The sequence below is a fragment of the Macrosteles quadrilineatus genome, unplaced genomic scaffold (assembly GCF_028750875.1).
Source record: "Macrosteles quadrilineatus isolate MER2022 unplaced genomic scaffold, UCM_ALF_1.0 Scaffold_9__3_contigs__length_116548681, whole genome shotgun sequence".
Classification (NCBI taxonomy): Eukaryota; Metazoa; Arthropoda; class Insecta; order Hemiptera; family Cicadellidae; genus Macrosteles; species Macrosteles quadrilineatus.
In genome coordinates, this window is record NW_026542602.1 from 8,476,441 (window position 1) to 8,605,688 (window position 129,248).

Here is a 129,248-nt window from a genome sequence, read left to right on the forward strand (position 1 = left end):
TTCACGTTGCAAATCTGGAGTGAGACAAAGTAATTAGAGTGAGACAATGTTAACATTGTCTCACTGATGAGCGAATTGGCCACTTTGCTTTCTCAAATCAGTGAGAGAACATGTACATTGTTAGGTAACTGTAGGAAAAAGAATATTTTATTTCACTTAAAATGATGACAGTCTATGGGATGCATATCAAACTATCATCCACTTCAAGGAAAGGGAACTTACTCTAAAACCATTAGGAAGTACTCATGAGTATAATATAGAAATAGGGACAATATTGCAATACCAATAAATAATTTGGAACTATTTAAAAAGAAACCTTATGCTGGTGCATTATTTTTTTCCAAATTACCATTAACCTTAAGACAAGAGCCGAATCCAAGAATATTAAAAAGGAAACTTAAAGATCTTATAACAACTAAAGCATTATATAACATACAAGAATTTCTTGACCCAGAGTTTAATTTAATACCTTCTGGGACTTGAAGAAGGGCTTTTGATTGTTTAGATTATTTTACTGCTTTCTTAATTTATTTATGATTGTTATTTGTTTTGTTGAGAATCTCTATTGTAATAGTATAAATAACCTTCTTTTTATAGTAAAAAATGGTAGAAATAAGTTAGAAAACAGTTTTAAGTTATAATAAAGAATCACTTTTCGACACTGTCCAATGTACTGTCAATATGTACTAAAAGAATAAAGATTGTTTGAAATGAAATTAAATCTGTATATTTTAAGCGGAGTCAATATTGTCAAAGTCCAGTAACCAATCTTTCGTAGATACACAGATACATACGCCTTGCACAAATGCCATTCCATTAGCTGCTTCCAAACAAAACAGCTGTTACAATACCACTTGCGACGTTGCCACTTCGAAGGCCACGGCCTGGAGTTAAAGGCGGCCGTGGGCGAGTGGTGTCCTCATCTCAATTATAATGCTAATTGTCTACTATTAAACGCCGATGCATTGATTATAATATAATGACAACAGCGACATCGTGAGCACTGCGCTTCTGGGCCTGAGTGGACCAACTAGAGTTAAATAGTAAACCGTATTTATGTTGTTTTACGTGTCGGTTCTGTCATCTGTGCGTAGTTAAAGGCGGCCGTGTCTGTGCACGGCACGGTGCGGTCAACTGTGGTCAACAAAGCCAAACGTCAACGTCGGTTTTCACTTTTCGGTATTCCGGTCCGGTTCCGGTATTCGGCTCGGTTCGGTCACTCGGTACACACTACACCAATACCAATACCATCCAATACACAACGACAGCTGAGCTAGCAGGGCATTCTGCAATCTGCAGCTGTAGTGCAGACACTCAAAAGATAACTCAAAAGTCAAAACTAGATTCCGTTTACCTTACCTGAGGGAGTAGGAACAAGAGGTTAGCTAAACCGGTTTTTGTTTACCCCGACTTTTCGATAATACAATTTAATTTGTTTACTACTATTCATTTTGTTACGCTGGATATTTCTGCCACTGCCGACCAGTGAAGACATCAGCTCCAAAAGTTCTAAAGTAATTTGTGAGATAACCAAGAAAAAGCAAATAACCTTTGAGTTTTCTTATCAGTAGATTGTGTACTGCCTTGATAACTACTTTACCATCCACTAGTCCTTTCTCTGTATTCAGAACATAGGCTAGGGCATAAATATTTTAAAATGGCTTCATTATCACTTAGATTATTTGGAAAACAGATCATCACTAACTCAAAATCAAGGTTGTTGGCCCCTGCCTTTAATCAGCAAGTCATTATTTCTAACACATATGCAAGTAAGTATGAATATTCATTGATTAGTAATAATTTAATGCATTATGTAAGTGTTAACATAACTATGATTATCTTAAATTGGTAGCTAATTAGGCCTATTTGAGTAAATATCATGGGATGCCATCTAGGTGTGTATTTGAACCCAAATAAGAGTGAAGGATGAGTGTAGAATGAAGTGTGATGATCCGTGTAGCTTTTTTACTGTCTAAGAACTAAGATCAGCTGTCTCTTTAGCCAGGATCATTTATATAAAACCCAATGATCAGGAACGGCTGAGTACAGTTCGAACCATCAAAAAGCTACTGACTTTTTCTCATGATCGAAACGGTAACCTTTTGATTGTTAGGTGAGCACTATAAGCAAACCACTCAGTTACCGGTACCTACCTAGTTAGTTATCTTAGTTAGCATCTTGGATTTATCCAAGACGGACGGGTTTAATCCTGGCTAATCCTAAGATATTTTAAAAGTTTGGACTGGTTTATCTTAAAAACCGTTTGTGATTCCTTTTATGGTAGACCTATTGGCTTGGACCCAAAAAGTAACTAGTTTTCAAAAATTTTTTATTTTTTCTAGCTGCATCCTATCAACATATTTTAACCGACAAACGGGGAGAGAAGAAGAATGTTGGTGTGATAACGCTGAACAGACCCAAGGCATTAAACGCTCTTTGTGATGCTCTAGTCACAGAGTTGGCCGAAGCAGTTACTGCGTTTGATAAAGACGAATCTGTTGGTGTAGTGGTCATTACTGGCAGTGAGAAAGCATTTGCTGCAGGTAAGATATTAGATTTGGGCATTTTGTCTAGTCTTTAACATGTCATTTGTTTTATGCAATAGGCCTACTGACATAGGCCTACCCTTGTCCGGTGGGGATTACAAAGACTAACGACGGGCAAAGGTATATCATAACCTATCATATTCGTACATTCAGTTTTGGTGGCAAGAATGTTTAAAAAGTACATAGCCTAATTTGTTTATCAACAGATTAGGGCCTACCCATTTACTTTAATAGTGTCTAATAAACGGTACTTTGTACCTATAAAGTAAAAAAAAAACATAGCCTACTTAAACAGTGTTTTACGTTCAAAACTATAGATTTTAAAATTCAAAATATTGCTCACAATGTTATTCTAAAAATTGACTATATTCCTGCAAATCTTAAGATAGTCATTGAAATCAAGCTGCTTTGTCATTGGTTGTTGTGGTTTTCAACTCTCTAAATTGGGGAAACCCCTGTTGATTTTCCCAACGAAAACGAGGTTTCTAAATATTTTAAAGAAAAAATACTTGCCATTTAAGTTTTTCAACGCTAATATTTCAAGATCTTTTATCGGCCCTAAAAATGTGAACTAATGTATTTTGTATAGGTGCTGATATCAAAGAAATGATGAATATGACGTACGCTTCCAATGTGAAGACTGGGCTGCTTCAGGGTTGGAATGAGATCACCAAATGCAAAAAGCCAATCATTGCTGCAGTCAACGGTTACGCGGTTAGTTCTCTCAGTGGCTTATGTTTGAATTACTAACCTTTTGATGTTTTTCCTCATGCTATGTAAGCCTATTCAAAAGCCAAATATTTATAAAATAAGCTCTATGTATGCACTCAGTAAGATCTGGTATAAAGAAACAAAAGTCTGAATTTAGGCGCTGCTCACAAAAAGTCCATCCATCCTATAAAATTTCTCCTGAGCTCTACAAGGTTTATTTTTAATGATCCATTTGTTCTAAGCTCTGTCAGAGGTAAATTTACTCATCTAGAGGTATACTCTGCACACTCAAAGCAACCAGGTTGCTAATTAACACATTTTAAGCTTGTTAAAATTTTGAATTTCGGATAAAGAACAGTAGGGACTGGGTAATACATACATGTTAGCATGCACTAGACCCTACTGTTATTTTTCTCTCTGTAAATTATTCACAAATAATTGTTTTTTCCTACCAGGATAGGCATGTGTTACCTATAATATTATTTGTACAGCTTGGAGGAGGCTGCGAGTTGGCAATGATGTGCGACATAATTTACGCTGGAGATAAAGCCAAGTTTGGCCAGCCTGAGATCTCCATCGGAACGATCCCTGGCGCTGGTGGTTCACAGCGAATTGCCCGCAGTGCTGGCAAGTCTAAGGCAATGGAAATGTGTCTCACTGGTACACCCATTACTGCTGAGGAGGCTGAGAAGATGGGTTAGTTAGCAGCCTTGTAATAATGTGTATATCCTCTTTTGGTTATTCATAGGAATAGGAGTCAAAAGTTCTCTATCTATTCACATTCATTTTGTTTTCCTCCATTATCCCACATCTTTCTGATCCTCTTCTCTCCACAGCCTTTGATTCCTCATCCATCCACCTTCTTCTTTCCTCAATTCCAGATTCACGATGTGCAGTTCCTGTCTTGAGAAGAGATAGTTTGTGATATTTACAATGCTGGAAATATAATGTTCATTGTGATGGGGTTTGTGTCGACTCTCCAAGTAGTGTCCCTTGTGAAGGCATTAAAAACATGTTACTTATTTTGCAACCTAATGCTTTTTATAAGTTATTTTGACTGTATGATTTGGATTCTTGATTTTTACTTCAGTGGTAGTCCAAAATTTATATATTAGTAAAAAAGTAAAGGAAAGTTTGTAGGCCTAGATCCTGATGATTTAAAAGTGTCATTCCTAGTGTTACTGAATATCAAAATGAGGAGAAAGGAGAAATATTGATTATTCCAAAGCCAAGCTGCTTTTTTCCCCTTAAAAAAAAGAATATTAAAATGAAAATATCTATTCATACAAAATGGGTTTGGACTAAGTTATTATGAGTGCTTCTTTTAAATGAAAATATTTACTAATAAAGGCATTTTAAACATAAATGTGTTAGTGCCACTACAGTGGTATTTGTCATGAAAGAACTTTCAAGGGCAATCTTTCCAAAATCCTCAAATGTTTGAGAATATCGGGGATTGAACTCGTCCCTTTTGTTTACTGAAGTTCGAAAAACTAACCAGATAGAATTAAAGTGGTTTAAATACCTGTAATGTCGATAATCCAATCGGTTGTGAAACAACTAGTTTCGGCTCACAATGGAGCCTTCTTCAGGTTTTCCCAAGGACATTGTCACTTCTTCTGAAGGTCGTCAAAGATCACAATATTTACAAAACATAAAAAACATTTAAAACACGTAACGTGCATGCCTAGGCCTAGCTTTAACGATGTGACCGGCGGGAGTTTAGGTCTAGACTATTCGAAAAAATGAAACCAGATAGGCTATCAACACTCCTGTAGTTTTAGATAAGAGAACTGTTAAAGCAACCTTTCTTTTTGTTGAAGGGATCGTAAGCCGGGTGTTCCCTGCAGACAAACTACTGGATGAGTCCATCAAGGTTGCGGAGAAGATCTGTTCTCACTCGCCACTCATTGTGCAGATGTGTAAAGAGGCTGTTAATGTTGGTAAGTTTTGGCATTTTAACTTTACCCTTAACTGCAGGACAAACTACTTGTTTTGATTTGTTTGGAAGGTAAACAAGTAACAACCAGTAAGTCTAGTGCTGTTTGGTACTAACAGGTTGATTGGTGTGATTTTTAATTGTTCGGTAAAATCATAAAGTTTCCTAATCATCAAACTTAATGTCTGTTTCTTAAATGTATCCATTAATTTTATGCTAAGTCATGATAGTTCTGATTGTATTTACATTGGACAGAGGTCTGGTTCCGAGGTATCAAAGGGTTGTACTGTGTATGTATGTTCTGTTTGCTATTAGCTGTTTTATTACTTTAGTTTACATATTAAAAATCTCATCTCTTTAAAAGAGCCTCGTGGTATAACAGCACTTTGCCCAGTCAAAAACCATTAAACAAATCAAATCACCAAACCTACCCAACAGTTTTGAATGCTTGGAAAAGAGGTCCTTATTGTATAATGTAGCGGTTTACTTTTAATTTTAAAAACCCAAATTAGAAAGTGATTTTTCAAATGTCTATGTCAAATGTTACATAACATTCAAAATCAAAGTATTTATAGTAATACCTATGGAGTTGAACTTCTTGTCCACGTCATGAGAGGCGGGCAAGGACCTGAGTAGGAAATGAAAGGGGTGGTGAAGCCATGTTAGGCCACAGAACACATATTACTATAACCCAGAATGCCAACCGCATGGTAAAAAGCATTAAGTGTTTTGAGACAGCTTTGCCTGTTAATCGTAGGCAGCGCCACCAGCGTTGCTATGCTGAGTGCATGGCAACGCTGGTGGTGCTGCCTACGATTGACAGGCAAAGCTCTCTCAAAACACTTAATGCTTTTTACCATGCGGTTGGCATTCTGGGTTATAGTAGTATGTTTTCTGTGGTTAGGCCCAGCAACCCAACGGATTTCCAAATTGCCACCAGAAACAAAAATATGTCTCGGAAGAATGGATAGTGAGGCCTAGTGAACACCCAGACCCAGAGATAACCGGAACGGGATAGGATATAAACAAAAATAGAGTTAAAGATTTGTGTGAAAGGTAAAGATAATGACAAACTTTGTCAACCAACTTTGTCTTTCATTTTTTATAGGTTATCTCATCTTTTAATAACTTTAGATTAATAAGTTTAGAAAGTTACGACTGAGAATTCAATTCAATTCAATTCAATTCATTTATTTCCACGGTAACACCATTTTTACAAGAGGTACAGTAAGTAGTAGCTATCAAACTCAAATTTAACAACAAATAAAGGCTATTCTGAATAAATTACAATAACAAGAACAAGAAAAACATAACAATGAAGATGGAAACCATGATAAACTTTTTAAAACAATAACAAAACAAGACTTAACAAAACAATAAATACACGGTTTGGAATCCTCTAAGCAAGACTTACATGACAAAAACAGATATAAATACTAAAGTGACAAAAATAAATAGCTGATCGAAGGTTGAACACAGTGCCGTTACATGATGTAAGCATTAACTACAAATTATTTACAGAGAAGAGGCGACACAGATTGGAGCGGAAAGCAGCCACGCTGGAACGGTGAAAATCCAACACTGCGCCGACCTCGTTGCCGACCCGCAAAAGGCGAGGGATAGTGCTTCGCTGTAAATATACAGTATTGTAGTGCCTCCGCTCAAACGTATCCTTGGATCTTGTGCGGACAGGAACGTGGAATGGTATTCCTCCCAAAAGCTCAGGGCAGTCGATATTTCCACTTACAATCTTCATGAGAAACAGAGCGTCCGAAATTTTCCTCCGATCTTCCAAGCAGCATAGATTAAACTGAGATCTGATGAGATTCACGGGAGCATCAAGGTAGCGATATCCCATTCTGCAGCCAAGGACCCTAATGAAACGAACTTGAACTCTCTCCAGCGAAGATATGAGTCCAGTCTGATATGGAGCCCAGACAGGAGAGTTGTATTCGAGGGTGGGACGAACCAGTGCACGAAAAAGCAACACCAAGGCATTAATGGAGAGTCCTCGAGTGAAGCGGAAGAGAAAGCCCAGAGTGGAACTTGATTTGTGGCAAATTTGTTGGATATGCTCTCCTGGATGAAGTGTTGGAGTAGTTATTATGCCAAGATCTTTATACCTCCAAACTCTACGCAGAGGGTCGTCCCCAAGAAAATAGCCATGCTCATGAGTGTTCTGACTGCGAGAAAAGGACATAACGACACATTTAGAGGTGTTCAGACTCATTGAATTGTCAATGCACCAATTCATCACTGCATTTATTGATGACTGAAGACGAGTGAAGTCTTGAGCACTGGAGATCTCTAAGAAAAGTTTTGCATCATCCGCGAACAGAAGGAACTCAGAATCCAAGGTGTCGCCAATGTCATTTATAAATAAGTTGAATAGAAAGGGTCCGAGGTGAGATCCTTGTGGCACTCCAGATGGTACGTGGATGGGGTAAGAGTAAGCAGTCCCACATCTAACTTTTAAAGAGCGTCCCTGAAGGTAGGATCTGATAAACTGAAGCAGAGGTCCAACAAAGCCTAGGCCTTCAAGTTTGGCGAGGAGAAGCTTGTGACTAACCCTGTCGAACGCCTTAGCGAAGTCCAGATAGATGCAGTCGACTTGGTTGCCTCTTGAGAAGGCCGAAGTAATATAGTTTTGGAAAACGACCAAATTGCTTGTAGTAGATCTCCCAGTGCGGAATCCATGTTGACGAGGCGAGATCAGTGTTTTAAATTCAAAATCGAGGCCATCAAGTACTAAGCTCTCAAATACCTTAGCTATCGCATTTAAGATGACGACCGGTCGGTAATTTTCTGGTTTTGCACGGTTGCCAGATTTGAATAAAGGCACAATAAAGCCAGATTTTAAGCACTGGGGAAATATTCCATTAGAGAAGAAAATGTTGAAGAAGATGGCGAGATGAGGAGAAATAACAGTGCTGCAAGACCTCAGTATTGATGGGGGGATGCCGTCCGGACCAGCCCCTTTGTTAGGATCCAGCTTTGAGAGTTTTTCTTCAATTGCTTCGGCAGAGATGCGCCATGATGATATTGTCTTGAAATTTACAAAGTCGAGGTTTGGAGGATCTTCATCTGACTCAGTAAAAGTTGACGAAAAGTAGTCAGCAAAGGCGTGTGAGATTTTGACTGGCTCCACAACAACAGAATTATTTACAAGGATTGAATTAGGACTAGACGACGTCTTCCTCTGTTCATTGACGAAATTCCAGAAACATTTAGGGTTGTTTCTAATGGAAGTATCCATTCGATCAAGATGCCTTTGACGACACTGGGCGACCATAATGGAACATTGGGCACGAAGTAGATTGAAATTCCTTAAATGGGATTGGCTGGATGTTATCTTGTACCTTTTATGGGCTTTTTTCTTCAAGATAATTAGGCGCTTCAAGTCCACTGAGAACCATCGAGGAAACGGTGATCTACCAAGCTTCATCAAGGGACTGCATGTAGATACGGCATTCGTAAGATCAGAACAAAAAGCTTGAAAATCCACTTCAGCAGACTCTATGTTGGTCGTAGGATATGAGAGCTTAGAAATCCAATCGTATACCATCAAATGGTCACAGCGTTTAGTGTCAGGGATGAACTGGATACCAGTAGATGAGGTCTGGTCTTGGATGGATATAGCCATTGATAGTGCCGGATGATCTTCCTCCTGGGGGATTAGAATGTCAAGAGCCTGCTCAACGGTCCAGTATGATACAGATGAAAATATCAAATCAAGAGTAACACCTCGTTTGTTAGATGTGGTATTCAGTTGGTTGAGATTGAAAGTTGAAGCAAGGTCAATCAACACTTGAGACGATTTATTCACACGTGCCCCTTCAAACGAAGTCCAGTCAGTTGTAGGTTGGTTGAAGTCACCAGTGATGATTATTCCTTCAAAGAAGTGGTTAGAAAGGATCTCTTCAACTGCCAAAGAAAATTCCTCGTAATCGAGAACATTTGCATTTGGCGGAATGTAAGCAGAACAAATTAGGTAAGATCTCGCAGAAATCTTCACACCAACAAAAACACATTCAACAGTTGAAATAGAAGGTTTAATAGAAGGTTTAATAGAAGGTTTAATAGAAGGTTAAGAGAAGGTTTTAATAACAATTCTGTGTTTCACAGCTTTTGAAACGACTCTCCAAGAGGGTTTGAGAGTGGAGAAGAAACTGTTTTATGGAACTTTTGCCACAGTAAGTTGATGAAAAACAAGTTTGATATCTTTACTAATCATTCACCTACCTTATAAAATCCTAAAATTGTTGCTGCCATCAGTTTGTAAGAGCTAAAGTCTCTTGAAGACACTTAGACCTCTCTATAGTATTATAGTGGTTTCTTCCGTGAATATTTTTGTCATGGTTGACCCCAAAAAATAAAATAATAAACTGACACAAACTTAATACACTGCAGTATGGGCTACAATGAACCCAGCTAAGGCTGGTTTTTTGCTCGGTGGTAGTTGTCTGGCAGCTGATTTATTGGATCCACGACAGCGGCATTTGCCGCGTAGAACTCACAGGTGGTGGGAGAAATAAAGAGCTTAGTGTTGAGGTTTTGCTATAGATTTGATGACCATATTTAATGACTGTAGTTTTACTAATTGAAATATGAACCTTCTGTGATTTATACAATCTATAGGTTAAACTGTAAAAATCCGTGTTGATCTGTTCATGCCAATAGGTTCAGATATCAGAAGAGGAGTTTTATACGCTATTGTATGAGAAGTATTTAATACTTTCATATGTCACAAACATATTTCAACAAATTTGTGAGGAAAGGAAAGGTTTGAAAGGTAATCTAAGTTTGGTGAATAAACAATAGCCAATTGTAAAGAATTAAACACAATTGTAATTTTTCAGGATGATCAGAAAGAAGGAATGAAAGCATTTACAGAGAAACGATCTCCAAACTTCACCAACAGCTAGAGAGGTAAGATTAAACTTTAAAGGTGATTTTTAAATACTTTTCCTTTGAAGAAAATTATGTTTGTTTTCTTAAAACCTAAACTGATAAAATAATAAAAAATAAACTAATCACACACTTTAAAAAAAAACTTTTTTTTAAAGTGTGTGATAATGATTTAGCCGTTTGGCAAGATTATGAAGAAACTAACAAAATAATACGGTAGTAATTCTTTTTGTATGCTTTAAATGATTTTCTTATTTTAAATTCAATGGTGGCAACATTTATTGCTGCATTAGTTTTAATTTTAATTCATAATTTTAATTGATTAATTTTAATTAATAGTTGCAATTTTAGTAAACTAGACCCAGTTGAAATCTAATAAGTAAAAGCCATCCTAAGTAGCCTAAATATTAAAAAATATTAACTGCATTTCATTGAACATATCCAGTGTGCAAGTAGGCATTTAATTTATGTGAACCAGATGAAACATAGACATTGGTTCCTGCATGCAGACATTCCATTTATGTGAAAAAAATATATCATCAACATTGGATACTGCAAGTGACCAGCATCACGTTTATGAGAAACAGATGTAGCATTGACTTTAGAAAAGCATTGGATTAATATGCTAGCTCATCCGCTCAATATTGCAAGCAGACAACTGCATTGTACACCTGGTTTAATTATTGTAATGAATATGGTGATGTTATCTATCTTGTATTTTTCAGATGCATGAAACGGAAGACTGACCTTGACCAAGTTTACTATCTTACAAGTGAAGATTAATCTTAAAATAGCTCTTCTTAAAAATATCTACTAAATCTTATGCTAATTTTGATATTACTATTACTGATTTATTACGTGTATACAGACTGTTATAAAAGTTTTTAAAAATATTATATATATTTTGTATACAAACTTTCCTTTTTTATTCCCCAAAACCCCAATTAATTTATGCAACATAAGTCAGTCTTTTGGTTTTGGATTTACACTTATAAGTTTTATGAATGCAATTATTCTCCGGTTTAATCCTATGAGGTTGAAATTGAAATGTAGAGGTTGTAGGAGATGTGTGTTGAAGATGAAATAATACCGAGTTACTGGATGGGAGAACGTAGTTGAAAAGTGATCAAAACAAATATCAGAGTTACCTAAAGATTTTTAAGGCTCGAATATGGGAAAACAGAACACGCAAGATAATACAACTAAACTAAATGCTGCTGTGTTCTTATTTGTGTGGTGTCTAGCACTAGTCGCTGGTGTTAGGGCAAAGTCCCTCCATGTACTAAAACGCTCATTATGGAGGAAGACCCTTCTGCGATGTCCGTACAGTGCTTGCCGAGGCCTTTCCTTGCATGTCACAATATAGTACACCATACCTTGGCTGAAAGCGGACCGTTGTCCGTTGTCCCGTGCTTGTTTACTCTGTTAGCGTCACAAGTACAAGTAATCAAATTTTGAACAGCTCAGTTGTGACCCAACAACTGTAAGACTCAAATACAAGTTGTCAAGTCTAAATGTCAATTTTTTTATCATCAGATTTATTAATTTTAATTCATGATATTGTTGATACAATTAGTTTTTCTATATGGATATCCTCCAGATTACTAAATATAATACAGGCCTGTATTTCTTTTGAATCCAAATGGTTGCGGTATGAATACAGGTATCTAAACCACTTATATTGATAAAATTGTGCAATCAATAGTTTGGTCAAAATGTCTTTACTGCCTTCACAGAAGGTTTGTAACAACAGGATGATACACTGTTGAAAGAGAGTAATATCACCAATTAAGTCAGGGACGCACAGGATGTTGTTTTAAACCAAACATGAATGCAAGTCATATGACCTGTGTAGTTTTTTACTGACTAAGGCCCAATTTCACCAAAAACTTAAACCGCCGTTAAGCCTTGCTCTAACTGCAGTTAGCTCTTAACTGACGACATCGGATTTCACCACTCGCCGTTAGAGCTAGTTTAGACTAAACCGTCGTTAGATAATTAACTGCCCAATTTTGACCGGTTAACTTCTTTAATCTTTCGTTAAGTAAATACATAGATAAAACAAACGTAAATATCAGCTGGCTTTAAGCTTTAAGTTTATATGGAAAGGCCAAATGCTAGAAGAGCATACGATACGAATTAGCTTTTGAAGTGATAATGATGAAGAGTTTCCTATGTTGTTCGCTGAACTAGGTGGATAAGAGAAATGGTTAATGATTTAACCAAGACAAAATTAATTATATTACTAGATATGAATTATCAAAACGTTTATAATTTTTCTATAAGTTATCCAACAAGGTTTTTAGTAAAGGCGTATTTCTAGGTATGTTATAAGCCAATCTTTTATCCCGACTGAAAAAAGTGTTTTTCTACCTACATGATCAAATTCCTTTTTTCTTTGTTAAAAAAAATAGGCTCCCTTTTCCTTTTCCTTTTAGGTTAGGAACCCTAACCCTACGGTCAAACGATTAATTTAGTTCGATCGGGCGTCATTAAGGACAATAACTAAACCTAAACTGTAATTTTTACTTTCTCCCCCTATACCATAGTATATGGAGAAAGTATTGTTTTCGTCAAAATTTTCGAGTTTGAGTTTTGAGTGGATATATTCGTTTTGGGTCCCCCTGGACCCAAAAAAGTGGTTTTCGAAGTGATGTCTGTGTGTGTGTGTGTGTGTGTGTGTGTCTGTGTGTCTGTGTGTCTGTGTGTGTGTCTGTGTGTCTGGATGTGTACAGAGCTAGGGACTACACCTGTGGTCCGATTTCAATGAAATTTGGTATGTAGGTTCTAATCCGTGGTATCTCCAGGCTTTTTTTTCATTTTTTTGAAATTTTGATTTTTTATGGGGATTTTCCCATAAAAACCCATAAAAAACTGAAAAAATTGGATTTTCTCAAAAATGGCCCGAACGATTTTAATAAAAATTTAGTATGTTGTAGCCCTTTAAATTCTGAACAAAATGGTACAAATCCCATTTCTGTAAAAATTACGGTTCAAAAGTTATGGTAAATTATGTTATTTTCCCATAAAACCCCCATAAAATAACGAAAAATAGGATTTTAGACAAAAATCCGGTTTTGATTTAACAGAGTATGTTATGATACTTACAATTTTGATAGTTTTTGCCATTTTTTAGAAAATTTTATTTTTAATGGAGATTTTCCCATAAAACCCCATAAAAAACTGGAAAAATAGGATTTTCTCAAAAATGGCCCGAACGATTTTGATAAAAATTTTGTATGTTATAGTCCTTTATATTCTAAACAAAATTGTACAAATCCCATTTCTGTAAAAATTACGGTTCAAAAGTTATGGTAAATTATGTTATTTTCCCATAAAAATCCCCATAAAATAACGGAAAATCGGATTTTCCCAAAATTGGCTAGAACGATTTTGATAAAAATTTAGTATGTTATAGTCCTTTAAATTCTGAAGAAAATTGTACAAATCCCATTTCCGTATATTTACTCTCACCGCTTACTCATGAGAAAGGTTGTTGACAATCTTATGGGAGAAAGTATGTGTCAGAATGCTGATACCGTTTATTCTGCTAGTATTCATATCTATTCTATACTTGTAATCTTGCTGTCTCCAGTTTTGTTTTCATTACCTCACAAACGCCAATTTATTTTCTAGGTTATGTTTACTTATTGCTCCAATAACAGCCAGGTATTATGACAGTTCACTGCCACCGCCACCTGGATATTACTCTAAACTCTCGTTTATAAAACCAGCGTTAGTTTTGACGCGTTTTTGTTGGTGAAACCAGATTTCCTTAACTGTGGTTTAAATCATCAGTTAGTTTTAACCGAAGATTAACTAAACCATCGTTAGCGTGAATTTAGTGAAATCGGGCCTAAGACAAGCTCTTTTAACCAGGACCATTTATTTACTTAACCTTGAGACAACTAAGTAGTTTTTAATCGCCAATTTTTTCAAAATATGAATTCCGTTTAGTACCTATTGATTTGTAGGAGGTTGAAATGCAAAAATTTTTGACAACAACATAAGATTCAAAATGTGTTCTCTGACAATTCATTGTCAACCTAGAAAAATGTTTGTACATTTATTAAGTTTTATTGATAGGAAACAGTTTTTAAATAATGGTGACAAAACTAAGAAAATATTTCCCTTTTAGTATGTGAGTTTTAGAATAACAAAATATTTACAACAAATCAGTAGACTTAAAGCAATAAATCTAAATTATAATTCAAGATAATGGTAGAAATAATAGATTAGTTATAAAAATCTGAATTTAACAATAAGCTTGTAGGCCTACATTTTTTTACTATGTTTGATTGCTGCAATCTGAAAGGCAAGACAAAATCGTTAAGAATAAATCATTAAATAAGTTTGTACTAACAATCTTTGGCGGAAACAAAGACCAAAAGGACTAAATAAAACCATGTAGAAAATTGTAATGTAACAACAAACCTTTTTATTAACCAGAAAACAACCCATTTAACATATAACAGGGCTTACTAGACTCATTTTAGGATATTTTACTTAACAAAACCTACAAATAGTCCTTCCATGGAATTTGATTGAAATAGCAGCTTGTACACTAGCCTAAATAATTTTCATACATTTCTTTTTCTTATAATCAAATACAAACTATACAAAAACATTCTTACAACTTTATTTTTGAGTAAAAAAAACCTTTCCCATTTATTATTATTTGCCAAAATACTAATTTATAGAATAAGCCGCATTTACTTTAGGCAATTAAACCTAACTTAACCTTCATTGTAGCTCATCTCGCACGACTAGTAGATATTATGGCCCATAAAAAGTAGGTAATGAAATCACAGAAACAAATAATATTTAGCCAAAGGACAAAAAGCATGTCAGATCATTCTTTGCATCAACATTCAAAGATTATATGAAGTACAAATTTTGCTCAACTGATTTTATTAAAGGTTTACTTTGTTAGTGTAAGTTAGTATTTACTTTCATAACAAGTTACCTTGACCAACTTACTTAACATTAACAACCTTTTTGGCTGCTTTAATTGATCTCCTTATTTCAGCTAGAGAAATTAACACGGCTTCCTCTGTACGAATAGTACGAGATCCTTGGTCGGGACAAGTGTTTAGGTATTTGTCAAACAACAGAGTAACATCGTCTATATCTAGGTTTTCATCACATTCCAAAGCTGCTTCCAATCCAGCGAGACCACCAAAAACTAATAACATATGTTTAAAGTCAATGAATTCTGAGTCCTCACACTCCTCGATGGGTTTCCCTTTGTCAGAAGTTCCTATTGTTAAATCATAACCATCTTCATATGGCGCTTTAGTAAATACGTCACTGAGAGAGGGAGCGAATCTTACCTTATAGCCCCAGTACACTCCCAACTCTTCAGTAGGTTGAGTAGGAGGAACTATAACACCAAACCTCTTCTTAGTACCTTCCTTTTGAGGCAGTAATTTCACAGTTACTCTAATGTCAGGGACTAATGCACGGTCCACACCAACGTCTCTAATTAAACCCACATTAACAAAAGATCCTTTACCTTGCTTCAACAAGTGATGGGAAACAACTCCTTCTCTAAAGGGAAAGTCATCGGATTGGCGCAAGTGATGAGGGGCATCAAGAGGATTCATAATTCCAGCATATTGCAAGTCTTTGTGAAGAGGGAAAAAGTGTTTGCGAAGGTACTGAGGACATTCCAGGTACTGCAATAGTCTACAGAATTGAGCACAACGATCCTCACCTGGCTTGCGAATCGCATTGTTGTTTTGGCTTCCTACATCGTCAAATACTATCACTTCACTAACCCTGTAAATGCAAGCTGCACGAGCAATTTGGCCGGCAACATAAGCTCTTAACTCTGCAGTCTGAGCATTGCTCAAGATTGAACCTGGAACGGCTATCGAAATCGTGTGTGTAGATTCAAAGTTTTCAGAAGCATCCGCGACTGAAGAACATGTTGGAGGAGAACTTACCACATCTTCAGAATTTGTTACATGGTCGACACCTTTTTTGAATCCAGCAGCCTTTAGGAGTTTCTGCTCTTTCCATTTCTTTCTTTCCTTTTTCGTATCAAAACTATCACCATTGTTCAATCGTTTTTGTTTAACAGGAGCCATACTACAAAATGTATCTACGATTAGGTTATAAAATGTTCTAGGGGTTTCGAAAAAGATGCAAGGATAACCTACACATCACACTTTACTACTTAGTAGAGGCGTTCAGCACGTTTAACCAATCAATTCAGAGTAAAACAGAAATAAAAAAGTTACAATTTTCAACTTAACCTCTAAACATAACGATAACCACGTTTCTGTAATGTAGAAAATTGAATTGACAGTGACAGAAAATACTCACAAACATAACAAAACAAACATTGACATGTTTTTATGCCGTTCGTTTCCTTCTAAAATGCTCAGCTGCTGCTGGTCGCTCTACGCTCTACTTCAATCCAATTCACTACCCAAGCGTGTACTGTTGGTTGTTATCAGCGACCACAGAATTAAAATTTAAAATTAAAATTTAATTCTGTGGTCGCTGGTTGTTATAGCCACTATTACGACGGCGCTGAAGGGCCACCAACTGAATAAAAAAAATATTTTCTTCATCTCTGAGAAAAAACGTAGAATTCTAAGATTAAAGTCCGGGAAGTAGGCTTCCTGTCTGAGAAAAAAGTCAGAGTTTTGTTTGAGTTTAAAGTCAGAAATTACAACTAGATCTAGTGGGCGTTCCCCTCTGAGATTTAAGTCAGATTTTAACTCTTTGCTCTCTGTCTACCCGTCCCTTTAGCGCTAGGCTAGTCTTGTCTTGAGTTTGAGTTGAGTAGTATTGACTGAGTGAATGAGTAGAATAAGTTATAGTCTCTTCAAACTCAGTCTTTACAACTATGGACACATATGCCATAATGGCTTTAACTTATCATATGCATCTAAATGCCAAAGATACTTTGGACCTTTGTTCTTGTATTTTCGTCGACGTAAACGTTTGCGGGTCCTGAGGTCAAGTCCTACAGGGTCAAGTGCTTTAAGAATCGAACTAACTGTGTTTTGTTTTACTACAAAGCCATATTGGATACATTTCAAATGCATCCAGCTGTATCCATTTAGGCCTAGGTCTGAGTAGTTAAGCTCATTCATAATGAAATGTTTCACCTCTTCAATTGAGGACTAATTAATCCTCCTACACAAACCTAAACCTTTTTAAAATGCGTTTCAACTGTCTTTTGAATGAATGAATGAATGAATGATTTATTCCGTCAAATTTGCTACAAAGTACAATATTACCTTTTTACTATAATATTAAGTTTACAACATGAAACAATCAAAAACAAAACAAGAAATAACAAAGTTGTGAACTTAATGTTGAATTATACTAAAACTAGCAAAACGAACATAATAAACTTATAATTGTGTAGCTAGTTATAATTGAATGGTCTTGTGGAATCAGCAGACATAGACAAACTCTGCCTGTGCGTCTGCTGGGTTGCATATAATCATTAATGACCTAAACTTGTTTGATTGAAAATTCAAACGGAGATTGAATAAAAAACGGAAAAAAAGATTTTTTGAATTTTTCTTGAGGATGAATGATATGTAAATCTAATACTCAACACAGTATTATATTTACAAGCAAAGTAAAGCTATATTACTGCCTGAGCCAAGAGCCTGATCTAACGACAATAAATCATTTAATTTCATTTCATTTCTAAAATAATCACCAAAATGGCTTCTATTTCATTAGTGTCCATTTCGGTGCTCAATTCGCCGTTTCGTTAGGCAGTAGACGAACGTCCAATTCAAGGAACGCCCACAAGTTAAATTCTGACTTTAATCTCAGAATTCTAACTTTTTTCACAGAGAGGAACGCCCACAAGTTAAATTCTGACTTTAATCTCAGAATTCTGACTTTTTTCTCAGAGAGGAAGCCGACTTCCCGCGCTCTAACTTTAATCTCAGAATTAAGTTTTTTCTCAGAGATGAAGACAAATATTTTTTTTATAGTTGGTGGCCCTTCAGCGCCGTCGTACACTATATAGCTTAGGTTAGAAAGAAAAAAAGTAAGAAATGAATGAAATGAAACCGAGCCGAGGTGAGAATTGAATTTCCTTCAATTTTGAAGGTTAGTGACTAGTGAGTGCCGTAGGCCTAAGTTATTGAGGTTACACGATTCGTGAATGAATTGAAATAATTTTGTTTACTTTACGGGCTACCTACTTACAATTTCAATTTCACTCAAAATAGAGTTTATTAAATAAGTTGATCAAATTTAATTATAAAAGAATTAATGATAAACGATCTGTTGAGGTTATGTCGAAATCCATTTTGAAACAATCCCTTGAACTTTTTGGGGATTCACCAGCAGGTAGGCATCATTGTACTAATTTTGAATACATTTTCTTTACTAGGCTACCCTAATATCGATTGAAAATATCGATTTGATTAGTAAACTTTCACTAATTTTTTTCATTATCAGCAAGGTCAGGTTTGTTTATAAAGCATGGGTCACACTAGGCTGCTAGTTAGCCCCTGGTGATAAGCGTCCATGGGACCTCGTTAAGGAATACTTAAGTTAAGTGATAAACTTATTAAGGATGTGTGGGGCCCTCATATTATAATTCTGTCTGTGTGAGATTAATCAGAGTAATCTTCCTCTTGAGAAATAACTCCAGATAACTGCACAGTGCCTATTTTTATTTTTTTATATTTTTTTATATTTTTATTTTTTTTTATTTTTATTGACTATTTTTCGCTTTTTAACAGCCATGTGCGTACGGTACCTGTTCAAATCTGGGGACATGCCGCTAACAGCAGTCGTGTTCTTCTCTTACAAAAACAGGCACTGCAAGTAATAACAAATAGCAGGAGGCTGAAGCCATGAAGACCCCTTTTTAGATTATTACACATCCTAACAGTCTAAGTAACCAATACATTCTTGCCTGTGTTGTTCGCATCAGAGCCAACCTGAACAATTTTGAAATCCGAGGTCAGCTCCACTCTCACAACATTAGAGAAGCACCGAAGCTGAATACCCAGCGATACAGACTGTCTCTGACAAGAGATAGCTTCTTAGCAGTTGCAGTACAAATGTTCAATGCGCTGCCACTTTACCTGAGAGAGCTAGAGACTCGAATATTTAAGGAAAAGATTAAGGAGCTCCTCCTGCAATACGCGTACTACTCTGTTGACGAGTTTTTTGAGGAGGCACAAATTCTTGACTGCCCACCATCATCTAACTAAAGCAAAGTTGTAAATATATGTTCTTTTGAAGAAGTTATTTTTATTATTTATTTTTTATGTTTGTTACTGTCTATCCGGCCCTGGCTGGTCAAAGACGAAGAGGAGGTTATAAGGTAATGAGAAAGTAACTTATAGCTGTGACGTTTAGCAATAACTCACTGTAAACTGCTTCTCTGACGTTCCTACTTATTTGAAGAAACAGCCTACAAGCACGAATAGTAAGAAATAAAAAACCTGCTTCTACTATCACTTAAGCTCATTTATTTCTATGCTACAAATTACTACTTTAATCAGTTAAAGTTAGTTATTAATTAGTTTATAGCTCAATTCTTGTCACCATGTCGTCCTGGGTCCTCACAAACCAGTACTTATCGATTATTGAGGATGTGTGTGACAGAGAAAGAACTTCATTTAAAAATGCTTAACCGCAAGAAGAAAGGTTAGTGAGCCAGGCCATGGATACAAAAAAGGAATGGTTAGGAGCTTCTTTAAGGTGGTTGCCAAAGTTAAAAGAAGATGAATCAGAAGCATACAAAAATGTTTTACGAATGTTACCATACATACATTCCAGGAATCGCCAGAATTAGTTATGTATCGTTGCTGCCTCGCTACCAAAAGTTGAACATGTCTGACTTCAGTTCGCCAGCCGCTGACAAATGCTCACCAGCTGGCTGTGTCAACTGCAAATTTTGTGCACACTAAGCTGACAGTAGCGGCTTCATCTATGTGCAGCTGATGTTAGCCTAGTGTGACCCGTGCTTTACAGTTTCATTTTATAATTTATAGTTTAAAATATTGATTATTAATCAATAAGTATTAGGGTATCCCAGTTAAGAAACTGTAGGTTACCCCTTATTTTAAGACGTGTCATTATTTCAAATTCTTTCTCTAGCCTTGGGTGCTTGACGATTATAGCCTAGGTTGGGCCTACATCTAATACTGTACTTGGTCAAAAAAAGTTTATATAAGTTCCATATTCTCGATTGATCTAGGCCTATCCAGTTTTGATTTGTCTTCATGCATAGGGAAGTCAAAAGCTCCAGAAGGTTCTACTAATCGATTTCGGTGATTCTAGGTATGCTGTGTAGGTACTGCATTCCACAAGTTGTTTACAACGGGGAGGCGTAGAATTTAACTGGATTCTCCATCTCCAATATATTGATTTTATAATGAAATTATAATTTATGATATTTTTTTTCTGTTGAGTGAATAAAGTTAAAATACTCGCTGAAGACTCTTAGAAACGTGTCTGTAGAGTAGGTACCAAAAACTTCAGACTGTTGTTTGAGGAGGTTTCTTACTATTTTTTTATTTATAAATAAACTAATTTTCAAATTTGTTTAGCATGGTCCTTAGGCATTATGTAGGACTAAGTTATTTGTATTCGTTGTATTCTAGTAGGCTACTTGTTAATAAGTTGAGAGAGACCACAGTGTACAGAGGAAGTTAATGTGAGTAATGTACAGGTCTATAATTTTCTAGTGATTTTATCGCAATAAGATATCAGATAGTGACTCATTTACCTAAATCATGGTATCACGTCATAGCAAATGTGCTACCTACTAACTTTGTGCAAGTTAGATCCAAAATCTCTCATTTCTAATGTATTTTTTTTAGATAGAGGAGCTAAAAAGAGCAAACCAGATCTGAAAAAGACTCAAAAATCATCAGAAGGAAATAATTTGAATTTTAATAAAGGATTGTCCTTGAAGAAAACAAAATCAGTTAAAACTATTGACCAGATCCGTAAACAGTACAATAAAAGAAGGAACCACACAAAGGACAATCTCCGAAAGTTAGGAGCATTGAGTAAAAACAAAGTTAATAAGGAGAAAACCACATCGGTAAGATATTATTTGTTGATTTATGATCTTAAACGTCAGTGGAATCCCCACTGCTATTATGAACATGCTATTTCAGGCTAACTTTTTTTTTCAAGCAATTGCATGTAGCAAAGAAAAATATGTGTTTTTTGTAACATAATATTAGGCCTATAGGCCTACACATACTTTTTTACACATAAGTTTTAGTTTTCAGGTCAATGTAATTAGGCCTAAGTTTTCATAAATTAAAACTGTAATCAAAACACAACATTTTTAAATTAACTGCTGCTATAAACCTATTGTGCATGTTTGATTCAATCATTCAGCTCTCTACTTCTACTCTTACTTAAAAAATATTTGAATCTATGTACCGGTACTTCGAATTTTAATTCAGTTTGGAATATAAAGACTCCACAGCACTTGACTGTATGTTTTACTTGTTTTTTATTTTATTTTTGTCATACTTCCCTCTACCAATGTCACATTAAATAGTTGATCAAAAAAGCAATTTTTAAAGATGCAATTTTGTGGATTTGACCAAACAATCAGCACAAAATTACAATTTTACTTCAATGATCAAAGTAACTAGTAATTTTGTCCTTAATTTCAGATTTTCAAAAGAGGCAGCCGCTGTAAGGAAGAACCTGAAATGGTGGAAAGCGTTCAAGGAACTGTGTTTACAGAAGAAGACTTTGCCATGTTTGAACGGGAATACGTTGTAGACTAGAGTGCGTTAATGAACTTTTAGAAGGAACTGCGTTCTGAAGAAGACCTTGGCATGATTTAACAAGAATACGTTACAGACTAGAGTGAACTAATGAACTCATCAACCTATGGATCATTACTGCTAGCTTGTTCCGTCGCTTTCTTTACGTACTACACTCTCTGGGTGATAGTCGCCCCTTTTTATCCGTCACTTGCTGCGCTCTTTCCCTCCGTCAGATATGCTTTACTCATACCGGCCATTTGTGGAACTATTTTTGTCGGTTCATTGATAGTGTTTACCGTTGTTGCAATTAATACTCGGTGACAAAAACTGTGCTTTTTGTGTAGACATTTTGCTAGCAATTTTGGAATATTCAGTTGACTGGTGAGTATTTGTTTTCAAACTTTAGGTAGGTTAACTAGGCCTGGTTATTAACGATATTTCTTAAGCTCAAAAATGTTACTTTAGTTTAAAACGCTGTAGGCCTAGATTAATTGATTCCCACAGTAGACTTTAGAATCACCAGAGTAGAAACCTGAGTTCTTGAGGTTTTTGCAGATAATAGATTATTATACCCTACTTGTAATCTTGATTCTCTTACACAAGGCTACCAGTACCTACTTTGCTTCTACAACTATTTTTTGCCTTCAAGTTCATCAATAGATTGTGACTATTAAAGGAATATATTATTTTTTAACAAAAAAGTATTTTAAGTTACATTTTGCAATGAAATAGTTGGATTTTTTTTTGAGTATGGTTATATGAATGATCACGCCAATACACAGCTAGAATTGGTTGTTAAAATATTAACATTTAGGCTGCTATATCACTAATTTGTTTAAAAACGTGTTGCAAGAGACATTGATAACCCAGAGACTCTGGTGTTTGATAACATAACGGAGCCTATCTAAATGTTGTTGATGAAATTAAACTGGTAGTCATATTTTTTGTGTCATAGGGTAGGCCTATATTTTTAGGTTTGGGAGAACCAGGCTACTTTATTTTATTTTTCCAATTTTTGGGTACATAAATGTTGACTGTGTAAATTTAATCCAATGTTGTTTTTAATGGTATTTACTGTTAGTTTTTAACTGAGATTTGTTTGGAAATAATTATCCGTACCTATTGCCTTTTTATATACGGTACCGGTAAGTTATAATAATTTTTGAATGTTCATTCAAATAAAAGTAGCCTACCTTGTCTAGGTCTATAAAAATAGTACTGACACTTACTTGATTTTAAATCCTCATTATTAAGTGTCTATTTAAATTAGCCTACGCTAATTGCTATTTTGAACATTTAGTTTTTTGTAAAGATTGAACTTGCTCTTCGATAAAAGCCACCAAAGAAACTTCTGGATTCAAATTTTACTTGTAGGCACTATAATATTAACATAATAGCCTACGGTAAATCAAATGTTTTTCAATACTATCCGATATATTTAGGCCTACTTTTATACTGTAAACATTTAAAAAATGGTAAATAAAAAAAAGATCATGAACTAAAAAATTCAGAACAATCAGTCGTTGAATAATAAACGAATCAACTTGTTTTAAACCCATTACGTTATCTTACAACATTAGCAAACCACTTAAGTCAAACACTATCGGGCTGAACTCTGAAACATCAGAAATCCAATTAAATGTTTTTAAAACAAGAGGGAGTTAAATTTTGTAGTGAATTTCACTTGTGGCGTGTTATAGTTTTTAGTAGCATTTTAATATTTGCAGCGATGAGTGAGAAGAAGTGGACGGTAGTGGGTGTATCTGGGGTTACTTGTGGTGGAAAGACTACGTTTGCTGCGGCACTCCGAGCTGAGTTTCCAGACGCAACTGTAGTTAGTCAGGACGACTATTTCTTGCCGCCCGACGACCCAAGACACACGCACCTTCCAGAACTGAACCACATCAACTGGGAGATCGCCACTGCGTTGGATATGGATAGGATGGTCAGCGATATACGAGAGATTTTGACCAGGTAGGTTAGACATTCGTTAATCTAGTGTGTTCGGGACTTTAGTAGTTCTTACCGGTACCAAAAAACAGCCTGCTAAATTTAGCCGTTGTAGCTTTTTGTACATGTTCTTTTTTTTTAGTGAGGGTTTTCGGTTCAACCTCATCTGATTGCGTAGACAAATAAACCTGGAAGAGGTTTTCAGTAAAAAATCAATAACCTTTATACTGATGTAGGATAATAGGATTTTCCAGATTAGCGGAGTTTTTACTTCAGTGATTTAATACCAACCTTGTATTAGAGGAGGTGTGCTATATACTCTTAAGCATCAAATAATGGTGCAATTTTACTTTTTATTAACAAACCGGTACTTTCCTGTTAAAGGGAACATTCATTATTATCAATATGATTGCTGTCGATATATCAATCGATATTTTTGTTTTCCTTTACGATCCATGCCTTCTGTTTTAATATCTGCAAACACATTTAAATTATAAATTGACAACTGATCTTGTTTAGGCAAAATTATTATGTGGATCCAGAAGTAAAACTGTTCTAAAGTAACCTAACATAACTAACCAAACTTGCTGTAGGGCTACCATTTCAAAATTTTGTTTGATAACAGAAAAGGCATGTATGTAAGTAATATGAAACGGGATTTGGAAATGTTACAGCAAGTTGGTTGGTTAGGTAAGGTTAGTTTAGAACAGTTTCATTTCAATATAATATTTTTAAATTGTTTGTTGATACTGAACAATATTAACTTATCGTAGTTGTCAGCTGACATCTAGTTCATTAATATCGGTATATCGGATCAAAAAATAGAATATCGATGAATCGAAAAAAATCATCGATAATAATGAATGTTCCCTTTAACAGGAAAGTATCAACAAACCATACTAAAAAAACTACCAAACTGGTAAAATATAATTTTTTCCAGTACCAATTACATCCTGAAGCCGTTTTTAATGTGGAGACAATTTTTATCAATGAATGAGACTAATTTGAATTTTAACTTTTCACCAACAATTTATTGAATTGAAACACTTCCCTGGTGATTATTTCCTCAGAAATCCTGGAGGCGCACTTCTCATTCTCGAAGGCTATCTTATCTTCACCGATCCGTTCTTATCTTCGCTGTGTGACCTCAAGTATTTCTTCACAATCTCGCCAGAAGAGTGTCGCAATCGGAGAGCTGAAAGGGCCAAAGAACCTCCTGATCCCTCTTGGGCTTCTCTTTGGCACGACAAACCTGGATATTTTGAAAACATTTTATGGCCCGAGTATGAACGCAATTTGCAAGTGGCTTTGAACATCAATAGTGACTTGAAATTCATCGACGGGACAAGAACTACACAATCCGTTGTGAACAAAGTGGCTGAAGATGTGCAACAAGTGATCATGAAGAAGGTTTTTGCCGTTTGACGCTTCTTACATAGCTCAAGTTGTGAATGTGTAATTATTTTGTGCACCAAAGAGTCTTACGAAACTCAGCTGAATTAGGGCTTAAACTTTGTTGAAGTGATTTCTTTAACTTTTATGATTAACTTTAACAATGACAATGATTAAGCTATCTTAATTAGTCAGGAACAGCTGTAATAGCCAAAATCTTTTGCACAACATTTCTAATAAACTTTATATCAGCTGTTTCTTCCACTTGCATGTCCAACAGCACTGGCTAAAAACAGGAGAATCTTTCAAATTGTATTTCATTTCTCTTTAGTAGGAATACAAAGTAAACAACTTTAAGCCCTGGTATAATAAAGGATTGTGGGATGAAGCTGCCAAAATAGCTGAAGAGCTAATACACAGTGAAAGACGGAAAAAGGGTTGGCCATGGGAGCGGCAGAGACAGTTAATGTTGAAACCGTTTGTGAGCTGTTAACATCAATAACATTGTCCGTTTGACTGGCCAATCAAGTGAAAAGAAGAATTATTACATTACATACCTAGGCTACATATAATATAAAATCTATAGTATAAAGTAAAACTGATCCATAGTTATAAGTTTATACAATCATCGTGACTTTTATGATGTATTTATCGTAGCCATTGATGTATTTTCTTAAAGGAAATAAATGTTATGTTAGTTGAATTTCAATTTCATATTTTTTTCCTAAAATCTGTAGTTTACTCAGGGGAGGTATAGATGAGCTTACGATGAGAGCTGTGAGCTTCTCATTAGCTGAGGGAACACCATTACCGTAACAATACGTCTTGCAGCCATCGGCCTCGGTGGTCTAGTGGTTAGCGTGCCGGGCTGATATGTTGAGAGTCTCGGGTTCGAATCCCGCTGGCATCATCAACTTTTTGACTAAGATTTTTTTCATTATCAGCAAGTTTGGTTGGTTTGGTTTGGTTATGACAGTTTAATTTTATTATTAAGTCATTATACAATTTTAATTGAGCAATTTCTAGTTTCATTTAATGAACAGAATTATTTTTTCTATTAATAAACTTTTGTTATATTATTTCATTATCAGCAAGTTTGGTTAGTTCGGTTAGGTTATGATAGTAATTTTATAATAAAAAAATTATAAAATAGAATTTGAGGCATTTATAATTTTATTTTATGAACAGAACTATTTTTGTGATTAGTAAACCTTCATTGCCAAAATGCTCTCTACTACAGCGCTGTTCACGGAGGAATTTTGAACTAATGCCTCAATCGTACCTCCCCTAAGTCAGACCCCTAAAATCTTAGGTGTATATTAGTTGTAATAAATTGTAGATAGTCTTAAAATACCTTGGTAATATAAAAAATGTTTTTAGAAATAATAAAAATTACTCTTTTAAGCCCAAAATGTATTTGCGGAAAATAATAATTTTTCAGACAAGTTAGTTAAAAATATAAAAAATAATCAAACATTACTTTTTGATAACCCCAAACTTAAGTTTGTCTAGTTTGCTCAGAATTATTTAATAGTACTGCACAAAACCATAGTCCATCCAACACAAGTAGACTTCTCATCCCATTGTTAATTTTGTAAGCTCATTTTTCGTGTCTACTACATGTCCGGTGACACTGATTGCTAGTATTAATTCATGATTTGTGCTTTACTGTTGAACGAGTTATTGTTTATGATTAGATTTATTTGGCGAAACAAGGTTTTAAATAACTGAAATAGCAAGAAACAAAAAGTAAACAAAACACGACCTCTACAGTGTACCAGACAGAACTAACAATAAAATTGGCTTCAGCTGTTTTATAAGAATGAGGAATCTACTAAGGGAATATGTTTTATCCATGACAAAACGTTCGCAGCTAGATAAGACCAAAGGCACTGGAGTAAAGGAGAAAGCAAAGACCTTTAGTAGGTTATGTGGTGCATTATTAGGCTACAACCACACTGTGATCCAATGCCAGTATTTAGTGCTTTAACCTCTTAAACCCTTGTTGATCCCCCCATTGTTCTTACAAATTTTAACCATCCAATGTCACATCTAAATTACTATATTTTTTATTTCGGACCTGATTTTACATAGTAATTCCATAAACTGCGAGAAAAATTTGAAATTAAGGAATTTTTTCATTAATTTGGAATTAAGAATGGTCCATGATGTTGGTGAAGAACCACAATTTCTTTTTCATTTTCCATTCCAGGGTAACGAAGATTATACGAGAATTAATCATTTTTCAGGCCTATGTCCGAGGTTAAGCTGCCGCTCCTTATAATCGAAGGGTTCCTCATCTTCACCGACCGCTACATCTCGTCCGTCTGTCAACACCAGCTGTTCTTCCAGCTGACTAGGGAAGAGTGTTGGGCTCGGCGAAGTGTTCGGACCTACGACCCGCCCGACGTGCCGGGCTACTTCGAGCAAGTCGTGTGGCCCGAGTACGAACGTCATCTCCAGCTCGCGCTCACGATCAGTGATAATCTACAGTTGATACCTGGCACTAGAGACAATCATTCTGTGGTTCAGGAATATGTTGAACTGTTAACTAAAGAATTAAGTGGTAAATCCTGACTAATAAAACTTTTTACATTGTTAATGAAAATGTTAATTTTTTACCCTGCGTATTGTTGGTGTTTGTTGAACAAAGGTGATATACATGGAGTTGATAGCAATAGTTTATGTAGAGGTTTATGTGAAATAAATGTTAGAGAAAAAAATGATTAAGACGTAGTAACAAGATGTTTATGTCAATATTAAATTTGCACGTGACCCAATATTTCATCCGCCTTTATATTATATTTTAAATTTAACCCAGAAAACGTTGATCCCAATTTAGTTATATTAATGCAGGTTTAGTGAATTATTATTTTAATATTATTTTTTAGAAATAAATTAATAATTACTTTGTAAATTGTCACAAATACCTTAGTATTTATCATTTTAAATAAATTTAATTTAATCCATCACACTTTCAAAACAGTTTTTGAAGTATAAATAATCACTATTTAATTTCTAAGTTTAGTTTTAAAACAAAATAAACTCATCACCATACCCAACAATTAACTCACACAGTTTGACCGGTTAAAAATAGCTCAACAATTAATTTAATCAGATTACGCTCCCAGCTATAGCTCAATTAGTCACTGTCTCTACAAACAACATTTGAAAGCACAACATCCAATCCTTGAACCAACAGTTATAATGATGGACACAGTTATTTTTATTGTCGTAATTTATCTGCTAGACTTGGTTTACGACACAGAACAAACTTGGACAGTAATCTGTGTATCGGGCGTAACTTGTGGAGGAAAGAGCACGATTACGAGAGCGTTACACAACAAGTACGTCGGTTCTGTGTTGGTGAAGCAGGACAGTTACTACCTCAAAGATGACGATCCCAGACAGGTACAACTGCCCCATCTCAACTGGAGAAATAGAGAGTTGATGAGCTCAATAGATATGGAACGGATGAACAAAGACGTTAGTGAAGTGATTTCCAGGTAAACAGGTGGGTTTTTTGTTAGAGATATTTGATAGGGAAAATTAGTTGGATGAAGATATTTACCAGGATGAATTGTGATTAAGCAGATAATTTTTTTATTCATGTAAGAGATTATTATAATACTAGAGGTCGTCCCGTGGTCGAAAACTCGGACCAAAAATATTTAGTGTTCAGACTTTTCTATTTTTTACTCCACACTGTAAATAAAACATGTGATTGGAATTTCTTCCATTTTTTTTTATTTTCTGTTTATATTTCGTTGTTATTTTGTCGCCAGCATAGCAACCCATAAGGCCCATGTTAATTAAGAAAAATTCAAATTCATTTTTTGCGCTTATTTTTGAGCCTATTTAAATTTGTCAAGGGATTCTGCACATCTACAGCAAAATATCTTTCTAACAGTATGGATGTATTTTCCCTACAATGCATACGAGCTGAGAAAAAAGGTTTTGAAGAAACATGCTTGCCTATTAATATATAGATCCTTTGATTTTTATTATTAATTTCCGATTGTTCAAACAAGCGTTTGAACCTGAGTTGTTCAAACAAGAGGAATTTTATGATGTAAGAATTGAAAGTAGTAAATTCATTAACTTTTGCAGGAACAATACTTCATCATCAATTTTATTCCTCGACGGATTCATGTTATACTATGACAAAACGATCACAAGTCGATGTGATGTAAAATTCTTCTTTGTCCTGGGAAAAGACACTTGTAAAACGAGGCGTAAGAAACGGAATAGAAGAGTTCCTGACATAGTTCGCTACTTTGAAGAATACGTGTGGCCTGCGCATGTGGAATACAAGCATACCGTGTTTAGAGAAATGCCCGACTTAATCCTCGTAGATGGGAGTGCAAATAATGTTACAATCATAGAAAATATGTCATCGGAAATTGGAAAAGCAGTAAAGCTGAAAAACAGATAATTTGTGACACATTTTTTATTCCCTCCAAGATTGTACCTTTTACTAAATAGGGTAAAGAGTGATAAATTATATTGTACAAGAAGAGTAGCCATGTTTTATTGCCAAGTGCTTGTTTAGTGATGAGCATTTTTCCGACCGCTCATTATATATTGCTGTGCAGCTTAATTTTCTTTGCGACTCAGGGGGGGGGGGTATTTAATTAGACATCTTGGACTTTTAAGTCACAATTGGCCAGAAATTAAGCTGCGTTTACATGAGACCAGTAGAAAGATAGGTTACCTGCAAGCCGCGTTTACACAAAGCCAGTATAGCAGCCAGGCTACTTGCCTCTGATGGATTTCAAGTTAAGGCAAGTAACCTGCTCGCCTACTGGCTTCGTTTGAACGTAGCTTATAAGATGTGGATTTTTCTCTAACTGAAACTTTGTTTGTGTTTTTCTTCTGGTTGCTGATTGCACAGAAAAGAACAACAGTAGGGAAGTTTTATGACAAGACAACACTAGCGTGTAAGATAGTAGCTGATTTAGTTTAAATAATTCTACATGGCAATACAATAATGGTGGTATAAGCGTTCATAGTTACCCCTGCATTTAATCTCAATACATGATACAATAGTTTAACCACCAAGTGCAGTTGTGTAAAAGTAGTGATACTGAAATGACACAGCGTAAAACCATTTTAGCAAGACCAATGAAGAAAATCTTGGGATGTGTTGCTAGCCTAGTGTTCAGCGTCTCTGACTTCAATGCAACAGAGATGGGTTCACCCGACACATCCACAACACTTTAATGGATTTGGACCACTTTCCCTTATAAGTGTTTACATTAACTTCATTTAAAAAATGCCATTGGCGTAGAAAACACACAAAACAAAACAAAGAAGCCAGCCATTTTTTTATCCTATAATAGCAAACTACCTCAGTTGCCAGGCTAGATTTCTGGTCTTGCAGTTATGCAAAGATGGTGAAGTACCATTATGGTATAATTTGCAAAGCTAAGCCAGCGGTAACCAACCATAGATTTAAGATGATGTAGGAGTCTGGGCTTGAACCAGGGATGTACGATGCTCATATGCTACAGCTTAGTCTAAATTATTAGGACAGTAAAAACAAAAACTAGATTTAATTAACAAATGGTGTATTCAGGTTAAATTACAAAGACAAATAACAAACAATAAAGATAATCAATAATCGTTCAAAAGTAAAACTTACAATGCAAAGGATAAAAACACATTTAAATACCGTACCTTAATGGAATGAACAACAATAAATTATTTAATACATTTCAGAACACAAGATCTTTACATCAAAGTTGCTTTCAATCAATCTAGGCTTAAAAATAACAGTCAAAACTATATTTTTATAACAAATCTACATATCTACTTTTTACAAAAATATGATTCACTCTTAAAACTAAGAACTCATAATGACAAAATCTCAAAGTTGATTTTGGAAAATTCTGAATTGTTATCTTGACATGTACTGTGTTACACGATATGTTTGATACACATTAATAATTCACTTCAGTTATAGGCCTACAGTTTTTTTATTCATATCTATTCCTAGTTAATAAAGGAGTTATACTTGAGATAATAAAACGTGTACCGGTATGTAACTAAATGTCTTTTTTTATGTTGACAAGTACATTCAAATACCTGAAAGTATAAATTATCGTTGTAATTTGACTAATAAAATTGTAATGTAATTGCACAAACAAAAATAGAAAATTTACCATTCCACCCCTTCTACAATATTGATTACCAACAAAAAACCGGAAAATTGTTAATTGTAGAATAAAGGGAATAACAGCTAGCTTACCTTAGCTTCATATACAGGTAGGTCATAGAACACACACAAAAAATTTGATATTTTGTCAAATGTATAGTTGCTGTCATGGATGTTGCCACCGATTCATACGTGGTACCGTAACAGCCTTGACAGCAACAACTTTTTGAAATCCACACACTGGACGAAATATTGTTTATGTGTCTTCTGAGGTGGGTTCTATGGCCTACCAGTACTTCTAAGGTAAGCTAGCAGCTATCCCCGTTTATTATACGATGCAAAATCCTGGCCTAGAGCCTTTCCTGAAAATGTATTTCTCAAATGAGTTTTACTTAACTAAGATTTAAATTACTTTTCATACTAACTTTATTTGCCAGCACACTATTTTGAATATGGATGATACAATGTGATAAAACTCTCGTATAAAAATACATTAAAATGCCCAACTACTTTAAAAGAGATTTTTTGACTTACTTAAAAAAAAAATCAATACCTATATAATCATTTTTAAAAGAAACGTAAATTTTAAAAATTAAAACAAAAAAAAATGTGGTCACTTGTTTTCAAATAAATAAAAAATAAAAACTTTAAACATGTTAAGTGAAACAAAGAAACACAAATCATGATATACAACAAAAATTATCCAAAGAAAAAGTATACACAATGTATCCATTTAATTGGGGGAGTTTGATTGAAACGAACAAAGTTACATAAGGAAATAATTCATTTGTCATGAGCTTAAACTAGCTTATTTCTACTTGGCCTTTACAGAAAAAAAAACAACTATAATACATCGGAAATTGAATAAATAATTATTATGAAATAGTATTTACAAATAACAATTAAATGCAATTATACAATTTTAAGATAAATTACATTCACAACCATTCCAAATACCTTAGCACCATCACAAAACATATAGTTTTGACAACACTAAACTATAAATAATCGTTGAACAGTTTCTGTTAGCCTAGTCAGACATTTTACACATTTTCTTTTAAATATCTGCTAATGTAATTATTGTACTCACATTTTTCTTAACATAATACAAATAGAAAAATATACTTTTATAACACCATTTTCATTGAGGTTTTCCAAGTTTTTATATTGAATAGGTTTTGTTAAAAAATAGTTTATGGTCGGATTTCATAGTAGTCTAGGAAACAATACCTCTTTGGTAAAGTGGTAAAATACCCCGTTGAGTTCTTCCACAGCCACTACAATACTTGGGTAACAATGTAGTTACAGAAATCATTACGCTTCTCCTTCCTTAGAATTTTGATTTTCTGTCAGATCAAGAGATTTTAAATCCCTCTTCATTGGTTTGGCCGCGTTGTTGATGGCATTGTTTTCCAAAACAGCATTTTCCAATTTATCCGATGGCAGGACCAAATTTGGATTGGACAGAAATGCTGGGAATTTTATTATAGATTCTGTTGTTTCTTCTTTATTGACATTCAGAAGCTTCAAATCCTTTTCTTCACCATTAACATTCAAGACTTCTTTTTCTGCTGACGGGTTGACTAAGTCTTTTGTTTCCTTGTCAAATTTCTGAAAATCCAAAGGTTTTAGCTCATCAGTGAACTTCATGGCAGGTTTCTTTTTATCTTGACATTCTTCCATGACCTCTTTTAACTCCTTTGATTGTATTTCATTTCCTTGATCCTTAACCGCATCTTTTACTTCATTAGTTGAAGCAATTATTTTGACATCCTTTCCTAATATCCAGCTATCATTTCCTTTCTCAATGTCTTTTCCAGAAATAACCTCAGATTTAGGTGGGATTAACTCAATTACAACCGGTTTAACTTGAACATGACCAATAATCACAGAGTTACTTGGTTGTACCAAACTTCCAGGGGTTTTCTTCTCAAGATTTTTAACTGAAGTGGTTGGGATAGTATTATCAATTTTTATTCCACCCTCCTCTTTCAAGTCAATGTCAGAAACTTCAATGACGTCTCTTTTCTCTCTTTGTTCTCTGACTTGGCTGTTTCCCAATATTTCCCTCCGCAGCACCTTAGAGTCAGGATTTCCCTCATCAGGGTTTATGAGATTATTGTCTACAATCTTGGCAGGTTTCAATGCTGGCACTATATGTTGAACCGCAAGTGGAAGTGGTAGTCCATCAGCCATATTCTTTTTCACAACGTCGTCCTTGATTAACTTTATAGGTTCCTTCAATTCCTGTTCAATTTTTTTGACGATCTTAGGCTCTACAGCTTCAAGAGTGTTTTTGATTTCAGCAATTTCTGGCACCTTTTTCACAATGACAATCGGAGCTTCTTTCTTCTCGTCAATTACTTCATTCGTCAAATGACTTTTGACTTGATTCTTCTCAATCTCTTTTCCTTTTTCAATATTCTCAAGTTGTTTATTTTCTCCAACTAGTTTTTCTTTTTCAAGTTTTATGTCCTGCAGTATTTTCTTCTGCTCCTCAAGAAGTTTCTTTTGCTTTTCCTCGTTTTCTTCCAGCTTTTCAATCAGTTCTTCCTTCTTCTTTAATATTTCTTGTTTCTGCACCTCTTTTATTTCATCATCTTCTTTCTTGAAAGCATCGTTGTGTATGCTTTCTTCTTTCTTGGGCACAGTTTTCTCAATCTCGGCAGGAGGTTCTAACTTCTTCACTTCCTGCACTGCTGGAACTTGAGCTTCCGCAACTTTCACTTCAGGAGGACCTTCACTGACGACTTTCACCTCTGGAGCTTCTGGAACTGGTGGTTCTTTTCTCACATCCTGTTTCTCCTCTATTTTCTCTATTGAAGGAGCAGGATTATCTTTCTGAAGTTTTGGAAGAGCTGCTGCGAGTTGCTCCACGTTTTGGATGTTTTTCAATGTGTCATCTTTCATCTTAACTGGAACAGAAACAAATGTCAGTAAAACCAAAGTCTAACATAAACTCTACAATTTCACAGGTATGGTCAACATTCTGTAAACTAAAACACTTTAAATTATAGTTTCATGAAATTATGTCCATCATTCAATAGAAGTTATCTCTCAAGATATACACAGATACATACTGTTAATGTACATTGTGGCCCCATAAAATAGGTTAAACTAAGTGGCCCCATTGAACGTTGAGTACAAGTATCCAACATTATTTATGATAGGTCTTTAAGAAATTCTCAAATGATATGAGGATTTTTTTAGAAAACCATCAGTGCAAAAACAAAAAGATACTAGACAATTGTTGGACATGATTGAACAATAATAGAAAAATCAGGATTTAAATACTAGGGTTGTTTAGCCAAGAAAAATAACAGAAGAAGGAAAATTGCAAAAGTCTAGCTCGAGTGAAAAACTGGTGATAGAGAATCGATGGACAACGATAGATATATTGTTGGAAAGACATCTTATAGGATTTTTTTTTTCTAGGACGCTAGGCACGAGCCTGGGATTGTTTTTCACATTAGGCCTACTTCAGGCTAGACCTAGGGGTTGCGGCATTATCACTTAGATAAAATCCATTGGTGACTTGGTGGGGATCGAACCCGGGACCCCAGAGACTGAAGTCCCGCGATCTAACCACTACGCCAGCTCGCTCCCCCCTATAGGAGGATTAATATTAATAGTGAAAGAAAAACATCTACACAACAGCAAGTTAAAGTGGATAAGCTTTTTTTTAATAAAGAGGTCAGCAGTTTCTTTTTAACCTTATATTTGCCTGTCCACATAGGCCTGTGTGAGGAACAATGGTGGAACTTAACCCCAAAAGCAAAGCAAGGTGTGAGCCAGTACTGTAAAAAGGTGAACTGCACAGATAAAATTTAATAGCATAGGATTCAAACCCATGTTGTCATGACTTTTGAGTCTGTCCTACTACTGGCTGAGCACATTAAACACACACTTGGGATACTGATACTTTTTAATTAATGACGATTGGTCAGTCAGATATTGTCTAAAATACAATGACAAGTACAGCTACATATACTTTGTACTCACTCTGAGACTTGGTATCCGGTGGAAGGACGTTGACAGAAGGCATCTCCGGAGGTTTCAGCTGGACCAGCTTGGGCGCAGACGGAGGCTCGTTGTTGGAGATGGCTTGCTCTGTTGCGTACAAGTTGGCGTACGAGCCGAGCACCATGATCATTAGTCCCGTCACGAACAATATCTGAATAACAAACAGATTTATGTGTAAGCAAATCGTGATGATTAAAATATTTCTGTTTCAAAATTAATATTGTAGTTTTAATGATTCATATTTATTAACTTAAATAAACTTACCATAGTTTTTAATGATAAATGACATCGTCTAATTGGATGATTGTTTTCACCTTTAATTAGAGGCTGCTGGTTTGGCCTGAGCAGGGTTATTTTAGAGCCTGGTGCCATTCTTACATTGTGCTATCAATTGATGATTCTAACTAAAGGTTGTATTTTTTTTTTTTTTGTCCTGGGACGCTAGGCATGAGCCTGGGATTGTTTTTCACATTAATTCAGTCTACACCTAGGGGTTGAGGCATTATCACTTAAGATAAAATCCATTGGTGATTTGGCGGGATTTGAATCCAGGACCTCAAGGAGTGAAGTCCCACGCTATATCCACTAGACTAGTTTGTTCAAAACTAAAGGTTAGATAGTACCAAGACCTAGGTTAGAACTGTTCTGTTACAAAAAGGTAGGTCTTAAATTTTAATAAATTAACACTGGTAACTAAATAAACAACTGTCGGGTTGTGCAAGTACAGTTAAGAATAGTTGTATCAGACTATTTGGCTTGTAAGTTGTAAAAAACCACTACTGCCAGCATCTGACCAAACAACATATAATTTTTCCTTACACAATCCTTCTTAGGATGAAAATACAATTTGATGACAATAAAATTATCTAATTAAATATTGTGTATCCAATTATAATAAAAGTTTTTGTGTTTCACCACAATCGACTTTTCTCAATCAAACCTGCTATCCCAACAACCAAAGCCCCTAAAAGCATTAAACTCTTACGAATTCAACTCCAGGCTCGTGTGGGATTGTCTTGCTTCTGTGTCTGAGTTGGGTAGGAGAAATGACCTTACGCTTTGCTGGGTGCCAGGACACTCAGGCATTAAAGGAAATGAAGCTGCAGACAAATTGGCAAATACTGCCTCTGCGACATCATTGTTAGGCCCACAACCCTTCTGTGGCATCTCACGAAACAGTGTATGTTCTGCGATTGCGTCATGAGCCAAGGAAAAGCATCGCAAACGCTGGGTCGATGTTCCCCTTCTTAGGGTCAGCAAGCTTACTCTGTTTAGGCCTTCCAAAAAGGTTGCCTGTGACCTCTTGAGACTAGACAGACGAAGAATTAAATTAATTGTTGAACTGATAACTGGTCATGGAAGATTCAGGAAACATCTACAACGGATGGGCTTATATGATGGTGAACCGATCTGTAGGTACTGTGATAGGTCAGAAGAGACAGCTGATCACTTACTCTTTGATTGTAACGAGCTCTCTGACGCTAGATCGATAACTCTTGGAAATATGGCTAGAGGTAGATATCTTCCTGAGGATGAACTAATTGGGAAGTTACAGGCATTCATTGGGCGCCTCAACTTGTAGGTCAACAAGAAAGCAATTAAGTATCTGGGGTGCGCAATAATTCAATTTCGGATGAAGTGCTTTAAGGTCTCGACCTGCCCCTGTTAGATAAGATAAGATAAACCAAAGCCCCTTATGTTACTCGGTCAACCTTTACGTCCAGTACCTGAGCAAGAAGCCGTTCGTTATTATTCTTGGTGGTGAGGCACAGAAAGAACGTGGCGGGGATGATGACGCAGATGAGTACTCCGATGGTTGATCCGACCAATCCCAGGACCAGTTCTATGTTGGGAATGAGAAGACCGGATACGAGAGCAATGGCCACTATGACTATTGTAATGCACTTGAACCTCAGCTCCGGCATGTGGTTGCTGACGGACAGGAGTTCGTGGTGGGGAGGAATACCCTGAAACAAACGACACGTTCTACAGTTGAATCTTGATAATCAGTCACTTGAAAGCCAGACACAATCGTGTGAGTCATCAGTTGATGTCAGCACACTTGAATTTGGACAGTTGTGTCTTTACAGTCCTTCCCAATAGTCAAAATGTACAGTTCGTGACATCTAAGCTAGCACTTGGCCGATCGCTACTAGTAGCTAGTTCAAAAACATTATGTCCCGTCATGCAGGTTGCATCAACTGTCCTCGCTACTCACATGAAGGGGCTCAAGTCCATACTACAAGGGGAGTCAACTCAGTGAAGCAGCGGAAATGTTTGCAGCCCGGTCTTTTCCCTCCACCCTCCTCAAGCCTACACTGCCCGCGCTAGGCCAAGTGCCAGCTTAGATGTCACAAGCTGTTTGACACTAACAAAGCATAATAAATGTTCATGCGTACCATGGTTCTTTAGCAAAACATCAAATAATTCAAGAAACATTTTTTCTTTATTTAGTGTAAAAAATTCAAAAGTAATATCTCACTCCCACATACAGAAAGATCATTTTACTTTGTGGAAGCAATGTCGCTTTATTAGTTTACTTCAATAAACTTTCTTAACCAAAAAGTTTTGAATCATTTGTAGAACTGAAAATAATATACTCGTATCTATGATTAACTATTTCAAGACTATGTCTGATGTAATTTTACAGCAATAAAAATTGTTTGATTAGAACATTCTTGGGCTATGGTCTGAAACATGCTACAAGGCAGACATCTGGAAACACACAGTTAGTTTTAAACTAACGAACAAATGTTTAACAGCAGAATCAAGCTGGGGTCTACTAGTTAAACATACCCTTCTGAACAGCAGAGAGTGAAGGCTCGCACGACAGGGGAAGATAACGAGTGGGAAACTGACTGCGACGCTCAACACAAAACCCATCTTGATCACTTCACTTGTAGGGGTGGGAGAGAAGGAGAGCATCAAGTTACCTAAAAAATCAAACATTATATAGAATCAAACGTCAAATTATAAAGTTAAATCCTTTGCGCCCTGTTGTCCTGTTGTACAGTTCGGATGTTTAACATAAACATTGACAAACACAGCGTAAAATCAACATTAGCTGTCTCTGTCGTTAACCAGGCCTATCATGAACTGTTTCTTTTTTTTCTCGGGTCGGCAACCAACATGTCGGCTCTTCCCACCAGCTCATGTTGAAGAACTTGAAAGTTGCATGCTAACAAGATGTGTAATTAAAATTCATGTTCAGGTAATACCTTTAGGTCTCGTTTTTCTGGCACATCCAATAATCCGACATTGGGTAGGAAGTTTTTGACACTGAAGTAGCCTTTTGTGCATGTCCAATAGAATTCATAAGCAACTTTTTTAAGGCTGGAGTAGGCTACTGAAAAATCACAACTGAACACAGAAAAGTGGCTCGAATCATATATGATAGTCCTTTTGACTCCCAACAATAGCATCATTTCTGTTATCCTCCTAGGATCTATTTTTAGATCGTAGTCCAGCAGTTTAGCGAGTTCTATGTGCCAAATTAGCAAGTTTTAACTGTAAGGGCTGAAACTACAGAATAACAGATGTTGTAACTAATAATTAAAACTTACCAGAGAAGGGTTGTGTGCAGAAAGCAATGTAGCCAAAGCACCCCATTGCTACGTACATCAGCGTACAGAGGTTGACTGCCGAGCGAACGATAACTGTCATCTTGTCGAGTGTTCCGTTAGGGATGGACTCAAATATTTCAAACAGCTGCCTGCAAAATCAAAACCATAACTTTTATTGAAATTACATTGAGGATGAAAAACATGTCATCTAAAAGTCTATAGATACTCAACTGTTTAATTTACAAAGTAATTAAACAACCTTAAGAGTATTTGATCACTTTTAGAATCAAATAACTTAGGCCTATCTATTTAGCTGCTGTATGGTAATTCAGCATGCATTTCTTGACCAAGATAAATCTGAATCCTCCTTGATGAGTTATTTGTTACGGAGAGAAAGGATACACAACTAACTCACCTGAAGTAATAGTCCCAGGAAGTTAAATTACACAAAAAATAAACACATTTTACAATTTTCATCTGCTTTTAACTTCCTGCGACTCTTTCTTCAGATGATGTAGTTGTATCCTTCCTTTTTCCTTAAAAGTTCTTAAAGCCAAGATGTTTTTTTCCCTTCAAAAATTGAAGGGTTAATTGCAATTTACAAATGAATATCGTACTTACGTTTGACAAGATAGTGCCATGGAGAAAATAGGGATGCATTGTAGTAGTCCGGCTGGTCTCCACAGGTACACATGATCCACCCAGTCCCAGGCTACGAGGTGTGTGGTTGCTTCTCCCATCACCTAAACAAACAATGGCCTTGAGTCTAGACCTTGGCAGGTTGAAAACATTGACTGTATCCGTGACACGTATCCAACGATATCACATCAGTGTACATCAATATGTACAAGTTGATATCAAGTTGTATGGACCAGCTGTAGCCCATCTTGTATTAAAGAAGAATACAGATCAGTGAGCAACTCAAAGAGTGAGCTAGTGTCAAATTCCATTTTCTCCCGTAGTTTTAATCAGAAGACTGATACATCAGGACAGTATAAAGGCAGGATAGTATTTTAATTATCAATAATGTGGACAGACATGAATGCAAAGACTACTTGGCAGGATGAGGAAATGGAAGAGCCAAGTGCTAAACAATGTTGAAACTTGAAACACTAGAGACAACATCTGAAATAGCAAAGGATAATGAAGAATGGAGGGGCATTGTTAGCAGGGTCAAACACCACAAGGGTTTCAGCGGCTAAGGATGTAAGGTAAGGTGGTTTATGTGACATTAGTTTAAACAGACACTCTTTGTTGCTGAAAAAATGGGCCTGTATGGTGACAAACCAGTCTGTAGGAATTGCGGTAGGTCAGAGGAAACAGCTGATCAACTGCTCTTTGACTGTGAAGAGCTCTCTGTGGTCAGAAAGAACTCTTGGTAAATTAGTAAGAAGTAGTTACCTTCCAGAGGATGCCTTAATTGGCAGAATACAGGCTTTTATCAGGTGCTTGGATCTTTAAGGATAAACCAGCTTATTGATGTGTGCAATAATTTGACTAAATTGAAAGAGCCTTGTGGCTTCAGCCTACTTCTGAAAGATAATAAGATAGTTTGTCTGTTTAAGTAATCTTAGTTTAAAAGTGAGTGTATTCAAAAGAAATCGATAATTTACAGAACACTCTGTCGGTGGCTTAATTCAACTAACTTATGTTCATTTTCACTATAAACTGGCTACTACTTTACATGGGAATGGAATGTATAGTTCTTTGCACAACTCAAAGATTGAAACTCAAACAATTTAAAACTTATACAATACAAAAACAATGACATCATGAGCAATTTAAAAAGAAATAAGACTTAACAATTGTATGACTAGAGAGTCTTAAACTAGAGAAGTTTATTATTTATGGCCATCTACTTACCATTGACTACTTGGACAGTCATCTAAAAATTACAACACATCATCAAACACTATATGACGCAGCTATATTCTGAGTGTTCTTATATAGTTTCGGTTTTGACAATGGTCCAATCATAAGGTATCTGAATGTAAGAGTATCTTTACCGTACAGGGTTTTACACCCCTTTGGTAGTGGTACCAACCTTGAGCACCAGGCAGATGTAGAATGCAATAGTGGCAGCACTGATGGCTGACAAACTGTCAACGTTGCGTAAAAGTCCCAAGGGGAGAACCACAAACACAGCGATACCTGTCACACAACATAAACTAAAAATAATTGAAGACTAAAAACACCATATATTTAAATAATCCGAATCTCATTATCAAGTAATTTATTGAAAAAAACAATAGGATTGTCTGTAGAAACAAACTAAAACTAATATCTTACTTTTAAAATATAGGCTCTAGAAAGTTAAAAGAGATAATAAAGGTGTCTCACCAATGAGTACAGTTGCTCGAATGGATTGTGGATTCTCAATTCCGAGTATTGGTCCGAGAATAGCCGGGCCGAGATCTCCAACCACCACGAAGAATGCTACACACGTTCCGAGCATGAACCCGATGATGCTCAGTTCCACAGTTAGTTTGCCAGGCGGGCCGAATATGTGGAAAGCTGCAGGTCGAAAATATATATGAACATAACATAGGGAAAGTCAGTTATTGAGAATAGTATGAATGAATTAAAATAGGCCTAATTGTTTATTTGACGAACTACTAACAGGTTGCAGTTAATCACTTAATTTACTGCTCTGTTTGTTGGTTACAAATTGTATTGTTGGTGAAATGATCCATGCTGTTGAGGATGCAGACATTAAAATCTGGATTATTTTTCAATGAAAGCACAAAAAATATGTCAACTAACAATTAATATTTACACTTATACTGTTTACTCACAAGATGGTAAATACATTATAAAAGATGGTAAATGGTGATCGATTGGACACTCCAATCATCATCAGACCCAATAGGCGAATTTCACTGATAATTAATTTTAGGATTAAATTAATCAATTTTAGCAACTGTAAATTATTGAACTTGTTTTCGCTCAGTCTGCAAGTTAGATGCGGCAGAGGTGATTTAATATTAATCTAAAATGTATTGAGATATAAAGATTTTGATAGCATACATTATTAGTGATATTTCTGAGTGAAACCCTAGAAGTTTTAAAGAGACCATTTTACGGAATATACTTTCTGTAGCTTTCTAACAGACAGAGATCAGCTAATTGCACTAATCGATCCGAAACGTGAAAGTACTGAAAGACTTAAAAGTGAAGAAGTGAAAGAATAGAAAATAAATAGTGTATGATTAAACAAGCTAGAAATTATAGTTAGACAAATAAACAGGTTTTGTTTCCAACCTTGCAGTTAAAAATCAACATTAAAACAATCACATTTAACTTTGGTTCAAATAGTTCATTTTTGGCAAAGGCAAGTTACTTGAGGGATTATCGCATAGCATACCAGTAAATTATCAAGATTAGTATAGGCCTAATAAAAGTTTTCACTTAGCTTGTTTTTCTATGATAATGGTACAAAATATTCACGATAAGGCTGATAACTTAATTGGAAAATAGGCTATATGACTTTGCCAAGTTTTTCAGAAAAAATACATCAACAGTTTGAACAACTGACCTAAAAATTCAAAGTTCCTTCTTCTGGCCAGAATTGCCGACTTTATCAGGTAATAGCAGGCTAGACGAGTCATGATGCTACTGAGAATCAACATTAGAGTGGCCAGGATAATACCACACTGAAACAAAACACCTATTAGATTACAGCTGATTACAGCCAGTAATTCAAGGAAAAAAAACATAGGAACAATCACTAGAAGGTAATAAACGTATGACGATTGAGCAACTGGGCTCTCATACTTCATTCTGTGACAGCTGTATGTAAAACTAAATTAAATAAATCTTGACTAGTTGGGACTGTATAAAAGTTTTACCCAAATTGATTACAATGGATTTTTATTATGATGTATTGCTTTTTTAAAAATACATTTTGTCTAATCAACATTACACTTAACTTACAGCTTGGAGAGAAAAATATTACTAGGCCTACCTTACCTTAAAACTATCCACATTGCATTGAAATCCGTATTAGTGCTTACCATATTACATTCAGCTAAAATATTGTCAACACCATTGGCGATTTCAAACAATTTTTGTAAGAAAACTGTAGAATCTCCAATCTTCTCTGTATGTAAAATAGATCTTATGTAAAGCATCAAGATTAAGGACCGAGCCCTCTAGAAGATCGACTTTGGATTTCAAAAGCACTAACTTATGTCTATTTGGTTACCTAGACAACATATGGTTACATAGTTAATAGTGATGATTTGATTATAAAACATTTATGCAAAAGTTTGTAAAATAACAACGTACCTGTTTGAAACAAAATGGCATTGCCAACACGCTTACGCCAATGATACTGTTGGCTAGCGTCATGACATGGCCTGTGTTGGTCCCCATGTCGGCCAACACTGAGAAACTATGCTGAAAAAAAAGTATTTAAGTTTAGTATCTCGTGATCTCATCCTTGGAATAGTAAAAGTGATAACAAATTAATCTTATCTTATTTAACTAACACATAAGTTAGCTCTTTAAAAAAAATAGGACTATTGGGAATAGCACAAATGATTGGTAGGAGGCATCTGTTTTGGAGGTAAATTACGGGTTCAAATCCTGCCAATTGCCAGTTTACGTTATAATGGTGAGACCCGGTGTACCTGTACGCAGAGTTCACCTATTCAATATCAATAAATTAACTCACCAAACGATATATCAAATTAAACAATCGAATAATCATTATTATTTACTCATTCCAAGACTTGGCTACAGATATTCGGCCATGCCAACATTTGAAAACTTATCGATTTACAAGATAGGCCTTTTACAGGAGAGACAACTTTTTTAGGTAAATTAATTAGAGAAATGTTATTCTTAATGAAATGAGTTAGTATGCTAAAACTTAAGATAAATCAGAAAGAAAATAAAAATTGATGTCTACTCAGCAATAAACCCAAAATGAAACTACATAACCTATTCGCAAAATATGCTCTACTAAGTTACTTTCTCTTAATTGATAGATTTAAAAATATACAAATTACCTTTTGAATGTGAAAAGCACTTACGTATGTCCGACATGAATTGAAACAAATTACTGCTTAATTTTGCGTTAATGCTTATAAAAGTGAAAATTTGTTGGGTCTTGGGTCTCACAATAATAAACTGTCAGTGACAGCAAGGAGCAAGATAAACGTAAACATAACCATAATCTGAAATGTGGAAACAAACAGCCAGTACAACAGCATTCACTGGACATTGGTTTTAAACATGAGCTAATTCATAAGCCGTAGCATTGACTAGGGAAATAAAAGATTTTTGTTCCCTTGTCTGTGGCCGTAGCCATGCCATGGCCACCTTTAACTACAGGCCGTGGCCTAGTGGAATTGGCAACGTCGCAAGTGGTGTTGTTTAGTGACAGACGTCCCATAAGATAACAGCACGGCCGCCTTTAACTCCGTAGTTAAAGGCGGCCTTGATAATAGACAGGTGTCATCAGCCACGGCCGCCTTTAACTCCGTAGTTAAAGGTGGCCGTGCATCAGCTCATTAATTCGCACTTTATTGATTAAAATTAAAATTTATGAACATAAATTTATTAAAATATTGAAAATAAAACATACAGAATTGAAAAAAAATATGAATTAAAAATCTATATTTGTAAATTGTTATATGAGGTTATATGTTATAAGGAGGTTATTAGTAGTGTATATAGGCAACCTCCCAAGAAAATTTGGAACAAATACTGTATTATCATTTCAAAAAGAGGGACTTCACATCATGTTAAACATTCAAGATTGGACAACTTCAGAAACAAAAATGTTCAAAACTTGGTATTCTAACTGTTTTTGCCCAATATATCTTTTATTTGATATCGTTTGTAAAAGATACTTATTTACCAAAATTCGAGACCTTGGGTTCATGCCACAGCTATGGGACAAGGAAAGGCACAGACATAAAATCAGTTTTTTTAATCACAACTTAAAATTCTTTGAAAACCCTTCATTATTATGCTGCGATTAAGTTTTATAACCTTCTACCTGATAATATTTTACAAATTAATTACAGACATAAATACATTTTAAAAAACAACTAAAAACTTGTATGTTATCCAAGCCCGTTTATTCCCTAGATGAATTTGTTGGTTGACTTTATTGTAGATTTGTAAGTTATAAGCTTTTGTATTTTTATTTAGCCTTTTTATATATGGTTAGTTTTAACAATATAATCATATAATTTAATTGTATAACGCCATTCTGGTGCAACATGTTGTACTCTTGAATAAATATTATATGACTATCATTATGACTAACTTGATCTTGATAATGGTGCCTTTGTTTTACTTGATGGTGGTGTCAAAATGATTGCATTGCCTACATCTATGCAATAGCTTTGACAATCGGTAGTTTCAAACTTTAACCAATGGTACAAAACCGATATATACTTCAGAAAATAATATTCCTGAATCCTGCCTGGTTGGTAATAAATTGTTTATGAATGCCGATTCGATTCAACTAACCTCAATCAAGCTCAAGTGAAGTTTGATAAGTTTTAATGTTGTTAAAAAATATTGTCAAGGCTTAGCAATGGATTTTGTATTAATTAATGTATTTAAGTATCCAGAAAGGGCTGCACTTTACTTGACGTCCTACACTCATTCGATTGGTTTTTTCGATTCGATATTTTCATTCGATTCTTTCATTCGATATATCGTTTGGTTAGATAGGTTAGGTTAACCTTACCTAACTAACCAAACGATATATCGAATGAAGCAATCGATATATCGATCGATATTTTCATTCGAATGAGTGTAGGACGTCAAGTAAAGTGCAGCCCCAGAAAGTAAATAAATAATATACCGAACAGTATTTCTGCAGGTAACACTTAACTTTGTGTATAAAACTATTTTTTAAATAGTACCTACAGGTATCTAGAACTTAGAAAATAAACTAATTTAGTCAGCCATATATCAGTATAAGCTTTAACTTATATTTTAATTTGTGAAAAAAATTACTATAAATTAATGAAATTGTAACAATTGTAATGTGTATTGGCTTGTGTTGCAAAATTGTAATCTATACTCGGCTACTGTAATTTCGGTGTTTGATAATTGATTGCTCCATAGTTTAGTCAAGAATCGTAGGTAAGTTGCTAAGTTTAGGTCAATGTTTACAATTTGGTTGAACCTAAATTTACATAAGTTAGCCTATTGGCTCACATTTTAAGGATTGGAAGTTCTTAAGTTTGTGGCATTGAATTAAATATACACTGCAAAACCTGTCAGAGTTCAGAGTTAGCCCTAAGACTTAGTCCTAGACGTAGATTGAAACATCTTAGATCATGCGTACTTCTTAGATAGCCTAGGGTAGACTTCCATATCTGTTGGCACAAACAACCGTATGAAAGTTAGGTAAGGTTAAGCTAACCTAACTAACCAAACGATATATCAAATGAAACAATCAAACAATCGATATTTTTATTCAGTTGTTTGTGCCAACAGATATGGAAGTCTACCCATAGCCTAGATTAGGTTGTTTCTTTCCTGCAGCACTGCATGTGCTAAGTCTTAGTCAGATCATACGAACACAATTGTAGGCCTACTGTAGGCTACTTGACTTGATTAGGCCTAGCCTATTATCAATCGGAACCATTACAGTATGACATAAAATATTTGGTCCATATATTTTTTTTTATCAAGTTATTAGGTACGGTAGCCTAGTAGAAATAAATTTCAGTGGTTTAATCAACAGGCATAACATTTCCAAACATTAAATTTTCTCATTATAATTTTCATGACTTGAATTCTCTTACTATTAAATAAATATTTGATTTTTTCAGCGTGCCTGCTGTAGCCTCGGTAAAGAGGAGTCACAGAAGAAATTTGGTTGAACAAAATTGTCACGTTGGGAGAACAATAGAAACTGTGTAAATAATGGCCTCAGAACAACCAGAACTGTTGTTCTTTGATACATTTTCTCATGAAACATCTGAGGTATGTATTTTGTAGACGGTTTTCAAAATTGCAAAACAAAGTTTCACTTTGAATTGTTTATTAGGCCTACATTTAAGATACTTCAGTTAGTTTGTTCCATTAAAAAATGCCAAGTCAAATGGAATGCTTTCAATAAATGGTTCTAGGTAAGCCTAAATAAACAGCTGATCTTAGTCGGTAACAAAGTAACAAAGATTTTTTACTCAATTCTCACTCATCCTCCACATTGTATTCCGCACATATGTACACCACTAATTAGATATAAGTTGATACTACTTTATGTGCTTATGACTACCGTACACAAATTATTACGTTTATTATGGTTAAGTTTAATATGCACCTAACTCAACTCCATGTTTCCAAACAGAACAGACATGAAGATGTTGACAAAGCAATGGGAATAGACACTGACTTGGAAACTGAAAATGTGAATGAGCCTCCAGTTAAGTTGGGTCTTTTGAACAAATCGGAGGGAGAAGTTACATTTAGTTTTGTTCCTAGCTCATCAAAATCAGAGAGAGAATCTTCACCACTCTTTAACGAAGAAAATATATCCTCTGCCGATGAATTAAGCGAAGATCTTTTGACATTCTCTGATAATATGGAGACTAGCGATGATGACTTTTGTAGTTTAAATATTACAAATTTTGACAAAAATGAAGCGTACATTTACAAAAGTGATTTGTGGATTCCATCAGAGAGAACAAAACATGCTTTGCTAAATCCTCCACCTCAATTCTCTGATAGGGATGTTTTTACAGTCCCAGAAATTCACGACGACAATGTACCTAGCAGACTTGGTGAACTTGCAACCTCGATCACTGAAGGAGAAGAAACCAATTTTAGAACAATCGATTTGGAAAAATCATCCAAATATGGATTTGACTCCCTTTTAGAATTGGTCAGGAAAGAGGATTATACAACTGCTGTTAACCTTACCGCTCAGCTGTTGACAGATCATAAAACTAATTGTAGAATCAGTGATTCGTCAGTTTACCATACTCCGCAGTCAATACAGTTGTGGTTTACAAGGCTAACATTGCTGGTGAAGCTGCGAGAGTTTGATGTAGCTGCTATGGAAGCAACTTATTGGAGGGATGGGGATCAGCCTGACTTGTACTATCAGTTCTACCCAGAAGTCTACCACGGTCGTAGCGGTTCCATGGTTCCATTCCAAATGAGGTTGCTGCTCGCTAATTTGCCAAGCTTGTGTGGTCAACATTCAGAATCGTTGGAGAAACTTTTTAAAATTTTAGCAGTTGTCAAAAAGATAGAGAAGAATTTGGAAAACGAGGCTGCAAGTCGATTGGAATTGGAAAAAGACAAAGCTTACAATTTGTGGAAAGCGAGAAAGAAACGTGTATTGATTTCAATCGTTAATGTCGCTTTAAAAATAAATGATTTTTTACTTGCTGTAGATATTGTGAATGGTATGATTGAAAATGAGAGTTCCCTCGGTAAAAAGAAAACACTTTGCTCAGTTCTTGGTCGAATATATCTACAATTTGGAGACTTGAAGAGTGCTGAATATTGTTTCTTACAGGCACAAAATAGCACTTCTTCAACTTTTGAGCCTTCATCTGAAGACTTTGACAGTATCTTGGATATGGGATTGTTGGCTGTTGCTCGTAATGATTTTGAAGAAGGGTATAGATGTTTTGAACAAGCGTCTTTCATAGATCCCTCTAGTTTGTTGGTGATGAACAATTGCTCCGTTTGTCTCTTCTACTCGGGACATCTGAGGGAAGGCATTCGATTGTTGGATGGAGCATTGCACAATGATCCACTTCATGGTCTTCAGGATAGCCTCATCTCCAACCTGTGCTATATGCATGAACTGAGCTCAGCTAAATGCAAAGATGCCAAGATTGAACTTCTTAAAATGGCTATGTTGTTCAAAGGAGACTCTATAAATGATGTTTCTTTCCGACTCTTTAAGTAGTCTTGCAGAAAGTGTTTTTGTTTATTATTGTTAATTGTAAAAAATAATCTTTTCTAAAAAAAATTTATGTTCTAAATAATTGCTAAAATATATTTAACTTTCAGTACTTTGATTATGTTTTTATTATTTAATATTTAAATTTAAGCATCAGGGTAAGTCATTTATGTATCAGAAACATACTTTCTCCCATAAGCTTGTTTAATTTGGTAGGCGGCGGGATATCTATGACTTTTATGGTTAAAAATAAAAATTGCAATAGCCTAACTATTAAACCGTAATTTTAATAGCATCGGGAGTTTGACCATTTATTATAGAGTTAAAAGGACCACAAGATACCAAAGTTTAATAACAATCGTACAAGCCATTTATTTGAAAATCATATCTGTTATATTATGCGTTTTATTTAGGAAAATCACCATTACAAATTAAAATTAATACAACACCTGGAGATACCAAGCATTAGCACCCACATAACTTTGCCTCTTAGATAAAGACATTTTTCTTTTAATTTAATTTCATATAAAATTTTGTCAAAATGAGACCACTCCTGCGGTCTGAAGCTCTGTACATTTCTACACATACAGTCACAGACACAGACGTCACTTTAAAACCCACAATTTTGGTCAAGGGGGACCAAAATTGTATATATCCACCCAAAACTCAAACTCAATAGTTTTGGCAAAAAATACTTTTACGCCACACTACACTATTTTGACAAACTTCCCACGCAAGGATATAGTCCAGAAAACAGCTCTTTGCCGCCAGCTTAATCAAATGGGGTTTCATTGCGTACTACTGTACTGTAACAAGTTTTACCGGACACCAATCAGCTGATTATACTGTATTTGGGTGGCAATGAGTGGTAATATTGGTGGTAATGTATAAGGATTTGTACAGATTTAGTAGTATGGCGTAAACTATCGTACGCAACTCGTCCAAAATGTGTTTACCGGACTCATATGGTAATCCCGTACTCGACTTTGTCTCGCTCGGGAACGACCACTCTCGTCCGGCAAACACTTATTTTCAGGACTAGTATCGTAATATACTATTTCTATAAATCAGACTAAAATTATTTAAATTAAAGGAAACAATATCAAGCTGTATAAATTTAAATTAGGATAAGACTTCAACCTTTGTAAAAAAACAAAAATTGTATCAGGTTGTGTAATTATTTTCATTTAATACAGTATTCAAAATTATCCTTCATAGTCAATCTGGTTACTGCTCATATATTGCAATAAGAGGGATTTAAGATACTGTATTATTAATCAAAGGTCCTGTATCAAAGGATCAGAGGTCCTGTATATTAAAACCTCACCATAAAACATGGAAAAACCCCGTACCTCTAGTAAAACACCCCTTAAATCTCCATTTTAGCTGTATATTTGGTGTTCTTGCAACTAAGGATTTTTTTGACAGTGCTCAGGAATGCCGGGGCATTCTTGGAAATCCGGCACTGCTGGAGTCACAAACTGTTAGTGTCATAAATTAGGAAGTGTTTGTGATAGAAATCTTTCATCATAACTTTCCTAACATTGTGACATCAAAACACAAAGATTTTTTGCTTGGTGTGTAGCACATAAGTGGGAATAAGTGACCGTATTGGTTAATTCATTTTTCAGGAACTCAATTTAGACCTGGTCCAGTTTACAAAGACAGTTTGTGTGACGGAAGTGAGAGTCATCCCTCTCGGAGCGAGGGTTCAGGCAGACTTTCCTGGGGGAGTCAGGCTCGGGTGAGTGATAAACGTACAGAGTTATCCAATTAATCAATCAAGTACCAATGATCACTGAATCACAGCTAATTTAACAGTTATCAAAATTGGCTAGTAACTTTCAACAATATGGTCTTTGTTGATGATACATCTATAAACCAGCTAATATAGTCGCTTTTACATTAAAGTATAGCTTAGTAGAATGAGCCGCTCAACGATTGTAACTTCAATAATTTTGTTAGATAGGAATTTTGATTGATAACCTATTGAGAAACTACATCTGAGTCCATAATCGAGCCCGAAATTGATTGTACCATTATCCTACAGATTTGAAGGCTAGCATTATAAATATTGATGTGACATGAAATATACTAAAGTTTGCATTAAGTTGTCCATTCATTTTAGCTTGGTTAAAAGTTTATGACAACTGAAAAAAGTTATTGGCACCCTGTGTAAATTAAATTTGGTGGCTGAATTTAAACTATGTTTCATTCTCATTCTAAATTGGCTAATACTTAAACATGGGAAAGGAATGTCTATTTGTCTCCCGATAGCAAAAGCATATACAACCCATCTAAAAGAGTATATTTTAAATTTCATGATAAAAATATTTTACGAGTTAGGCCATGTATACAACATCAAGTTAGTTTTTAACTTTTATCTTGATAAAACAATTTCTTTAAATCCATTTCTAGATAATCGATAAATGATTATTGGGTTTATATTCACACTTTTGTCTAAGGATCTTTTTGTGCAAAATAACGACGATTGTTAAAGTAATCGTATCACTTTAAATATATTTTCCTATGTTACAGAGCGACCAACCCGTCACAATTTAAAATAGAGTTCTTTGTCAACGATTTGAGCAAACCGGGAGCGTCAGCGTTTGAGAGCGTCGGTGGAATGGAGTACAATCAAAACGGAAACATACACGTGGAGTGTGAACAGAGAGTAAGTGCTTAGATCTATGTATTTTGTACATGTAAAATTGATTTTTTTTGTGGTACAGAAAACTTCATATAGAAAAGATTCAAAGTGTCCAAAATTATATTTGAATTACCAGTAGTTTTTCAACTTTGATGGATTATACATGGAAGTTCTAAGGACGGAGACAAAGATTTGAATTAAAGATGTTTTTGTATTAAGTTAAGAGAGTTTAATTCAAGCATGTTCCACTGTTTATGTATCATTATCAAGGTTTTTTTTTGTATTTAATTGATTTTTCTTATCATCTTGCATTTTGCACAGGATTTCTTTGACAGAAAAGATGTCAACTTAGGGCTATGATTAAAAGTGCAAATTAAAAGGAAACTAATTTTAAAGAAAAGATTTTAAGTATTTAAAATTCTATAGGCCTAGGCCTAAATTAGATTTAACTATTATTGCCTAGATTTAATGATTTTAAGCATGAGTTCAAACTATTTGAGATTACAAATATTTAATAGACTAAGATATATAATATTGAATTTAACCTTTAACGTTCAAGTAAAATACAAACTATGGTAAATTTTTTCAACCGAAATCACACATCACAGTAAATATTTCAGTTGGATAATACAACAAAACAATTCAATGAATTACAAGTCACTGGTACCTAATAAAAAAATGATTTTCCTTGGTTCCTAAACTTTAATTTTAATTAGACCCACAGGTAGGTAGGCCTAGTTTAAATTAAACCTTTTATGCCACTATGACTATTCACATATTTTTTGCTTTAGAATGACTTCAGGTAGGCTTATACATGTAGCCTATATCAGACCTATCACTTATGACAAGACATTTTCTTAAATTTCTTCAAAAACATAAACAAAAATAATATTTATAACTCTGTTCTGCTAATACTTTTTCTTGAGTAAACAATTAGTTAGTGATCTTTGGAACTTGCTCCAGCTATCTAATTGCTTTTGGAAGAGTTAAAAGAATGCAGGGCCAATGACGTATTAGGTACATCAACTAAATTCACAATACGTAGGCCTAATCATTTTATGTTATTTATGTTAACTTATCCAACATAGTTCAGTACATTTTTCTGCTGAACCGAATTTTACGGCATAATATTGTACAGTTAAATAAAATAGATGTGTGTCAAAGATTCAGTAAATAAATACTGATATTGATGAACAATACAAATCACAAAATACATTAATATTTACCATCGCCCAGTTAATTACCTGATCGTTATCATTATCAGCAAGGAGAGCCTCGGTATCCATGTTCATTGTTATCACAAGTCTTATCAACAGCTGATTGAACAGATGGGCTTAGCAATGTTTATTTTCTCCACTTGTCGCAACCTTTAAATCATCAAACAGTTCATCATTAGATTCTGACTCAATCTTCATTCATTGCTCTGGCAATCTTTGAGAATCGGCAATTATTTATCTGCAACTTAGAGTCCAAAGTGTTTCTGTTGATTGTTTTACTGAATAACTTCTTGATTAAATAATGTCTTGATGGCATTACTTTTGATGGTGCTGTTATTTGGAGAAAATTATGTTAGTTTTTTTTTTACTCTACTCAATATCTCTTTCTTGGTAACTAAATAAAAAAGACTTATACATTTTTAGTTTGGAGACATGTTGATTAGAATGAACTAACTTTCATAATTAAAAATGTATCTTTTTTTAATTCAACTAAATCTGTGTACAACTTGTAAATAATTCAAACATAAACAATAACAATAATCATATGATTATAAACAAAACACGGAATACTAAAAAAAATTGCTTCTCATAAAAAATACAAAAAAACTGTTTTATCCCCAATACAAACTTTAAAAAATTAAGTTATTTCAATTACCATTAAGTTATGTGTCAATAAAATGTTAAAAAAATGTTCTGTAGGCCTACATATTAATAAATAAATAATAGTTATATTTTAAACTGTATTAAAAAAAATACGGATTTTAGTTGTATAATTCATTTAGTTGTGATTTCATCAACATAAAATTGTCAGCTCTGGGTCTTGAGAGTTTTTATTAGAGTTACCGTTCCTAAGAATAAATCAATAAGGACTTGGTGCCTGAATATTTCCCATCTGGACCTTACTGGGTAATAAATGGCTTGGGGACTTTAAATATTTCCCAACTGGACCTTAGTGGGTAATGAAATGCTCAGGTACTTTGAATATTTCTCATCTGGACCTTACTGGGTAATAAAATGCTCAGGGACTTTGAATATCTCTTATCTGGGCCTTACTGGGTAATGAAATGCTCAGGTACTTTGAATATTTCTCATCTGGACCTTACTGGGTAATAAAATGCTCAGGAACTTTGAATATTTCTTATCTGGGCCTTACTGGGTAATGAAATTCTCATGTACTTTGAATATCTCTTATCTGGACCTTACTGGGTAATAAAATGCTCAGGGACTTTGAATATCTCTTATCTGGACCTTACTGGGTAATGAAATGCTCAGGTACTTTGAATATCTCTTATCTGGACCTTACTGGGTAATAAAATGCTCAGGGACTTTGAATATTTCTTATCTGGGCCTTACTGGGTAATAAAATGCTCAGGGACTTTGAATATCTCTTATCTGGACTTTACTGGGTAATAAAATGCTCAGGTACTTTGAATATTTCTCATCTGGACCTTACTGGGTAATAAAATGTTCAGGGACTTTGAATATCTCTTATCTGGACCTTACTGGGTAATAAAATGCTCGGGGACTTTGAATATTTCTTATCTGGGCCTTACTGGGTAATAAAATGCTCAGGAACTTTGAATATTTCTCATCTGGACCTTACTGGGTAATACAATGTTCATGGACTTTGAATATCTCTTATCTGGACCTTACTGGGTAATAAAATGTTCAGGGACTTTGAATATCTCTTATCTGGGCCTTACTGGGTAATAAAATGCTCAGGTACTTTGAATATTTCTCATCTGGACCTAACTGGGTACAAAATGCTCAGGGACTTTGAATATCTCTTATCTGGGCCTTACTGGGTATGAAATGCTCAGGTACTTCGAATATTTTTTATCTGGGCCTTACTGGGTAATAAAATGCTCAGGTAATTTAAGAATATTTTCCATCTGTGCCCTAGTTGGTGATGAAGACACAGAAAACGTACTACTATAACCCAGAATGCCAACCGCATGGTAAAAAGCATTAAGTGTTTTGAGAGAGCTTTGCCTGTCAATCGGTAGGCAGCGCCACCAGCGTTGCTATGCTATTGCATGGCAACGCTGGTGGCGCTACCTACGGATTGACAGGCAAAGCTCTCTCAAACCGCTTAATGCTTTTTACCATGCGGTTGGCATTCTGGGTTATAGTAGTACATTTTCTGTGATGAAGAGCTTAGGTAGGCCTACTTTGAACATTTGTCATGAGAACCTTGCTGGGCAATGACTCAGGGTCATTGAATTTTTCCATTTTTGTGTGGTCTCAATTGACTTAAAACATATTAATAAGAGGATAGTTTACCTTGATTCCTATTACCTACTCTAAGAATAGAGTAGGTACGCTTATTTCAGTTTCAACATCTAAGTTGCCTTCTTCGGATTGTTGTAAAAAATATCACTGAGGTCAACAAAACATTACAACATATAAATGTGAAATAAACTCATTTAGACAAGACAGCAAATAAATATTCAACCAATACTGTGGCCACAGTAATCACTGCTTGGTTTACATGTTCGGACTGCCAACTTGGACCATCTGTGTGTATTGTACAGACAGTTTTAATAACGCAGCACTAAAACTACTATTTAATTTTTCACCAAGACATTTCTCTTCAATAGGATCATAGTAAATCTTGCTAAGACGTTGCAAATATCATACGTCCTCTCATATATAATTCTTGCAGATACCAACTGATGGGCTGGTGTTGCGAGGTTGGTACACTACCATCACCCTGGCTGTGTATGGATACCTGACTAAAGCCATTGTACATGAGACACCTCCACCAGTTCCCGGAGGTCCTCCGGTAGACACAGGACCCGTCACTCCCTCGGGTTGGCAACCAACTGGACAGGTAACCTAACCCACAAAACAATACTTGTGAATCTAGCTGTAATAACTACACTAGAGGCGTTTTGTTCAGAGGAATCGCAAATGCTTCATAGGTTAAGCCGAACACCCCTCAAATTGGTGAAATCAATTTTTTGTGAACATTTCAGTGATTGAACCATTCACTTTCTCACTGAGCTAGCCGCTAAACTCAATTCCACATTCAGTGACAGGAATGTACAATTGTACAGGTGTGTGTGGTGGTATTAAAATTACTGGAAACATTGTAGCGTTTATTGAGCTTGTGACACTTGTGAAGGTGCTGAAGTGCATTTTACTTATTTCTGTGACCTTATGCTCTTTATCAAATGGTATTGTTACATAAGGATTTCAATTTTGACTTTGGTATGGTAAAAACTAGTGTAGTAGCCTACCTTCAGTATCCAATAGTCAATGGTAGTACCTAACAAAAATAAACATTAGTAGGCACTTTCCTGTTAAAGGGAACATCCATTATTATCGATGATTTTTTTTCGATATATAGATTTTTTCCCTTTACGATACATTAAAAATTGACAGCTGATATTTAGGCTAAAATATAGTCTATTATATGGAAAGAAATGAATCTGTTCTAAGCTAACCTAACCTAACATAACCAACCAAACTTGCTGTACCATTTAAAAATTCCGTTTGATAACAGAAAAGGCGAATGGAGAATATTAAATGGAGTTTTTAAATGTTACAGCAAGTTTTGTTAGGTTAGTTTAGAACAGTTTTATTTCAATATTTTTTAAATTTTTGTTTGTCGATTCTGAACAATATTTATTTATCGTAGTTGTCAGCTGATATGTTTCAATTTGTTAATATTGATATATCGAGAAAAAAATCATCGATAATAATGAATGTTCCCTTTAACAGGAAAGTACCCATTAGTACAAAGTTAAGTAGCGTATCACAGTTACCGATGTTTTAAGGCTGATGAGTAGACCACACTACACTGTGATCTGAAAACGGAGCAGGAACACACCCTTTTCCTTTTCTAACGTTCTTATCACATTGTTTACAAAACAATGTTCGCTCTTATCTTACCAAATAAGTAATTCTTGCAGGCTCAAATGGTGGTCGATTTAGCAATGTCTATTGTAAGCACAGTCTGTAACAAAAGCCTTTAGGAAAAATATTCTATTTATTTTTGTATAATTTTAATAAAACCATATTGTTCTTTAGGTAGGAGAGCTTCCACAAGATGGGTACGTAGTAGAACCATCAAGGGACCCGTACATGACAGGACCTTACCCGGAGGAGAGTTACCCTCCACCACATCCGGACTACCCGTCTCACCCGCACCCGCACCCACACCCGTACCAGGAGGAATGGCCCCAGGTAGGGCCTAGCACTATCATCAAATAGACAAGTGACCTACGACTTATTTAGACATCCAGAAAATCATTCTGGTGTTTCTTGCATAAAAGTTTAAGAAGTCGATCTATGACTGGAAAAACTTAGTAGTATAAAGGAATTGAAACTCAAATACCCCCGCCGCAGCAAACCTGCCGACTAAGCGAATTTCCATTTGTCTGAATTGATTTTCAGTTTTTTAAATATATTTTAATAACATTAGGTTTAACGAGTACCTAGGTTTGCTGCTACAAGGAAACTAATAAAGTGTGTTTTTGAGTAAAATATTGATAGCTTAGTACAAAATAAATAAATTTGCCAAGTTTATGATCAAAATATATCCATAAACAAGCAAACTACAACATTTGACAATATTCTCCATAAGAATAACATGGGAATTTTAAATTAAAATTTTTTTTAATTTCTCCGTTACTAATAATCGAACAAAAATTCTTTTATATACTAAATTATTTTTTTTTAAGCTCTTTAAAAAGGTCTAAAGAGAAATCGGGAAATTTTGTGTTTTGAGGGTCAAAAGTGAGAAAAAACCAATTTTTACCCCATAAAACCCCCCGTAAAGCCCCGTTCCCATGGTCCGATCGTGCTGGATCGCGAACTCATTCAAGTTTATCCCGCTTTACACCTTTAAACCAAATTTCATCAAAATCGGAAAGTCTACTATATGTATATCTAATATATAAAATTCTCGTGTCACAGTGTTTGTCTGCAAACTCCTCCGGAACGACTTCACCGATCGTTATGAAATTTGGTGTGTAAATTCTGTAGGTATGCGAATCGGACGTAAACTATTTCCCGTTTCGAAATTCTTAAAAGGGCTCCGCCCCAGTGGCTCTGGAGTTTCCCATGTTAACCTTATGAGAAATGGAATTAATGAATCTTAACAGCTGTTTCAATTAAACAAGTTGGTTCTGTTCTATGATGTTCAATAGCATTAAAGTTACAAGGATTACCAACAGGGTGCAGCACTATTATTTCTTTTACATTTATGACAACAGCTAATTTGCAACCAAAAGGTGAGTGAGCGTAGCGAACGAACTTCAACCTGGAGGCGAGTGAGCGTAGCGAACGAGCTAACCTGAAGGCAAGTGAGCGCAGCGAACGAGCTCCAACCTAAAGGTGAGTGAGCGTAGCGAACGAACTTCAACCAGGACGTGATTGAGCGATGCGAACGAGATCATCTTGAAAATTAAACGTAACGGTACTTTCTTTCCATCGGTCTGTCTTAGGGGAAACCTATAACTTAGGCGATACGAAGTTCGCCGGGTCAGCTAGTACATATATAAAAATTTGAATGAATGGTGTTTTTGGCCTCTGGGGACATCAAAATGAAAAAGTAAATCGGTCCCGGGTCTAGGTCTTACCGTGCCACCTACGGTAAAAGTTGAAGACTTTTGTTATGATAGGCTTTTCTGAATGAGAAAGCATTTCATGAAACACAAAACACTTAGGACAATACACAACATTAGATTATATCATTGGCAGGGTTTTCAACCGAGGAAATATTAGGTTGAATAACTTCCTGGCCATTACCAAACGTTGATACATCTCGCTTTCCACCTCCTTGGTTGAAAAACGCTGTCAGTAATAGTGGAATATTCTATTATTTAGCGTATTTCCCATATAGGGAATAAGCTATTACCGTAGGTCTCATGGTAATACCTAGACCCGGTTGAGGCTGCTCCAATGAAATAGGATCTGAATATAAATCTCAATGCTCTGTTGTGTTGCCAGCCTGCAGAGGGTTACGAGGGGGCGAAGGAGCCGATGTACGAGGGCGAATGGGACCAACGGACGCCCGAGGACAAAAGTGGCTGGGAGAGAGACATGAGGCACCGTGGAGAAAGGGAGTTCCGGTGAGTGATGACATATACTGAACAAAGTAGAAATAAAAACTTCTATAAGCACTTGTATGTATTGTGGTTTTGTGTTGTTAAAAAACATGTAAAACTCAGATGAGATGGCTTATTCTTATTAATCAATCGTACAGTGAAGTCTCTTAATATGCTGAAAAAATGAAATGGCACTCCTTATAACAACTACTGTTGTAATTTTGAATTTAGATCTGAAACCCTTGGCAATGAAATTCCAATTTAGTTCTCCAAATTAATTTTTATTCTACAGTTAGTCCAAGCATATGAGGAAAAAATATTATGTTTTCAGGAAAAAATTCCCGAAGTTTTTTTCTCAGTGGTTTCTTATGTACTTTTTGACGCTGAATCCGATTTTAAACTTTGCCACCTCGCCAGAGGTGAGCTAACTTCAGGAATCGCAAAAAAACTAATAAAATACTGTACTTGTTTTACTTTTTTGCGTATAACTCACAAACGGAGTATTTTTTTGCAATAACTGTCATTTACTAAATTAAAGTACACTAAATTCCCTACAATATACGTACAGTAACTTTATTTCTACGATGCTCCAAACTGACGCTAGAGCGCGCTCAAAATTCATCATTTTCTTTTACCTATTGGAAAACGTAGAAAACACCATTATAAATCCTTGGATTAGACACCCAACGAACTCTATTTGATGAATATTGATTATTTTATGATTATATGGTATCATTAGGTCACATTTAGTGGTAAAAAAATGTAAGTGAAGTTTATAGTCGGTAACCATAGCATAAAAAAATACCCCCGCCGCAGCTAACCTGCTGTCTAAGCGAATTTCCATTTGGCTGAATTGCTTTTCAATTGATCTATTTAAATAAAATTAGGTTTAACGAGTACCTAGGTTTGCTGCTACAAGGAAACTAATAAAGTGTGTGTTTTAAGTAAAATAATTATTGCTTAGTATAAAATATTTGCCAAGTTTGATCAAAAGATATCCATAAACAAGCAAACTACAACATTTTACAATATTCTCCATAAGAATAACATGGGGGTTTTAAATTTACAATTTTTTTAGTTTTCTCCGTAACCAATAACCGTACAAAAACACTTTGATATACTGAATTGTGTGTTTTTTAAGCTCTTTAAGAAGGTTTAGAGAAAAATTTGGAAATTTTGTGTTTTGAGGGTCAAAAGTGAGAAAAACCAATTTTTACCCCATAAAACCCCCCATAAAACCCTGTTCCCATGGTCCGATCATGCTGGATCGCGAACTCATTCAAGTTTATCCCGCCTTACACCTTCAAACAAAATTTCATCAAAATCGGATAAAAATTACTCAAGTTATCGTGTTCACGGACACATATATATATATAAATCTTACTAAGCAAATCAAAATACCACAGTACCCTAAAAACATTTTATTTTATATTACTTACATGTTTCGGACATTAATGCCATGATTACATGTGATCATGGCATTAATGTCCGAAACATGTAAGTAATATAAAATAAAATGTTTTTAGGGTACTGTGGTATTTTGATTTGCTTAGTAACATTTAAAGTAGCCCTCATTGATGTATACAATAACAAAATATATAAATCTATATATATATATATACATATATAAAAATTTGAACGAATGGTGTTTTTGGCCTCTGGGGACATCAAAATGAAAAAGTAAATCGGTCCCGGGCCTAAGTCTTACCATGAGACCTACGGTAATAGCTACTTCTCTATAGGGAAATTCGCTAATAAGAAAACAATTTTCAATATTAATACATTTGAAAATTATTATTATAAATCATAGGGTCGATTAAAAATATAGTATAATATGCTGGGGCTGCAATATAGATAACATTTTCTCCTTATATGTACATTATATAGATACAGTAGTATCATTATAAATGGACACACTATATACAGAAAATTTATAAATAAAAAACTTTTTTAAAACAAAACGTTTTTAAACGCACTAAAAAGTAGAAAATAATTTATAAATATGTGGAGAGTATAAATACTTGTAAGATTTAAAACGAAAAACGTGGGGCGCATGCAATAGATAATTTACAATTACCTTCACCTATTGAACTAATGTATTATTATCAATTGCATGCACACCACGTTTTTAGTTTTAAATCTTACAAGTATTTATACTCTCCACATATTTATAAATTATTTTCTACTTTTTAGTGCGTTTAAAAACGTTTTGTTTTAAAAAAGTTTTTTATTTATAAATTATTTTCTACTTTTTAGTTTTTAGTGTGTGTGAATGTTTATATTTCAAGCATCTATATTAGATTAACACAGAGGCATGTGGGAAATCTAAGGTTTATTTAAGTTTCTTTTCATATAATTATGTATTAGATTGAATGTATGGCCTGCCTACTAACTATAAATATATCAATCCATTTAATTTATTGACTGTATAGAATACTAAATATATAACAATTGACATTATTAACAAACACCTTCATGTCTGCAATCAGATTGTTTATCTTTATTTGAAATGTTTGTTTGTATAAAGAATAGCTTTGGAGCATAACCTGTACCTCTTAACCTCTGCTCTTCGAACTGTCAAATTTAATGTTTACAGCTGACTTAAATTAATTGATATATTTACATCCTTTCAAAATGTAAACATGAAAAATTTGGAAGCCCATGGGGCGTAGCCCAAGGGAAATATGAAAATTAAATGATATAATATTGCATTGTCATGCATTTGCGAGCTATGTTTCAAATTTAAAGTCTCTAGCTTATCGGGAACATCGTTTAAAATTGATATCAAAATTTGTAGGAAAGCGAGCTAATAAAAACAAGCCAATGGGGCGTAGCCCGAAAGGAAATATGAAAATTAAATGATATAATATTGCAATGTCATCCATTTGTGAGCTATGTTTCAAATTTCAAGTCTCTAGCTCATCGGGAAGTATCAAAATTTGCAAGAAATCGATTTAATAAAAACAAGCCCATGGGGCGTAGCCCAAGGAAAATATGAAAATTAAATTGTATAATATTGCATTGTCTTCCATTTGTGAGATATGTTTCAAGTTTCAAGTCCCTAGCTCATCGGGAAGTTAGTATAAAATCGGTTGCAAAATTTGTAGCGGACAAGAAAGCGACCTAATAAAAACGTTTTAAAATAGACAGGGATGTTGATTGAAATGCTGTAGACGAGCTTCTATTTATTAAATTAACATGTACAACTATATAATAGCTTTTATTTTCCTATCTACACCTCACTTGCCACCTTTATTTTCTTGACTGTCTTTAGTGCCTTTACTTTACCTTGTTGGAATAGAGTGGACGTCGAGTCATAAGACAGTTATAAGACATATCGACCTCTATACCTATCTTTGCCGGTTATCCAATCCCAATTCAACAACAAACGAAATTACCGAGGCAGGGGAGAGACCCTTGGTGGCCTTGTATGGTGGAAACCATATCACTAACAAGCTGAATAAGCTGCGATTCAAGAGTTGTATTACATCAGCTTGTAAGATAAATGGTAATACATTATCTCTTCTACCAACTGAAGCTGCTGCTGAAAAACAACCCCAGAGGGTGTTTTACCAAGTTCAAGAAAGAAGTAGTCACCCGAGGATTGAGGCTGGAGAAATACTGCAAACTCATTTGTTCATATTGCTACACGGAGCCCAGCCCCAGATGCTCTCTTGAAACTGGTAGCATACTCATGCAAGAAGGTAACTGCGGCTGCCGACGAGTAGGGCTCTTATGCTCAAAAATATGTGGCAAATGTGAGGGGAACTGCTCCAACTCCGAAACCATCGTAGATGATGAAGTGGAAGACGTTCCCTTGGATGAGGACAACATCCCAGGTCCTTCTACAGAACATCCATCTCAAAGCTCAGCCCACATCCAAGGACCCCTAGCCAGTCAAGAAAATAAAGACGACAAGTGAGAAGAATATAGGAAAATAAAAGTTATAGTTGTACATGTTAATTTAATAAATAGAAAGAAGCTCGTCTATAGCATTTCAGTCAAAATCTCTGTCTATTTTCTGTATATAGTGTGTACATTTTATAAAGATACTATCTATATAATGCACATATATGGAGAAAATGGTATGTATACTGCAGTCCCAGCATATTAAACTACATTTATAGACACATTGATTTATAATAATAATTTTCAAAGGTACCTATCTTATATATAAAAAAATGGTTTTTCTTTTCCGACTACGTTTGGCTCTTCTACCCGACCGATTAACATGATTGAGGTCTCAAATTGAAGGTATGTACGCACAGCTTTGCCATCAAGCATCGGCATATATTTATCTATAATCCCACTCAGGTTATACGTAAACAAAATTTGCTCTCCATGTATTTTTTATGGGAGATAAATTTGGTTTCTCTTTGCCAAGTTCGTTTGGCTCTCCTGCCCGACCGATTTTCATGATTGGGGTCTCAAATTGAAGGTACGCGCACAGATTTGCCATCAAGCATCGGTATATATTTATCTATAATCACACTCGGCGTATACGTAAACTAAATCACTCCCCATGTACTTCTTATGGGAGTTAAATTTGGTTTCTCTTTTCCGAGTTCGTTTGGCTCTTCTACCTGACCGATTTTAATGATTTAGGTCACAAATTGATGCCATGCACGTAAAAAATTATAATTATAATTGATTCAGCGTCAAAAAATACATAAGAACCCACTGAGAAAAAATCTTCGGGAATTTTTTCCCGGGATATTCCTTATATGATTGGACTAAGTATTCTTATGATGTTTTTTGTTATGTAACTCTCCTTGAGAAGCTCACACTTGATTAAAAAGTCACAGATTTCTGACTTTAAACTGCTCTCCACTTTCCTTTCTATAATTTAACAGTCTGTTTGGATTCCAGGTGAACCTAAAACAATTAACTGTAGCAGTCCTAGATCTAGGTCTCTCTGTGAAGAATGCAACATTAGACATAATGAGTGATTTTCAAATACTTGCTTAAAAGGAAATTCACTAAATACATCCTTAGAGAGAAATTCACAAGCAACATTATGGCTGTTTCGTAATTGTAATTATCTGTTAAGTTCATCCTGGAAAACACTGTAATTTGTTTTAAACTACATGTAATTCCGTTTCTCTATACTTTAACAGTGACCACAATAGCCCAGAGTTTGACCGGGCTAGAGGTCCAAGAGGGGATTTTCACTACCCCCGTGGTCCCCCGCACCACCGGGGCTGGACTGGCCGGCCCCGCTCCCCTCCTCCTCACAGAGCGGGGGCTAGGACACCTCCCCCGCCACCTACTGCGGAGCCTACCCCTGCCACATCACCTCAGGAGAAAAGAGGTTAGTTGTCTCAAAAAAACTTGTACTGGTTAATCCCTTTTTATAAGGGTCGTCTGTAATAAGATCTTTATTTAGCTCTAGTTTTAGCCAAGCGATCTGAGACCAAAGTTGTGTTCTAGTGTTAGTCCACTAGTATTTTAGCTGGTTCCCATCCCTATGCAATGATTATTCTTTGTAGTTGTAGTAGCCAAAAACAGTGAGGGAAAATTTACTCTACCGCCAAGTATGCGTTGTGTTTTGTAATTAGGTTTCTATAGGGTATCAATCTCTGTTTATTACTGTCTATTACCATTTGACAGACGTGTATGGAGAAAAGTGTTGATAGGGCACGCAGGGAGAGAGCTTTTATATAGCTCACTCCCACCCTATTGAGATGTGCAAATAAATTATAGGAGAACCATCCAGATTTAAACATCCAGATATGTATCACCTTAAAGTGAATTCTCTAAAAATCAATGTTTGTTTCAAGTTTTGCAGTTTGGAGCTATCCGTTACATACTTTAATGTACCAATTAATTGTGTTCATCATTCGGTGAGTCTATTGTAGTGTCATATCGATTGTGCGATGAGTTATCTACCTAGTATCACTAGATAATTTTTCATGAAGAATACCATTATCTGTTTTTTTTTATTAGGCTAATCAAATGTTGCAGCCAAATATCACATTCAATATGAATGGCTCTGGGTGTAAAGAGTAAGTAATTGAATGGGATTCAGTCCTGATTCAAGTTCTACTGTACAACAAAGGCAAAACATGTTAAGATAATAAGGGTTAATATTACACAGTCGTAATAGAGCAATAACCGATCTATTTATTTACAGCAGATACAACGTCTCCGCAAGCACCATTTGACTCGTTGTCACCGGGAGATGTGGAGTCAATATCTGAAGGAGAGATCCCCGAGGCAGAGGGGGAAGTGGAGGGGGTAGAGGGAGCCGTTGTACGTCAAGCAACACCTTCCACACCCTCCCCACCTCCACCACCGGCACCCGAGGAACCTACAATGGACGTAGAGCCCTTCGAACCCATTCTCAGCGACGAGGAGATGCCTGATGACACAGATGCTCAGGTAGGTTGATTTTTGTTCTTCCACAATAGCAATCTATGTAGCCATAGTTCTAAATATTAGTGATGAGTGCAAACTAAATCTTACATTTTAAATGCACTTAATCTCATATTTAGATGTTCTTGATCGACAGATCTAGTCCAGAACAATCTTGACTTGACCTAGATTGAGCTCTTGGCTCATTGTAATCTTCCTTTCCCTGTGATTAAGTAAGTGGTTGGGTACCATGGAAAATTTCATTGTTTGTGAGTATTTAAATTACTTTCCCACTGAGCAAACCTAAGTTCAGCAGACGTAAGAGCAGCCGTTACTTCGCTGTGCTAGTAAGCTTTTTCCTCCTATCAAAACAAAATTACAGAAGATTGTGGCAATATTGCCTCAATTTTAGCGTAAAAAGGCTTGAAAATCAAATATAGGTTTTAGAAATTATTAGAAATAGAGTAAATATTGTATTGAGAAGAAATTATTTTAGTAGATTATTGTACTAGTCACAAAAACGGTTTTTGGGATTCCAAAATGAAAAAGTAAAACTGACCAATTTGAGTATGCACATCACTACAAACTTGGTCTTCAGGGTCAAACCGGGTCAAAGACAAACACCTTTAGGTATATGTGCTGACATTCCGGGCTCGTTACATAGAGCTATCATCGGACCAGTTAACTGGAATAGGTGTTTGGCGCTACAAATATTTATGTTGTTTATGAATACATGCCACAGTTTCAGGACATGGCTGACTACGACTTCCCAGATTATGCTGAAGATGCCATGAAGACTTTCAATCCTTACAATTTTGAACTGCAGCCTTTTGTGGTGAGTAATTAACTCTTTGTAATTATTGGCTACTTATAATTTGTAAGTAATTGATTGTCTTTGGTATACATTTTACATAAACTGTAGTTGAAGTAATACTAGGAATTAAGGAAACCCTTTGTGATTAGGGAAGGTTAAGGCGGTGTGTGATTGCTCTGGATGAGGATGACAATGATAACTTTCTGCGAGTCCAGATGCCTACTCAAAGAAAGGACTCTACATTACTGAAGTAAATTCTCTGATCCCCTAGAACACAATACGCGACTAGGCAAAGTCACGATGAATCCATCATTTTTATTTGACTCAGTGGTATTTGAATTCCTTTAGCCTTTGTGGATAAGGTAAAGCAAGATGAAACAGACTGACATACTCTCTTTTATGAAAAATTCAGTAATAAATTAAAAAAAAACCTTTAGTTTAGAAAAGCGAAAATTTATTTAAAATATTTATTAGCTCCCCCAAATATTTGATTTAAATAACTGAAGTTTTGCTACAGTAAAATTGTTATAACATGCGTTTCAGTTTGATGGGGTGTGGTTGAAAGGTGTTTTTCCTGTATATAGTGTGCATAACAAAGTACTGTGTGTTTGCTAGCACCTGAGTGACCCAGCCAAGACTTCATTGGAGTGGCAGCGCAGTCATCACCCCTCTCCCCCCTCCGCAGCCAAGGTGGGGGAGTTGCTGGCCAGTGTGGCTAAGGAGCGCTCTACCGCAGCACAGAGAGAAGAGTGGGTGCATGCTGCAGAACAGCTCATCACTCTACTGCCCGCAGCGTTGCCTCATGTTGACAAGTTTGATGGTTAGTTAATGTCGTACTGTTTTTATCTCACCATTTCAGGTTGACTTTTTTTTCAAATTGTTTGGAAACGGAAGTTGTTTCGGCCAATATTCATACCACATTACCTGTCAAAGGAAGTCTAGATGGATATGTGTAAAGTTCGGTATAAGTTTGCAAAGGAAAGGTAAAAGCATAGTTTGGAATACAACATTAGTCGTGTGAGCTCCAAATGCAAATATATTGGACTCAAGAGTAACACAACCAAACTTACACTAACAACTACCTATGCTAATAAATGTATCTATGCTAGTAAATGTACAAAATTAACTGAAAGCTGTACATGTACGTTTAATCAAAGGCTCAGTAGTCTGAGATGTTGGATCGCTGGCCAAGACTTCCATCAAATAATATGGCCAGAATGTGAGACGAGGAGGGGTAGTTCACCATAATATTGTTCTCTTATCTATTTTGGTGCTCCATAGATTTATGGTTTGGGTCCCAGTTTGAGATGAAGCTTGTCAAAAAAGGCCCTAGCTAAAATAAATTTTGGGTTTCTTGGGTGGAAGTTGACTTGAAGGTGGATTCTTTCTGAGTTACACCTAAAATCAGGCATGTTTCTTTTTTTTATAACTTTTTTTATGTTCTTATTGTGTGTGTCCACCAAAAAATTCATTAAACAAATTTGAACGTAACGTTCATAAGATTAGTGTTATATGTGCAGAAGTGTTATTCTTTTCTTGAGTGTTATGACGGATTTATATTGTATGACAAAGCCTATTTCATGTAATATGATCAGTGGTGAATAAAGATTTCTGATTTCTGAGTGTAAAATAAAAATATAATAGAACATAATTAAATCACTGATTAACCTTTGGAATTCAGTGAGTTGCCAGTACATTGCAACTGGAATTATCTTTATATTTTTAGTAAAGAATAATTGACTACAAAATTATGAATTTAGAAATATTTAATGGGATATCTAAAAACAGTTTTGTTCTAACTTCTAACCTACGCTTCGTTTGTTTGACAGAAGTCATTGACACTGTAATATCCTGGGTGGACATTGGACTAGACTTTGAGGACGCTCTCAGCCAACCACAGCCTGGCTACAAGCTGCGACACATCAAAGCTGGCATCCGATTGGTCGAAGCACTCTGCCAGTGCGGGGAAGAGGTCACCGAACGACTCATGGCAAAGGTCAACGTTCACAAAAAACTGATAGAGCTGTTCCATCAAGACTACATGGCACTCTCGATCAAACTGATGATCTTGCGCTCTCTAGATGCGAGTCTACGCTACAAGAAGGCCGTTGAACACTTTTTGGAAGGGAAAGATTGGAACGGTTACAAGAAACTCTTGGAGATGGTACGAGCCAAGCAGCTAGCTCGAGTGCAATACGCGATCACTTCCATCCTGCAAAAGCTGCACTTGTACGAAGCTTTAGACAAGCTCAACAAATCCGTGGCGGAACTGGTTGTCGAAGAGGGAAAAGAAAACGAGAGTGAAACAGCCGAGTTGGATCTAGAAAGTATCGCAAACTCAATAGAACAGATAATTAATGTTTACAAAAACGCTCCTACAATGGTTTCGCACCCAAAACGGTTTCTTTCGGTTTCCGCTCAGTTTGAAATAAACTCTGGGTCAAATCCAGACCCCTACCCGGCTCTCTTCACTTACTTTCGAACTCACAGACTTTTGGAGTCGTTTTTGATCTTGTTGACTCATCCCGGTACATCTTGCTATTCCTCAATTGTGATTCCTATCCAGGAAATGATCACGATTCTGCAGGAATCACAGGATGGTCTGCGGTTTTTGTATGCAGTGTCGGAGACCATTAACCCCCTAATCAGGGTGTTGCTGGGAGGTCCTTCTTCAGGGGAGGAAAACGAAGACACCCAAGAGAGTAGTTCCTCACAGTTGGGATTGCATCTTATCTACAGGTGAGGCATAGATGTAATGAAGGATTACTTATATTGTTTTAGTTTCTTAGTATATATTGATTTATATACATATCCTCTTCCGTTTCCCTTCCCCAGGACTCACAGGTCTTATCTTCCATCCCCTCTTTAGTTTCTCTTCCTTCACTATCTGCCATCTCATTTCTCTCTTATCAACATTCCTCTTTGCCTCATCCATCCATCATCCATTCCTTGTCAGATTCCATTCCTCTATCACCAATTAAATCCATTTTCCTAGGAATTCCCTGTCGATACATTCTAATAACACGACCTAATAACATGACTGCATCTTAGTATTGCATTTTTCAACTCTTACTTTTATTCTCTATTAGGCCTACTAACGTTTTCTGAGTACATTATTATTTTTCCAATATATAAATAACTATGGGGCTAAAATTGATGTTTACGCAATACAAATAATTTACAATAAAAGTAGAACTGTGTAAGCTGATAAGATAAAACCTTCAGGGGTTTTGTCAGTCAAACTCACAAAAAAAACTTGTCAACAAAATTAATTATAACTTTTATACAAAAAGTAAATAAACGTGTTCCAAAAACAATATTTATTTAGTAAAATATGTTTATTCCTTCTTAAGTTACTCTAAAAAAAAATTTGTTGTAAAAAATATTCACTTGAGTCAGTTAATCATCCTTCAATTTCAAACGTCCTTTACTGTGAGACCAACTAAGTTAAAAAAAAGTTAAGTACATTTAAACAGTAAGTTTTCATAAACCCTAATTAATAATTTGTTGTCAAATAGGAGCCTGGGTTAGATTTAATTGAAGTTACTACCATCTCTTAGGATAAGAAATAATTTTTAAAAAATATTAAAGGCAACTATGGTTTAGTTTGGTTTATATTACTTAACACTGTTGAGATCATGGTTTATACACACACATATATTTTACTGATATATTTGAAATTTTCCAGGCTTCAGGCAATGTCCCACATTGATCATCTGATGGATCTGTATGCCAGAGGAAAAACAGACGCAGAGGATTCTGAAGTTATTGAGCATCTTCAAAGCTTGTACTGTCTGACGTTCTCAGCGATCGGGAAAATGGCTGTTGTGCACGTGTTGAGTAAAGGAGATAACGCTGCAGTGCTTCTAAAATATTTTAAGGGTAAAACTGTCGAGAAGGATTCTAAAGTGAAAAAATTCCCCGGCAAATCTTACATCGGAGATTTAATCTCCATGACTATAAAATATTCTGATTACGTTCCGTTCCTGCAAAAATACGTAAAAGAGTTATTGGATAAAGTGGTGAACGATTCATCTCAAGAATACAATGAATTATCTTCTTGGCTGAAACCGGTTGAAAATCCCTCCGCTTTCGCCTACGATGATATCTCCGGATTGGTAGAACTCATCAAAAAGAACATCGAACAAGCGACGTCTCTTCCAGGAGAGTTGATAACGGCTGTGAGGGTTTTGAAGTATTTGGGAATTCCACCTAACGATTCAGAACGCAGCATTAATGTACCCGATTCATTTGGGTTTTCCGAGCTGAAATATAAGTGCGTGATAATCCAGCTGTTCTCTCTCGAAGGCATCAGTCATTTGTCAGCTGTCATACAGAAGTTGTGTGAAAACTACGAGCAGCCTGCTCTTCACTCGGCCAAGCTGGTTGGAAGACAGGGTCTTGCTCTTACTTCATTCCTACACCCGGCTATGAAACTCATCCGGAAAGTTCTGACTCACGTCATCAAGTGTCGCAACACGGAGTTCAAAGATCTCACCATGATTCCTGTTCTTCTTCAGACGTACTCTTTGATGCAGGCAATTCCAGTTACTGCACATGCACATCTGGAAGCGCAGAAGGTGAGTGTTTTAAATTTTCTCTTCAACTCTGCATTTCTAGATTGTAAAATTATTTTATATATTTACTGCCCTTTATTTTAAATATCAGTTAAGGCTTATCAAATAATACTATTTACTCTTTTTCTAGATTTACCGAGAGCTCTGTGATTATCGTAAATTTTAATGGTTCACATTCCATTGTCTACATTTTATGATTTTCAAACCATAATAGTTGATAATTATATTGATATGATATTGAGAGTTGATTAGAAAGTTTCCATAAATGAATAAAAACTTTAAAAGTATTCATATTAAAATATTATGTTACATAGGTTTTAAAGAGAAACTCTTAAGCTTAGTTTTCTATGCAGTCGATTTTTTTGTTTACGGCACTTTTCAAGCACTCGGACATTTTTTTTATAACCTCTAAAAATAAATTGGGTTTCTTTAATTTTTATTACCGGTATATCATATACTATGCTTACCGGTACCTCAAAAGCTCTTGATCAACAATTTCATGAACTAAACGGCAAACGCCGAAATATTCAGAGTTTTGTAACCAACCATTAACATCAAAAATGATCTTCACTGGTTTTGTAGCTAACTTTGGTTCCAGTTTATTATTCATATTATATTATCCCAACTACTTAGTTCAGTCTTCTGAAATTAAAATCAACTATTTTTAACCTAACTTGGCTTTAGTTCATTATTTCTCCGCTATCTGTTATTTAGGGTGGTAATTTTGAGTTGGTTATGATCGTAAAGAATGCTGTTATTATTAAACTAGTGTGATTTTCAATATGAACACTTGCATTGACAAGACTTTAAACCTAAACAAGAATCACAGAGCCCCTGGATACCTTATGGGTATAGAATAGAAACATTGTGGTGCTTAAGGGGAGAAAGGAGGTTAGAAAATAGTTTAAACACATAAAACCGTAAAACCAAATAATTTCTCCATTTTACAGGTGAGTAGAGACGTGGTAGAGACTCTACTGGCCTACACTCAGCCTGTGGCCGCGGACCCGAGCTCTGAGACAGAGGCTCTCAACAAGAGTCTGTGGACACTCATGGTGACAGAGGTGTTGAAGTTTACTGTAGCAACTCCACACAACTTCTTGCCTGGACTGTCCCTGCTGTCTGAGCTGCTGCCTCTACCTCTACAGGTAAACATTTCAAATTACAATGGCGCGTAAGAAGTAATGAAGAAGGTCTCCGATCAACACTTAGAGTCACTTTAGACGCAATCCAACGGCAATCAACGGTTGGAACTGTACAAATTAACATAAGGGACAGGGGTAGAGGAAGAGTTTTTGTACAGATAGATCCTGCTCGATACCAATAGGTCTATAGGTCCCAAATATGTCTCAGATGAGGTATTAGTGTTTAATCACAGAGATGCTATGGTGTTCCATACAACTTTAATATATTAAGGGATATTGTGCAAATTTTCCGTCATATTTAGTAAAAAAGTAAGTTTTCACGTTTCAATATGTGGAATCTGATCACTTCCTCAGATGAGAAAATATCTAATGCATAACAATAGTTCACAAACCTAGCAAAAGCTGGAAACTTACAAAAGAAAATCCACAAAAAGAACCCTACAGTGATCAAAACAATAGATTAAAATCCATTGTTGTAGCCCCGAAACAGCTATTTAGACTAGAATAAGGTGAAGGTTATTACCTTGTCTGCAGTTCCAAAATTGTAGATTGTACTTTAGTAGTTACATGTTTCGGCAGAACGCCATTGTCAAACTGTCGTAGGCCTACTTAAATGTATTTTATTCGTCCGTATGTGTCTTCTTGTATGTGTCGTCGTGTACGTGTCATCGTGTGTATGTGAACTAAATGTCTACCTGACGAAGCTACAATAAGTGGATTTTGATGTTCCTGTACTACTACAGTTTGACAATGGCGTTCCGCCGAAACATGTAACTATTAAAGTACAAACTACAATTTTGGAACTGCAGACGAGGTAATAACCTTCACATTATTCTAGTCAAAACAATAAATTAAGAAACTCTCCCCAAAAAATAATAAGAATTATGCAAATCCAGTGGAAACATCTGCACAAGATAATGACTCCAGCAAGACCCACTAGTTAGTTTGAGTCTCTTCTGTCTTTCACTATCAGGATGGGAAATGTCTGTAATAACCCCTAAAAAAACCTAATCCTAAAAAACGTAAATTTTCACCTACACTAAAAAAGTTCAAAAGAATTTTATAACACAAGTCATCATGACTTAACTCGTTAAATATCTTAAAATCAACATTTAATTCAGACTCAAACAATTAGGTAATTTCATTTAACTTACCTACTCTTCTTTAAATAAACATGAAATTGTCTCAGGTTCAAACGAGGTCGCCTCTGCCTGATGAGGAGATCAAAAGAGTGGTGAACTGTCGCAAGCTGTGGTCAGCTCATCTTCACTGCCTCGGCAGTCTGATACACGAGACTATCACCACGATGTGCTGCTCCAGCTACAGCCCCCTGCTGCAGCTGCTGAGGAGTGTGTGCTCCCAACTGGCTGATCTGGCGGCACCTACGGCCCTCACGGTAAGTCTACTGAGGAGGTTTCCGGTTCAGTGAGAAAAGTAAGATGCTTTTTGATGGTTTGGTACCTGGCCCAGTTGTCCTTGATTGGGCTTTATTGTTTTATACAGTCGGAGTTGGAGAAACAGCTGATCCTAGTCGATATTAAAGCTGTTCATCCACAACTCATCTTTACTTTGAAATACTCACCCTGACATATCAAAATAATGTAAAATCTAATACAATCCACCTGAATAATTGACAAAAACTTAGATTTAGTTGACATCTTTACACTTGTGTGCAAATTGAATGCAAAAAAAAAATAATAAAAAAAAATTAAATTAAATTAAAAAAATTAATACAGTCTGAATGTAGAATGTAAAATTGGGTGAGATGGCCTAAACTTTGTGACTACTGTTTACTGTTATTAGTTTATTTCTAACTATTTATTCAGCCCAATGATTACACACGGGGATCAAACTATTCAGTGTTCTAGTTCTAAAGCTTACACAACTCACAGTGTGGTAAAAGTGTGTAAATGAACATTATTTTAGATTAGCTATTTCAGCAGATTTTTTCACTTCACTTTAAAACTGTAAAACGTGTTTACCCCAAGCAAAACCTTAAACCAGAGTGATACTACAGGTGACTCGAGCGGTGTTGGATTCTATCGTGAAGGCTGTGACACCGCCGGAGCGTCCGGTGACTAGTCACATGATGCGACTGTTGACGTTCCTCGCCTGTATGACAACACACGCCAGTGTCAAAGCGGCGCTCCTCAACCTGATCGTCCGACAACCGTCGTCTGACAAGGCTCACCAGCGCTACCCAGATCTAGTCGTCAGTCTGTGTCATATACTCAGGGCACCTCACGACTGTCCTACACATGTCCAGGCTCAGGTCGGTGTTGTAAATTGTATGAAAGTGTGTTATTATTGTGTTTAACAGACCAGGAAAAAGGCTTAATTACCTTTTGTTGCCTTATGGTCGTTTCCTCCTGACTGGATTATACACAATTCAGCTCTTCAGTCATTGTCAGTTTCTTGTATAAAAACTAATAGCTTGAAGAGGTGTGTCAATAGTAAAAAAAAAAAAAAAAACAATAACGATGTAAAGTAGTTGTACATCACATAAAACAAAACACTAAACGATAGTTTAAGAGTTTAGCCAGAAGGCAAAAACGGGTGATTTTATCTTTTGCTTCTGCTTGGTGTCCGAAATTACCCACAAATAAATAAAGACTTGGATGTTTCATGCGTTAGGTACTCTAGAAGAAGGTTAAAAGAAGTCTGAAACGTTTGGTGTTGCGTTGGTGCTGTCCGTATGTCTTCACTGTCAAGCAATTGCATAGGGAATGGTCCAGCAAATTATTAAAAATTAAAAAAAAATCAGCTAATTAATCTCAAACAACTTCAACCTTTATATTCAAAAAGTATATGTAAAACATCGGTGTTTGTTGTAGGAATGTATTGTGTCCGTGGTGCAGTCGCTGTGCCACTGTGAGCTGACCCTGGTGCCGCCGCCGGGGGTTGTGCTAGTCGGAGCGACCACCCCCCACCCTGACACATACCTCGCCAACACACTGCCTCCGCGCGACCTGCTCGGCACACTGCTGCTGGTCATGTTGGAACACGTCGGAGACGCCAGGAACAACCTCACTACACTGCAGCCGTCTCTACGCACCTTCCTCATGCTGACGGAACACGACTACGGGTTCTTCCACTTGAAAAAGTAAGGTGTTTGATGAAATTGTTGGCAACGGCAACGGTATTAGATGTTAGCTTTTGGATGATGAAGTAGACCTTCCGCCTTCCATTACGATTTGTTGCGAGTTTTAGAATAAACGAGGGTTTTGAATTGAGCGACCAATATAGTGTGTTTATGTCGGACAGGAAAACATTGAAAGTAATAAAGAAAATACCTTTTAGACTGTAGCAAATTCTGTGGGTGGCTAATTCAGTTATATTCATGAATAAAAATTGGCTAAAGGTAGTCCAATAATAAAGACCTAACTAAAACTGAACATTGTTGTTTTCCAATTTATATTCTATGGTAAATTATCAAATACTTTCCATACATAGAATATCTACTACTATAGTATCCAAATCGAAAGCCAATGGTTTTGGTTTATGAAATGTTTGGGACAATATCCGCAGTATTCTTAAATAACAATTTGACGAGTTTTAGGACTTATTTTATTTATTTTACTGGTGTTTAAATTTATCTATACAACAATTAATTAACTCAACACAAAGCCCACAAAAATGAAAACCATAATGCAACACTTTGTTTAATTATTATTCTTATTATTATTGTGACCCTTGTTTGGAATATATTATTGATTAATTAACACAATTACCATATCCAACCACAGTTGTTGTTATCACGACTAGTTTCGTTCTTTAGAACTTAGTTAGGTCATTGTGTGCAACCACATCATCAATGTGGAATGTGGATATTATACATTGTGGTATGTCAATAGGTTCTTTAAAACACTGTCACAATCACAATAACTAAAACTTGCAGGGCCGGATTTAGCATTTTTGCGCCCCTAGGCCCAAATAATTTTCCGCCCCCTAGTCTGGCCACAGTTACTTTCCTTTAAACCTTAACTATATCATGCCCATAGGCCTAAGTTAATTGATTGAATACCACTCCTCGTTGGAATCATTGCAAGTTTTTTTTTTTAAGAATTGACTTGTTTACCCTTAACAAAATGTCGTCTTAAACACTTTTAGCAATTTTATGCTTTTAATTAATGCTCACGTTTGTGGCCGTGGGACTGAAACGAAACAACTCAACCCACCGAGCATTCCTGCAAAAAACATGGCCATTGATTCCAATTCCAGATCCAAAAACATTTGCTCCAAACGAAACCAAGATTAAACATACTCCAGTAGATTTGTCGTCATTTTGGATTAGCTGAAAACAATTCTTGTTGTTTAAGGAGTATGTTTTATCTATGTTTAAACCTAGTTTATCCAAAATAAAACGATCTAATCATCAACAATAGCTAGGTCGTCTCCTGTAATTATTACAAGAAATTTAAACACACATCAATAGAACTAACCCAAAAATAATAGCAACAAAATTACGTTAAAACTAATGTCCAGTGTCACCAACATGAACTAGACATGAAAACAATTTTGAATTAACAATGTCATAAGAAGTCGACTTGATTAATATTTAATCTATGGTCGCACTGCACTTAGGTTAATTTCCAAAGCAAAACAGAGCAATGCAATATTCCGGCCAACCGTACCGATCCTCAGATCTGAGTACAAAAAATTACAGCATTAATGGTGCTTTGGAGGGTATTTCATTTTTCTAAAATCTAATGCAATCTGAGATGGATATTTTTTGTTAATTTCAAAGGTAAATTCATCGTTGTTTTATTATTCAACACAACTTATTATATATTTTAACTTGATCCTGCAGATTGTTGTAAACTAATCAAAAGATTAGTTAATAACTTTTGTTTTGTGAGTTGAGGGTGGTACTGTAACAATGTCTAGCACGCATGCGCCCCTAATCACTCTGATCAGTAGTGCCGAGCCCGACCCAGCATAATGTGGCAGTGCAGTGGCAATATGATGCGTACTCCTTGGGCGCACGTCAACGTCAACATCCCTATAACCTACTCCCGTATAACCAATGTTCGCTACCAATTTTGTAACGAAATTGATGCGTAATTCTGAAAAATATTTTAAATTTCCTAACAATAATTATTTCTTCATTCTTTTTATGAACTTCAGAATCACAATGCTTTAGAGTTTTTTTTATCAACTATGACTATTTATTTTTATTTTTATATAGCCGCCTAAGTATAAAAAAATTCACTCTCGGCCGTGCGCCCTCTGGGACCTTGCGCCCATAGGCCCGGGCCTACCGGGCCTATTGGGAAATCCGGCCCTGAAAACTTGTCATGTTAATAAAATAACTATGGAATAAAAATTGATAAAACTGATTAAAACTATACAGGCTGATCAGCACTATCTTATCACTGCCACTGACTAAATAAAACTTACTGAATAATGTTTCTTCTTCTCTCCAGTGCCACCTGTATTTCAGTTTGTGTTGTTCTTCTTATTTTATACTTTTTTTATTTGTATTGTCAATATATGTATCAAATATAATATTTTACTGGAAAAAAGTCTGATCATTTAGAATGTTACATGGGTAGAGTTGTTTAGCTTTGTATATGGTGAATTCTTTAACATAAAGCTTAACACATTGTTTCAGCTGCCTGGAGAAGAAGCCAGAAGCACTGATGAACTTGGTGGCTAAGATAGTAAGTGTGTGGAACACTGAACGTACAGATTGTCTCAGTACACTCAGCACTCTATTGGAGCTTCTAAGAGGCTGTATTACTCCTGACGCACCCGATGAGGTAAAAAAAGTCATAAGTTTGTGACGGTTTTCACTACTGATGTCTTGACAATTTCAATAAGTTAGGTTTCAGATTGGTTTTTGTTTTATTAGCTGTCGGTTTTAAATTGAAAAAATCATCGCACACTTCATTCACGATCACAGCTAATCCTGCATATCTCCCGCAGTCTTATTGACATCAATATCGTCTCTCGTGATCATGTAAAACGTTATCGTCACTCTTGTGGGGAAAGCTTACAATTTTCGTGTAGACATCACCATCGCATGAAACGATTACGCAACAATCGATAAACTGTAACTGATATATTCCATCAATTCTGAGTTGCTCAGTTTTGGTTTTTTGCCGAAAAACACTAAAACTGGCATCCGACTTTAAAAAGCTGACTTATCCCTAGTTTTAACCTATTGAGCTGAAAATGCTGTCAATCGGATCCAACAGCTAACATAAGATATAACATGAACAAACTTCAACGAACTACCTATGTGAGTGTAACTCTAGAAACAGCTAAAAGTTGAACTTGACATGTGCTGAATGTAGCCTGGCATTTTAAAAACACAAAATGGTGGAGGACAATTAAAATTAAAATATTTACCATTTATTTACTGCATTTTGTTGTTTCAGGTGTTAGGACTGCCTGCCCGAGCAATCACCTTGTCTCCGCCAGAGCTTGCCAACATTCTCGGATGGGAAAAAAACTCTGAGGAAAAGAAGCATCCTCTCTACACTGTTGATACTTTACTTCAGGTATTAGGCATCAAAATACATTTTTAACACAATAGTCCCGTATTAAAAGATGTCAAATTTCTTTACAAGTTTGGTTGTGAAACTATTTAAATACTCCTCTGGACCACTGATTAGGCTTCTTAAATTAATTTTATAATTGTCTGTGAAACAATATACTCTTCAGCTTTCTTGGCCACCTTTGAGCCTACAAATCTTTCTAACTTAAAAACTTTTTTTTTAATATTTTTTTTTTAGCGTAAGGTTTTTGTCTTTCATGTCTCTTGATGAACTTCAGGTGAACCTGCTGTCCCTGCAATACTTAAAATCTTGGCCTTGTGCCCTAAATTATTACATCATTAACATCAGATGAAAACTGCCAACATCTTTCTGTTCCTAATCCTAGATCCATCCTATTCCTTTTTTACGTTTTCTGCCAAAATCTCTTAAGGCACAGTCTTAAACATTGATAATTTTAGGAAAGCCGATCTGAAGATGAAACCTTGGAATCCCTCTGTGAAAATGTTACGGAGTTGATTCGGTTGTTGGAAGAAGAAGGATCAAAACCTCTTGAGACAAAAGGTAAAAAAAGTGTTAAGATTAATGGGAGTTAAAAATTTAAAAAGATACATGTTTGGTTTGAAATTGACCTTATGTCAGGCCTAAGACACACGACTTGTTCATCATAGTTTAATTCATTTTAATCATTGGTTGTAAAAAATTATCATTATGGCTCATGAAGAGTCGTAAGATTAACTTGTGTCATTCTTTGTTGGGTAGGCCTGCTACTTTATTTTTCATCATTCTATAGGTAAAGGACATAGGTTTACAATTATGCAAATGATTTCCCTGTAGAGGTCGGCAATATTTGATTATTGTGTTCAAAGAGATCCGCCAGGTTGAGGCAACATTAGTTATTTGTGCAACTAGTAAGAAAAGTGAGCAATTGACTCACTCGAGAGAAATCCTTACTCACGAGCCGTAGGCGAGTGAGGAATGGTTTCTCGAGTGAGGCAATTGCACTTTGCACTCGAGTTGCACATTATATTTTTCCTACAGTTACCATAAAACAAATAAATTGGTAAAGAAACGTAACATATTTTTACACAGAAGTGAACTTTTAATATGACATTTAGTGTGAAATGACAAATACAACAGTACAACAGCTGATCAGCTGATTTACAGCCAGTGCTGCCAACGTATTTCGCGCGCATACAACCTTGTCTGCATGTTACGCGCTCACTATTTCGTGCCTTCACGTTGCAAATCTGGAGTGAGACAAAGTAATTAGAGTGAGACAATGTTAACATTGTCTCACTGGTGAGCGAATTGGCCACTTTGCTTTCTCAAATCAGTGAGAGAACATGTACATTGTTAGGTAACTGTAGGAAAAATTTTTTTTTTGATTGCATAGCAGGAAGATGGTCTTGTCATTTCTTGAAGGAAAGATTCCAATGTTCTCCTACATGAATATATGCAATCTGGTATATAAAAGAAAAAACTCAACTGTTTCTTAGTTTGTCTGTTAACAACTGAAAAAGTCTTGTGAAACATAGCAAAAGCAGAAAATTTTTATTTGTACCTAAGTTTTCCTATTCCTGGTCCACAGAAGTGCCAGAACCGATGTTGCCGTCGCCAGACACATTGTTGGCTCAGTTCTCGGCTCGGCCTGTGTTTGTGGTGGGGGAAGTAGAAGACGACAGACTCGCCGCAGGCTACTGGCTCTCCGTACCTCCACCGGACGATCAGGATAGCGAGATGCAACAGGTAAACTACTTTCCAATAACATCAATAATCGTTTGGGATTGAATAAAAAAGTATACCATTAATGACAGCAGTAAGTTAGTGGTACAGTGTACTGGCTCTTGTTCAGATTTGTAGGTTTGAATGGCCACTTATTATCCCAATTTACCTACTTGCTCAAAGGAGCTGTGTTGTCCCCTGCTTAAAAAAGTCCCCAGTTTTCCAGCACTGATTATTAGTTTTTTTTTTTAGAAGTTTAGCCTTTTTAACTCTTTAGTTGTCCATTCGCATCCAAAGGCTGTTGGTGGATGTATCCAGCAAAGAAGGATAGAAACATAAAAAAAGCAAGGATAAGCTAACTCATTTGTAGGTTCTCTAATGATAAATTGTATGTGACAGCTTCGGGAAGCAAATCTCTGACTTTACTACTATGGTGTTATGGTTCATCGTACAAATACTTAGACACAAAGAAACGTAGGTGTTTTGGCGTATCCAATATGGAACTTGTGGTAGTTTTGAGGTTTTTTTTAGTTTGGACACACGCTTAATTTCAAAGGGCCTGAGCAAGAAAATCTACAGTAATCTATTTTACTTTAATTGCTTCATACAGTCAGTCTATATCACGATTGGTGATACTCATTTAGAAAGTTCCAAGTGTCGAAGAAGTCCACTTGGAGGCGAAAATGTAATGATGTGAACGTTTTGTGGTACAACGATCTGAAACTCGTTCAACATGATTCATAATAATTACTAGATAATCCGTATAATTAAGTAAATACATCTGATTCGTAGACTGAGAAAGTTGGAAACGACACTGCGACACAACATGTAACATTCTTTTTGTGACTACCGATAGGTATTCCATCCACATTACGGTAATGTTTTACTGTTTGCTTCCCAGGTTGCAGCAGACCTGTTGGAAGTGGTAGCCAAGGATGTTCCTGACTTCCCGTTGGCGGAGAAAGTTGCGACTTTGTGTAGACACAAGGCAGTGGGGGACTTGGACACCTCTACTTCACCCAACACGCACACAAACACCACAGCAGACAACTCTAGTCGACGACCCTTCGGTATGTCATCTAATGATTTAATCTTGCTTTTGGAAGCATTTACATTTGTTATTAGACCTATAGAAATTAGGCTAGGCCTAAGTGTTGTTGAAAACAGATCCATTGACAACAGATCCAGGAGCATGGACTAACATCAAATTAGATGAACTGGAAACTTGATAACCGAGGAATTTGCCAACTCTTCCAGAGACAGAACTTGCAGACAAATTCACTAACTCTGCTGAGGTTGGCAGAGCTAGTAAACTGTCTAACCAAGCAATTCACTAATTCTCCAAAGCGACTGAACTGGACAGCTGAGGAATTTGCCAACCCACTGTAAAAATGGGTTATTGGATTATAGGTTTAGCGCCAGCATTCACCAGCTACTATTTCTATGCCTTGCACATCGTCCAATGGTTTTGTGTGTAAATTAATATTGTTTCCAAGGATAGATAATTAGTAATATTGGGGGTACTATAATATTAGATATGGTGGGTTAAAAAACTAACCATTGTAACTTGTGTTGGGTGTATTGTATGTGAACTTAATCACCCCGTTTCTACAGTCGCACCCATGCGAGGCCGAGGGTTCCGAGGGTCCGTGCAGCGAGGAGACATGTTCAGGTCTCGTCCGCCCAACACGTCTCGTCCCCCCTCCCTCCATGTGGATGACTTTGTGGCTCTGGAGACCTGTGGCGCTCAGCCTACTGGTCCGACAGGTTACAACAAGATATCTATGAGGGCCGCACAGGTATGCACAACAAAAAACTATTTTTTCAGCTATTTTGGAATCTTTAAAAATTGGCTAAGAAAAGTTAAACTTGATGCAGATCTAGAAAAGTTTTTTTCAACCTCTTTTAAAATTAACAATTTATGTCACGTAGCAGCTTACTTTAGTATAAGTATTATTTTGAAAATACATTTAATTTTGAGAACATTACTTTTACTGATCATTGACTATCTCTAAAAACTAACGTTTTAAAATTTTTTGACACAATTTTTCTCTTTTAGGATATAATTGCCTCGAGAGTTCGTGGAAGACCTCGGCCATTTGGTGTTGACCGTGGAGGAAGGTTTTTCCCTACACCGTATCCTGGCAGAAGAGAAAGTGGTAATTTTCCATATTCATGTTATTTTATTAATTGGATAGCAAGTGGAAGGTCGTCGGTCCAATTATGAGGAGTGAAAGAATCAAGTGGATGATTAGATAGTTTTTAAAGAGATAGAGTTCAGCCAGCTTAGCTACAAAATTTAAAAAAAGTATCCAGGGTATATTTAAACAAATCATAAAATTGCTGTTTTGTACTAATCTAAGACTTCTTTGGAGAGATTAATCGGAAGAGAAGTCTGAAACCTCCATTATTCCAATTTGTGGCCTCAACAAAATGTTTAGTTTTATTAGTGATTATTAGATGCATAATATAAAACAAATAAAAAAGTAAGGAGAACAGTTTTAAGTCAATTGCTTTTAGTTTTAAGCTAGCTGTGAGAGGAGGTTGGGGTTATTTTATTGAGTTTAGGAGGATTTATATTTTAGTCTGTACTGGTAACGTACGTGTAGGCTAATCCCCACCTCAATTGGGTAATGTTGCATTGCTATTTAGGGATGGACTTATTGTCTTGGTGATGAAGCAAGGCTCATAATCTTAACTATTTTCTGCATTGGTTACTCCTGGCAAGTCTTGACGTCTTTGCCTGTGTATTCATTATTTTCCAGAGGGTTTGTGTTGTGAAGCATTTTTGCATGTGTTGTAGATGGAAGAGAAAGCCTATCCCCGCACTGGCACGCTGAAGCTGCAGGCAGCTCGGGCCCCAGTGGGGGGAGTTTCAGGGCTTTGCCCCCTGACATGAGGTCCGGCCACTTCTCCAACGGGCGAGCTCCACTACGGGCCCCTCCCCCGCCCAGCCACTCTTGGCCGACCAAGGACAGCAGGGAGCGGTTCTCATCCCCCAACATGAGAGCGGGGCCTCCCCATCGCAGCGAGCAGAATAGACACATGGGACGCTTCTTTTCTAGATAATTGTGCTTTGATGTTGGTTTGAAACTTAAAAACATATTGAGAATTGATTGTTTAAAATTAGTGCGAGTGGAATGATTGGGAGATAACTCTTTTGTTATGTTCAAAATTTTAACAAGTGGAAAAATCAGTAGAATTTGTGGTAGGTATAAGCTATAAAGGTTAGTTTTTTTTACACGAAAGGGCACATGGCTAAGTAATACATTTACTAAGAAGAGTCAACTTGGAACTTTTAATATAGTAACTCTATTTCACAATCATGAATAATGATTGATTTAAGAACCACGTTAACTAACTGTGTAATGTATTGACATTTTTATAAGTTGATTTTACACTTCTACATTTACCAATGTGTTTATGTATCCTAAAACCCATTGTCGTGTCAATTCGAACGTTTTCAAATGTTTCACAGAATTGGAAGTTGTCCATATTTTTATTGTAAACTGTCTTATACTTTTATTTGTTGACTTTCCAAAAGTTGATATCTAAATGGCATTAGATGTTATGCATGAAAACCAGTCCAATGTTTTTTAAGGTTAGGTATTCTTTATGCACAAGGTGTGGCTATAAAATAACGATACTGGTTTTCTAAGAATGAGCCTCAAGGCCAATTTTCATATTGCCTCTTTCCGACCGGTTACGCTACGACACTAGGTTGCTTAGTTCAGCCCAAGTCTTCATTTGTGTATATGATTCTCATCAGAAAAATATGGAACAACATTGCCGTGGAAATTTGTTGTAGAGCTCAGTTAGTCCACAACAGAGACTTGGTGCTCAAAATCATCATGCCTGAACAAAAGTACTCACGGATGGAAATTTCTTCTAACACCTTGGAAAGCAGTAAACATCAAGAAAGATCCTAAACTGTTAGGGTATTTTTTTCAAGTGTTTTAATAGTGATTCACAAAAAAATTTACATGTTGCTCAGTTATATTGCCAACTATTTTCTGACGAGAAGCAAGTACACAACCCAAATACAAGCGAAGGCTGTAGTCGAACTAAGCAGCCTGGAATCCTCAAACAATGAATAATAAATTTATTTCCTCAAAAACAAACAATCATCAAATCATAAGACAATTCGGAAATTAACTGACCACTTTGTCCATTTGTGGTCAGTGCACAAAACTTATCTTATCTATGATACATTAAATAAAGAGTTCAGTCTTATCATGCCAGTTACTAAACACGCTGTAATGTGGAGGGGGATGTCAGGCAACTTGGCAATATGGCGTTTTGCCTTAATGCTCATGCAGTTTTTCTTTTAAAAATGCCTCTTATTTTATAGCCACACCTAGGATAAATACAAAACTAGTACAAGTTGAAACGAATAGTTGTATGATACTTGTAAGCTTGTGCAGTGAATCTAGAATATAAGTGGTTACTTTAACATGTATACTAACTGAAGGAGATTGTAAATTTTTTTTAATCGCCACCACAAACAAATTGAGGTGTAAAGTGAATTTAGCATTTAAAGTTACTTTGTATTACATATTTTAACTGTACATTTTGTGTATATTTTAATAGAATAGTTTAGTTTCTTTTCTATGTACTCATAAAGATGGAATAAAATTGCTTTACCTTAAATTAAATTCTGTACGTAATATTAATGTTTACCTCTGAAATGAAATTTTATATAAAAAAATTGACAGCTAGCCTGTCCAGTATTGTACCAAATTACACGCTGGTACCAAATGAGGCATATTTTCCTGTACATGTGCAGAATCCCAATATAAATTAAAATATGCTAAAAAATAAGCACAAAATTGAAATTAATTTTTTTTAAATTAACATGGACCTTATGGGTTGCCATGTTGGTGACAAAATAACAACAAAATATAAACAGATAATCAAAACAAATGAAAGAAATTCCAATCGCATGTGTTTTATTTACAGCGTGGGGTGAAAATAGAGAAGTTTGCACAATACATACTTTTGGTCGAGTTTTCAACCACTGGGTGAGCTCTCGCAATTTCTAAAAATTACCAAAAGCAGTAAAAGAATAAAAAGATTTTTACCAGACTTTTTTAGTAATGAAATAACAGTATATTACACAATTGTGTAAAGATACCCCAACATTTAAATCAAAACAAACAAAATTAAAATATCTATTAAATTATTTATTCATAGAATGGTCTAACTTTATTTTTACTGTCCATTTGATAAATTGGTGGTGGATTTTCTCGTAACGTTTCTTTGATTAAGGCGGTAAAAGATAATAACGAACCGTTTGAGCCCTTCTATGTCTATTCCACTAGAATTATCTGACATTCTAACAATCTTTTAGCAAATCTTTGAGTTCACCAAGGGTCGAGGAAAGAATATGTGAGTTTTCGACAGATGAACAATTTTGAATTGGTCGTTACCAGCTGATCCGTTACTTTACCACACTAATATTGTGCTGTGAAGAAAGTAAAAAATGTGGTAAATTGATCTCTTCCATTCTAAAAATGTAATGGAGAAGCTAGTTTAAAAAACGGTCATAAGTAAAAGTCATACTCAATGATTTGTCACTATTTTTTTTCTAAAAACTGTGTTGAAGCCAAAGGATCAATAAAACACCAGATTGTATCTCCCTTCGATATTATTCTTTGAATAAATTAACACAATTTGTATGATACATAGCTACAAAAATTGGCTAGCTTAATCTATACGCATACAAAAACACAATCTCCATTAAAATACATTACAATTTCATCATATTATATATGTTCTCAGATACTGACAGTTAAAATAATATATACAATATTGAAAACAACATCTACATAACATTCATAAATTTTTAAGTAGTATTCATACCGGTGTTGAACAAGCTAGTTGAGGTAATTCAATGCACATTATATGGCCCAAGTAAAGAATTAAAAAAATAAACTTGAAATAGAAATTATCACAACACAACAAATCTGACAAAATCATTACAAGTACGTTAAAATATGCATGCATTCTGAAACTTAGAAGATTGGTAACCAACATAAATTGTAGAATAGAACCTCCATAATCCGGCCTCTCGTAATCTAGCTCAATCCCACCCACCAAAAAAAGTCAGCTTCAAATTTCTTATTAAAGTTCAGTTCATTATAGAATATTCATCATTACTTTAATATAAATTTACAAAACTACTCTTAGCCCAGGCAGATTAGACTTGTAGCTCCAAAAAATTGGGGGAAATCTTTTTAATCTGCTCTGGAGATCCTAAATAAGTTAAAAATGAGTTTGCGACGGATTCTGAAGTTAGCCAAGTGTATGGGAGGCAAAAAACTAGGCCGATTTTGCTCATAACTCGAAAACAGTGCATCCCACAAAAAAAGTGTTTGCGTACGTTTTTTTAAGAACATTAAATTTTGCGTCAAATGACGTTAAGATCATCAAATCTGGTTCAGTCGTTCTGCTACAACAGGATGTCAAAGTTCAGTAATTTTAACCGAAAACTATCTGGCGGAATACGCTGTAATCATCAAGAATAGGATGACAAGGAGAATGTTAAAACTACTGAACTTTGACGACCTGTTGTAGCAGAACGACTGACTCGTTTTTGATGATTTTAACATCATTCAACGCGGAATTTAATGTTCTTTAGAAAAATATGTTAAAACCTTTTTTTTGTAGGATGCACTGTTTTATAAGCGAATAAATAGAAATGAACAAAATCGTTGCTAACTCATTTTTAACTTATTTAGGATCTCCAGAGCAGATTAAAACAATTTCCAGCTTTCCCCAAATTTTTAGGAGCTACAAGTCTATGCCTGGGCTAAGAATAGTTTTGTAAATTTGTAGAACAGTTGAATATTCTATACTGAACTTAATCGCTAACAAAACGGAACTGCACTATTACAGTACTGGCAAGTGGTGACGAATGGCGAGACAAAACATGGATTTCAGATGTCCGGCACCTGCTCATTAAATGCTCTCTTGATGGTCGGGCCTTCTTCTTAATCCAGCCTGCCGCACATCCCACTAAGCCGGATTATCGAGGTTCCACAGAATTTATCACTCAGGCCCAAGTCAATTTTGGAAGCCTCGTTTGGGAAATAAGGAAGGGTTATTAAGACAGTTTGGCCCATGTGATTAATTGTATTTGTCATACTGCACCATTATTTAAGCAAATTAATTCACAAAACCATTTTGTTCACTTTTTATTTCCAATTAATTGGTCTTACCATTGATAAGGAGGTATTTACTCAAGTAAAATACACAATGGAACAAAATTCTAACCACAAATGAATTTTAATAACAGTATTACATCAGCACAATCTGTCGGTGGCCGGTTTTTATTTTAAAAGTCAAAGGTACTTAACCTGTAATTCAAACTAGATACGACAAACAAAAGAAAACATGAACTGTTACATTCAACAAATTTGGAAAATTTAAAAGCATTATTTCGTTTTTACGTTAATTAGCTCATTTAACTCAAATTCAGTCTTTCTTCGAGCAGTCAAAACTATCACAGTAGTAGAAACATAACTTACATAAGATAAATGTCAAATTTCTTAACAGAACAAGATCTTTTAAACTAGAATTACAAAGAGTATTGGTTTCTTACAATCAATTTGGAGTAAGATCTAACCCATTGACACCGGATTATTTTATAAATTAATTATTTTTTTAGGTTATTTGTCTTTTGTCGCACACAATTTCAACTCGATGTCCATATTTGACAAAAGTGTAAGCCAAAAAACGAAAATCTGTGTCCTATTGTATAGTTATAAAAGAACAACAAAAAACAGTTGTGTGCATTCATTCGCCTGTCTGATGATGATTGGAGTGTCCAATCGAAATCGATCACCACTTACCATCTTTTATATGTATGTAAATACGTCTTGAGAGTAAATAGTTATTTGTGTAACTAGTGGGCAAAGTGGCAATTTGCTGCACACGAGAGAAATGTTTACGCGCGAGCCGTAGGCGAGTGTGGAAAGTTTCTCGAGTTAGCCTATGATAGCAAAGAGTTTGCACTCGTGGTACACATTATATTTTCCCTGCAGTTACTATAAATCATATAAATAATTAGTCTTTCAAACACTGTACAACACGTTATAAGGTTAGGGTAAATCCAAACACTGAACGAAATGGGAAACGCTGCACCAGCTGATCGTAGTCGTATACCTTTAAGTGTTGCGAACTTATTTCCAAGCGTACACAGATTATGTGCATAATAAAAGCACGCTGTTGTGTTGTTTGGTTGGAATACTGGTGTATTCTAAAGTAAAAACTGTGCACCAAAGTAAGGCTTTCTGTACTATAAACTGTGCAAGGAAGCCCACTTAGTCAGGTGACTAGGGAAAAGTATAATTTATTACAAGTGTTATTTGATGTATTTTTGTACTTTCAGGTAATTTAATAACACGTACGATGCTGTTCAAGAAGTTATTTTGCAATCACTATCGCGCCACTCATCCTACACTCATCTCCATTCATACTTGGCTTGAAATATCTACTTTGTATGGTCGCCATTTCATTGATAAGTATTAAAGTATTAACTTCACTAATGCCGTCAACTTCTACCCAAGCCGAACACCGTTTATTTAAGGTGGGTCCTCCCACTAGCTAACCCACACATTAGTAAGCTCAATATGGACTGCACAGGGGATTTAAACGCGCATGTAGAAAGGCCTCAACGCTACACTCGTCTGTGCAACGAATTGGAATGAATGCCACTAAAATCATATGTCAACACTATCTCTCGCAGGTTAGAATCAACAAACTTAAGTGCTAGTGTGTTAGCAGCAAGGCTACCACGCCACGGAATGCGGTGACGAGCAACACTTAAGAAACGGCATCAATGGGTTAAATCATAACATGTTAAGGTTCACTACCTTACCACAAAAGCAGCCAATTGTCTGACACAGCTTTGATTCTGATTACTCGTGTATTTTATTGTCATAACATTTTTAATGTAACAATACAATGATTCAAAAATGCATAAAAAAGGTAATACTAAACAATAATATGCTTTGGCTACTGAAGTAGACATTTCAATATGAACCAGCTCTGTAGTGAGTTTTTTAAAGAGAAAATAGTTGACTGAGCATTGACTTTACGATACTGAAGTAGACATACCATCCATATGAACCAGCTGTTGCCAATGTTTTTAAAAAAAAGAACATAGTTATGTAAGCCAGTCACAGGTTGCGCTAATGTATAAAATTTAATTTTCCACCTTATATTTTAATTACTGAGATAGCCGATAGGAAATAAAAGATGATTATAGCTAACAAGGTCGTCCCATCAGTTTGAATACTTGACAGAAATGAGTCATTTACAAAATCACAATCTGACAGTCGCTCACTTTAACGTCCATTTTGAGTTGTAAAATGGCCAAAACTTGAACAAGTACAGCTTCAAATAGAGTGTGCTAGTGAAGATATTTTTCTCTTCTAGTTACTGGTGGAGCCACAGCTTTTACTCGGAACTCTCCACCATCGATTTAACACATGAACCTTGACTGTTTTTCTCTTAGAAACTATTTACATCCGCAAACTGTATCATTGGCTCAATTGAAATAAGTTGATAATATGAAAATGGAGTGTCTACTTCAAAGTACCGGTATTGTATTTTTAACCAAAGACTTGACTGACAACTGTATATCGAACCCAGTTTACTGTAAAACATAACCATGTATAAATGCAGGCACTGTAACAAATATTTAACAAACAAAAATTTTGTGAGCTTTAATTTTTACATACTTTTAGTGTTCTGATAATATTTTCTGCAAAACTGTTGAGCAACAATTAGTAGGTTGGGGTTTAGGATAGCTAGTCATATATAAAGATGTATAGAAATCCAGTAATTGTACTAATTTAAGTTATTTTTGTGGTTGAAGAGAATTACAAGTATATCGTAAATCAAAATAACTATCCAAGATCTTCTGTCATGTGTAGATGTTGAAATAGTTCTTAACATGGTACAGTATACAAAAAGCCACAGGTGAACTCAATGTTTAGGACAAGAAAAAAAAATATATAATTCTTAGTGACAAATATTATGTTATTACTGATTATGTTTTTATTTTCACTATGAAAAATAATTATTCTAAAGTCATCGTGATTAAAGCTACTATATAATCTACAAAATAATAATTTGTTAACACGCTAAAATAATTTAAAAATATAAACTGAGATTAAAGGACACATTAAAACACCCACAAATGCTTACACTGTATAATTAACCTAAATAAATCACTCCTCTCTTTACAGGCACTGAAATAAGGAAAAGTATAATGTACAAAAGAAAAGTCTAATAAAATCCAAAATTAATAACACAACAATTATCAAACCGTTTCAGCTCCGTACAGTACGCTTCAGCAAACACACTTACACATTTACAGTAGAAATATACATATAAACTTATACAATTTACAATATATAATAAAACTGGTAGGTTAGCTGCGATGAAACTTAAGCTGTGTGAAAATCTCCCGACGCAATTGCGAGACTAGAGGGAGAGATTAGGCTACCTAATACCCAGAAGTCACTGAAACATAACGCAAAACTAATACTTCGCAAATCTTCGGGCAAAACCTTTAGATTATAAGAAAAGTGTCTATAACCTGCATCCCAACAGAAAAATTTATGCTTGAAAGGCTAGCATTTGAAAAAAAATGTGTTGTTGAGGTGATAGCTAGCTATCTTGGAACTAAAACAACTTTTAAGATGTCAGGATAATGGGCGTGCAAACGGAAGCGACAGATGGTGTTACCGTTAAGTTTGCCATACGTGGTTAATATAAGAATTTTTCAACAATTTCTGCTAAAGTCTGCCCCTTTAAACATTGCAAAGCCAACTCATTCCTTGCTATGAATTACCAGGAGATAAAAATAATCTTTGAAAAACTTACCTCATAGAAGACTATCATCGCTATCTTGTAACTGCAATGAGTTCATTTCTTGTGAGCTTTCAGCTGGCGGAAACACTTGGACAAAATCTGAAAATAAACAAAAATATTGATTCAAAACTTTTGTTAATGAAATTCGTGGCTTACAAGAAGAAGGGAAGTAAGTACATAGGCTTATCATATGTACTTATGCCCCTTCGTGATGCAAGTGTGAAAATGATATAAGAATTGTTTAAACACGTCCTTTAAATTATTCTGAAAAGGTAACAAAATGTTTTTTTTTATTTGTGTTATAGTCTTGATTTTTTTTATTTATTCTTGATTTATCTACTTACTTCAGTACACTCCCTGTCATTTTGAGGAGGGTGTTCTTGATTACCCCACGACTGTGGAAGATTTTCACGGTTCAACGCCAATTGCAGGAGGTTAAAGAACGATATTGCTGAATGTGGTTTACAATTATATTTTTTCAATATTATCCCAAAGCAACCCAATTTGGCTCGACCCTAATTTTCCCAGTGACTTGACTGCCAAAGTGTTTGACCCGACCAAAAATTTAAAAGCGATGGTCTTCGGCAAAAAAATTACTTTTTAATAAACACATGACCACTCAATGTAAAGTGAGAAGTGAGATGATAGTTAAATCTAGTTCCCCAGCTTAATGTATGGATTACCAAAATCATGTAACTAACACCTGATCAACTCACCCGAGTCCTCTGTATGGGATCGTGAGATCGAAGGGTCAATAGCGTCCTTGATTTGACTATTGGCTCCTTTGGGGTCTAGGTCGGTGGCCCAGCTAAAGTGCATCAACGCTAAATGTGTGTTACCCAACTTCTTGTGTACCTGCAGAAGAGAAACAAACAAATTACACCAGGTAAACTTTGAAACAACCATGCAGCCTTGACTGATCCGCTGTTGACGTAAACATTTTTGAAAAAGATGCCATAGCTTACAATGAGACGTCCTTTTAGTTTGACTAGCTAAAAAAGTTGACGTATTTAAACAAAATCTGTAATTTACATTAGCCCACTCTATTAATGGCTCAATACAACTACGTCCATTTTTATTCTTACAGACGACTACTTTAACATGTGAATGGAATGTCTAGGTCTAACAGTCTACACAGAACTAACCTTCCCAGTTAGGTAGTAGACTAGAGATTCACTAGGTACGATTTCCTTGAGCTCCTCCAGTTCTTGCAGTGCCTCTTTGAGACGACCGACAGCAAAGAAGATGGAGGCACGGTGGAATTTGCACAGAGGGTTACTGGGATCTGCGGCAATAGCAGCATCCAGCGTCTGCAAGGCCTGGTCAGTCTTCTGCTGGGCATTTTGGACCTGGAGGAAAACCTAAAGTTAGCCTACTGTACAATCACTATCAGTAAGGATGAAATAAGAGTCTCATGTGTACATCACTTTGAGCCAACACAAAGTGTTATATTACTAGGTGTTCAAATTATTTCAAAATCCTTTGTCCTTTAATGATATCCTTAGGAGTAAAAGCTATTGTACACAGAGAAGCTTCTTAAAACAAGGCCAATATGTTTTTACTCTATCGAAGAACCTGTAATTGAGAGTGGACTTTGAACAACAGGCACACGGTAAAATACTAATGGATGAACCATTTCCAATTATCAATTCCTCAAAACTTCAATACCTATGTTATTGAGAAATTTTATGAACTGGAATAGGAAAAGAATTAAAGTCAATTCAGAGGAATCAGAAAACTGGAAACTGTCTCATCCAGAATTCATGTCAAAATTATTGACTAATAAATATTCATAGATTCATAGTTCAGCTACTTACGACACCAATGTGGCACATGACGACAGAATTGTGGGGGTTGATAGCGAGGGCTCGCTTGAAGTGTACCTCTGCTAACTGGAACCTCTCCTGTTTGGAGTATATTGTCCCAATCCCGAACCTGAAACAGAGTAATGCTTGAGTTTTGATTTTGAAAACTTTTTATTTTTTAACCTGACAACTTGTGACAGCTCATTACACAAAAATTTACCAGAGAGACATCCTACGGTTAACCATTTAAGAAACTGATTGAGTTGGAAACAACATAACTAAACATTAACGTTGTTATATAATTAAGATTTTAATGTATGGAATTTTTTTGTAGTAGGCCTACTATTCATAGAACTATTAAACTGAACCACAATACAAGAGTTACAACAAAAACTTACCAAGCTATATAATGTCTAGAATCTATCCGTACAGCATTTCTATAGCAGCTCATGGCTTTTTCTAGCTCCTCCGTCACCACGTATTCATGACCTAGAAGTGTGTAGGCGTACGCAAAGTTTGGATCGACCTGAAAACCAGTATTTGGTGAGTTTGGTTATTTGAAAAAGATTTATCTTAAATTAAGGGAACACTAATGTTTAAATCCTGTTTCTGTTATAAAATGGCAGTTTGTTATTCAGAAATGGAGTTCATTTGGTAATAAAATGGTGCAATGGTTTTGCATTCAATCAAATCTTAAATTGTTTAGGCTATAAGTTGGAACACATTAATAAGGGAAACATTACAATTGAACATTTTCATTAAGAGTGAATATTGATTAAACAAACTTTCCCAGCGTAAAACATTTAAGTTAAAAAAAATGAATTTATTACTCAAATATACTTTTGTCAACAATTAAAAACTGGAAATTTAATTTAAGTACAGATCCAAATTTTCCTAAATTGTGAGTGAACACCAACAACCTTTTTAGCTTATATACAACATTTTTTAGATGCTATCACTTAAACTACCGCAATTAAATTAAACTAGCTTAACAAAAGCAAATCATACAACACTTGGGTATCAATAGATAGAGCACAGGCGATGAAGAATTCTTTGTAACTAACATGCAACATCAATTAACTGAACTACGTACGGAAAGTGGCAACTCACCTGTACAGCCCGATGCATGAACTTGATCGCGGTGTCGTGCTCCTTGTGTAAACTGAAGCAGTTTCCCGCGGCGCACCAGGCGTGGGGACTGTGGCGGTCTAGTGATATAAGGTCCTGCGCCAGCGCTGACAGTGCTGCTTCCCGCTGTAGATGCCACAGAGCCGTGCTGTACAGCTCCATACCCTCCATGCGATGAGCCTCCTTCTCTCTCACTTGGGAGAAATAGCTACAAAGTCACACAACTATTAGTTTTTTTGCTGTCAAGGCAAAATCGTGAACACCTCATGCAGACAAAGTGAAATCAAGTAGCCTACATCTTCCATAGTAACGACAATATTATGGTAACTCCCGCAGTCACGGCAGATCCTTAAACCTCTACTGCTGTCTTAGCAAAGTCTGTGGCCATGGCAACACATCTTCCGCAATCGCATTAAACCGTGAACATCACTCACAAAATGTAAATTTGGGATTGCATATCTTCAGAGCTGCTTTCTGTGATTGCTAACATAAAGACTCAACTAGGGTCAACCCGACCTAAGTTTGACCCAAAAATGATTTCTGGAATGGACCACTCCCTTGGGGAAACTGTTGGCCTGACTCCGACCAAGCCAAAAATACTTAGGACCCACAGACTCCCCATATGAATCTATAAATAAATAAGGTCTTTATTTCCAAGCGTTCATCAAAGTACAAACTCTGTTTTTCATGACAACTTTGGTCCAATTAAGTAAATAAAACATTACAACAGTCTATTCATAAAATCAAAAATAAAATTATCCATACAGTTTAGGTAAACATTTCCTTTGCACAATTTCTTAAACCTATTACAACTGTACTCTTTAAAGTGGGTGGCAAAGCATTGTACTTTTTTGGGCCAAAGAAACTAAACCCCTTCTTCCCCGTTTCCAGTTTTGTCTTTGGCAAGTGCAACAGGCTGTCCTGTCGAGTACTGTGTTCACTTATTTCATGTCTAAATACCAACTTTTTCCTAAGGTATTCAGGTTTTCCCGTCTGAAGAACTTTGTGGACCAGATTTACAGTTTGTATGTCAGAGTACCCCATGATTGACAACACCTTGGCACTCAATCTGTGCTCACTAATGTGATCAATTTTTTTTCAGATTGTAGACAAATCTAAGCACTCTGTTCTGCAGCCGGGTAAGGATCATCAGATTTTCCTGAGTAAGGCAACAGGAAAAAGCAAGAAGAGCATAGTATATAACAGGAAAAATGGTTGAGCGGACAATTTCCAACTTAGAAAGTTCTGGCAAAATTGAGCTTAGTCTGCGAAGAGTTTTCAAACGTATTGTTACTGTTTTACAGATAGCTTTGACATGGTGAGAAAAATCAAGTTGTGAATCGAGAGTGACACCGAGAATCTTAAGAATATTACTTGAAATCAGTGGTTTTCCATCAACAATTAGTGACTAGAATGTGACTAGTGAATTAGATTTCATAAATCTATCTGTAACGAATCTATAAATTGAAGTCGATAATGGAAAAGTTTAGAAATAAGTTAAATAATTGAATAAACACAAAAAACATAGAACTTTTAGAGCTACTAGCTCCTTCTTTAGTATTAGTATCTTTCCGTCTGAAGAAGAGTCATGGAAAGACACTACTACAAAAGAAAAAGCTAGTAGCTCTGTAAATTCAATGTGTTATGTATTTATTTGTGTATTTTAATCCTTATATCTTAGACAACTTACTGCACGGCCTTCTGGTAGTCAGTGAGCTCCAGGTAGGCTCGGCCCAGCAGCCCCAGCACCCAGCCTGTGTTGTACTGTTGCGAAGGCAGAGACGACAGACACTCTATAGCCTTACGACATTGGAACTGAGACAGGTGTAGATACGCTGTGCCTACCTCCCTTAGTAGAGTCAACAAGCCTTCTGTAACAATCATACCAGGGATGGTTAGAAACTGAGGGATATTTTAGAATCTAAAATAATAAATATTATAAGTAGTGTATTTGCTCAAAGTGACTCCTTTTCAGCCCAAGCTAAGGATTAAAACCTGACTTTTTGCCTCGGCTGGCTGATGTGCGAGCAACTATATTTGTTGTCCTGCACCATTCTCTAAACTAAATAATTTACAAAAAGTAAATTTCATACATTTTTGACACTTAGCCTCCAAAATGGTTTCTTTTGTCTTTTACAATACGGAAAGTAAATAAAAGAGACGTCTTATAACACTTAAAACATATATTTACGCTTATTCTGTTACTCACAAGACAGTAAATAGGTAGGTATACAAAAAAGATGGTAAGTGGTCCAACTAAATAAATGGTAAACCAACCACTTGCCATCTTTTTTGTATATTTACCGTCTTGTGAGTAACAGTATAAGCGTAAATATATGTTTTAAGTGTTATAAGACGTCTCTCTTATTTACTTTTCCTTAAATTTAATAACACGTACAACGCTGATCAAGAAGTTATTTTACAATACTTGAACAGCTGTTGCTGTTTTTTGGATGCAAATGCATTCCAACTCAATAATAAGTTCATATTTTATTCCTGAAATTCTTTTACATTTTCAATCTGTCTAAGTGCCGATAAGGGGTATATTTTAGTGAAATATACAGCACAACATGACGATAAACACACATGTGTAACTTGTACCACACTCACCAATAGATTGTTTCTGCATGCCTAGATATTGCTGAGTCATTGTCGCACAGTTCATCTGGCTGTTGGAGTTGTCGCCCACAATAGATTCCGGCCGCTCACCCACCACGCCGAGGCGATTCCGTTCGTTCAGGTCTTGGAAATTTGTTTTGTTCAGGTTCGCTTTCGCTAACCGCGACGACTTTGTTTTCCTCGACGGTGACTTTGGTGTGGCAAACTTGTTCCGATTTGGACTTTTGTTGTTTTCCTGCAAAACATATTATGTTAGCAATGCCAATTTCACTATAAATCAGATATAAAAAAATAAATGCTGTAGAACCTTGATTAGCTATGGTCCAAATCTGGTAAATAATTTATGAAGGGATTTTTGTACAATAAACTGCCTTTTAACAGCACTCAGTTAAACAAAAACCATTATCAAAAAAAATTCAAACTGCCTGCAGTGGCTTGGCCAACGAAGTCTAAAAGAGCATGACAACATGGATCTCATGCTTTGATATAGTTCAAAAAGTTCAGGAAACAATTATTAACTATTTTCAGAAATAAATAAATGTTGTATATTCAGTTGTAGATTTAAGATGACATCAATTTACAAAACTATCGGTAGGCCTACTATTAATACTGTTTTAGATCTCTTTGAATATACTTAGCCTTTAAATTCCTGCTTAGAACTGATTAAATAGAATACTGATATATATTACCGATTTCTGTGGAATACACCAACTTTTAGCCAAGTCATGATAAGACGAGTTATTGTAAGTCACATCAACCATAGTAACAAAAACTAGGGCAGTAAATAGAATTAACTGTGGTACACTCTGTGGATGTTACCTTGACGGAGTAGCTGTTGGTGAAGAGACGCGAGGACCTGCGTACGTTCTGCGCCGTGTTGTTGAGAGGGCCGGGTACAGGTGTGGCGCTGGGTGTGGTCAGCACGTGGGAGGTGTTACATGACTGAGAGAACACTGTAGTCTTGGACTGTTGCAGTGGCGTCTCCTTGCGACTGATCAACTGCTACAACACACACACAGATGGTCAATACCGGCAAATTTGGATCTCTAAATTTGAAACAAATCCAAATCTCAACGCACATCCTACAACATTTAAAATTGAATTCCTCATCACATATTCAAGTGTGATTATTGCAAAATAAATAGGTACATAGTGTCTGGTGTAAAATAGTATATTTCATTACTAGGACCGAAAGTGGCATTTTCCGTCGCGCGCTCAAGTTTTTGTGTGAGGCGGAGCCGAACACAGGGAACCCCAATTTAACGTGCGAGGTGAAGCCGAGTATGTGAGAGCTATTTTCACGTACGAGGCGAAGCCGAGGACGGGAATAATGGAGCAAGTGCCGGATAATAACTTTTCGGTACGAGTTATGAACGATACTTTTCATCACGACGCAAAAATACACAAACACAGATTAGCAAACCTCAGTAATATTACAACTATTTTATTTCTCAATTAATTTGATTGAACATCAAAATAAAATAAAATCTTCTAAAAGGAAACCTACGTATATTTCTCAATAAATTTTGTTTAAACATGAAAATAAAAGAATAAAACAACTTTTAACAATACATACAGCTGATTCAAATCATTAAATTAAACCGTAACAAAACACTAGCGCGCGTAGAGAATAAATGGAGAACTAATTGAGAGCGAGGGAATGTAAATTTAGAGCGAGGGAAAATCAGCTGATCGATTTTCCCTCGCCCTAAATTAGAGCTTGGGAAACAACTACTTTCATTGATGTCAGCTGTTATCGAAAATAGTTACTTTCGTTACGGAGTGATTAAAATGTATTTTCCCTATTATAAACTTACTTTGAAACCATTCTTATACTTACAATTTGATTTTTAAGACCATTTTCACAAGAATCGAAGCACCTTATGATCATCACCTACAATTGCAGTGTAACAAAAAGGTAATTTATGAAGATGATAATATCGCTAGGTTGCCCATTCCAAAAAAGTCTGTCACACCCCAAAACAAAACTAAAAATTTCTTAATACCTAAAATGTTGGAACTATCCCAAGCAAATATAAAACAAACATCACTAACCAAAAAATTTTAGGATTTTTTGAGAGGATAGCAGGTTTACCTGAATGGGAAAGAGTCCAAACTGGCACAGGAAACATAAAACTTTACACTATGTACACAAACCTTAGAATATAACACTGTCACTGACCAACTGTACTTTGACCAAGCATTTTGAGTACTTACTCTTTTTGCCAATGTTTTTTGTTCGTTGGCATCAGTCAACGTTGAGTTAGTGGCAAAGAAGACAGGAAGAGGAGATGGGTAAACGTCCTGAGGAGACCAGTCTACTAGCGGCATCACTCCGAAACTAGGACAATACATTGTCAAATCAGCAATTATTACTGTCAGTCTTTATTACACAGCGATAGGCTCTCAAAAATGTTTTGTTTATGTCATTAAAAATACACTTGTCATGGCTAAACCTATGAACAATATGGTAGCTTTCGGAGTGCAGAAAACTCAACAAAATTACCATAAAGAAGTTGTTTCAATTAAGCATTTTGTCTCTTATCACTAAAAATTAGTCATTTAAGTTGTTGAGCATTGTATAATGCTGATTAAAAAAAAAAATTTGGTTATTTATTATGAATAAAAACATGACAAACATCAATTATATGCTTGAAGGAGGGTTAAAATTCAAGACTTTGAAAAGCATCATGGAGATCTTTTAGTGTTATTAAAAAATCTCAAGTCTCAGTTATTTTTTGATAACATTAGGGAAGCCATTTTCTAACTGGTATTCTACTTCTTTCTAGCATGGGCGAAATATCAAGTTTATTGTGTTGTTGACTTTCCTTGTACTTTTAACTCCCTAGTACTCTTTTCTAATGTAAGTTAGATGGGAATCCATTTCTTCTTCCTTAATATATTCTTCAGCAAATGTTTTTCTACCAAAACCTAACTTAATTTGTTGATAGGTAAATATCAAATACACAATATTTGTCAGGCAAATATTCAATCATGAATACAAACTTACCTCGGAGTTAAGGGGCTGACACTGCTTCCTGAGAACGCTTTTCTAAATCCCGAAGTTTTGGCAGATCGCAAAGGCAACATAGGACTATCGTCAGGTGAGAAAGGTCGAATACCACTGCATTCAATCTTGTTACTCGTTAAAATATTTTCTATTTGAATCGGTGTTCTGAAAACAGAAAAAGGATTTTTATACATATTGAAAATTACAGAGGTTTAAATTTAAATTGAAGCAAAGCCGTCTCCACTGACAAACAACCAAATCAGCATATACGTTATCATAGTGGTAAATGTAGGGCCTATAGACTCTTGGTAGAAGTGTTTTGAGTATATACTATGGTATCCTGTTTGACTCTGTAACATTTTTGGATAATTTTGCACCCAAACCGACAATTACAAACGCAAAACTTATTTAAAATGTAATTACATCATAAAAACAGGATGTGTACTTGAGTTCAAGCAAAAAAATTGTATAGTAATCTAAAAGAACTAGAACCAAAGTGGTTGGTGGCGAATGATTCCAGATTCATTTGACTATTCATATAGAAGAGAATAAAAGTAAGCGTTGTATAAATAATCTTTAGTTATGCCTTTTACGTTACATATAAATTTGAGACCTTACTAATTAAATTACAACTGAGATTTTATGTGTTAATAGACATAAACAAAATCATCGAGATTCCTAAAAGTAAAATAGCAACTTTACTTTAGACTTACTGTATATTTAAATTGTTCTCCAGCCCGAATTCCGCAGGACTGGTTGAAACAAAAGGGTTTTGTGTGCCCGTAATGTGACCGAGATTGTCAAGATGGTTCATCGAGAAGATTTTGTTGGGTTCAGGCTTCTCTCCGTGGCGGCAAAGTTGTTCGTAAGACTGCCACAGTAGAGGGTTGAGCTTCAAAGCTCTTTTGTAGGCTTCGACACCGCGCACCGTGCGTTCCGAGGCACAGCACACGCGACCAATCACACTCAGAGCGAAGCACGACAAGTTGCCGAACTCTGCTGTGATCTCGTCTAGGCTGCGTGTCCGCGTGGCATCTCCTCCAGTCAAAACTGCCTCAGCCTCTGCGTTCCTGACAGTGGGAAGAAAATATTAGCTTAAAATGCTAAAAGTTGTCAAACAAAGGTCAAATCAAAAGAAAGATTGTGTGAAAAAAAATACCCTACTGAAGGCATCTAAATTTGTTCATTAACAGTCTTCATTAAAAAAATTTTGTTTCCACTAATAAATAACAAATATATTATATTTTGTTCTTATGATAAATGCAACGAAAACAGATTAGATTTTACAGTTTTGATTAATTAAAATATAATGTTCAATTAATGAATTAAGTAGCCTATTAAATTCATGATCATTCCAATGGTATTTTTAAAGACAATTTGAGTTTTGCATTTTTTATTATGTTTATGTTGGCCAAAATGTATCACAAAAAGTTACGGGGACAGTTCCGCAGAGGACCTACAACTACTACTATCGGATGATATTTTCAATGGGTTAGGTTAGTTTCGTTAAGTTAAGTGATGATCACAAACATGGTAGTTACTTAACATATACAAAATAAATCTTTTTCTTACTCATGAAAAAAGAGAACTTGAATATGCCTACAAACTGACATCTTTGTAAATTTATTTGTTTTTTTTCCTCAAACAACAAAACATTTCAACTTTTGCCAAACTGGACTAAACTAACTTTACTGCCGCAGATGAGTGTGAAAGAGTCTTCTTGAAAGGACCCTCGGCCTATTATGGCTTAACATTTTCATGTCTAATTCAATACATATAAGTTAGCCAAATCAATATTTATAAAGCTTGAAAACTATATCCGATTTTATTTATACATCAAACTAATATTTCATCAGATAATATTGTAGATTGTAGGATCTCCGCGGAACTGTTATCATAATTTCTAACATGTTCTTACTTCTGTAGGTCGAGACAGCAGCGGGCCAACAAGTATTTACACTGAGCCGAGACTGGGCCTTTGTCTTTGAGGATGTTGTAGGCTTGCGCAGGTTTGCCGCTGCGGTAGTAGCATGTAGCCAGTAGGAAAAGTGTTTCATCTGACTCCACTGTAAACACGGTTTCAAATATCTTAAATTGGATCATTTACAATATAATTAAACCTACTTCTCATTTTGATGAATAAAAAAATACATGTACTTAATAGGCCTATACGTCAGTTGAGCATGTCGAAGACACATTGCTGCAAACACATCCAAAACATCAGCCAGTATTTTCGCCTCTTCAATTAAAACGACCATCTCCAAAATACCAATTTTTGAACTTTTAGTTTCACCATAGAACCTTACAATAAAATTCCTTTCAAATAGTACGGTAGCTTATTTATTGCATTTACTATGTAGGGCAATGCTAAGAATTCAAATTTAATTACGGTACCGGTAGGCCTAAATAAGTAGCAAATATCTTTTTCACTTTCCAAACATTTTTTTATTTGAAGTCCAACTCACAAAGTAAACGGTCAACAATTAAAATTAGCTGTAGAAAACGGTTAAACATGTTTACTTCTTTACTAAGCGCTAAGTTTAATGTTCAAATTTCTGAATTAATTAAATTTAGTCACTACTAGAACGCCTACTTATCTCCTCTTTTAAGTGAATTAAAAGTTAAATAAACAAACATTAGATGTCCTTACCTTCTGCTCGGAGGCGTTCTGCTAGAAATATTGCATCTCCATAACTGTAATTGTTTAAGCAATGCCAAATGGCAGCCTGAAAAACATACATGTTGTCATTATCACAATGGAATATGTTTGTAACAGAATATAATTTATAAACAACACTCTTGTAACAACACACAAAATACGCCTATGTTAAATAATAAGTGAAAAAAGAAGATTGGAGGTTTTTAAATCCACTCATATTTTTAGAATTACAGTAATTGCTGATATAAAAAAACACGCCAATATATGACTGGGACAAAGGTGTCATCCTGTAATCCAGCTACTAGGAGGTCATAAATTGTGGATATTTATGGGCATGCAATGTGGATGCGATACTACCTGGTGTGGATTAAAGTCATCACTAGTGAGTAACGTACTAAGACTATCTGCAGTACTATAATGATAGGCCTAATTAGACTGATACGTTATAACCACGGCAAAAATGTGGTTCGGATTCCACTATAAAATTCATCCCCTATAGTAGTACCCCCCCTAGTAGTTCATCCCCTGTAGTAGTAGTAGGTCCCTTAGTTGCCATTAGCTGTATGGGCTATTACTTAAAAGCTATTAATGTCTAAGTGAATAAGTCGACCTTAGTCACTCACAAGACTACAAGAACGCGCCACTCATCCTACACTCATCCTACACTCATCCTTCACTCATATTTGGGTTGAAATACGGACATAGTTGCGTCCCATGATTGATATTGATCAAAAAATGAAACTGTGTTCTAAACCAACCTAACATAAATAACTAAATCTAACCAAACTTGCTGAATTGTTTCAAATGTTAGCAAGTTGGTAAGTTAGGTTAGGTTAGTTTAGATCAGATTTATTTTGATATTTTTTAAAATTGTTTGTTGATACTGAACAATATTTTTATTCATCGTAGTGTCAGCTGACTGTTTCAATTTGTTACCTACTTAATATTCGTTACTTAATATCGGAAAGAAAAAGAAAATATCGATACACATCAAACAAATCATCCATAATAATGAATGCTCCCTTTAACAGGAAAGTACTTTCATTGTTATAAACAAGATAGAGCTTTCAGGTTACCATATCAATAAAGTATACAGTACTAGGAAATACAGGCTTCTTGTAGGTTTATTTCAGAACGTCTCCTATAAAGATATTACGTCCACCGGCCAGGATTACCGGAAAAAAACTGTAACTCGTTTGAGAGGTAACTGCGATGCTGAGTCTGGGACTAGGCACACACATGTGCAGAAATTGCTGAATAAGCTTTAGTTCTGCACGGTTGATTTGCCAAAGTTAAGCACAAACAAACCACAGTTTAATATTTTAACAGCACTGATCAGAGAAATGAGTTCCCTTTCCACCTCCCATCTTACCCCATGGAGACATAAAATGAAGAACACTTTCTTACGTGGTGTGACATGAATCCCTCTTTCTAAGTTATATCTTTCTTTTCCCCACAATGGTGTATTGCACACCTTTATTCACAGGGTCTTATCCTACCTAGGAATACCCAGAGCTTACGGTACCGTACTGACAAATAAATGTTCTACTCAATCCTAAGACATCCACTGCTACCGCACCTAGACAGAGCTTAGTGGGCCAGTCTAAAATAAACTATAAGTTATAAGATATTTAGTTCAACTTAAGTCAACTGAGTTGACTTAACGTTAACGTTGAATTAACTTTAACATTGACTTGAACGTCAACTTAAGTTTTTATAACTCAAAGTTAAGTGCCTAAAGATAAAAACTAATTAATACCGTAATTAACTTAGCCTACCGGTCCCATAGATTGAATAGGTAAGTATACTCAACAGACAGGAACAGGTTGTTTAATTAATTGTGCAGAAAAGAAATCGACCTGTCAATTTTTACCAACTGGAAACTAAGTTACCGGTAGTCATCAAAAAACAACAATGAGCTAGGCCTATGTCCTAATTCCCATCTAAATTTTTTAAAAGTTGAAGTCTAGGCCTAAGTTACAAAAGTCTGAACTTAAAAGACAATGGGTAATAGGCTTATAAGCATTGCCTTCTTTAGGATACAAGAGTGAATTTCTGACATGCAGTGCTTCCATAGGCTAAACAAGACTTTTATTACAAAGCCAGGATTTTTGAGGGATTAAAACGTGATGTGGAATGAAATAGGATTTTAGGTACCTTTCCTACGCCTAGTAACTTATGTCACTTAACCCTGGAAAGGTATCGTCATACAGCATGACGCTAAGGGGATCAATACGTAAATTTGACGTTTCATAGGAATCGCATAGTAAGGTATCGTCATATAGTATGACACTTTTAAGGTATCAATACGTAAATTTTATGTACTGCCGGCCGTTTTACCATAAACTAGCCGGCCGTTTTATTATAGGCCTCCACAAAGGGTATTGACACGTAAGTTTGATATGCGTTCCAAGAAATTGACTGGCAAGTGCATAAAGAAACACACTACGACCAAACCAAGGCAGCCATCGCACGGCAAATGACTGCTGAGAGCACTGCCGGAAGGAGGGTATTGTCGGTTGAGGGGGTGGGGTTGAGATGCTAAAAATAACTTGCACAACGTCATATTTACGTGCGATACCCATCTAGGGTTAAGGTTAAAATGGCAATTTTCACATGGACACGGCCAAAAGATCATTTGAGATGTGACATAATTTGTACGATACGGTACCGATACTAAAATGCGGAAAAAATAAGTTAGGATTTTAAAGCGGGATAGGTTAATAAAACAGGGTTCAGCAACCACATAAGCAGGATTTTTGTTTAACTTAGGGCGTGTGGTAACACTGCTAACAAGAAACAGCTGATTAAATGGGGTTGAATCGATCAATAGAAAGCATAAAACAATTGACTGCCTCAATACCGGTATATGCCCTAGGCCTTTGGTCCTTAATGGTATTGTTTTAGTGAAATTGGTGTGTTACTCAGTCAAGAACTTAATAGGCCTAGTAACTTAATACGCAGAGGATACGCGTCCGGTAACCGTACGTCGATTAGGCGTACGGTAATGGCGTCACCGGTTTGTGGAGGCGAAGCATGACGTCACTAGGTTCCGGACGCTTGTTGGACGTACGGTAACTGGCGCGACGTGCCGGACGCTTGTTAGACGTACGGTAACGGCGTTGTCGGTGACTTGTGTATGGCGACACCATTGTCGGAGACTTGACTGTCAGTCCTTACCGATAGCGCTTAAATCATGGATGAACCGGAGACAAGTCAAAGTTTAATCACAAAATTCGAGTCGTTTACTGAGTTAGAGGAGTATATTGCTCAAAAAGAAAAATCTGATTTTGTTCAGTTCTTTATAAAAGATTCCAGAACAATTGAAGCAGCGGCCAAGAGGGGAGTCAAAAGACCCATCAGAGAGAATTTAAAGTATTATGAAGTTTCATATAGATGCATCCACGGTGGTGTTAGAAAAAGTAAATCCACTGGTGCGAGACCTAATAACAGGTAAGAGTTGTATCTGGCAATGTAGGCCTAAGTTAGTTGTAAAATTAAACAGAATAGTTGTAGGTTTATGTAGGTAGATAGGCCTATAATGTTAGGGGTTAGGATAGCTGCCAGAAGTCCTCTCTAGTTGAATAAAATAGCTATAACTTATTTCTTCAAAGATCAAGTTCAATAGAGTACTTGTTTTCAATAATTAATCTCTTCAGACCTCAAGTGTGATACCATTGGACTAAGTTAGATAGCCTAGATGGGTCTAGACCTATGCCTTATCAGTTAGGCCTATCTCAATCAGTTCAGTGGCCCCACATAGCACAGACTATCCTCAGGATATCCCACAGAGTTCCCAAAACGTCCCAATATCCCATGAGATATAGGATTATCCCTGGGATATTCCTGTTCAGCCCCAAAGCAGAACAACGAGCGACGCTGCGACATTGTCGCGGACACGAAACGCCGAGAAACGCGGGCCTGCGGACACATTTACGGAGTCATAACGACGATCGCGCCGTGGCCGCGATTATTGGACCGACGATCGTACCGTGACCGCGAGTCATAACGACGATCGGGCTGTGACCGCGGAGTCATACCGACAGTCACGCCGTGACCGCGGAGTCATAACGACGATCGCGCCGTGACCGCGAAGTCCTACCGACGATCACGCTGTGACCACGAGTCACACCGACGATCACGCCGTGACCGCAGAGTCCTACCGACGATCGCGCCGTGACCGCGGAGTCATACTGACGATCATGCCGTGATGGCGGAGTCATGCTGACGATCGAGCCGTGACCGCGAGTCATACCGACGATCGCGCCGTGACCGCGAGTCATGACGACGATCGCACCGTGACCGTGGAGTCATACCGACGATAACCCCGTGACCGCGGAGTCATACCGACGATCGCGCCGTGACCGTGGAGTCATACCGACGATAACCCCGTGACCGCGGAGTCCTACCGACGATCGCGCAGTAACCGCAGAGTCCTACCGACGATCGCGCCGTGACCGCGGAGTCATACTGACGATCATGCCGTGACCGCAGAGTCCTACCGACGATCGCGCCGTGACCGCGGAGTCATACTGACGATCATGCCGTGATGGCGGAGTCATGCTGACGATCGAGCCGTGACCGCGAGTCATACCGACGATCGCGCCGTGACCGCGAGTCATGACGACGATCGCACCGTGACCGTGGAGTCATACCGACGATAACCCCGTGACCGCGGAGTCATACCGACGATCGCGCCGTGACCGTGGAGTCATACCGACGATAACCCCGTGACCGCGGAGTCCTACCGACGATCGCGCAGTAACCGCAGAGTCCTACCGACGATCGCGCCGTGACCGCGGAGTCATACTGACGATCATGCCGTGATGGCGGAGTCATGCTGACGATCGAGCCGTGACCGCGAGTCATACCGACGATCGCGCCGTGACCGCGAGTCATGACGACGATCGCACCGTGACCGTGGAGTCATACCGACGATAACCCCGTGACCGCGGAGTCATACCGACGATCGCGCCGTGACCGTGGAGTCATACTGACGATCATGCCGTGATGGCGGAGTCATGCTGACGATCGAGCCGTGACCGCGAGTCATACCGACGATCGCGCCGTGACCGCGAGTCATGACGACGATTGCACCGTGACCGTGGAGTCATACCGACGATAACCCCGTGACCGCGGAGTCATACCGACGATCGCGCCGTGACTGCGAGTCATGACGACGATCGCGCCGTGACCGTGAATTCTACAGACGATCACCCCGTGACCCGCGAGTCACAAGTTTCTATAGGTACCTGTAAATTGTTACCCATTTTTTGGTTTTTATAGATCAGTGCCACAAATGGTAAAAATTGATTTCGTATGTCTTTTTTGGTAACTGCAATACAGTACTTTTTTATGCACAGAAAAAAATCCTGTCCCATCCCGTCCCAAAAATCGGGAAGGAAATAAAAATCCCGTCCATCCCTAGTGTGTTTATATAAAGAAACTATAGTACATTTAAAGTTTTACTTCTGAAGACCTTGTTAACACTTGTTAAGGTATGTGTATATATATACGTATTTAAAAAAAAAAGTAAATTTAAATAACCTGATTATGCCTACCCCTTAATAGTTTTTTAGTTTTTTGTTTTAAAAGTAGGCTATACAAGTTATTGAAATTTACTTATTTTATTTAACTATATTACTAGTAGCCCTAAAGAGTGAATATATATATATATATATATACCGGTATATAAGTCATTATTTAGCTTTTTAGTTTTAGCGCTTGCGGACACATTTTGAGGTTTTCACAGGCCGTTGCAGACACGTAGGAACCATTCTGCTTTGGGGCTGTTCAGGAGTGATTTTAAGGCTGTCCCCAGCCCAGTACAGTATTCCAACTCCAGATATAACAAGCGTTAATGTTTTTTATTCAATAGGTGGGCTCTATAAATAAAAGATATTTTATAGTTTCAGTTCATTAATGTAATCATTATATTTTGTTTTTAGCACATTTAGAAAGGAATGCCCATTTGTACTACGCCTCAGAGCATCACAGGACGGACAAAGTCTGGAAGTTATTACATTGGTTGATGAACACAATCATCCGAGAAATGAGGTATATTGAACATCCTGTGGCATAAAATTCACCTTATATCTTCCCAACTATATAGTTTTTTTTTTGCAGTGACTATTCGCACGTTAGACGTGCGCCGCTACCACGCACGTCTGCTCCAAATGACGTTACATTACGTTCCTAATCTAGTAACTGTTATAGCTGTTTGGGAACAGGTTGGACGCAAATATATCCTAGTATTAGGAACGGTAACGGTAATACCTCATATTAGCCGAAATCGAAATGGATGGGATAAACTTCGTAAAGAGAAAGGTAACAGAGTTGAACAGAGCTAAAGAGGTTATAAGCAGTCGAAAATATAGGTGCTGGCCGATAATAAAATGTGTATTAGAAATACACATTAGAAGATTCAATACCGTATAGGAATCGTAAATAACTTAAACCTAGGCCAGGCTTGATGTTAGCCTACTTTACCTTTACCATATCAAAGGCTAGGCCTATAAAAGGTATGGCCAAATATTGGTAGGCCTATGTTGGCCTAGATAGCCCAGAAGTAGGCTAGGCATTAGGATAAAATTAGTCAATCACCAGGCTGTCATCGGCTTAAAGCTTAACATTTTACAGTGTTAGATGTAAGAGCTTACAAGTAAAATCTTAATTGGCCTACTTAAAATCTTATTATTTTTGATTTGGCCGCTTTCCCAAGCTTGTACTTTCTTCCTTGTACCACTGTGTAGTATGCATCTGTAAGTCAATTAATAATATTTCAAATTATCATTTGTGTTTTTTTTTTTTTACTTGTAACACCTTTCTTTCTGGCTCCATCGATTGTTCTTGAACGTTTTCAATTCAAGGCTTCTTAAAACCTCAGAGTAATTACTCTGAGTTAAAACTTAGAAGTACAGTAACTGAAACTGATAACGTTCTGAAAGTTCCCGTTGCATTATTTTGTAATTCTGGAACTGTAACAAAGTAACAGAAAACTGGAACGGGAACGGGCTGTGGGGCATTTTGACGTGCGAATAGTCACTTCGTTTTTTTTTGTCCTAGGACGCTAGGCACGTGCCCGGGGTTGTTTTACACATTACTTCAGGTTAGACCTAGGGGTTGCAGCATTATCACTTGGATAAAATTGATTGGTAATTTGACGGGATTTGAACCCGGGTCTAACACCTACACCAGCTCGCTCCCCCTTCCCGACTATAGTAAAGAACACAAACTTGTTCGTCAACACAACTCTGGTTTCATGTAGGGTCGTCAACACAACTCTGGTTTCATGTAGGCCTAGGCCTATTTCTAATTTGCCTCTTGAAACATAGTCAAACAAATTGTGTTTTGTGTTTTATTCACGGCCGCCTTTAACTCCAGGCCGCGGCCTTCGAACTGGCAACGTCGCAAGTGGTGTTGTAACAGCTGATTTTTTGGAAGCAACTAATGGTATTTATGTATTTACGAAAGATTGATTACCGGACTATGACAATATTGACTCCGCTTAAAAATGTACAGATATAGATTGTAATTCATATTGTTTCAATTTTCAATTCTGAATGTTTTATTTTCAATATTTAAAAAAAATTATGTTCATAAATTAAAAAATAAATAAATAAAGTGTGAATTAATGAGCTGATGTCCCCTGTCTGCCATGCTATCTTATGGGACTTCTGTCCCTGAACAACACCACTTGCCATGTTGCCAATTCTACCAGGCCGCGGCCTGTAGTTAAAGGTGGCCGTGGTTTTATTTCACTTTCAGCATATTATGCTACAATAATTGTCATTGGTTAAACTTTTTATTGTTAATTTAACTTTTCATTTTTGTAGGAGGCATTTCGTTTACTACCTCGACAAAGAAAACTAGATGGCCCAACACGAGAAATGGCCAAACATTTATTATCGTTGAGGGTAAATAAAAAGCTGCTGCAATCGGAACTAATGACTAAAACAGCTCAACGAGTTACTCTAAGGGACTTGCACAACATAAATGCTAGAAATGATGAGGACAACCTCGAAACAGCCCTGCAGTACCTAACAAACAAGGATGATGCCACCATACAGTTAGTCATTGATGAAAATAACATATTCAAAGGCCTTTTCTACCAAGACTCCGAAATGAAAAGGCTGTTTCATGCCTACCCAGAAATGCTATTTGTAGATGCTATCTACAAAGTGTCAAATTTAAGGATACCACTATATATTTTTTGTATTGAAGATAGCAACGGTGAGACAGAGATAGTCGCATTTTTTTTGGCAGCATCAGAAGACAGAGACACATTAAAGAAAATGGTAGAAATATTCAAAGAAAACAATTCTGCATGGCCTAACACTGTGTCAGTCATGACTGACAAAGACTTAGTAGAAAGAACAGCATTTAAGGAGGAATTCCCCAACGCCCAGCTACTGATTTGCTTATTTCACTCGCTACGATCATTTAGACGGGAAACCTCTGTAGAAAAAATGGGGATTACTTCAGGCCAGAGAAGTATATGCCTAGAGCTGGTCCAAAGAATAGCATACGCAAAGAGTAAATCAAATTATATGGAAATATTGGAGGAAATTAGAAAGACAAAGATAACCCCATTCATAGAATATTTTGAGAAAAACTGGCATCCCATAAGAGAGGAATGGGTTCCAGCCTTACAAACGACTATGACGCTCGGAAATCGAACAAATAATCGTTTGGAATCAATCAATTCAAAGGTAGGCCTAGTAAGATAATACTTAACCTTAAGCGAGACTTTAATACCCCCACCACAGCAAACCTGCGAACTAAGCAAATTTCCATTTGTATGAATTGATTTTCAATTAATACTATTAAATAGCATTAGGTTTAACGAGTGCACTTTGATATTATCTGGAGGCCACCATTATACAGTGCTCTGCTTAATTCTCTGAATACATTATCACTATACTATACAATTACATATTTCGATGAGGGCCTACCAGATAGACTTGTAAGTTGATGTTACAGTTATAATGATCCCCACCCCTTACAGATTTAGCCGTTGATTATGTGTCCTAAAAATGAATATGTTAAATGTTCATGTTACAGTTTACAGTTTTCTTTATTCTGATTACTTTGTTTCAGGTTATGCAGGTAGTAGAACGCCACTCCAGGCTACCAGACTTATTCAAAAGCCTAGACTTTTTGTTAGCAAGTCTGAGGACAGAAAGAGATGATAGGGTTGCTAGAATTGAATTGAAGGTGCCTCTTAATGTACAGTTTGTCCACAAGGACCAGGAAAAATACTTTCACTGTCTGACGCCTCATGCATATAGACTTGTCTCAGAAAAATTTAAAATAATGCGTAAGGTGAAGCTAGTTCCCAACCAAGATTCAGCTCAAGAAGAACTGAAGGTGGAAACAAGTTCTGGAATCTTGACTGTATCTACTGAAAAATGTCCTTGCCCATTCAGCACAGCTGTAAGATTGCCATGCCATCATGTTCTGTTCATTAGAAAACTGAAAAATATGGATTTGTTTGCTGAACACCTAGTCCCGGCTCGTTGGACTAAGTTTTATTATGTAAATAACAGTAGGCTGACAGCCGATGTTACCAATGAAGCATCTGTATCAGTGAATGTTATGCCTGTGAGGAAAGTCCTGTCGCAGCATGAAAAGTACAGAATGGTGTCTAATAAATTTAAGGAGATTGCTTCCTTAGCCTCTGAGGTACCTTCAAGGCTTTTCCCCCAACGCCTTCAAGTGCTGGATAGTATAATTCGTTTGTGGGGAGCAAACAAGGAAGTCTTTGTTGGTGAGGTATGTGCATCAAGCAGCACACTTTTGTTTTTCGCAGAGTATACACGTCCAGTAATCAGACGTGGATTAGGCGTCCAGTGACGTCACTGGGTTGTGGGGGCCCGTAACACCATTACCGCAACGATACGCAGTGCAGCCATCAATGTTAGTGGTGTAGTTGATTGAGTAGTAGGCTTATATCTAACAAGTATCCATATCGAATCCCATCGGTGACGAGGACGTGCCAAAGTCCGCGGCCAACAAGGCCTACGACCTTGCGTAAAATAGCGCGGGGTAGATTTACGGCGGTGAACCTAGGTATGACTCCTCGGTGACACTAACTTTTTGTTTAGATTTTGCTTAGAATGCGATTTCTTCTTAATTGTACATAATTTGTTTGAATTTGAGGGATTAATAATTTTATTTTGAATACAATTTTACCGTTATTCGATTTTTTCATTATCAGCAAGTTTGGTTAGATTAGGTTATAGTAACTGCCGGATGCCTAATCCACGTCCGGGTACCAGACGCGTATCATCTGCCGTTATCTTTATACATTCTTATTTCAAAAATTGTAGTTTTATATTTTAAGCCCCTCTCAACCTTTTCATAATCCTAGAGACCCTCAGAGTGTGCATCTGTACATACTTGACCGCTTTACTTAATATTGAAAGGGAAATGTAAATGTATTATTATTCTGTAATTTTTACAGATATTGTCTCAAGAAGACACCACTAAAGAAGTAGAAACAGTAGAAGTAGGTTGGGAAGAACTAGAAATGGAAGAAGTGGAAACGGAAAAAGTGGAAACGGAAGAAGTAGAAACCAAAACAGTAGAAACCAAAGCAGTAGAAACCAAAGAAGTAGGAACGGTAGAAGTAGGTTGGGAAGAACTACAAATGGAAGAAGTGGAAACAGAAGAAGTGGAAACGGAAGAAGTAGAAACCAAAGAAGTAGAAACCAAAGAAGTAGAAACGGTAGAAGTAGGTTGGGAAGAACTAGAAATAGAAGGAGTGGAAACGGAAGAAGTGGAAACGGAAGAAGTGGAAACGGAAGAAGTAGAAACGGTAGAAGTAGAAACGGTAGAAGTAGGATGGGAAGAAGTAGAAACGGAAGAAGTTCAAACCATCACAGTTGTGGAAGAAAATAATACTAGTCCCACCAATCCTGCCAATTATTCTCCCACCAATCTCCCACCAAACCCCACCAATCTTGCTACACTATTTCCTGACAAATTTCCCATCATGCCCCCAAAATTCAAAAAGAGAGGAAGGCCTAAAGGGAGTGATTTAACAGTAATTGGATTGCCTAAAAAAAAAACAAAAACAAACAGAACTCTCCCTTTCAAAAAAAAACCATCTCATAAAAAAGAATTACAAATGTTGATGTGGTTTGTTAAACCTGAGAAGGCGAGGCTTGCTGTGGAGGGGACTCTGCTACAAGAGACTGACATCGAGGCCAATCCTAATAAAGTTTCTTCCAGCTGCGTGGACCCACTAGCGGACGTTCTATGTATTCGGAAATATTTTGATGGTGCTGGTTGGAAATTGATCGAAGATATAATGAGTGTAAAGAAAAAAGACCCAATTTGGCTGTGTCCGCTTTGCCAAAAAGACTCATCCACTAATAGTGTATGTTGTAATAGTTGTCTATCTTGGTACCATATGACCTGTTCTGGTCTTGGTACTACTGGACCCAAATCCAGAAACTGGTTTTGTAGATCGTGCCATAACAGTTAGGTGGTTTAATTGAAGGCTATTAATTTGTGTTTGCTGTTACCTATATTTTATAATATATGTGTTATTTAAAAAAGGTTCATGCAGGCATGGCGAGAGCCGTCAGGGGCTCCTGGGTTGCATTTTGTTACAAACAATACCTATGTAAAACACCTTTTTGTTTAACTTAAATGCTTGTTAAAATTTTAGTTTGAAATAAATTTTAGATTTATTAATCTACGTGCTCACAGTTGCAACTTTATTCAAGTAAAAAGAAAAATAATAAGTCAAGACTTGAATTACACAATCCAAAGTCTAAAAATTACTTGAATTAAAAAAACTATCCTAAAATTTTTGACATTAGTAGATTCCATGTACAGTTAAAATGTTACATTAGACCGGGCCGGGCCCCCTTCGGAGACCTATCATGTCTCGGGACTAGCCCCCCTGCCCCGCCCTCAAGCCGGCCCTGGGTTAATACTAGCCTACATTTAAATAATTGTGTTATTCCTAAACCTTAGAACTATTTGGACTGTTTGAGCCTTAACAGTTGAGTCGTTTGATTGAAGGCTATTAATTTTTGTTGTTGTTACCTATATTGTATAATATATTTGTTTATTAAAAAATGTTCATGATAGCCTACACTGATTAGAACTATTTAGACTGATATTAGACTGGTTGTGCCTTAACAGTTGAGTGGTTTAATTGAAGGCTATTAATTTGTGTTGCTGTTACCTATATTTTATAATATATGTGTTCATTAAAAAAGGTTCATGTTATTAGTCTTGAATGAAATAATTGTGTTACTCCTAAACCTTATAACTAGTTAGACTCTTTTTGCAAATTAGATTATACTGATAAACTTATCTTCAAAGCTTTATTTGTAATCAGAAAGTTATCTTATCACTTCTCTATAGGTACTGCAATCATACCTACTGCCTAGTGCTTGTTGTAATTACAACATAACAAAGCCTAATTTCACATTACTATGAGGTAATTATTTATCTATGCTAAACGATTCAGATATAAATCAGTGATAAACTACTAATGGATAGGCTTTCAATTTTGTTGTTGTTATAATATTACATGGTCCGAAAACAACGAATTCATGATATTCCTATTTATAATAAATGGTATCAGCATTCCTGACACACTTTCTTCAATAAGCTCGGCACCAACCTTTATCATGGGTAAGCGGTGAGAGTAAAATATGACATTTTATAGTTAAAAACCACAAAAGTTACAATTACTTTTAAACCGTAATTGTTACAGCAATGGGTTCTACTATTTCTTTAGAATTATAAGGACCATTACATTAATTTTGATCAAAACCATCTTTTCACCGAAAACCCGATTTTATGTTGTTATTTTGTGTTTGGTACAATAAGTTTTTAACCGTAATTTTTACGGAAATGGGATTTGTACCAATCTGTTCAAAATTCAAAGGACTGTATCATTCGAGTAATTTTTAGAAACTCCTATTATGAGGAGTTATTTCATGAGGTTTTGTGGAAAATTACCCATTAAAAATCAAAATTTAAAAAACGTTCAAAATTTTAAGGGTCATGCATGACATACTAAGTTAAATTGAATCAAAACCGGCTTTTCCCTAAAATCCTATTTTTCGTTATTTTATAGAGATTTTAAGGGAAAATAACATAATTTACAATAACTTTTGAACCGTAATTTTTACAGAAATGGGAGTCATACCATTTTGTTTAAAATTTAAAGGGCTACAACATACTACATTTTTATCAAAATCGTTCGTGCCACAATTGTTCCGTTATTTTATGGGTTTTTGGGGGTTCACGTCGCGGTAGTTGCCGTACGTCTAACAGGCGTCTGTCACGCCGCGCCAGTTACCGTACGTTTAACAGGCGTCCGTCACGCCACACCAGTTACCGTACGTTTAACAGGCGTCCGTCACGTCACGCCAGTTACCGTACGTCTAACAAGCTTCCGGAACCTAGTGACGTCATACTTCACCTCCACAACATGGTGACGCCATTACCGTACGCCTAATCGACGTACGGTTACCGGACGCGTATCCTCTGCGAACTTAATAAGTTAGCTGTGCAAAATAGCATACCTAATCTTAACCCTCCAAGCATCAAGCAAAAACGCCTTGGCGTCAAGCTGTTTTTTACTGATTTGCAGGATTTCATTAAACATAACCTAGAGCCTATTTAAATGTCAGAAACTATGATGTTTTGTATATAATTTTGTTCACAGGTTCATGGGCTACAATAATGTAGGCGTTAGGCCTATTTGCAAAAAAAAATAAAAAAAAATTATAAATGATACACAAAAAAATCAAAATATAAAGAATCTAAAAAAACTTTTAGCTTCGCGCTAAGTCAAAATAAAATATTTCTAGGCCTACAACTATTTGAAGATAGCCACATTGTCTGAAATTTTATGTAGATTACAAATATATAAACATTATTATAAGTTAGATAAAGTATAGTAACAAAAAGTTATAGGTGTAAAAGTGATTTCTGCGCCATGTTTATGGTCAGAATCTGATAATAGACTAACTTAATACAGGCTAGTCTGAATCTGATGTTGGAGGTTCATTTATTTCTAAATCACTGTCTATGTCCACTTCATCAGGATCATTTAACTCATCACCACTCTCAAATAAACAATCACGAATGTCACTATACTATCCATATTTAGAAATTAACACGACATCTAAAACAACAATCCACCATTTACAAGCAAGTGTTAGTAAACAAGCAACTGTCAACAAACAAAACATTGACAAAGTTTACAGCTGCGCTACGATCACTACATACAGTTTAGTGGCTCGAGACAGACATTGGGAGAAAGCCCAACTTCTGCCGTAAACGGTGATACCAATATCAATCAGTTGTCCCATTGCGTCGAATTGAATTTAGAATTGCCTATTTGAATGCAAATTGAACGGAACACTGCGTGTTCGTCTACGCGTAGATGCTCGACGCCCCACAGGGGGTTTTGTTCGTCTATGCGTAGACTCTCGACGCTCGGAGGGTTAAGTGTAGAACTGTCCAACCAACTTAGGAAAATTTATTGTTTTCAACAAATCCAGCAAGATAAAATTATTTAGGTGCTAACAACAGCATGCCTCAAAATTAACGATAAAAATACTGTAGGCCTAATTTATAATGGCATAACTTATAAAAAGAGAATATTTTTGTTGGCTTGGCCATTGTTTAGCATAAGTACAGGCCAATATATAGGCCTAGGTATGTTGTGTCCATGTTTGAGCCTATATTTTTAACAATAATAGCCTAGGTATTCCATTCAACACAATGTCTTAATGGAATGTATGTTTGACAAACACGTTAGTAGGCCAACAACAACAAACAACAGCTTGAAGCATTTTATGGATTTAACATCAACGATAGGAAGGGGAAGCAAAAAAGCCAGATGCTTAATGTAGTCTTTAAATTAGAGGTAGTTTTCACTTTAGGCTGAAGAGAAAATTTAGGGCCTTAATAGTGGGCCCAATCGGGAGTAATAATTTAATGAATTTAGCAATTGAAATGGTGAACAAATAAAGAATGAGAAAGTACTATACAAGTAGGGTAGTTAGGTAAAATTACAAAACGAGAACACACCCATTCACTGTTCTGAAAAATATTCTCTTACCTGTACAGGCTCCATAATCATCTTGATAAACTATTGATTTCACTGTTAACTAAATTGCGGAGTGAATTAAAATTTCTACAGAAGCGTACCAAGACTAATTTAGTCTCAGTGGGGAATGTTGAGGTAACACTTCACCTACACAGTTACAAAACTACCACCATCTTGGAAACGAAACGGGGGTAGACAGACAGGCCAGCTTGATAAATTTCTAAATTATTGGCAATGACCTTCAACGGTTAGTTCGAAACTTCGGAGGCAGTGTTATATAGACATCAGGCATTATAATCAAACATCGTTTCTCATATTTTTATCATCATGAATGACTGTTTTGGTCATGAATGTAATAAAATGCAATATCAACAAAAACTGTTATTTAATATTTACAAATAAAATTGAAAGAGGAAAAAATCTTTAAAACTTGACTTAATATAGCCATAGATTACTATTGGTTGGAATGGTTGCCAATTCTATCAGGCCACGGCCTGGAGTTAGTGGCGGATCCAGAGGGGGGTGAAGGGGTGACCCACGGCCGCCTTTAACTACAGGCCGCGGCCATCGAACTGGCAACGTCGCAAGTGGTGCTGTGTCACGTGACTGTGTTGTTTACATTTTGTTTGGATTGGAAGCAGCCGACGCCGACATCCGACACGCACTTTTAATCAGTTTTAATACACTTTGCACTTGCAGAATGCAGAGTGCAGACTGGGGCCCATTTCATAATAAAGTACAAACTAATATTATTAGTAAATCAGCTGATCGTCCAATGCAAATCTAATGGAAATTACAAGTTACAAGTTGTAACTTGTAACTTGTAGTTTATTATGAAATGGGCCCCAGACAAGTAAGTTAAGTACTGTTGTGTAATGTGTAATCAAGTAGTCTGTTGTTCCACTTGTACAGTAGACACAAAATATGCTAAGTTAATTATTATTTCTGTAAATCATTTGAAGAATCGAGTTTTATCAGAAACAATACGTAAGTTTGATTTTGGTAACAAAAACTAAAAACTACAGATTAAAGAACCAGCTCAGATTTCCGTTCTAATCTTATTGTCAAATTGCCCACGTATTTATTAACTTATTAAGTAAGCCTATTTTGTAGTTTGATCTAGGCATTGTCTTTATAAATTTAGCCAACATAGATCTGAAAGTAACAGACATAAAGATTGCGTCAATTAATCCCTTCATAAAGTTGAACACAGATAAATTTAAATGTATTTTTTAAAGTAATAATTGAACAACAAAATGACCCTCACGAAAGTATTCGTGCTACTGGCCTATTGTCTTAACTTAACAGCATTATTATAGACATTAAGTTTATGATCCATATCGTGTCTGTTCGTTTAAAGCCTACCATTGGCCTGTTCCTGTTCTAAGTTAACCCTAGCAGTGGCCAATGTTAGAAGTGGGGAATGGCCAACCCATTTTGGCGATTTTGCAGACCTTTTTTTAAAAATCTGTCAAAATTACAAATATGGACTCAACCTATCAATGTTTGTATTCATTTTATTCAGAAAAAGCAGGAGAATCTGAATATATAAATAAAAATTGAATCTGAGTTGGTAACTTTTTTGAAAAATAAAAAAAATTCAAAAAATTTGATTGAAATTTCAAAAGTAAAGTCTTGTTATTACTACAGTATAATTTTCAGACCAAAACCATTATATACATTTTGTAGTAAATTAAATTCCCTACATAGAAATGTATAACACATGGGAGAAATATTTTTTTTTACAAATGTTATGTAAGAAAATGAAGAAAATTCAAATTTTGTCGCATAAGACGAATAATTAGTAACTCGGAGATAACTCATGTAAGGTAATTAGTGATAATAATATAGTACACATATTCTTGTAGGTTATAAACTAAGGAATACAAATATGTCACATTGTAGGCAGTAAAAAAATTTTGATTACCCGTTTATGATACAAAAAACTAAAAATTTACAGTTTACATAGAAAAAAATTCAAAGACATTTTTGAAAAAAAATTTTGTACAGATTTTTGTAGGCCAAACATATTATAAAAATGTTATAGTACATTCAATTCTCTTTATAGAAATGTATAACACATGGGGAAAATATTTTTATTTACATGTGTTATGTAAGAAAATACGAAAAATCGCAAGGTTTGTCACGTAAGACGAATAATTAGTAACTCGGAGATAGCTCATGTAAGGTAATTAGTGATTAGTGATAGTAATATAGTACACATATTCTTGTAAGTTATAAACTAAGGAATACAAATATGTCACATTGTAGGCAGTAAAAAATTTTTGATTACCCGTTTATGATACAAAAAAACTAAAGATTTGCCGTTTATGTAAAAAGAAATTCAGATATTAGACTTTCCAGTAGGCTTATACTCATGCATAAAGATTACTGTTAGTCCTAAAACACAAAAACATTACTAACAAAAAACACTACATAACTACAAAATCCGAAATTAGAATGATTCCCAAGATATTCGCTGAACAATATTTACTTTCAAAACGTAAGTCAGCTGATCCGCACAAAACAAGCAGAGTACTGTAACTTGGTCAGATGGCAATTTTCTTTTGTTGCTGACAGAACACAGAAATTATACAGTGATCAGGGCTGCCATTTCTCAACACTAAATTATTCTACGTTTCCTACACTACAAAAGGATATTATATTTGAATAGTTATAAATATTCCATTATATATATATTTCGACTTTAGAAATGGTCCTGGCGGGACCATTGGCCATTTGTTAATTTTTGTAAAATTACGTGTTTTCTAAAAATCATATGTTCTTTGCTATCAATGTATTGATAAAATAATCTATGCCAAAATATTCAGCAACTCTACTGCTATCTAGTGGTATAACTCGCATCCAGATAGGGAAAAAACTAACCTCGCTATGATTTTCTAAACTTTATGTGTTTAGCGGTTACGCAACCCTACAAGTGGAAGTAGATTCGCGCGGAAATTTTCATTCAAATTTAAATTGCAATTACGTTGACATATTGACGCTAGAAGGTTCGTTTATATAATAAAATGAAAGTTTAGAATGTCATCTTTCGAATGGTATATGAATTATCCACTTTAAAGATAATTATCAATTAGTTTTTAACGTTAAAAATGTTTGGACATAAATGGTCCCGGCGGGACCATGGCCATTCTAAGGGTGCACGGTGAAATGGTCCCGCCGGGACCATTGGCCACTGCTAGGGTTAAGTTAGTACTGTATTCGTGGGTTAGACATAGCCTATAGAAGCATTACATAGTTAGTTTCTCTAAATTTTTGTCCAGACAAGGTAGTATCAGAGAGGGCCTAGGCTAGGCTTCACTGTGGACATCTAACTGATAACCTATTTAGTCTACCATGATCATTTAATGCTTAGGGAATTAAGTTAACAGGCATGTAGGCTATTGGTTAGTAGTGGATCTTAAATAACTTACGTATAACTAAAATGGCTTTTGCAAGACTAAATTAAGACTCACTTGTGAAGCCTAAATTGTATTTCTTCGACTCTCTGGTAGGTTATAAGTTAGCAAATATTTTAGTAAGTTATAGTCTAATGTAACTAGGCTACCATCTGAATACCATCTCTTCGTTTTTGACCAGGTTTACTGGATTAACTGCGTCAGTTTTCTTAATATTATATCAAATAGCAAATAAAATGTTCTTGTCATTTTCAAAAGAAAAAAAATAATATTATGTACAAATATGTCAACTCACAAACTTGGTGGTTGAAGTAGGGTTTTGAGTCAGTTACTCGCTAGATTATCCTCAAGGAAATCCTTGATGGAGAAATAGGCCGACTGAATAAGTTGGTCTTTCATTTTTCTTTCAAACTTCTTGGTCTCAAGGTTTCTCAAGTTCTCCGGCAGCTTGTTGAACAGCTTCATTGCCATGGCAGGGAAACGGCGTTGTGTGCTTATTAGGCGTGTTCTCTGTATATCTAACTTAGTAGAGCCACGTGTGGCGTGGTAGTGGACATCGCCTCTGGTTGTAAGCGCGTTCAAGTTCTTCTTGACATGTACCAATGAGGATAAGATATACATCGAGTAGACTGGGCACGCCTAATCTCCTAAAGATGGGTTTGCTGTGCTCACGCCGGTCACTAGAAGTGATGACTCGGATGGCCGCCTTCTGCAACCTCAGCACTGCCTTACAGCTTGGGGAGTGGCCCCAGAGCAGTATGCCGTAACTCAAATGGCTGTGGAAAAGGCCGTAGTAGATGGTCAAGAGATAGGATTCAGTCAGGCTGTTCTTCAATTTGCGAAGTAGAGATACTACCCTTGAGAGGTTTTTTGACATCTCTTCCGTATGACTCTGCCAGTTAAGCCGTGTATCAATAAAAAATCCAAGAAGTTTTACTTGAGGTACGATGTTCGCAGGCGGAGTTCTGCCCAAGGTGCAGATGAGTGTTTGGGTCTTGTTGACATTTAGCTGAAGTCTATTGGTCTTGAACCATTTCTCGGCGGAGGTCAGCTCCAAGGCCATCTTTCTCTCAATTTCCGTCACCGAGCATCCACCTAATACAAGGGTGGTATAGTCCGCATACATGAGAGCCTCGTCACCACACTTAAAGTCGTTCACCATTAGCAGGAACAGGAGAGGTCCAAGTAGCGAGCCCTGCGGGACACCGTGTTCCACCCTGCGTTCTCCCGAAAGAGCCCCATCAATTGCAACCACCTGTCTTCGATTCCTAAGGTAAGAAGAAAATGTAGCAAGCACAGTACCTTCCACTCCATAGGCTTCAAGTTTGGCAGAAGAACTTCGTGAGACACCACATCAAACGCTTTGCTCAGGTCTAGTAGGACTAGTTGGCCTGTTCACGATCCCCTTTTTTATACACAGGGGCAACCCTGGCAACCTTCAGCCTATCCGGAAAACAACCCTGATCAAGACAAGAATTTATCACATGAGTCAGCGGACCTACGAAATCCTTAATCGTATTTTTGACTATGTTTACACTGATACCAAATACATCTTTGCTTGCTTTAGGGTGAAATTTAGCAACAAGTGATAATACTTCTGCCGGAGTAACGTTTTTCCACCTTGTCAAGCGGGTTTTAATTGTCACATTGGGCTTTGGATCTAATACAAAATGGCCATCTGCAGGAGTTAGCTCACTCGCAATATTACCAACCACACTTACAAAGTAGTCGTCTATTTCATCCGGGCTACTCACACAAGCAAGATCCACAGGTTTCCTACAAAGTTTGTTAGCGATACTCCAGGCTGCTTTTGCACTGGTTGGGCGACTCCCTTATGAACTTTTCATTTGCTGCCTTCTTTGCATTCTTCACCATGCGCCTGTAACACCTCTTAACACGTAAATACTCATTATAGTTTACCTGCCTTTGATCGGGCGTAGTCGAATGCTTTACTCTATCATGTAAGATAATTACAAACTCCCTGAGCTTATGAAGTTGAGGTGAATAACAGTTCCTAAGTGCAGGAGGGCCGGACCGAGCCTTTACTTTAGAGTTATTGTTCACATTGGGATGACCTGAGTTTTTCCGACGGGTTTTCAAAGGAAAGCAGTTTTCAAATTCACTGTAAAATCTATCAAAGAAATTATCAAAAAGTTCATCTGCATTATGTATGGTCATTATCGGATCCCAGGAAATATTTCTTAATCTATTCAAAAAGAGCAGCTGAGAATCATCGTTAATTACTCTGTATGCAAATGTGTATTTGTCATGCCAAATAGGTTGAGGTGAGGTACTTACAGGAGTAGAAGTAATTTGCAACGTCACAGCACAGTGATCTGCCACCACCTCCACAGAAGTCACACAGTCCTCAGGGTCAAAGTTTATCGCAGCACTATCGAGACAAGCAATCCCCCTCGTGGGTTGGAAATTAGTCAGGTAGAAGCCATACGACCTTAGCAGATTAATCAGTTCAAATTCTTCAGATGATCCGGTGTTTAGGTGTACATTTAAGTCACCTCCAATGAAAATACGCTTGTGCACTTTGGTGACAAAATCCAGACACAGGTCGAGCTGTTTTAAGAAACCATCGATGCTTCCCCCTGGGGAGCGGTAAACCACAAGAATAAAGAATGACTCGTCAACAAGTTCAATTCCAGTCACTTCGAATATTTGCTCTATACAGAATTGTTCCAATTTCAGTTTTGTACACTTAAAATTACTATTTACAAATATGGCTACTCCACCATTCTTCTTAACAGTTCTACAATAGGCTGATACCAAGACCTTATCACCCAAAGTTATATTTGTTAAAGATTCCGGGTGTGTCAACCAGTGTTCACTGACACAGATAATGTCTGGTATTTTTAATTCATCAAATAACAACAACAGATCCCAACTAGTATGATATTGTCGGTTCATGTCGATTTCTTAAAGATATTTTTTAAGTACCTATACTGATTTGCATTCTGTCCATCTTTTATGCTACATTTCCGTTATTTAACTTAAGGTCACTTCAAATTGACAACTACAATAATTTTTCATTGTTCAGTATCAACAGTCTTTGGTGAGTCGGTGGATCAGTTGGTAGCGTCCGGACTTCGGGCCTAAGGCAGCGATGTCGTGGGTCCGGATCCTGGTTACTGCCACTAAAATTTATCAGTACAGTTCACCTTCGTACTGTACCGGTTCACCCCTTGCTTTGCTAGATACGTTTCACAGCCAGATCTGTAGTCTTTGTGGATAAAAGAGGCCGCCAAGGGGCCATTCCATATCAAATCAACAAATAAAAATCAGTTTTCAACCTGACCATCTTGGATTACTTTGAAATTTGGTATGCTTATAGTTCTAACAAATACAAACAGAAAACTGGTTTTTGTTTATTTTGATCTTTTCCCGTTTATTTATAATTAATTTTTTTAAACATCCAAAATCGGCATTTTTTTACTTGCGGGGAGAGTTAAATTATAAAAAAAAAACTTGTCTGGATGTCAATGTATGTAGTAGAGATCATCTAACTCATTTATATGTTTTACCAGGTTGGATTGCTGAGCAGCATGGGTGAAAGATTTCTACAACAGTACATCTACAGTAGATGTAACTAGTAACTAGGAGGATGGTGGTTGAACTAATTGCTACAACATTTTTCCATGCAGAAAAAAATATTGGGACCGAGCAAGGCTAAACCAAACAAATGCAAATGCAAATGTTGGTAAGTTTAATGAAATTACATCCGCACCTACATGGCTTTGCCAATTATTGGTCTCAGCCTAAATGAAAGAGTGAGTTGAAATGCATAAACTTGTTTGAATTTCGATGTAATATAGATGCAATCTTGTTTTTTACAATTGTTTGAAGGGAACGGAAAAATCAATTGTTTGATCTGGGTAACTATTACGGTATTAACCAATTAAACTAAAAATTTGAATAAAAAAAATTCAATTGCATTTTAATTATTTACAGCTTGCAGGCTAATTAAAAGTGTAATTCAAAATTGTTTTTTATTAAAAAAAAGTTTTTTTTAGGCCTATTTAATTAGTTAATAATAGCTACCCATATCACTAGTGGTGATCTATTAAACTCATTGCTACATTGTTGTCTAATGTTAAACATGTAGCAAAATGAAATGAAACAGAGGATAGCTATCGCCCGCGCTCTACTGAAAATCCCATCCATCCTCATACTAGACGAGGCTACCAGGTCAGTTGCAAGGGAATGACTTGATCGTAAAACATGTTAAAATGTAACATGTAAAAATGTAACATGTGGAAATATAAGAAGTTAAATGTAACGTGTTAAAATGTAACATTTTAAATTGTAACATGCTTAAATGTAACGTGTTAAAATGTAACATATTAAAATGTAACATGTAAAATAAAATTATTAAAAGTATCGCAATCCTCTAAGGTCTTGAAGATTTAAAAAAAACAATAAACCACTTCAAAAAGTAACAGTTCGTGTTATTTCCTAATACGACACCACGACTTTAAACTTCTGTAATTAGTGATGTCACACGGGCGTGTTTCATACGCAACTTCTCTTTATGGTTTTATGACTCACTCTTCACATTTAATTACCGATATACGCCGATGCTGCAACAACGACAACAGTAAATCACAAGTAGTGAGGTTAGGTTGGTGTCGCAATTAAACCCCTTCCCGCCAAAGGGCAAGGCCCATGGCTGGATGAGCGACGACAATGGATCAGCTGATCTCCCCCCTCTTTGTTATCATGTAGCCGTAACAATACCTCGTGACTCCACCTAATTGGCATTATTCAATTTCAGTAACCACAGATGAAAGTGGAAGCAGATCCCTCATTCTGGTACGCAGGTCCTGCTAAAAGATTTCCTTGATGTACCTGTATGCTTGTGGGGAGGTAAACATTAATCAAGTCTAAATTCCTGGAATTAATCTGTTATAGCATCTCTTATATTAATACGTGAGGGCTGTTTTTTGTGAACAAAACTCCTCCGTTATTTCTGGACCGATTTTAACGTTTGAGGTGTCAAATAATTCGTCTCAATTCTTAGTTTTGCATAAAGGTTTTAGAATTTTAAAACTCTTACCCTAAAGGGCACGAGACGCTCTCAAAAGTCTCATTTTACCCATAAGAATTACATTGAAAACAAATTTAAAAACAAAAACAGCTGTATATAAAAAGAAACTCACCAGCTTCATGGGAGTAAATATTGATATTTGTAATATTTAAGAGGTTATAGACAAATCTATACAGTCAATCAGTTTTGTTAGAAGAACAGAAAATTTCTCAAGTTTAAAGGAGAAATATTGAAAACAGGAGGAGAAGACAATTAATAGGAAATCTTATACGTATGAAAAGAGTAGAGGAGAGGCCTGGTCTCACAGTAAGGAATCCAGGTACACAATCACTTGGATAGATGAATAATTTTTGCCAGTTATGCTAAGCAACTTATTTTGGAAGTAAAAAAAAACCATGAAGAATATACACATCATGTTGTCATAGTGGTAAAGTAAACCTACCTAAAGTCAGATCAAATAAATACTTGCAAGAAATGTTTACTGGTAACAGCTTTAATTTGGGAAACATTTTTAGAAAAGACTAAAAAATAAGGTCGGGTCCAAAAAATTCTAAAATATTTTTACAAGAAGCGTTTATTATTTCAAAGAGCTATTAAATATCGTGACTATTTCAATTAGTTACATAAGCATTTAGTTCGGTCTTTCATACTCATCGAAAATTATGACTGTTATTAATGTAGTTTTAAAATAACTTCTGTATAATACCGGTACTTGACAATTGCTCGATTTTGAGCAACAGGTACACTAGTATTAAATTAATTCATTGTCATTCGTTCGATAAATGTATTTGAAATGTCCGTGGATTGTTCCTTATGGGGTTTATTTACTTATAGAACGCTATACATGTGTTATAAAAACAGTTTTTGGGACTTGCGCAAAGTTTTCTGGCGGAGTTTTAATTTTTACTGTTATTATCATTGCACCGTCAATTGGACGTTCGTGCAAACATGTCGTAAATGACTTGTATTTTTTAAATTACCGGACATGAAATACTGGTTATTCACGTAGAGGATGGCCTGGATAGTGATTTGCTTTGTGAGATTGCCAGTCAATGTCGAATGTATTTTTTATAGTTGTTATGTCTTCACGTCCGGTGTTCCTTTCTCAGTATCGTCTGGTGCATTCGGTGATTCGGTTCGTAAATGGTTTGAATTACAAAATTTCTGACATTTCAAAGTCGATTTTCCATCGTAGGGATTGGAAATTTAGATAAACTAAACTCAGTGTTTATGGGATATCGTTGGAGATGACAACACAATGTATTCATTATTGTCTCAGAAAGAAATAACTTTGGAGGTGATGGGCGATTCGCTTAAACTAATCCGACAAAACATGGCCACGTCTAAATCTTGTTGACTCCAAGGTCACGGGATTTATTTGTTCGTGGTGTTTATTTTTATAATTTTCTAGTAGACGCAACACTTTTTGAACTGTAACTAAAAAAATTGATCATCACGAGTATTTAATTTAGTTGTTGTAAAGGGTAAGGGAAGATGCTTGAGTGTGGCATAGGGATATTTTACGGCGTGGAGATTAGCATTTATTTGTTGAAGGGAACATTTCTAGGTCCGTGTTTCCGCAAGGTAACCTTTGGATGTTCATGAAATGGAGTTATGAACTTCCTAAAGTAGTTTATAAAATTACGTTGTAACTCAAGGCATGTTTATTTTTAAACTAATTCCGTCTCTTAGGCCTATATCTACCTGACAAGGCTCAACTCATCACGAGTAGTCGTAGTAAGTACTAATAAGTCACGACGCCGACGACACTATTTGCTGTTTCCTAGAGATTCACTCACTTTCCCTCCGCACGAAGCGATTTAAACAGACTTTATTCAACTATTTCGTGTCTCTTCCCTCGTTATGTTAGTTGTTGAAACTGGTTACGCCATTATTGTACAACTCCCTAGTCAATCAATACTCTAGAGATTACGGGTTTAAGTCATACAAAATTATGTTCAATCCGTTAGAAAACACTAAGGAATATTTTGTGCTATATATGTTTATGAGTGAAGGCGTGTGTAGCAAAATCATGTTTTACCATGGTAGCACAATTGATTTGGATTTGGCCACAAACTTCTCATGTAAAATCTCAATCTGAAGCTAATTTTGCGTGGGTTTTATACCCGTTTGACTGAAAAAATGTCCACTAAGTGTTTCTAAGCCTATTTTAAAGTGAATTTCAGCTTCAGTCATCACTGAATCTCATAAGTTCACGTTACGGAACGTAGGCTACACACGAACAGTAAAACAGAAACTGTATGGATCATAAATACAAATTATGTCACTGGCCCGAAAGCATATTTGTATTAATATTAAAATGGAGTTTGTCAAAAAACATCCATACCAGCTATTACGGCTATTAGTATGGCCCTTTGGGTCAGTGACATAATTTGTTTATATGTGTATTATAACCGTTTCTGTTGTAATATTCATGAGGTTATAACCTAAAAATACGTATACTTTGTACACTAAATCTTGGGAATAAGTCATCAATCGGTACGAAAAGTACATCATGCGATGATAATACAATTTACAGCGTGGTATATGATCAATGCCTGAAACTCTGACAAAACATCGTGGTCTGCACCGTGCACCACGACCGCCACCGGTTACCAAAACCGTCGCTTCCCGTGTTACGCTAACCACAGTTACATACTAGTAATCTGAATTTGCGATCTGAGTCCATTTCCATTAACCCTTTAGAATTAACACTTGCACAATTGAACGCTCTAGTGAAGAGTGGTTTATGAACTACCAGGAAATTGTGTTTATCTTTACGACGACGACGACGACGACAACGACGACGACGGTTTTTATGTCAGCTTGGTGGTTGAGTGATTATAGTACTGCTGTACTCGCCTTGTAATCAGAAGGTAGCTGGTTTGATTCTATGTTACTTTGTTTGTATTACCTGTCACTAGTTTGGTATTACTAATTTAATTAATCTTTGTCACAGGTGTACGTGGCTGCTGGGCTGGCCAATGCTGACAGTTTTAAAATGTAACGTGTTAAAATGTAACATATTAAAATGTAACATGTAAAAATGTAACATGTAAAATTGTAACCTTTTAAAATGTAACATGCTTAAAGGTAACTTGTTAAAATGTAACACATTAAAAACGTTATGAGTACTGGTATGAGTAAAAGTTTTTATGTCAGCTTGGTGGTTGAGTGATTATAGTACTGCTGTACTCGCCTTGTAATTAGAAGGTAGCTGGTTTGATTCTATGTTACTTTGTTTGTATTACCTGTCACTAGTTTGGTATTACTAATTTAATTAATCTTTGTCACAGGTGTACGAGGCTGCTGGGCTGGCCAATGCTGACAGTTTTATCCGACAGTTCCCTGATGGCTACAGTACCATTCTGGGGGAGAGAGGAGTTACCGTGTCTGGGGGCCAGAAACAGAGGATAGCTATCGCCCGCGCTCTACTGAAAACCCCATCCATCCTCATACTAGACGAGGCTACCAGGTCAGTTGCAAGGGAATGACTTGATCGTAAAACATGTTAAAATGTAACATGTAAAAATGTAACATGTGGAAATATAAGAATTTAAAATGTAACATGTTAAAATGTAACGTGTTAAAATGTAACATTTTAAAATGTAACATGCTTAAATGTAACGTGTTAAAATGTAACATATTAAAATGTAACATGTAAAAATGTAACATGTAAAATTGTAACCTTTTAAAATGTAACATGCTTAAAGG

The 129,248-nt window shown here is 36.1% G+C and overlaps 8 protein-coding genes across 13 annotated transcripts; 5 read left to right on the plus strand and 3 right to left on the minus strand.

The window, feature by feature from the left end:
- Positions 1–1,307: 1,307 nt before the first annotated feature.
- On the plus strand, positions 1,308–11,019 carry LOC129004155 (probable enoyl-CoA hydratase, mitochondrial). Its single transcript, XM_054432598.1, has 8 exons — positions 1,308–1,769; positions 2,343–2,543; positions 3,136–3,260; positions 3,749–3,953; positions 5,081–5,200; positions 9,322–9,389; positions 10,056–10,125; positions 10,830–11,019. The coding sequence occupies exons 1-7, from the start codon at positions 1,658–1,660 to the stop codon at positions 10,119–10,121; spliced, it is 897 nt and encodes a 298-aa protein (XP_054288573.1). The 5' UTR covers positions 1,308–1,657; the 3' UTR covers positions 10,122–10,125; positions 10,830–11,019.
- A 3,496-nt stretch (positions 11,020–14,515) lies between these two features.
- On the minus strand, positions 14,516–16,421 carry LOC129002845 (putative methyltransferase C9orf114 homolog). Its single transcript, XM_054430937.1, has one exon. The coding sequence runs from the start codon at positions 16,194–16,196 to the stop codon at positions 15,081–15,083; it is 1,116 nt and encodes a 371-aa protein (XP_054286912.1). The 5' UTR covers positions 16,197–16,421; the 3' UTR covers positions 14,516–15,080.
- A 1,780-nt stretch (positions 16,422–18,201) lies between these two features.
- Positions 18,202–27,782, plus strand: LOC129002626 (nicotinamide riboside kinase 1-like). 2 transcript variants are annotated; one of them, XM_054430574.1, is made up of 5 exons: positions 18,202–18,438; positions 20,931–21,157; positions 21,747–22,226; positions 23,573–23,819; positions 27,437–27,782. In XM_054430574.1, the coding sequence occupies exons 4-5, from the start codon at positions 23,575–23,577 to the stop codon at positions 27,762–27,764; spliced, it is 573 nt and encodes a 190-aa protein (XP_054286549.1). In that variant the 5' UTR covers positions 18,202–18,438; positions 20,931–21,157; positions 21,747–22,226; positions 23,573–23,574; the 3' UTR covers positions 27,765–27,782. The 2 variants fall into 2 exon arrangements, with proteins under 2 accessions (XP_054286549.1, XP_054286548.1); XM_054430573.1 differs by lacking the exon at positions 27,437–27,782 and adding an exon at positions 24,866–25,890.
- On the plus strand, positions 19,698–21,863 carry LOC129002346 (active regulator of SIRT1-like). Its single transcript, XM_054430082.1, has 3 exons — positions 19,698–19,752; positions 20,931–21,157; positions 21,747–21,863. The coding sequence occupies exons 1-3, from the start codon at positions 19,698–19,700 to the stop codon at positions 21,861–21,863; spliced, it is 399 nt and encodes a 132-aa protein (XP_054286057.1).
- Positions 27,783–28,392: 610 nt separating the features above from the next.
- Positions 28,393–29,622, plus strand: LOC129002347 (nicotinamide riboside kinase 2-like). The gene is made up of 2 exons (XM_054430083.1): positions 28,393–28,693; positions 29,298–29,622. The coding sequence occupies exons 1-2, from the start codon at positions 28,395–28,397 to the stop codon at positions 29,620–29,622; spliced, it is 624 nt and encodes a 207-aa protein (XP_054286058.1). The 5' UTR covers positions 28,393–28,394.
- A 2,340-nt stretch (positions 29,623–31,962) lies between these two features.
- LOC129002069 (putative sodium-coupled neutral amino acid transporter 10) lies at positions 31,963–52,773 on the minus strand. Of its 3 annotated transcripts, none has more exons than XM_054429582.1 (11): positions 52,720–52,773; positions 43,218–43,328; positions 42,466–42,583; positions 41,271–41,444; positions 40,975–41,081; positions 39,552–39,673; positions 38,931–39,079; positions 38,164–38,300; positions 37,095–37,334; positions 35,347–35,518; positions 31,963–34,259 (listed from the first exon to the last, which is right to left on the minus strand). In XM_054429582.1, the coding sequence occupies exons 1-11, from the start codon at positions 52,765–52,767 to the stop codon at positions 32,659–32,661; spliced, it is 2,979 nt and encodes a 992-aa protein (XP_054285557.1). In that variant the 5' UTR covers positions 52,768–52,773; the 3' UTR covers positions 31,963–32,658. The 3 variants fall into 3 exon arrangements, with proteins under 3 accessions (XP_054285557.1, XP_054285558.1, XP_054285559.1); XM_054429583.1 differs by lacking the exon at positions 52,720–52,773 and adding an exon at positions 43,943–44,058; XM_054429584.1 differs by lacking the exon at positions 52,720–52,773 and adding an exon at positions 43,967–44,053.
- On the plus strand, positions 45,708–84,518 carry LOC129002068 (protein virilizer-like). 2 transcript variants are annotated; one of them, XM_054429580.1, is made up of 25 exons: positions 45,708–45,774; positions 46,736–46,889; positions 50,457–50,569; positions 51,364–51,499; positions 55,358–55,525; positions 56,728–56,883; positions 58,651–58,772; positions 63,866–64,059; positions 64,882–65,129; positions 65,845–65,937; positions 66,532–66,736; positions 67,746–68,655; positions 69,605–70,496; positions 71,444–71,641; positions 72,828–73,034; positions 73,656–73,910; positions 74,473–74,741; positions 77,253–77,400; positions 78,022–78,144; positions 78,600–78,702; positions 79,730–79,887; positions 80,765–80,933; positions 81,478–81,662; positions 81,923–82,022; positions 82,667–84,518. In XM_054429580.1, the coding sequence occupies exons 2-25, from the start codon at positions 46,830–46,832 to the stop codon at positions 82,930–82,932; spliced, it is 5,478 nt and encodes a 1,825-aa protein (XP_054285555.1). In that variant the 5' UTR covers positions 45,708–45,774; positions 46,736–46,829; the 3' UTR covers positions 82,933–84,518. The 2 variants fall into 2 exon arrangements, with proteins under 2 accessions (XP_054285555.1, XP_054285556.1); XM_054429581.1 differs by having other exon boundaries at positions 65,851–65,937.
- Positions 84,519–85,492: 974 nt separating this feature from the next.
- LOC129002194 (cell division cycle protein 27 homolog) lies at positions 85,493–117,231 on the minus strand. Of its 2 annotated transcripts, none has more exons than XM_054429831.1 (16): positions 117,072–117,231; positions 101,960–102,035; positions 101,228–101,375; positions 100,023–100,379; positions 99,310–99,474; positions 98,517–98,640; positions 97,119–97,298; positions 96,291–96,534; positions 95,371–95,551; positions 93,663–93,888; positions 92,951–93,078; positions 92,565–92,682; positions 91,893–92,096; positions 91,464–91,602; positions 90,760–90,846; positions 85,493–90,396 (listed from the first exon to the last, which is right to left on the minus strand). In XM_054429831.1, the coding sequence occupies exons 1-15, from the start codon at positions 117,090–117,092 to the stop codon at positions 90,761–90,763; spliced, it is 2,397 nt and encodes a 798-aa protein (XP_054285806.1). In that variant the 5' UTR covers positions 117,093–117,231; the 3' UTR covers positions 85,493–90,396; position 90,760. The 2 variants fall into 2 exon arrangements, with proteins under 2 accessions (XP_054285806.1, XP_054285805.1); XM_054429830.1 differs by having other exon boundaries at positions 97,119–97,301.
- Positions 117,232–129,248: the final 12,017 nt, after the last annotated feature.

What these genes read in the sequence shown, in the direction of transcription:
- LOC129002069 (XM_054429582.1), bottom strand. Translation starts at nt 52,767, where the DNA reads ATGAACATGGATACCGAGGCTCTCCTTGCTGATAATGATAACGATCAG. An exon ending in TGCCATTTTGTTTCAAACAG is followed by an intron (nt 42,584 to 43,217) that starts GTACGTTGTTAT and finishes GTTTTGTTTCAG; the next exon opens with TGTGGTATTATCCTGGCCAC. An exon ending in ACGAACGGCTTCTTGCTCAG is followed by an intron (nt 35,519 to 37,094) that starts GTACTGGACGTA and finishes TTTGTTATTCAG; the next exon opens with ATATTGTTCGTGACGGGACT.
- LOC129002626 (XM_054430573.1), top strand. Translation starts at nt 23,575, where the DNA reads ATGAGTGAGAAGAAGTGGACGGTAGTGGGTGTATCTGGGGTTACTTGT. An exon ending in ATACGAGAGATTTTGACCAG is followed by an intron (nt 23,820 to 24,865) that starts GTAGGTTAGACA and finishes TTATTTCCTCAG; the next exon opens with AAATCCTGGAGGCGCACTTC.
- LOC129002068 (XM_054429580.1), top strand. Translation starts at nt 46,830, where the DNA reads ATGGCCTCAGAACAACCAGAACTGTTGTTCTTTGATACATTTTCTCAT. An exon ending in TCATGTTGACAAGTTTGATG is followed by an intron (nt 66,737 to 67,745) that starts GTTAGTTAATGT and finishes TTTGTTTGACAG; the next exon opens with AAGTCATTGACACTGTAATA. An exon ending in GGATTGCATCTTATCTACAG is followed by an intron (nt 68,656 to 69,604) that starts GTGAGGCATAGA and finishes GAAATTTTCCAG; the next exon opens with GCTTCAGGCAATGTCCCACA.
- LOC129002346 (XM_054430082.1), top strand. Translation starts at nt 19,698, where the DNA reads ATGTGTGTGACAGAGAAAGAACTTCATTTAAAAATGCTTAACCGCAAG. An exon ending in GCTTAACCGCAAGAAGAAAG is followed by an intron (nt 19,753 to 20,930) that starts GTTAGTGAGCCA and finishes TATTTTTTTTAG; the next exon opens with ATAGAGGAGCTAAAAAGAGC. An exon ending in ATAAGGAGAAAACCACATCG is followed by an intron (nt 21,158 to 21,746) that starts GTAAGATATTAT and finishes CCTTAATTTCAG; the next exon opens with ATTTTCAAAAGAGGCAGCCG.
- LOC129004155 (XM_054432598.1), top strand. Translation starts at nt 1,658, where the DNA reads ATGGCTTCATTATCACTTAGATTATTTGGAAAACAGATCATCACTAAC. An exon ending in TGAGAAAGCATTTGCTGCAG is followed by an intron (nt 2,544 to 3,135) that starts GTAAGATATTAG and finishes TATTTTGTATAG; the next exon opens with GTGCTGATATCAAAGAAATG. An exon ending in TAAAGAGGCTGTTAATGTTG is followed by an intron (nt 5,201 to 9,321) that starts GTAAGTTTTGGC and finishes TGTGTTTCACAG; the next exon opens with CTTTTGAAACGACTCTCCAA.
- LOC129002845 (XM_054430937.1), bottom strand. Translation starts at nt 16,196, where the DNA reads ATGGCTCCTGTTAAACAAAAACGATTGAACAATGGTGATAGTTTTGAT.
- LOC129002347 (XM_054430083.1), top strand. Translation starts at nt 28,395, where the DNA reads ATGATGGACACAGTTATTTTTATTGTCGTAATTTATCTGCTAGACTTG. An exon ending in GTTAGTGAAGTGATTTCCAG is followed by an intron (nt 28,694 to 29,297) that starts GTAAACAGGTGG and finishes TAACTTTTGCAG; the next exon opens with GAACAATACTTCATCATCAA.
- LOC129002194 (XM_054429830.1), bottom strand. Translation starts at nt 117,092, where the DNA reads ATGATTATGGAGCCTGTACAG. An exon ending in TGATTATGGAGCCTGTACAG is followed by an intron (nt 102,036 to 117,071) that starts GTAAGAGAATAT and finishes TATGTTTTTCAG; the next exon opens with GCTGCCATTTGGCATTGCTT. An exon ending in TGCTGTCTCGACCTACAGAA is followed by an intron (nt 100,380 to 101,227) that starts GTAAGAACATGT and finishes TCCCACTGTCAG; the next exon opens with GAACGCAGAGGCTGAGGCAG.